Below are 144179 nucleotides of genomic sequence, written 5' to 3'. Positions count from 1 at the left end.
ACTGGTGAGAAACTGCCGAGAAACAACATCCACAATTAAGTACGAGGTCACATTTAGTTCAGCACCATTGGCTGCTTAATTGGCTGATTCTATTGCTGCTCTCCTCATCTGCCAACACAGCCTCTAACAAGCCGCTTGCAGGGCAATTAATCCGCAGGTTCCTGAGCCCCGGCTGATGGAAGGGTTTGCTCCCCTTCTGGGCATCGTGCTATCTGTGAACCTGCTGGTGGTGGGGAGTCGCTTCTCACCTAGAGGTCCTGGGTGAAACTTTCAGGGCTCAGAGAACCACATCATCCTAAAGAGGAGGAGGCTCCAAGATCCGGGAAGGAAGCTTGGCCTTTCTCCAAGGCTTTGAAAAGGCAGGCCTGACTGCCCTTCTGGGGTCTTCCGGGGAAAGGGAGTGGAGAGGCAGTAAAACTTAATGGTTAGATAATGCACAGAGTCAGGCAGGTCCTGGTTGAAATCTGGCTGTGTCCTTATTAGTGGTATGACCTTGGGAAAGCTACAGGTATTAGTCTTTTCTAGGCTTCAGTTTCCCATGTAAAACTGGGATCATAAGAATAACAGCAACAACTATTATTCTTATTTACAAATAAGGATTATAGAAAGTTTCTGAGTCCAGCATGCATTTTGCTGCCATGAGAACAGTCATCACAAACATTGCCGAGGGGATGGGTTGCTTATGCCCCTTTTAAACATAGCTGGGAGAGGTTGTCAATGCTTACTGTAACTCTCTGTGTGAACATGCAGGCCACCTAGGCCAAGCTGTGTTGCCAGTAAAAGGAAATGCCAGCCCCCTACTTTCTACCAAGACTTACAGGCTGAATGTGGGGCCGGTGGCTTGGATTTGAAAACACTTCCATTCGTTCATTACCGAACCTAAAGCTTCTGGGCCGCTGTCACACGATGGCATGCAGGAGCTGGAGCTCTCTAATAACTGCCCAACTACTCTTATCTAGTGGCCGAGCTGGCAGTCTCTGTTCCACCAGCTGCGGTCAGGAGAAAGGCAAATCCCAGAGAAAAATCAGTTTTTTTTTTTTTTTTTTTTTTTTAGATGTTGGGGAAAAAATTGACCTTTATAAAATGGAAAAGATATCTTTTTCCTTTTGTTCAAATTCTGCTAAGGAGACTGAAAACCTAGGAGATCATTACCAATTCCTGTCTAGCCTACACCAGAGTTAGGGTGAATCCAGTTCAATGTGGGTGGAAATAGTGATCAATGCTCGGGGAAGGTGATGTAAGTACTTCGACATGCTGGAAGGGATGCCTGGTCCCCCCAGTCTGCCTCCACACCCTTCACTTTGTTTACCTGATTTAGCGAGGGCTTTTGTGCTTCTCTGACTCATTTCCTAGGAAACTGAGAGGTGGGATCTGAGTTCTCAACTTGGGGAGTGGGGTTGGGTCATTATCCTTTCAACAGTTCTCAAAAACAATTGGCTTGATTTAAAAATAAAAAGTTACTTGAGATACCTAGGAAATGAGAGAATAAGAATGGAACCATTGAAATGTCTGGGTGTCTAAGGAATGTGCCGTTTCTGGATTCAGCTGTTTTCAATATCTCTAAGGAGGCTGGGACTTGGGGTGGGGGTGGACAGGACGTGGGAAGGAGTCAATAAAGTCATCATGTATGCTGGAAATTCAAGATAATTTCAAGCAATCATTCCTTTCAAAGTCTTCTCCAAAATTTTACCAGGGTTGGTAAGGAGCTGAACTTACCAACCAACTGATTTGGAGTTCTACTTCCTTTTTTTTTTTAAAACCCCATCCTTTTAGACAGTCTTCTTAATGAGCAGGGGGTGGCTAAAAGGCAGGCAGGTTCTTAATGAGCAGGGGGTGGCTAAAAGGCAGGCAGGATGTGAGAACAGAAAGGAGGAGTCCTGATAATCCACGTAGATAATTGGGCTGTGATTAATCAAGGGCAATATTGCAGCCCTGGTTCTTTTAGGGGAAGCGCAGACAGAAAACACCAGGAAGAGCTTGGCATTTCAAACTCCTGAAACCCTAATGAAGAAGAAATGTGTTCAGGGGAGTGTTAAGGAGAGTGTCATATCATAAGTACCCAATTAAACAAGCCCTTGCAAGATTATTCACTCCCAGGAAGTATTAAGAAGGGTAGAGAATTTGTTCGTTTAAGATCAAAACAACAACAAAACCCTATAAGTTTTATAGACATTTATTGATTGGCTCTCCAATATCTATCCATTCTCCTCTTCCCCTTCTTAACAATACCCCCAACTTCCTCCAGGAAGTCATCCTCCCTCCCATTTTCAGCTGTGCTAGGTGCTCCCCCCTCCCCCCGCCCCCGTGTTAGGGAGGGAGCGCGTGATCTACTCTAAACCAATCAGTGCATCACTCTCCTCCTGGCCTTCTTGATTGGCTCCCAGTTGGGACCATCACCTTCATCTGCCCATCAGGGCCAACAAGACTGTTTGGGGTACTGCTGGCAACCATCTTGCCCAAAGGAAGAGAGCCTCATGTGGGCGACGCCTGATGAGGAAAGGAAGCTGGGAAATGTAGAGGAAAAAAAAAAAACCCCAGTCTGTTCACATCATTTGCACTACTAGAACAGCTCTTCTTAGAAGTCAGCCCTACTCTAGACTTTTAGATTAAATGAAGCCGATAAAATACCTTGCTTATGTGATCAGTTTGGATTGAATTTTTCATTATTTGCAACTGAAAGCATTCGATCGGAAGAAACCAACAGTAGAAGACCAAATGGGACACAAAGTCAGTATTGTTGCTGGGAGGGGACATAAAGAGAGGAGCACCCAGGTGAAACTCCACAATGCCTTCCTGTTATACCCTAGATACGGAGCAGCTGATGTAGTCACAAGCCTTAGGCCTTGTTCTTGCCCCTACAGAGCCTGAAGTTATGGAAGCAAAGTCCAAGCTAAACCCTGGATCAAGATTAGCAGTAGTACTGTACAGGCCACAGCCTGCACCTGTAAACTGGCCAATCATTAACCCCTGCTCACTCTTGATGTGCAGGGAGTAGCGCGAGAGAGCATTGGGGCCTGATGAAATTTATGCACACCTTCAGGAAAACTAGTGGCATTACCTCCTTGTGAAGGATGCCAGTCCCTCTTCTGTTCTGACAAGTTACCAACAAGGCCAAATGTTAGCTTCTCCTTGATAAAATAAAGGAATTCTCATTGTGGACTGTGCATGACCCTCTGTGCCAACGTCCTTGCCCGAAGTGGGTGGTGGACTTTTAGGGGGAAATGCCAGCATAATTTGTTTTGTAAAAGTCTGTTCCTGGTTTGTAAGTGATCTGAGACAGGATGAGCCCTGATTCCCATAGCATAGGACCTAACACATGGGAAGTACTGGCTAAATATTTAGTGAATGAATGAAAAGGACAATGAATAAATGAACTCCTTGGAACTGGAGCCATAAAAACTGCCTCACCCAATCTCTCACTTTGGGGAATCCATAAGGAAGGGATATATAGAGCAGGGAACGAAGGGAAGCCCCAAGTAAACTTTCCTAGAGGAACAGCTGCTGACCAACTGTGCAACCTTGGGCAGGTGATCAGAAGTCTCTGAGCTCACCATCTTCATCAGAAAACAATACTAGCATCTGCCTTACAAGGTTGCTGCAAGGGTTACATTAGAATATATGAACAGTGATATATCAGGACATAACAGATGCTCAATAAATGGCTATTCCTTTCCCTCATCCTGGCCCTTGCCACTCCTAGCATTGGCTGGAGATGCATAATCTGTGGGAATAACTGCCCCGAGGTGCACTGGTGCTCCCTTTTGTCTCTCAGGAGTTTCTCTGCCATAAAGGGCAGCCCTGCAACTAGGGCATCTCCTGCACTTGGAAACCATCTGAATTTTCTGTGACTGCTATAACAAATGACCACAAATTTAGTGACTTGCAGCAATACAAACTTATACTGTCACACTTCTGGAGACAGGAAGTCTGAAATTAGTTTCAGTGTGCTAAAGTCAAGGTGTCAGCAGAGCTGGTTCCTTCTGGAGGTGTTAGGGGAGAAGCCATTTTCCTTGCCTTTTTCAGTTTCCAGTGGTTGCCTGTATTCCTTGGCTTGTGGCCTCTTCCTCCATTTTTAAAGCCCATGACTCCAAGCTCTGCTTCAGGCCTCCTATAGCCATCACTTCTATAGCCACATCTCCCTTTGTTTTCCTCTTATAAGGACACTTGTGATTACATACAAGGCCCACTCAGAAAAGTTCAGGATAATCTTAATCATCTCTATCAAGTCCCTTTTGCAAGATGAGATAATGTTACAGTAGGTAGGTAGGCAGGCATGAGCAGGAAAGGATAGGGCCCCCACCCCAACCAGGAATGTCAGGTAACCATTAGGTCAGGCAGTTGTTAAACTGTCTCTCTAAAATAACAATTAGTCACAGCCAGCACCAAGAAAAGGCAATTTTCCATTTGAAAGAAAACACCTGAAGCTGGTGATTAGCAGCAAGATCTCAGGAGTTGGGCGAGTGGGCTCGAGCATGTGCACTAAGAGGCAAAATGGCGGAGTTTAACTGGTATATGACCTTCCTCTACACCTGACTGGTAAGGGAAGAATGCCTCAAGTGAGCATGCATACAACTTCAGTAAACACACTGTGCATGCAGCCCTTCCCAAGTGCTGGCCAGACACTGCACATGCGGACAGCCCACCCCAAGGGAAGAAACAGGGGAGAAGGAGTGCAGACCCTGGAAGTATGCTATTATGGTTTGGCCTTGTCCCCACCCAAATCTCATCTTGAATTGTAGCTCCCATAATTCCCATGTGTTGTGGGAGGGACTTGGTGGGAGATAATTGAATCATGGGGGCAGTTTCCCCCATACTATTCTCATGGTGGTGAATAAGTCTCATGAGAGCGGATGGTTTTATAAGGGGTTTCCCCTTTCACTTGGCTCTCATTCTGTCTTGCCTGCCACCATGTAAGGCGTGTCTTTCACCTTCTGCCATGAATGTGAGGTCTCCCCAGCCACACAGAACTGTGAGTCCATTAAACCTCATTTTCTTTATAAATTATCCAGTCTTAGATATGTCTTTATCAGCAGTGTGAAAACAGACTAATACACATGCCAATGTATAAAGCCCCAAGTCACAGGTCAAACAGTGCAGTTGAATCTCTCAAGTTGCCTGCTTGGCCCTCTTCCAAGTATACTTTACTTCATTTCATTCCTACTCTAAAACTTTTTAATAAACTTTCACTCTTGCTTGAAAACTTGCCTCTGTCTTTTACTTTCCCTTATGCCCTCTCTGTTGAATTTTTTCCTCCGAGAAGGCAAGATTTGAGGTCGCTGAGAGAACCTGAACAGAACAGAATTGAGACCTGTTTGGATTTGCTGCTGCCAACAGTAACATTCACACGTTCCAGGGATTACGACCTGGGTATCTTTGGGGGCCTTTATTCAGCCTACCACAGGAACCAAGTCATAGGGAAAAACTTGGTTTGGCCACGCCATACTCAGGGGCCTGCTTCTCTCTGCCTCAGACAATGGCTGTGCCACCAGGGGAGACAAAATGTACTTCTCCTCAAAGGGCTCCAGGGCTGCCCTGTGAGTTGCATTTTGTTTTTCCTGGTGAACTCTTTCTCCTAACCGTTGTCATTTGTCAAAGGCGGCAGGCAATCAAAGTCCTGGCCACATTCATCTTGCCCTCCCTCTCTTCCTCCAGGATGCAGGCCCATGACAGCTATTGCTGCCAGCCCTGGCCCCCCCACAGCCTGACATATGAAGGCTGTGAGGATGCCCAGTTGTTGGACCTGGCTCTGCTCCAGGCTGTCAGCCCATCCATTCCTAGGAAGCAGGTCAGAGCTCTCTCTAAAGCTTCAAAAACATTGCCCCAGCCATTGGACAGCCCAGCAGTCACTTGAGCCTGTGGTAGGTATCCAAACCCCAGGAAAGTCTGTCTCACACAAGCCTGAACTGGGCTTCACAGAGGAAGGGCATTGTGTCAGTGAAAACAAAATGAAACTGCAGGGTCCTGCTTGGTGGGGCTTTGTTCTACCAAATCCTTCAGGCTACCCAGCTCTGCCTGAGCCTCTTCCTCGCTGTGCCAGGACATTTTTGCATGACTCTGCAAGAGCAGGACAGCTGGCTTCTGGGGAGTGTGAGAAATGGCTTCAGAGGAGCATCCTTTCTAGAGGGTGGGGGAGAAAGAAAAGGGGAGAAAATTCTCACACCGGGAAGGTGGGAGGTAGTTCTTGTCAGGATCAGGATGAAATTGAGATGTTGCTCTGGCTGTTATTCATGACTATTTGGGCTAAAGTATTAATTTTTAATAACAGGAAGGATGAACATGTTATAACTACCTCTATATAAAATCGAATTAGGAAAGAATAACTGCAGATGCTGGGAAATGGCTTTTTAAAACATGTATTTTCTACGGATAAATATAAGTCCGTATATGTTTATCCAATGTCCTCATGTGTACAGAAATGTGTACATACTTTACTAATTCAGGCTAATTGGGTGAGATGCCTAAGTGAAATGTCTGAATTCGTATTTTAATAAAGAAATGCAGTTTTATTGTTTTCAAGAGCTTTGAGTAATGGGGTTAACAAGATGTTACCTAGGAGACATACTTATGGATTTATTCTTTAGGTAGAAAAGGCTCCAATTTAGAATGCAGCAATTGGAGGGCAACGTTGGCAAATTGAAGGTGTGTTCTGAGTGCAGGTGGGGATGTGTTGGAGGGTTTTGATGCATAGAAAACATTAACTTGTTTTGTATTAATCATCCTGGACATCATGCTGCAGTTTCAGGCACCAGACATAGCCCTCCCTATTCCCCCCTTACACACACGCGTGCACACACACACACAGGCACACATGCACTCCATAGCATACAATTCTGTACCAACCATGACACATCAAAGCAGAAAAAGACCTTTGCAGTCATCTGGTCAACCACTGAACCCATGAGGAGCTGGAGGGGCAGAGAGGGAGGTGACTTACCCAGCAGCAGCCCACTAGAGAGTGAAAGAACTAGAATTGGGATGTGCATTCCCACTCCCAGGTCAACTCTCTTTCCTCTTTTACTATTGCTTCTGAGGCATCCACAGCCACATTAGGGAAGGGAGGAAAGAAAGGGGGTGAGAGAAGAGAACGGAAGAGGCACAGATTTGGGGAAAGCAATGAATCATCTGACTACGACTTCTAATTGCATTTGGAGCGTTATTCCATTTGTGCCTGTGCTTCCCTGCTGGGAAGCCAGCCCTGGGTCTCTGGAGCCGGTATAGCAGTAACAGCAGCAGTTAGCATTTACTCAGTGTTTGTTCTGTGCCAGACACTCTTCTGAGCACTTGACATGGATTAACTCACTTAATCCTCAGAACAGGCCCTTGAAGTAGGTCCTGTTACTAAGCCCATTACATCTGGAAGAAACTGAGGCAAGGAGAGATTAAGGATCTCATCCAAGGTCATAAGTGACAGAGCCAGGACTCAAATCCAAGCCATCTATCTTCAGAGCCCTCTCCCACCTGGCACTACTCTGCCCTAACCATTTTGCTCTACACTAGACCTCCCAATAAATGGCACAAAATATTAGCCCTTCAGCCACTGGCTGTCCAGGCAAGGCCTGAAGTGGCTGGAGTCACCTGGTTAGTTGCAAACAACTTCATTTGTTTGTCCTGGGGTATCTTATGTTGCATTATTATTTTCTCTGTGTGCCATGGTGTGAGGAATGTTGGAAAGTGCCATCCTATTCTGTAATGTAGTCACGATGGATGATTCAGTTAGTTTCATGCTGTCTAGCTAGCTCAGAATAAATTAGCCACAGGTTTAGCCCTGCCGGCTGATGATTTAGCCTCTCAGACTCCGCTCAGTCCTCTGGGAAGCATCTCATAAACACAAGGGAGAGAGGGCAGGGGTGTGTCTGGATCTGCATCAACCGCTTACCTGCCAGAAAGGCTGTGGCGCATGTGCCCTCTGGGAACAAGTCGGCACCCTCATCTGCATCTATGGACAGGACTTTCCAATCCAAGGAGAAAGCATCAGGGACTGGAGTCGCACAGCAGTCTTGATTCCTCTATCCCTGGGTGGCAGTTCCTTTTCAAAACAATGTTGACTTCTCACCCTGACATACAGGGGCGCCTGCATTTTGTATTGGCATTGCAATGATGTGTTCTTTTGGAGAACTACCTGTTCTGGAGATGTCAGGGTTAGAGGAGTCAGCAATTATGAGCTTATGAGATAATGACACGTGTGTTTAGTGTGATGGCAAATTATACCATAGAAAAAAATTTTGAAGATTCAGAGTGAACTATTTTCCCATATAAACTTACTGCCTCAGGAAAACTGCGGTTAAAATGATAAATTACCAGGAAACTTCAAGTTTCGCCTAGAGAGTCAAAATAAAAATACAAGAAGACGCATTGTTGAAATAATCCCAAATTAGAAACAGTGATTATTCAATTAAAAATAAGTGTAGTTACACCTTCTATTTATATGGTATCATCTGGCAGTTTTTAGCCTCAAGACTCAAAGAGAAATCTAGTAATCCTAGACTTGAATTATCCTCTTCTCCATGATGAGTTTTGCTATCTTACTCAACAGCTAACCTTTTTCCTATAAATCTCCAAAGAAGTAGCTTCCTCTCCTCTCCTGTAAATCTACTTCAGCTTTTTGTGGGCTTTATGACCAGAAACCTCCTTCTAATGTCTATTCTGAATCTTGTTGCTATGATTTAAACCCATAATCTGTTGCCTTGTCCTAGGGAAAAATGGCAGCCACAGTTAATCCTTCACATTCTTAGAGAATATAAAAAGGTCAACCCCTGACCTCCTCTTCTCCCTACTTAGCTCCATTTTGGGAGAGGTTTGTCTCTGGGCCCTCTCCAAACCCACATCATAGTGGAGTTCCAGAGTCTGCAGCTAAATGCAATGTGGTGGTGAACAGGGTGGTCTCTGTGGGTTCTACCGGTCTCCCTGATTCACTGTTCCATCTGTAGAGACAAGGCTTGGCCAGCCTCCTGGGAGGATAAACTTGTGGTTTTCTCATTTACTACCCAGGAAGTGTGCAGGAAGGGTTAGAAGAGGCACCACTTGGAAAGGATGAGATTGGTCTGGACACCACTGCATGCTGGCCTGGGATCTTGGACACCTCATTTAAGCCTTTGTAACCTCCTCCTTGATGTAAGGGAAAATTGTACCTACTGCACACAACCTCATAGGATGTTCTTAAGATCAAAGGAGATATGGATGTCATTGAAAAGCTCACTCTTCCCTCAGCTCAGCCCAGAAGGTTAAACTGGTTCCTCACTTGGCCCAGAGTGCAGTGGCTGAGTCCAGCTGGGTGAGACAAGGGGGTTAAGTCTAGGAGGCAATAGTCCAGTGGCTGGGCTACACCCTACTGAGTTAAAGATTGCTGACCACTTTACAATTTTGTGATGTCTCCCCTTTATTTCCTGTGGCCATAGCCTCAATGTGTATGACAAATTTTATACATAGAAGGAAAAACAGAGTCACCCACTGGGTTAATGTAATTTCCTGCACAAGACTTGAAAATGCCCATTGTAGTGAATCCTTTGGATCAAGGCCTAGCAAATAGAAGACGGCCATCAAAATACAAATACTTTACCTGCAATCGGTGAACCTCTGACAGTTGTCTCTACATTCTCACCAATAAGTAAGTTAATTCCCTAGCAAATAGGCCCTTGGGGGATGTTTTTGGGGAATGCTGGGCCAACAGGCAGTTTGGAGTGGAAAAAAGGTATCAAGTTTTGGCCCCAGATTTGCCATTTGTGAATTATGTGACTCCAGGTACCTTGCTTAACCTCTTAACTTTCTCTTCTGTAAAAAAGAATTTAAGGATGCACAATATACCCCTCAAGGTGGGTCTGTGTTAAATAGCAGAGTGTGGGTGTTGAATGTGCTTTATAAAACAGGAAGGGAAATGCACAGTGTTGGTCATTGTCATTGTTATGGGTTTCCTAGGACCCAGTGCCAGTGGAGAGAGGTGTAAATCATAAGCTAGTTATTTTGCTAAGGACATGGGTGTGTCTGTGTGTGGTGTGTGTGTGGAGTGGGGGAGTCTATGAAGGGTGTCAGACACCAAGATCAACAAAACCGTAATAACAGCTTGCATTCTGGAGCCCCTGCTGGGTGCCAGCACTGTGCTAACTGCCCGTCTCTGTTACCTTGAGCTCTCATGACAACCCCAATAGTATTAGTGATATTAGTAGTATATTCATTTCTTTGAGAAAAGGAGCTCAGAGAGGGCAAGTAATGGTCCGAGGACACATAGCTAGTGAGGGCTGAAACTAGGACTCAGGCTGGGTGACTCTAGGACTCCTTTGCATTCACTTCCCTATAGATCTCCTTCCAGGTTCGATACTCCAAAACCATCATCAGGGAAGCGCTGGTTTAAACAGGAGTCAAGTGGTTCCTGGCACTGCTCCAACTCACTCAACAGCAATCAAACTGGGGTTCCCTGGCTCTTCACTGGGAGGCTTGGGAGATCCCAAATGAGAAATGACCATCCTGTTTTGATGTTACCCCAAAGTGCCTGTTACTCATTTAAGGCATTAGTGGTTGTAACAGAAATAGTAATATTTCAACAACAGTGGTGATTAGTTACAGAAGGAGCCAAGTGGCACTCATCTCCATGTCAAAAGCCCTCCCTCCAGGCCCTTCCAGGCACCCTGGCCTGTGGTGCCATGTTAATTCAGATGAGATTGGGTGTGTTCAGGGTGGTATGGCTGTAGACAGTGCCATGTTAATTCCATGTATATTCTCTGCCTGGCACCAGTCGGCAAGACCAAGCTTGTGTGACACAAGCCCTTTGAAACTCAAAGAGCTTTTCATCAGCCTGCAAGAGAGAAGAAAGTAGAAGAAAATGTACAGGAACAAGAGCAGGTGGGGGTGGTAGAATTCACCCTTTCTGCACAAGGAGATGGTACTGGCCCCCTCCCTTCACTGGAGAAGGGGATGGGGCTGGAAGGAGATGAACAAGCATCCTGGAAGTCCACACGCGTCTCTTTAAACTCTGGAGTCTCAGCCCCGCCTTGATTTGATGTCTCATGCTCATTTAAATCTCAGCCACTGGGCATGTGTGACTTGGGAAGAAGAATGAGGGGTGATTTGTTTCAATCACATAATCCTTCATCCACAGGAAATGGAGGGACCATTGGTTTCCTCTTGAGGCCTCCCAAACCAGAAGGCCAACTTTGTAGGTGTGCAGATTCACACCCCGGGCGTCTACCATACGGGGACCAACGGGGCAGACGGGAAGGAAAACATCCCAAGACCCAGCTGGGGTCACCTCCTGCTCTGTGGGAGGGACCAGCCAGGGTGCAGGCTGGGCCAGGGGAGGGAGGGGCTTTCCGTGTGGCAGGAACTGAGAACAAATGTGGGTGAAGTGGATGAGGTTTAATTTAGCAAAGGTAATGTCATAATTGTCTCCTCAGCAACCACAAGGTACAAACCCTGGGAAGGAAGACTGTCTGCATGCCCATATTTAAAGATCCATGTATTAACAATGCAAAAAGCTCTCTCCTTTTTTTTTTTTTAAATTTTCTTCTGTGCTAAGATTCTTGATCTACAAATCACTGTTCATGTTAAAAACTTTTCTGAAGCTACCCAGTTAAACACAAGATGAAAACAAAAAACAAAAACAACCAGGCTGGGCATGGTGGCTCACACCTGTAATCTCAGCACTTTGGGGAGACGGAGGCAGGCAGATCACTTGAGCCCAGGAGTTCGAGACAAGCCTGGGCGACATAGTGAAACCCTGTCTCGGCAAAAATACAAAAAATTAGACGGGCATGGTGGTGCTTACCTGTAGTCCCAGCTACTTGGGAGGCTGAGGCTGGAGAATCACTTAAGCCCAGGAGGTGGAGGTTGCAGTGAGCCAAGATCGTGTCACTGCACTCTAGTGTGGGTGACACAGTGAAACTCTGTCTCAAAAAAAAAAAAAAAAAGTAAAAGAAAACAATCAACCATATTCTGCCTTTATTTTCCCAACTTCTAATCCCCTTTCTCTTCTCCTAAGTCTTGGATCATGCCCATAACGTAGTTTCTGTACATTTGCTCCTGTGGAGAAAGATCTTAGTCAATCTACAGTCTTTATTGATCTACTAGACACTTCCATGTCTATTGCATGTCAAAGCAGAGGAGTGCCTGTGTTAAAACTAGGCAGTCCCTGTCCTCAAAGTGAAAAGAGAAAAAGTACAAATGGTAAATGCTAAGTTGAGGAAGGCACCATTTTAACCAGAAGTCTGGGACTATCTGAACTTCCTTCCCTCACCCACGGTACTTTCTCTGTGCCATTCTTAGTGACTTCCCACATTTAACCTCATTTAATGTTCTTTCTTTAAAAAAAATGAAATGCTTCATGAATTTGCATGTCATTCTCACACGGGGGTCATGTGAATCTTCTCTGTACCATTCCAATTGTTTTTAGCATAAGTGCTGCTGAAGCAAGCACTCCTTATTCTTATATTTTATATCACTAATACTAATTCCTACAATTATTGGGTATTTACCATGTGCCAGGTACTATGCTAAGCTGATTACTTACATTTTCTCTCTACTTCTTCATGTAGGCTGGTATTCCTCTCTTGTTTTTCAGATGAGGAACAGAGGCTCAGAGGCATTGACTGATGGCTTGAAATCACAGGGTGATGGTTCGGTTCATGCCTAAGACTCCATGGCACCTTGACTCCAAATCCTAGGCACTTTTTATTGCACAAATATGGCTCTGACAGGAAGCCTATGAAACAGGTATCATTCATCCTATAAGTCAATGGGGAAACGCAGGATGAAAGTTCAAGGGATTGATTGCTCAGTTTCCTCATTAGGAAATGGCAAAGCCTACTGGAACTTGGGTCTTTTGACTACAAGTTCAGTGTTCTTCTTCCTGTGACCCATGCAGTGGTCCTCGTCAATGAAAAATCAGATCAGTTCAGCTTCATTGCCTTAGTCTGTCATTACCCAAGCTCTAAACTCAGGTGCTTGGACCTTCTTAGTCCTTGGGCTAAGGAAGCTAAGTCTCATGATCCTCCAAGGCAACTACCATAAAAAACACTTTCCAGTGCATTTCAAGCACAGTTGTCCTTACCTTGGTTTGACTGCATTATTGATTCCTCAGGCTCCCTTTTAGGTTCTTTTCCTTTGAAGTCCCTCCTCTCTAGAGGTCTTTCTTATCTCTTTGGCTCATTACCCTTCTTGAAACTTCAAGCTGACTTTCTCCCTTCAGTTCTGTGCCCTGGGTCGCACATGAGAGTCCATGCTCCAGCCCAGTTGTGGTCTTCCTAGAATCTGAAAATTCCCAGCTGCCCCTTGAAGGACCCACACATCTCTGGTGGGTGGATAACCCAAGGGGCGCTCTCCTCTGCACATTCTCTGGGCCCATCCCCCCTCCTGTTGCTCCCATCTTGGGTTCCCCATCCTCCTGGAAAAGGTTTGAGGCATGATAGAGTTAACGCAATCCAACACTTGCCTGTGAAGGAGAGCTTGGCACTACTTACAAACCTCCTCCTTGCCAGGGGGGCCCTGTTCTCCATCATCTTCTGCTCCCTCTCTCCAATAAAATGACCCATTTAAACCATATTTTTCTTATTAACAAGCTTCCTACTAAATGGCTTCAGCTGTGCTTGTTGATTTATAGGGCTTAGAAAGCACCGCTGAGCCTTGGCCCTCCCTGTGGGTCCAAGGGCCTAAGTGAATCATGCTGCTCTGGTGACATTGTAAGAGGGCAGAAGCCACCCTCCAAGGGGCAGATCCAGAGGGGGCTTCTTTTTTTTTTTTTTCTTTTCAATATTTTAATTATGGAAATGGCCAAATACACAAAATTAGAGAAAACAATACAATGAAACCTCTTGAACCATCCCTTTGCCAATCTTGTGTTTCATCTGCTTCTCCCTGCTTCCAAACCACCCCACTAGCTAGATTCTTTTAAATTAAACCCAAAATATTGTATTCTTTTATTCACGACTATTTCAGTATATTTTCTTTTCTTTTTTTCTTTTTTTTTGAGATGGAGTCTCGCTCACCACAACCTCCGCCTCGCGGCTTCACGCCATTCTCCTCAGCCTCCCGAGTAGCTGGGACTACAGGCGCCTGCCACCACGCCCAGCTAATTTTTTATATTTTTAGTAGAGACAAGGTTTCACCGTGTTAGCCAGGATGGTCTCGATCTCCTGACTTCGTGATCTGCCTGCCTCGGCCTCCCAAAGTGCTGGTATTACAGGCGTGAGCCTCCAAGCCCTGGAGCCACCAAGCCCGGCTATTTCAGTATATTTTCTAAGAGATAAAGATCATCTGGTCTTTTAACATAACCACAATACCACTGTCACATCTAAAAACATTAACAATAGTTCTTTCCTTTTTAATTTTTTACTTATTTTTTATTTATTTAAATTTTTTATAGAGATGGAGTTTCATCATGTTGGCCAGGCTGGTCTCAAACTCCTGACCTCAAGTGATCCACCCGCATTGGCTTCCCAAACTGCTGGAATTACAGGCGTGAGCTACTATGCCTGGCCAGCAATAATTCTTTAACATGATATAGTATCTACTCAATGTCCAGATTTTCTTGATTGTCCCACAAATATATTTTTATATTTTATTCATTTAAATCAAGATCCAATCAGTGTTCCCAATTGCATTTGACTAATATGACTCTTATGTGTCTTTTTGTTTTAATCCATAACAGTTTCCCCTTTCTCTCTTTTTATTTCCCAGGGGCATCTTAATGTAGACAATTTCCTCAAACTTATGTATACTGTGCCATCACCGACAAAGAAATACTGAAAGCACCCTTATCAGCAGAGACCTTCCTTGTACCATGGATTCAATGATTCCCTTGGGGATGGCCCTAACCCACAGGCCTCCACCCACTGTCCCTCAGAAAGCCTTCAAAAGGCTAAATCATCTTACTCCAATGCCAGTTGCAATAATGGGATCCTAAAGTGTTGAGCAGTTACTAATCCACTCACTCCAAAAGTGACTCACATTTATTAATAAGTATTTACCACAACCCAGTAGGATTTCTTTTTTACTATCCCCATTTTATAAATGAGGAAGTAGAAGGATAGAGGAACCCGTTTTACTTATCCCAACTGGTGGATCTGGGCTTTGAAATGGAATTGTCTGATGGACACCCCACTTGCTCAATCACTGAGAGACCCTGTCTCTGCACGCAAGATCTCATTTCACGCCAAGAGGTTTGCTGAGCTTCCAGGCCCCTTTCAAGCAGGACCAGCAGAGAAGGAGGAGAAATCTTGATCAGTAGGATGTGTCTGTAGTTCTGAGGAAAGGTGAGAGCAACAGGGAGCTGGAGATCTCCTGCAAATTCCCTTTGTCCACGCTGGGCTCGTGCCCATTTCTATGCATTGCCCAAGGCAGGCAGTGAACAGGCTTCCCACCCCCTCTTTCACAAGTCCCCATGAACCATTATTACCACATGCTCTCAAGTCCACATAAATATCACATGCACATACCCTCAGATCCATAGACGCACTCTACCCAGCCACTTGGCTGACAGGCCAGCCCCCATATGGCTCCTTCCTACAAAGGCGTGCTTGCAACACGCACACCTTCCTGTACTGAGTAAACACAGACCTTGGAGGCCATGGAGGAGGACAGAGAAGCCCGTGTTTTGCCAGTGGCAGCCAGAAGGAAAGGTTACCTGACTTCAGATAGAAAGGTTGTCTGTCCGTCTGTCTGTCTGTCTGTCTCCATCCATCCATCCATCCATCCATCCATCCATCCATCCATCCATCCATCCATCTTTCATAGGTCTTCTTAAGTCCTGGAAAAGACAAAGGCTTTGATGCTCCTGGTAGACCCAGGGAGTCTGGATGGGGCTGGAGGACTTATGAGTCAGGATGGAGAGGATGGAGTGGGGTGAGGAACCCGCTGGTTAAATAGGGCTAAATCTAATTCCCCCCATCTGAAGGAGGGGAGCTCTCATCTGTGGTTCTAAGTGATAGAAAAACCCCAACTGCTAGCAAGATAATCCAATTTCCTTTCTCCCTTGTGCTGAAGGGACCGGCCCTGGCCCTCCCGCTTCAACTTCATGCTGAGTCTCAGTCTGGCTAGAACTCTTTACGCCTACAGCAGAATTCATATCAAAGCCTTAGCCCCCCAGGGTTCATTAGGAGGCATTTATTTCTGCATATTCTTGGAGGGCAGGAGGGAGGATAACTTGATTCGCAATGCAAATTGCTTGGCTGTAATTTCAACTCTCCCTCCCTTCTCACAGGGAGATTTTGCTGGTTATTAAAAATATATGATTGCCTCTAAAATAGCAGTGACAGCCGCTCTGCTGGGCAGAGCCAGGTGCTGCTGTTTGAAGGTGACTGAATGATGTGGAATGGATGCCTGGGCAAAAGCAAATGGAGCCAGTCCCCTGCTCCTGTGCCAGTATCCAGGCTCCAGATCCTAGGGCTGCTGGCCGGGGTCTGAGGCTGACCGGGGGACTTGGCCTATGTGGTCTGCAGCTCAGGTTTACCTTCTGCTGCTGTGGGGCACTCAGCAAGGGTTTCTGAGCTCTTGGCTTCCTGCTCTGTAGAGGTGGGGGTAAATAAGGAGCTGGACAGAGAGCAGCTGGTACACAGTAGGTGGGCAATTTGCTGGGCAGGCCAGGCTCTCCCCCTCCACACCCCTGCTGCCTGGCTCAAAGACACCCTTCCTCATCCCACTGCCTTCCCCAGTCTGGGCTACTGAGACCCGATCCGTCACGATAGTATTGCCTAGGTCTTCTGGTCATGATGAACGTCTCACTTGGTCTTTTCTTCTCTGTATTGCTGTGGGAACTCAGCACCCTCAGAACTATCCAGGCCTTTACCCTTCACGACCCTGTAGTCATTGGTCAATGCATAAGGGGAAGAGGGTGGGCAGGACCTACGGGATGTGAGCATTGAGCAAAGCCAAGATTTTAGGCCAGACAGGAAGGAAACTTCCTCCATGAGTCTGAGATGCTAATCTGGGATTCTCCTGGGAGGCGGATGGCGGCCCCTGCAGGCTTAGGCCAGCCAGAGCCCAGGATGCTCCAGCCGCAAGCTGCAGGGATGAAACTATGATGCCCTGACCATATAATACACACATAATCACAGAGGAGCACAGACTGCTGTGTACAACTGTGTAAACAAAAAAGGATCTGAGAGAGGTCTCAATCCATTTAGAAAATTTATTTTGCCAAGGTTAAGGACACACCATGACACAGACTCAGGAGGTCCTGACAACATGTGCCCAAGGTGGTCAGGGTACAGCTTGCTTTGATACATTTTGGGGAGACATAATACATCAGTCAATACATGTAAGGTGGGGGTTTCCAGGTCATAGTAGATTTAAACATATTCTGATTGGCAATTGGTTGAAAGAGTTATTATCAGTAGAAAGGAATGTCTGGGTTATGATAAGTGGTTATGGAGTCCTAGGTTTTATCATGCAGGTGAAGCCACCAAGTAGCAGGCTTCAGAGAGAAAAGTAAATGTTCTTATCAAATTTCAGGTCTCTGTTGACATTCATGCTGAAGGGGTCTAATGAGGCATGTCCAATCCCCACTTCTGGTCATGGCCTGAACCAGTCCTTCAGGTTAGATTTTAGAGTGCCCTAGCTGAGGAGGAACTTTATTCCAGTGGTTGTGGAGGGGAGCAGGGGGCTTCAAATTGTATTTTTGCTTTACAACTGTTAGAAGGAAGCCATATATTTTGAAGTTTTAAAATTACCTTTTAATTCAGATTTTTGAAGTATAAACAAAATGTTTGGCAGTTCTTCACAATGTCAAACGTAGAGTTACCATTCGAGCCAGCAATTCCACTTCTCCATCTGTAACCAAGATAAATGAAAACATAAGGTCCCAGAAAAACTCGTACACAAATGTTCATAGCAGCATTACTCATAATAGCCAGAAAGTGAACACAACACAAATATCCATCAAACGATAAACAGAAAAACAAAATGTGGTATAGCCACACAGTGGAATATTATTTAGCCATGAAAAGGAACGAAATACTGATCAATGCTGCAACATAGATGAATCTTGAAAATAATGTTAAGTGAAAGAAGCCAACCACAAAATCCTATATAATATAATCATATTATTTTATAACCACATTATATATCATATATGATATATACTATATGATATAGTGAAGATACATAAATATATATGATATATAACATATATCATATAATATTATCATTCTATTTATAAGAAATGTCCACAACAGGCAAAACTATAGAGACAGAAAGTAGATTAGTGGCTGCCTAGGGTCAGGGGTCAGGGAGCTGGGGAGACTAAGGAGTTACTGCTAATGGATACGTGATTCTTTTTTGGGTGATGAAAACATTCTAAAATAGAATCAATTTAGAATATTTTCATCACCCCAAAAAGAAACCATGGTTGGTTTCAAGATGGTTGTACAACTCTGTGAACATACTGAAAACCATTAAATTATATACTCTTACATGGTAAATTTTATGGTACATCAATTTGTATCTCAAAACAAAACACAAACACACAAAGGAGAGAGATGGATAACATTAGAAACCCATGCTGAACACTCATAACATTCAGTGTCTCAAAGACATTTCCTTGCTCCAGCCTGCTCAGGCTCGGCACTTGTTTCATTGGTGGGTTCCCCAGTCCTGCTCACCAGAGCCAGGGGACACTCACTGAACTGAGAGGGAAGTGGGTTTAGGACAGGCAGAGGGGACAGTGATGGGGCACAGTTGAGGGAAAATTTATACATCTCATTGTCATCCAAGAGATGGTGCAGTCTGAAAAATATAATGATGACATTCACAAAAGGTTTAAACAAATCTCTAGCTGACAGAGGCAGTCCTCACCTTTGAGGTTGATGTCATGAGCTTGTCAAATGAAATAAACGATATCTTATGCAACAGGAGATCTAAAGGAACAGTTAGACACGAATTCAAATTTTTAACAAATGTATTCATCACCAATTCCTGTAGCTCTGTCTCAGGCGCGCATGCATGCATGCATACACACGCACACGCATACCCTGGCCTGCATTCCTGGTTTAGTTTTGAAAAAAACAGGAGCCTTCTTCACAGGAGGGGTCTGGTGCCAGGCTCCCTCCAGGAGTCTGGGAAGAGAGATCACTACGCTTCTCCAATGTCCCTCCTCCACATCTACCTAATACTTTAGATCTTCAACTTTTTGCAGTTCTGGAACCTTCCATACCTCTGTGCATGCTGACCCTGGAATGCTTTTCTCCTAATTCTCTGCCCAGTAACTTGTCTTTATGGAGCCATCCCTGACCTTTCCTTTCCCCTTTCCTCCGGAGGCAATTGGTTTCTGCCTCCTACTCCAGGCTGTGGTACAATTTGAGGCTGTCCCCTGGATAGGGAATAGCACAGGCTCTACTGGATTGTGAGTCTTCAGGGGCAGGGACTGTGGCTTGCTCATGGGAACTGTAGCATAATGCGGGGAATATGGTAGGTGCTCAAGTGATCATGGGAAGGAAAAAACAAAAAGAAGATAGAGGGACAGAAGGAAAAGGGAGATCATTTGTAATTTTTATTTATTTTTTTGAGACAGAGTTTTGATCTCTCTCCCACGCTGCAGTTAAGTGGCACAATTTCAGCTCACTGCAACCTCCAACCCTGGGTTCAAGCGATTCTCCTGCCTCAGCCTCCCGAGTAGCTGGGATTATAGGCAACTGCCACAATGCCCAGCTAATTTTTGTATTTTTAGTAGAGATGAAGTTTCACCATGTTGGCCAGGCTGGTTATAAACTCCTGAGCTCAGGTGATCCGCCCCCCTCAGCCTCCCAAAGTGCTGGGATTATAGGCGTAAGCCACCACACCTGGCTTCATTTTTTATATTTAAACAAAGTTTTGGGCATGGTGGCTCATGCCTGTAATCCCAGCACTTTGAGAGGCTGAAGAAGGCAGATCACTTGGGGCCAAGAGTTCGAGACCAGCCTGGTCAACATGGCAAAACCTCGTTTCTACTAAAACTGCAAAAATTAGCCAGGCGCAGGGGTGGGTGCCTGTAATCCCAGCTGCTGGGGGGGCTGAGGCAGGAGAATCGCTTGAGCCCAGAAGGCAGAGGTTGCAGTGAGCCAAGATTGTGTCACTGTATGCCAGCCTGGGCGACAGAGTGAGACTCTCTCAAAACATCATCAACAACAACGTGATAATAATAATAATAAAATTTTTATACAATAACATTTAAAAAGAGAAAAGGAATTTGTTACAAGAGGTCTCTGAGTTTTATGTAAACTTTTTGATGTTATGTAGTTTCATTCACTAATGGAAAAGGAGAAACTCAGGCCATATTTTACATCTTAATGAAATTCAAATAGATTTAAGGATTTCAAAACTTGTTATTTTCTCTCAATTTCTTAATTGGGATAAAATGCACCTGGCATAAAATTTACCATTTAAACTACCTTTAAGTGTACCGTTCAGTGGTATTACATATATTCATAATGTGGGGTAACCATCAAAACATGGCTATCTTTCATAGTCAATATTCATTTCTCCCCTGCAGAAAGATCATTTCCCCTCCTCCAGAATGACGTTGGTCCTTTCTACTTCTGGAAAGATGGGGTTTGATTGATCTAAGGGCAGAATATGGAACTCCTTTTCCCTTTGTTCAAGTGGAGAATTCATACGCCGGATCATTCCCTTTCAGATCAGAAGGGGCTTCACCTTTTTTCCTTGGTCCAAACCCATCCCCTTCACGCCTCCCTGTGTACAAATGCATCAGGTTTGTGGACTTCAAAGGGCGTTCCACACGAATGCTGGAGGTATAGGGGTTCGGCAGGTGGGAACGGCCCCTCTTTATTAGTTAGCCTTTACCAAGCTTTTATAATCATTAACTAGTTACCCTGATGGACTAAGTCCCATAGGCACCGATGAGAACAGTCTGAACACAGAAGGATAGAAATGGAACTTCTGACTGGGTTACCCTATTCCTGTCCCCAGGCAGCTCCCTTTAGGAAGCACTTTTCAGAGCCGAGGGTCGTATGGTGCAGAGGAAAAAACATTGTACTGATTCTTGTTCTAACTCTGTCATTAGCCAGCTGTGCAGCCGTGGATACTTCCTCACCTGTTTCCTGGGGAGTCCTACGGGTGGCCTCAATCAGAGAGAGCAAATAGGTAGCATATGGGCTACCACTGATGTCCTCCTGCCACCATGGTAGACACTGCTAACCAATCATTGTCCTTTTCCTGAGCCTGGATAGAGCTCCATACTCCCAAGCACCTACAACCCATCAGACGTCCTTGCAAGCTGCTGCTTATTTACCATGCCTGGACTAGACGATCTCTTCACTATCACTTCCAGGGTTAACGTTCAACAATTTTAAGTATTACAGCTATTCATTTTGTTTTGGCAACCACCACCAAGACCTCATAAAATTGGGCTATTCTGTTTCAAGGATCTCAGAGTATTTCTCTCCTTAAAATACTTGTAAGAAACAGGAAAATAAGTCTTGCATTCCAATGTCCCAGATGTTGAGGCTGCCTGAAACAAAGGGGATGGCCTAGATATTCTGAAACAAGTTCCAAGCAAGGCTGAAAGCAAAAGACAGCACTATGACCACGTCCCAGTTCTTCCCTCAGGAGTAAGGGGCAAGAGCCAGCCCGTCTATCCAAAGGGGAATTCCCCTAGGAATTAATGTGAATTTGACATTAAAATGAGGTTCTTCTCATACCCTGCAGGTGGGAATGTAAAATGGTGCACTGTTTTGGAAAAATATCTGGCAGTTCCCTAAAATGTTAACCATGTGTATACATATGATCCAGCAGTCCCACTTAGGTATATACCCAAGAGAAATAAATCATATATCCACACAAAACCTTGTACATGAATGTTCACAGCGGGCAAAAGTAGAACCACCCAAATGTCAACTGATGAATGGATAAATAAAAATGTTATATCCTACAATGGAATATTATTCAGCCATAAAAAGGAATGGAGTACTTACAGATAGGTGCTACAACATGGATGACCCTTGAAAACATTATGCTAAATGACAGAGGCCAGACACAAGTGACAACAAATTGTAGGATTTCATTTATATAAAATGTACAGAATAGGCAAATCTATAAAGACAAAAATAGATTCATGGTGGCCTAGAAATGAATAGGATGGAGATTTGAGGGGTGATGGTTAAGGGCTATGATGTTTCCTTTTGGAATGATGACTATGTTCTAAGATTGGGTGTAATGGTGTGTGCCTGTAGTCCCAGTTACCCAGGAGGCTGAGGCTGGAAGATAGCTTGAGCCCAGGAGTTCGAGACCAGCTGGACAAGAAAGGGAGACCCTGAGGTCGGGTGCGGTGGCTCATGCCTGTAATCCTAGCACTCTGGTGGGTCGAGGCAGGTGGATCACCTGAGGTCAGGAGTTTGAGACCAGCCTGTCCAACATGGGGAACCCCATCTCTACTAAAAATACAAAAATTAGCTGGGCATGGTGACACGGGCCTGTAATCCCAGCTACTTGGGAGACTGAGGCAGGAGAGTCGCCTGAACCCAGGAGGCGGAGGTTGCAGTTAGTCCAGATCACGCCACTGCACTCCAGCCTGGACAACAAGAGTGAAACTCCGTCTCAAAAAAAAAAAAAAAAAAAAAAAAGGGAGACCCTGTCTCTCAAAAAAACTGAAAGAAAATGTTCTAAAATGGATCGTGGTGCTGGTTGCACAACTCAACCTATATGCTAAAAGCCATTGAATTGCACACTTTAAATGAATGACTTGTGTGGTATGTGAATTATACCTTAAGGCTGTTTTTAAAAAGTTGTTATTTAAAAAAATTTTTTAAATAAAATAAATAGACTCCAGTTTTGGAGAAATCTCAATGTGGCAAGTTGAAGGTAGTTGTGTGTGTGTGTGTGTGTGTCGGTGTGTGTGCTTAGTAGTGATAATAGAATAACATCTCACAAAGTGTTCTATGACTTGGTAATTAACAGTACTAAACACTGATCTGATTATTTAAGGTCTGAAAAATGTGACCCCCAGTATCTTCACCTCTACAAATACCACATCCTGTAGCCACTAATGTCTGCACTCTCCCTGTTACATGTCTTGAGAAGTGGCTTGCAATAATCTTTTTTTTTTGAGATGGAGTCTCACTTTGTTGCTCACGCTGGAATGCAGTGACATGATCTTGGCTCACTGCAACCTCTGCCTCCTGGGTTGGAGCAATTCTCCTGCATCAGCCTCCTGAGTAGCTGGGATTACAGGCGTGCACCACCAAGCCCGGCGAATTTTTCTATTTTTAGTAGAGATGGGGTTTCGCCATGTTGGCCAGGCTGGTCTTGAGCTCCTGACCTCAGGTGATCCACCCACCTCAGCCTCCCAGAGTGCTGGGATTACAGGCGTGAGCCACCACACCCAGATGGCTTGCAATAATCTTAAAGGACAAGCTCAGCCCAGGTCAATTCTGTTTCTTGGCCTTGATGATAAGAAGGAGTTCCTGAAACTGAGTAGCTGCTGGCCTTGAAAGCTCATCTGAAAATGTTTTCAGTTCTGGTGACTTCCACAGACACCTGAATGAGGCCTTTTGCAAGAATTCTTCTTTCACTTCTCACACACAGCCAATTCCTCCTTGCCTGTAGGTCTCCTAGATTTGTTCTTTCACTAGTCTCTGACCACTGAGATCGATCCCTCTTCTCTTCCCCTTGGCAGCAGGGCTACCTTTCCAATACACAAAGGGTTTCCTCTGCCTCTGTGCACCCCTTTCCATAGGCCCCTTGCCCTCTTTCTAGCTGTTCAATGCAAGCTATCTTCAGTCGTTCCAGGGCATTTGGGCCTTTTCAAAGGGAGGCTTCTATGCTGCCTCTTATCCCTTGTTTCTTAGGGAGGACACAATAACCCCTGGGTTACACACACAGGGAAACTACCTTCATAAATCCAATACGGTTTTTCTGACACCTTTGTTGCTGATGATAAAAGGGGAAAATATCTGTTTAATCCGCAGTGGGGTAGCCTACCACACGGTCATGCCTATCTCCTCCTTATAAGCCTTCCATCCCTCTCCTTTGTGTATAGGATAAAGTCAGAACATATACGACTCTCAACAAGCTTCCCTACCTAACTTACTAGGTCACATCCTGACACTTCCCCTAACACCATGTATTCTCTTGCCCCGTGGAATCATGCACCCCTGCTGTCATCTTGTCTCTTCCATCCTCCGAACCTTCATAAATGAGGATCCCCGTCTGCAATGCCCTGCTCCTATCCACTCTGTGTTTCCTTACCTGGCAAATTCAACTCACTTTTTTGGAAGGGAGTGCCCCTCTGGGAAGCCTTGTCTGGTTTCACAGGCAGGCTACTTGTGCCCATAACTCTATATGTAATTCACTGCTTGACATACACTTTGTGATTCTTTGTTGCTGTGGTTTGAATGTCCCTTCCAAAACTCATGTTGAAACTTAATCACCAATGTAGCAGTACTGAGGGGTGGGGCCTTCAAGAAGTGATTGGATCATGACAGCTTGGCTCCCATGAATGAGTTCATTCATTCATGGATTAATAGATTAATGGGTTATCATGAGAGGGAACTGGTGGCTTTATAAGAAGAGGAAGAGAGACCTGAGCTAGCATGCTCAGCCTCCCTTGCTGTGTAATACCCTGTACCACCTCTATGCTCTGCAGAGCCTTTACCAGCGAGAAGGTCCTCACCAGATGCAGCTGCTCAACCTTGGACTTCTCAGCCTCCGTAATGGTAAGAATAAATTCCTTATCTTTATAAATTACCCAGTTTCAGGTATTCTGCTATAAGCAACAGAAAATGAACTAAGATATTTGTTGACTTGCCCATCTCCTTCACTCCACGTGAGTGCCTCAAGGGCAGAGGTGATGTCATGGAGATTTATGAATTCCCAGGGCCTAGCAACATGTCTGACACACAGTGGGCCCCCAAAACATAAGTCAAATACTTAGTGTCCCTGAATTTGTGACAATAAAACATTATTTTAGTAAGATATATACACACATATATACACATATATATACATACACGTGTGTATATATATCTTATTAAAGAAAAAATTTATATTTTCTTTCGGAATGGAGGAGAGGCAACTAAGTTTGTGTATAAAGAGAACCTTCAAGAATTTGGTTTCATTCCAGTGATAGGTTTTTCTTCAAAAATCTAATCATTGTGTGGATTACAGGTCCACCCACCTAATTAGGAGAGTCTCCTCCCTAATCACTGAGGCAGAAATCCCTCCTCAGCATCACTCTCTTCATTGTTGAGGAAGATTCTCAAGTATCTCAGTCTGTAGAAGGCAGAGAAAACAATGAAAGGAACAGTCTCTCTAGGTCTAATTCTGACCAATGAAGAGAAAGTGGTTGGAGAGGTGACGGAAATCTTGTGAAAAAACCACCATATGGCGTTCGTTCACCACTCCAAACGGCAGTGTTAGTTTGGGCTATGTCGTCCACTGGTCCTAGTGGCTCACCCCAATATATGTATCGTTTTTACTTACAAATTATGTGTATGCTGCTGCACCAATCGTATACAGTTAAAATAATGCAAGCCTTTTATATACATATACACACACCTACATGTGCATATAGAGTCATCTGGCCCCAGGACCCCCACTCCGCCTCCCGTATATCCAAATCCATGCATACTCAAGCCCTCCAGTCGGCCCTGCACAACCTGTGCCTATGAAAAGTTGCCCCTTTACTCTATAGATAGGTTTTGCAACCCGTGAATAATTTTCCATCTGGTTGGTTGAAAAAAAATCCACGTGTAAGTAGACCCTTTAAGTTCAAACCTGCTGTTCAAGGGTCAACTGTATAATACATATTCTGTGCATGATTTTACATGTCCATATTTAACAAAAATCGTATTAATATGTCTATATAATAATGTTATGTAAACACAAAATGCATATATACTCTATTTTTTTTCCAGCAGCTTAAGGGATCTTACTCTGTACTACTGTGTCCGGAATCGGCGGGTTCTTGGTCTTACTGACTTCATGAATAAAGCCACGGACCCTCACAGTGAGTGTTACAGTTCTTAAAAATGGTGTGTCCAGAGTTTTTTCCTTCAGACGTGAAAGGTTGTCTGGAGCTTTTTTCCGGTGGGTTTATGATCTCGCTGTCAGGAGTGAAGCTGTAGACCTTTGCGCAAATGTTACGGCTCAAAAAAGTAACGCGGACCCCAAAACTGAGCAGCAACAAGATTTAACACAAACAGTAAAACACCAAAGTGGACTCCAGTGGGATGCCGCTGGCTAGCGTGGCAACCTGCTTTTATTCTCTTATCTGGCCCCACCCATATCCTGCTGATTGGTCCATTTTACAGAGAGCTGATTGGTCTATTTTACAGAGAGCTGATTGGTCCGTTTTGACAGAGTGCTGATTGGTGCGTTTACAATCCTTAAAGTAGACACAGCCTCACAGAGTGCTAGTTAGCTACAGAATTAGCTAGATACAGAGTACCAATTGGTATATTCACAAACTCTGAGCTAGACACAGAGTGCTGATTGGTGTATTTACAAACCCTGAGCTAGACACAGAGTACTGATTGATGCACATACAATCCTCCTAGGCACAGAGTGCTAGATGGAAAAGTTTTCCAAATCCCCACTAGGTTAGCTAGATACAGAGTGCTGATTGGTGCATTCACAAACCCTGAGCTAGACACAGAGTGCTGATTGGTGCACACACGATCATCCGGCTAGATATAAAAGTTCTCCAAGTCCCCATCCAGTTCAGGAGCCCAGCTGGCTTCACTCAGTGGGTCCTGCACTGGGGCTGCAGGCCGAGCTGCCCGCCAGTCCTGAGCCACGTGTGCACTCCTCAGCCCTTGGGCTGTCCACGGGACCGGCGCCACGGAGCAGGGGGGCGGGGCCCGTCGGGGAGGCTCAGGCCACGCAGGAGCCCACGGCAGGGGGAGGAACTCAGATATGGCGGGCTGCAGGTCTGGAGCCCTGCCCCGCGGGGAGGCAGATAAGGCCCGGGGAGAATTTGAGTGCAGCGCCAGGGGGCCAGCAGGCCAGCACTGCTGGGGGACCTGGCGCAACGTCCTCAGCTGATGGCCTGGGTGCTAAGCCCCTTACTGCCCTGGGCCGGTGGCGCTGGCTGGTCGCTCCATGTGCGGGCTACCGACCCACGCAGGTGCCTGCTAGAACTCACACTGGCCCGCAAGCGCAGCCCCAGTTCCCACCCGCGCCTCTCCCTCCACACCTCCCCGCAAGCAGAGGGAGGTGGCTCCGGTCTCAGCCAGCCCAGAGAGGGGCTCCCACAGTGCCGTGGCGGGCTGAAGGACTCCTCAAGCGCTGCCAGAGTGGGCTCGGAGGCCGAGGAGGTGCTGAGAGTGAGTGGCCTCACCACTCGGCTGTGGTGGCTGACACCTGTAATCCCAGTACTTTGGGAAGCCAAGGCAGGTGGATCACTTGAGGTTAGGAGTTCAAGACCAGCCTGGCTATCATGGCGGAACCCAGTCTCTACTAAAAATATAAAAATTAGCCTGGTGTAATGGTGTGTGCCTGTAATTCCAGCTACTTGAGAGGCTGAGGCAGGAGAATTGCTTAAACCTGGGAGCTGGAGGTTGCAGTGAGCTGAGATTGTGCCATCGCACTCCAGCTTGGGTGACAGAGCGAGACTACGTCTCAAAAAAACAAACAAACAAAAAATCAAAAACAGAACGGAGAGAAAACTAAGACTCAAAGAGTTAAAGGAATAGCCCCATGTCCCACAGCTAGTGGATGACAGTCATGCTCATTCCCCTAGCCTCAGCTTCAGGGGAGGGTGCTCAGAGCGCAGAGAGGAGACTGTAAGAAATCTGAAAGGCAGCCACAAGTTGTATAGAGCCCCAAATGTCATGTAAATCATTTAAGAACAAATAGAAACCAACTCTCATCCCCTTTTGCAAATATTAGAACGTGCAAGAATAAGCATTTTAGTGAAGCATCTCAGCTTCATGCAATTCCTGAGCCTGAAACCTTGTACGCAGTGAGCTGCAGGTTGATAGCAAACCAGTCCTCTGTGTATACACAGAATAAGTGATGGCTCCATAAAACATGGATTTCTTTAATCTACTGAGGGAGCACCACTGACAAGACACCATGAGGGCACAGCTGTGTTTACTCCAGGGTCACCTAGCATTATTTATAATAAATGCTTTGTCTTTGCACTGTGAATATGAAGTATGTTACCACAGGACCAGACACTGTTAATGGGCTTACATGGCTATGAACACACCAGCCGGTCTGAGGTTTTATAGCATCCATCACAGGACACCAGGATCCTTATTAAAGAGGGAGCTTTTACAGTGTTTTCCAGAGCACCATATTGTCTGGACCCAACCCGCAAGGAGAGTAGCGCTTCAGTGAATGATATTGCTTTGTAGGCTTTTACACGGGGTCTGGGGCTGTGAATGCGCAGGATGAAAATCATCAAATGGTATTTATGATGTGCTGTCCTGTGTTGATGTGGTGCTAGGGGCCATACAAGGAAACTTAGAACCTCTTGGCCCTTTTCCCCCAGGAGCTTCCACTCGGAAAGAGAACACCGAGGCACAAGTAAAAATTATGATAAAATTCACCATGTGCAACGTGGAGTAAAAATGTAATTAACTTTGATTTACAGTATGTAGTACAAACTTTGATCAACTCAACCCTTCTGGGCCACCAGAAGTTTTTTTTCATTTTCAGCCTTGTTTAATATCTTATCAATCTTTCTCAGGCTCTGTTTCCTATTTAGGAATCAGAGTTTACCAAATACAATCTTATCTTTGAGGACCAAGAATTTTTGTGGTGTCAGGTTGATGTCTGTGAATGCTGACTCTCTTCCTAGGGGTGTGCTGCGTGTGCTCTGCGGAAGACTGGGGATGAAATGGGCCGGCTTTGATGTCAAAACCTGGCTGTGCCACTTCACTAGCTGGGTGGCCTGGGACAAAGCACTCTGCCAGTCTAAACTTCTGAGCCTTAGTGTCCTCATCTGTAGAGTGGAACTAATTATAGTTACTTTGCTAGGTTAGGAAGAGGCTAGGACTAGAGACGGTGAGTGTAAAATCCTTCAAATAGTATCTGTTATGTAGGAAGCACTAAATTAATAATAGCTCTTCTTGTGTCATAGCAAGACAAGATGGAATAGGTATTGATCTCAGGACATGCCCATAGAAATATAGATTGCTTGTAGGGAATATCCTAGTGCCTGCCCAGATCCTCAACTCAGCGCCAACCCATCCATCCCCCAGCAGCGGTAGGTAGAAATATCAAAGGTGGGTGGCTCACAGTATCTTATTGCCTGAGCATTGCTCTGAGCCACCAGGAACCGCCTCACCCAAGGCTATTCTTTCGCTCAAACCAGATGATGTGGATACAGAGCTTCAGCCCCTTTGCCTCAGTCTGGGGCTATTTTGAAGGGCCATCCCAGTTCCAGAGTTGCCTGTAGGATTGCCTAAGGCCTCAGATGCAGTTGCATTGCAGGCCAGTGTCTCAGCCAGATCCAGCTTTTTGCACCAAAGAGAGCTCCCCAATAAACCTGTGGCCCCCAATCCTGTCAGGGTCTATTTCAAGGGAATTCAATCTAGGGTCTTGCTTAAAAGTAAACTGTTGATTTAAGTTTCTCTTGAGATTTGAATATTTCTCTCAAAAGTGATATGCCAAAAATGTGAAGTGATTGTGTCTTCTGGTTATTTAGGCTTCAGCTGATTGAATTGGATTCCTATTGTTGCAATAACATGTTATCATAAATTCAGTGGCTTAAAACAGCACAAATTTCTTATAATTCTCTAGTTCATAAATTTAAAATGGTACTCACTGGGCTAAAATCAAGATTTCGGCAGGGCTGTGCTCCATTTTGAAAGTTGTAGCAGGGAGTCTGTTTCCTGGCCCCTTCCAGCTTTTTGAGGCTGTCTGCGTTCCTTGACTGATGGCCTTCTTCCATCTTCCAAGCCAGCAACAGCAGGACCAGTTCTCCATCACATCACTCTGACTTTCTCTTCCGCCTCCCTCTTACGCTTGTAAACCAAAAATAAAATTCAAAGGCCCTGCCCACAACCATGTGAATGGACCCCCTTCTCAGCCAGGGTACCCTAAAAATCTAACCTGAAGGACTAGTTCAGACCATGAAGGGAAGTAGGAGTTGGACATGCCTCATTAGACCCCTCCAGCATTAACATCAACACAGACCTTAAGTCTGATAAGAAATTTACTTTTCTCTCTAAAGCCTGCTACTTGGAGGCTTTATCTGCATGATAAAACCTAGGTCTCCACAACCCCCATGGTAACTCAGACATTCTTTTCTACAGATAACAGCTCTTTCAACCAATTGCCAATCAGAATATGTTTAAATTTACCTGTGACCGGGAAGCGCTCCCCACCTTTGTGTTGTCCCGCCCTTCCAGATGGAGCCCATATAGATCTCACATGTATTGATTGATGTATTATGTCTCCTTAAAATGTATAAAAGCAAGCTGTACTCCGACCACCTTGGGCACACGTCATCAGGACCTCCTGAAGCTTTGTCACAGGTGCATCCTTAACCTTGGCAAAATAAACTTTCTTTTTTTTTTTTTTTTGAGACGGAGCTTTGCTCTGTCACCAGGCTGGAGTACAGTGGCACAGACTGGAGTGCAGTGGTATAATCTTGGCTCACTGCAACCTCCACCTCCCAGATTCAAGCCATTCTCCTGCCTCAGCCTCCCGAGTAGCTGGGACTACAGGCATGCGCCACCACGCCCAGCTAATTTTTGTATTTTTAGTAGAAACGGGGTTTCACCATGTTGGCCAAGATGGTCTTGATCTCTTGACCTTGTGATCCCCCTTCCTCAGCCTCCCAAACTGCTGGGATTACAGGAGTGAGCCAGCGTGCCCGGCTGGCAAAATAAACTTTCTAAATTGATTGAGGCTTGTCTCAGATACTTTTTGGTTTATACACTTTCAGGACCCTGTGATAACATTGGGCCCACCTAGATAATCCAGGATATGTTCCCTATTCTCAGGTCAGCTAATTAGTTACCTAAATTCCATTTGCAACTTTAATTCCCCCTTGCCATGTAACATAGCATGGGTATAGGTTCCTGGGATTAAGGATGTGGGCATCTTTGGTTGGGGGGCAGTGTTCTGCCTACCACACTAATCAAAGTTTTGCTATTTAACCGATAAGACAAATGGGAACCAGACCAAAGTAAGCAAAGATGGACTTACTTGGATAATTACAGCATGTATATATTTTGTCATATGGGATATTTCAGGATTGTGAACATCTGGAGAACACAGCATGATGGGGGTGGGGGGTGCTTTGGGAGGAAGTGGGAGGCAGCCTAGGCAAAACTGAAAGTGACAAGAGCTTAAACCAAAGTCATGTTACTGCAAAAAGTAGAAGAGCTGTGCTGTAAGTAAATCAGCAAGAAGGGGTTTAAGTAGGGTCTACTGTAATGACGAAGCCCAGCTACAGTGTCTTTGGGCTGGGTTAGCTACCCCGACTCATCAAGTGTTGGGGACTGAAAAAGGTTATGGAAGGGTGATCTTGTGTGTATTGATTACCAAATGGCAGGTCACATAAAAATGGACGACTTTTGTTAAAAGACCGTCTGGGCTTAGATGCAGTTGCAAGTTTTTAGCAACTGGAAGGCATTTAAGTTAAGCTCAGGATAGTTGCAAGAATGGAAGTTCCTGACTTCCTATCAAAAAAGCTGCCTATTCTGATTTGTCTCTTCAGAGCCCAAGTGCTCTCTCTAGCCCTAAGCCAGCAATGGCTTAAGGCTTCACACTGCAGAATGGAGAGGTGGGTTGAGGTGCATGTGTGTGAGCGTCTCTGTTTAGGCAGGATCCTTTTCCGCAACAAAACCTTTTACTCATGTTTACAATTCACTGAATAAAAGTTTAAAAGTCTAGGAACACACAATTCAAAAGGAATTGATGACTTCAACAATTTCTCCTGCCTTAGTAGAGCTGAGTGTCTGGGGCTTCCAGGCAAGTTACTTGTGAATATGTGTAAGGAAATTTAAGGTATGTTTTAAATAAACATACCAGAGCTTATGCATCCCACATGAGGCTCTCCTTCAAAGCAATCTCCCTGGAAGATGAATTACTTATTCCAAAGATGCTGTTAAAAACACTCTGGATCGTTTCTTTTTCGACACTGAAGTGAATGGAGTATCTTGATGAGGACAAATATTTATCCTTTAAAGGTGGATTTGATTTTTAACAGCTAAAATTCATTTAGATCAAAGTCTGGGGAATAAGGTGCATGATCAAGTTAAGTAATACCATTTTAGATTAAAAGATGAGGATGATAAAATTGAGACTCATTTTCTCATGAGGATTGTGTATGGTTCTGAAGGCCAAAGAGTCTGAACAATGGCAGTATTGATAGGGTAAGCTGGCACTTTTCAAAGAGATTTCTTTAAAAGACAACACATTTGAAAGTAGCAATTTTTGGAATCTACTTTTTTAAGTCTATTGCCTCAGAGAGGCACTGTAGAATAGTGATTAGAAGCATAGGCTCTCAAGGCAGTTCTGGAATCTAAGTTCGGCATCACTACATATAATATCAACTGTGTGACTCCAAGCAGGTCACTTAACTTGTGTAAGCTTCCTTTTCTTTTCTTTTTCTCTCCTTTTTTTTTTTTTTTTTTTTTTTTTTTTGAGATGGAATCTCACTCTGTCACCCAGGCTGGAGTGCAATGGCACTGTCACAGTTCACTGCAACCTCCACCTCCTGGGGTTCAAGCGATTCTTCTGCATCAGCCTCCTGAGTAGCTAGGACTACAAGTGCATGCCACCATGCCCAGCTAATTTTTGTATTTTTAGTAGAGATGGAGTTTCACCATGTTGGCCGGGATGGTCTTGAACTGCTGACCTTAAGTGATCCTCCCGCCTCAGCCTCCCAAAGTGCTGGGATTACAGGCGTGAGCTACTGTGCCTGGCAAGCTTAATTTTCTTCATCTGAAAGGGAGGATTATAATATTAACTACTAGCTGGGCATGGTGGCTCACGCCTGTAATCCCAACACTTTGGGAGGCTGAGGCGGGCAGATCACCTGAGGTCAGGAGTTCAAGACCAGCCTGGCCAACATGGTGAAACCCTGTCTCTACTAAAAACTACCAAAAAATTAGCCGGGTGTGGTGGTGCACGCCTGTAGTCCCAGCTACTAGGGAGGCTGAGGCATGAGAATCACTTGAACCCAAGAGGCGGAGGTCGTTGTGTGCCAAGATTGTACCACTGCACTGCAGCCTGGGTGACAGAGCAAGACTCTATCTCAAAAATATATAATAATAATAATAATAACTACTTCACAGATGGCTATGAGGAATAAATCAGGTCATATATATGAAAAGCATGAGGTTATATATGCAGAACCCCTATTTTACTACCTGACATGTACTAAGTGCCCGATAAATTTTGGCTATTGTGTTTCTTCATTGTCACATTGTGTACATACAAACACATGACTATTCATACCTAGATGGGAGTAAATCCATAATGTTGATTGTATTTGTGACATGTATGACAATACTAGTAACTATCATTTATTATACAGTTGTCATGAGTCAGACCCTTTCAAGCCTCATGATAGCCCCCTTACAGGCAGGTACTGTTGCTGGACCAGTTCTTACAGATGAGGAAGCCGAGGCTTCATGAAGTTAAGTAACCTGCGCAAAGGCATTCATACAAAGCTGTGGAGTCAGGATCTGAACCCAGGCACTCTGACACTTTTAACCCTCTCCCACACAGCAGCTTCTGAAGCCCTGTCAGTCCTCTTCACAGTGACATGAAGACATCATGAGTAGAGGTTTCAAGTATGAAACCTCAAGGGTTGGATTTGAGTTTGAAGCCCAGCTTACTCACTCACCTGTCATGTGGCCCAGGGGACTAATGAAGACATGATTCCAGGATAGCATTTAGTACAGTCCAGTCCTCAGGAAACAGGGACTGAAATTCACATGCATGAAACCTCAATCAACTGAGCGTTCCATGCTCAGAATGGTTTTGGTCCCCTACCCCCTACCCTTGAGACACATAAGCTCCCCTGGGCAATAGTAGTACAAGTGTTGTGAAAGCCTTTGGTGATAGCCGAAGTATGAAAAAGCAGCCTTAGTGATAGTGGAAAATTCTCCTGAAAGTGGGCAAAGTGTTTCCATCAGATTATGGCCAAATTCCAGCTGGGGTGGAGGAGGTGACAGACAAAACCACTTAGTGTTCCTACTCAGTCCACAAGCTGACACTCTGATCAAGCACTTTTCCTAGCACGTGTTCTTGGAGAGCAGCTTGTTATCTGGGGCTGGAAGCCGGGGCTGCCTGCCAATCCCCGGCCCGCAACAGTGCTTTCTCACAGAGTCACATCAAGTCTGAATGGTCACAGGGGAACCTAACATTGCTTGCAGTTTAGTCTCTGGCTGGTCTGGATCATTCATTCATTCATTCCTCTTTCTTCTGCATCGAGGAGACTCCACACCATGTTCCCAGGAGTGATTCCAATCTTGGGGACATGTGGCGATTCATTTTTAAAAAGAGGCTTATTTACACGACTACATCTGCTAAACACATTTTTGTCTGTTCTTTGTTGTTGCTTGGAATGACACCTGTCAAATGACCTAAATTGTGCCTTCTACCTGCCCTTTAAAAGGACAGAACAACATAAATTCAATTGCATGTTGGGTAGAAGGTGCTTTATTTTCCACCAGAGAAACTATATAATATGGAACTGACAATAGTCAAAGGTGCCTCCAATTATTTTTGCTAAAATTCTTCTCAACTGCCCAGTTTCTCACCCCATGAAAAACCAAGCACTGTCCTAGTTAAGTATCACCCACCCAAGAACTTTTACAAATGTGAACTTGGTTTCCTACTTGGTCAGCATTCATTCGCACTCCAGAAATATTATCCTTAATATTGAAATTAAAATGGATTTCCTGGTTAGTTACCTCCCTTTTCTCACCTGTAAATGAGAACCTTTAAAAATGATTTCTGAGACACCTTCCAGCGGCCAAGCTTGTGATTCTGTTTTGTGAGATAGACAAATGTGTGAGTCTCTCTGTGTCCCAAACAGCAAGCCATCATTCCAACCCAAATATTATTCATTTCATTCATTAGCTTAATAAATGCTTGGTGAATGAGCGACTGAATTAATTAACGAATGCCTACTGTGTTTCCCGCCCCAGGGAACACACGGATAAATAAGACAGTTTCTGCCTTTCAGCAGCTCAGACTGAAGAGAGAGACAGATGTATAAACAGAAGTGCTGCTCAGTTTAACTTTCTTTTCAGTGAGTTTTATTTACTTATTATTATAATAAATATTTTAATTTATTTAGTGCCTAATCTGTGTCAGGCATGCTGCTGGGTGTTATACAATGAATTTTCACACTCACTCTGCAAAATAGGCATTATTGACCTTATTTTAAAGATTAGAAATCCAAGGCCAGCAAGTGACAGACTTGATCTGGTTGGCTCCCAATCACATGTTTATGGTATGTGATTACTAAGTCATATGTGTATGATATGAGATATATGATCTTTACCGATTCCGGAAAGAAAAGCAAAATGGCACCATGATTTGATCTCAATGGAAGGCAGGAAGTGGTGGTGTTTCCAGTTCATTCGCTTAACCAACATTGATTGAACATCTTCTCAATATCCAACATACAGTAGACATTGGGGATAAAATTTAAAAAGCTATGCATTCTTCTAATCTCCTAACGCTGTCAGTTTTTAAAAAGGATAAAGAAGGCCAGGCATGGTGGCTCATGCCTGTAATCCCAGCACTTTGGGAGGCTGAGGTGGGCGAATCACCTGAGGTGGGGAGTTTGAGACCAGCCTGACCAACATGGAGAAACCTGTCTCTATTAAAAATACAAAATTAGCCTGGCGTGGTGGCAGGTGCCTGTAATCCCAGCTACTCGGGAGGCTGAGGCAGGAGAATCACTTGAACCTGGGAGGCGAAGGTTGCAGTGAGCTGAGATCACGCCATTGCACTCCAGCCTGGGCAACAAGAGTGAAATTCCATCTCAAAAAAACAAAACAAACAAACAAAAATAAAATAAAATAAAAAAGAAGAAGAAAGAAGTGTCAACTAATAATTGCAATGAAATGGGAACAATACTATCATATACATAGCAACAGAGTGCTCTGGGATCCCAGAGAAGAGAGCAACTCACCCTGGGGCTGGAGGACCTTTCAGTTGAGCGTTGAAGGATAAGAATTCACCAGGCAGAGAGGATGGAGGAGGGCATTCTAAGCAGAGGGAACAGAAAGTGCAAAAGGCTAGGGATGTGAACAGAATACCGCATTCAGGGAATAATGAGAAATTCCACATGGGTGAGTGTAGAGGAAGCGAGTGAGCCTGGAGGCTGATGGAGCCACAGCCGGAGCACTCAGTTGGGGCCATGCTGAAGAGCTGGTGCAGAATTTATCCTATGACTGATAGAGATTTTTTTAGGGGGGATAGTGACATCATCTGATTTGTTTTTTAACAAGAGAACCTTGGCTTCAGTGTGGAGCAGTGATTATCAGCCCTGGCTACACATTAGAATAACATGGGGAGCTTAAAAAAGTCCTGTGCCTATGTTGCAGACCGGAGCAATGAAACAGGAATTCCCGGGAGTGGGACCCAGGCATCAGTATTTTCAAGATGATTCCAATGTGCAGCCAAGGTTGAGAACTACTGGCATGAGGAACACTCCAGGGAAAAACTGGTGGCTGGAAGGCCAGTTAGGAGACTACACGGCAGAATACAGCTAGGACAGTGTTCTCACTTTAGTGAATGCAGATTTACCAGGCTCCACCCCACCCAGTTCCTGATTCAGTAGGTCTGAGGTGAGCCCCGAGAATTTGCATTTCTAACCGCTTCCCAGGGGATGCTGATGTTGCTGGTACAGGGACCTCACTTTGAGAACCACATAGCCTGGCACTGGTGAGAGAAGAAAATGGACTGAAAGGTATTTAGAAGGCAGGGAGAGGGGAATCAGGCAATTGGGAGGATGGTGATGCTATTAACCAAAACGAGAATGGAGAAGACCTTTTTTGCTTTGTTTTTGATGTAGGAAGAAGTTTGGACATGCAGAATTTGACATATTTGTTAGAAACATCTAGGTGAAAGCGCCTCATCAAGCAGCTGGAATTACTTTTCTAACTATTAGGAAAAAGTGAGGTGAATTCTGGGACAAATTAGGACCTTAAAGTTGCCCTAATTGAAGATAGATATGAACCTATATGTAGCTTGAGAAAATATATTACTTATATTAGAAACCTTTGGCTGTGTGTGGTGGCTCATGTCTGTAATCCCACTACTTTGGGAGGCTGAGATAGCCAGATTGCTTGAGCCCAGGAGTTAGAGACCAGCCTGGGCAACATGGTGAAACCCATCTCTACTTAAAAAAAAATTAGCTGACTGTGGTGGCGTGAGCCTGTAGTCCCAGCTATTAGGGAGGTTGAGACTGCAGTAAGCCACTATCGTGCCTCTCCACTCCAGCCTGGGTGACAGAGGAGACCCTATCTAAAAAAAAAAAAAAAAAAAAAAAAAAAAAAAAAAAAAAAAAGAAAGAGAAAGAGAACCACCACCCCCCCTTTTTTTTTCTTACGACATGTTTAATTAACAAAAGACTAATGGTGTTCTTTTAGCCACTGGGAAAGAAAAGATTGTATATAAGTGTACCGTTAACCCTTGAACAACATGGGTTTGAACTGCATAGGTCCACTTATAAAGTGGATTTTCTTCTGCCCCTTCCACCCTGAGACAGTAAGACCAACCCTTCCTCTTCCTTCTCAGCCCTTTCAACATGAAGACACAAAGTTGAAGAGCTTCATCATGATCCACTTCCATTTAATGAACAGCAAATACATTTTCTCTTCTTTATGATTTTCTTAATAACATTTTCTTTTCTCTAGCTTACTTTATTGTAAGAATACAGTATAAAATACATACATAAAATATGTGTTAATTGGTTGTTTATCTTACTGGTAAGGCTTCTGGTCAACAGTAGATGATTAGTAGATAAGTTTTCTTGAAGAGTCAAATGTTATATATGGGCCAGGTGTGGTGGCTGACGCCTGAAATCCCAGCACTTTGGGAGACCAAGGTGGGAGGCTCACTTGAGACCAGGCTCACTTCAAGACCAGCCTGGACAACATAGCAAGATTCTGTCTCTTCAAAAAATTTAAAAAATTGGCCGAGTGCAGTGGCTCACACCTGTAATCCCAACACTTTGGGAGGCCGAGGCGGGCAGATCACGAGGTCAGGAGATCGAGACCATCCTGGCTAACATGGTGAAACCCCATCTCTACTAAAAATACAAAAAATTAGCCGGGCGCGGTGGCGGGCGCCTGTAGTCCCAGCTACTCGGGAGGCTGAGGCAGCAGAATGACATGAACCTGGGAGGTGGAGCTTGCAGTGAGCCAAGATCAGGCCACTGCACTCCAGCCTGGGCAACAGAACGAGACTCTGTCTCAAAAAAATAAAAAAAATAAAAAAAACTAGCCAGGTGTAGTTGCAAGTGCCTGTAGTCCTAACTGTTTGGGAGGCTGAGGTGGGAGGATGGCTTAAGCCCAGGAGGTTAAGGCTACAATGAGCTGTGATTGTACCACTTCACTCCAGCCTGGGTGACAGAGCTAGATCCTGCCTCAAAAATAAAATAAAATAAAAAGTTACATGTGGATTTTCTACTGCACACAGGATGGGGAGCGGGGGTAGGGGGTGGGGGGTTTGGCACCGCTAATCCCTGTGTTGTTCAAGGTCATCTGTATATATCTATATGTGCCATTAAACCTTGTTAAGTCTACTTAGGTCAAAATGTTTAAACTGCTTCCACCAGCTTTTTGCATTCATCTTCATACATAAAAGAAAATAAAACTTTTGTTATATTGATAGTTGTTATGCTTTCCTCTTTTTATTTTATTTTATTTTTATTTTTTATTTTATTTTATTTTTTTTTAGACAGAGTCTCATTCTGTCACCCAGGCTGGAGGGCAGTGGCGTGATCTCCTCTCACTGCCAGCTCCGCCTCCCGGGTTCACGCCATTCTCCTGCCTCAGCCTCCCGAGTAGCTGGGACTACAGGCACCCGACACCACACCCGGCTAATTTTTTGTATTTTTAGTAGAGATGGGGTTTCACCATGTTAGCCAGGATGGTCTTGATCTCCTGACCTTGTGATCTGCCCGCCTTGGCCTCCCAAAGTGCTGGGATTACAGGTGTGAGCCACCGTGCCCAGCAGCTTTCCTCTTATTTATGTGAAGAGTCCAAGGTTCCCCCAGTGGTAAAACACAGGGGTTGGGTTTTGTGCCTGCCAAGGACACATCCACATCCAGCATTCCATGAGTTTGCCTTTGATTCTCTGTCAGTTTTGCCAGAAAGATCTCCAAGAGTCGGCAATACTGGAAAAGTTTTTTTGCCCATTTTAATTTAACTTTTTTAGAGTTCATTTCTATCAAAAACTCGTAAGGCCCTATTGTCAGAGCTATGTCTTAAAGGTATTTCCAAACTTGTTTCTTATTCTTCACTTGACAAGTGCTGTCACAGGGCTCCATCACTCCTAGAGTAACAGCTACCAATAAACAGAAAATTATTTCCAACCAGCTAACATGCTGTTTACTTTCCAGAAAAATTGCACTTTCCAATCTGACAGTTGATCAAGGGGTATCCCGCTGCTGTCAGCAGGAAGAAATGTTTAAACACAGAGATGGGAGTTTAAACATTTTCTCATTATCACAGAATAAGGGGAAAAAACACAAATAAATAAATAAGTAAAAATGGCATCCAGACTCTCTCACCCCCTGCTGGGAGCGTAATGAAGCTGGGTCATGTGACCTGAAGGAGTGGGCTTTCATCTCTGGCCCCAGTATCGTTACTCAAGTGACACCTGTCACATGACCCAACTTCGGTCTTTTATCTGCCTTCCCCAGGCACTCTTTTGGGGAACTGTCTTTTCCAGAGATGCGTGGCCCATTGCAGCCATTGTAGTGGGCGCTGTTTGTGTGATTAGCCTGGCCTTTTGTGTTTCCTGCCTCAAATCCCCTAGATCTTTCGCTAAACATTGAAACATAAAAAATTACAAAATACCTACAAAACTAAAACGAAAACCAAAAAGATCTCAAAGCAGAAAAAAATCAGTTCTATTATTTTATTCATACAAGTTTTCAGGAATTGGAATTTGTCTGTAGAGAAAAATATCTGTATTTTAAAACTCTGATCTTCATTTTTTAATCTATTCTTCAGAGTAGGAGGTTAGTGAAACCCAGGGTTCCTGCAGCTCTAACTAGCCAGGCTCACCAAATGTAACCACAGTCACAAATAGAACCAGAATCAGTTGTCGACTTTCCCTCCCAACTTCATCCCCAAACCCAAACTCACCGTTAAATCTAAGTTGGTTCCATATTGTCCTCCCGCCTTCCCTTCCAGGTTAAGCCCCATGGTTATTAGCATATTTAATTCCCCTGTTCCTTTTTTTTTTTTTTTCACTTTGCTATCACCACCACCACCTAGTTTTTATAGTGCTTACTATGTACCAGGCACTGTTTAAAATATTTTATTATTTATTATTATTGTTTTTGAGACGGAGTCTTGCTTTGTCACCCAGGCTGGAGTGCAATGGCATGATCTCGGCTCACTGCAACCTCCACTTCCTGGGTTCAAACGATTTTCGTGCCTCAGCCTCTGAGTAGCTGGGATTACAGGCATGCGCCACCACGCCTGGCTAATTTTTGTATTTTTAGTAGAGACCAGGTTTCATCATGTTGGCCAGGCTGGTCTCGAACTCCTGACCTCAGGTGATCCGCCCACCTCAACCTCCCAAAGTGCTGGCTTACAGGCATGAGCCACTGCGCCTAGCCCAATTTACTTATTAATTTTGAGACAGGGTCTTGCTCTATCACATAGGCTAGAGTCCAATGGCACCATCACAGCTCACAGCAGCCTCTGAACTCCTGGGCTCAAGTGACCCTCCCACCTCAGCCTGCCAAGCAGCTGGGATTACAGGCCTGTGCCACCATGCTCAGCTAATATTTCATTTCTTATAGAGATGAGGTCTCACTATGTTGTTCAGGCTAGTCTCAAACTCCTGGCCTCAAGTGATCCTCCCACTTTGGCTTCCCAAAGTGCTGGGATTACAGGCATGAGCCATGGTATCCAGCTTCTTTAAAATATTTTAAATGTATTAATTCGTTTAATCCTCACCACCAACTCTGAGTCAGATACTATTATTCCTATCTTACAAAGAAGGAAGTGAAAGCAGAGAAGGGAGGTAACTTGCCCCCAAATCGCACAGCTAGTAAGTGGCAGAGACAGATTTGAACAAATGCCTGATTGTGTACCCCCTGGCTCCTGATTCTGTACGCCTGCTCAGTGGTTTGATGATATGTCATCTGTGTACTTTTCTTCTCCGGTCTCAGAGGACATGCATCTCTTACCCTCTCCCAGACAAACATAGACTGTTAATCTCATTTCCTTCAATCTCTGAATCTTCACTGATTCATTTATTCCACAAGTGTTTCCTAAGCACCGACTATGTGTCATGCACAATTCTAGGTGCTTGGGGTATATCAGTAACAGAACATATCAAAATCATTGTTCCTGTGGGGCTTGATTGCTACTGTGGTAGATAGAAAACATAATAAATGTAATACATTGGTATGTCATATATGAAGAAAAGCCAAAACAGTACAGGGCAAGGGAGAAAAAGTGTGCCGGGTTGCAGGTGAAACATGGTAGAGTTCATTCATTCATTCAAAAGACGTTTACTTAGACTCTGCTATGTGCAAGAGAGTGTTCAAGGTGCTTGAGATACACCAGTGAATAAAACACATTCCTAGGCTGGAGGTGGTGGCTCACCCGAAGGCAGGTGGATCACCTGAGGTCAGCAGTTTGAGACCAGCCTGGCCAACATGATGAAACCCCATCTCTACTAAAAATACAAAAATTAGCCGGACATGGTGGCACATGCCTGTAATCCCAGCTACTTGGGAGACTGAGGCAGAATTGCTTGAACCTGGAAGGCAGAGGTTGCAGTGAGCCGAGATCATGCCATTGCACTCCAGCCTGGGTGAGAAGAGCAAGACTACATCTCAAAAAAATGTACATAAAATAAAATAAAACAGATTCCTATCCTCATGGAGCTTACATTCCAGCTGGGGGGAGATAGAAACAATAAATATTATAAATTGGTAAATCTATTATGGAGCATAACAACAAGTGATAAGATGCTTTAGAAAAATAGGGCAGGTTAAGGGGGATTGGTGTGCAGGAGGCTTCCAAATTAGTGGCCCATTAAATAGGGTGGCCAGGGTAGGCTTCACCAACTGGGGACATTTAGACAAAGGCTTGAAGTAGGCAAGATGTGTGGATATTTGGAAGAGGAATTCTAGGCAGCGGGACGAGCCAGGCAAGAACTCGAGAAGGGATCATGCCTGGTATTTTTGGATTATCCACTGATTCTTCAACTTCTTTCTTTTTTCTTCAGCTCATAAAAATGTATAATCTCTCCTATGCCAACAAAACACAAAACCTATCAGTCCTTCCATGCTGTACTGAGTCCTCCATCTTTCCTATCCTTTTATGCAAGAATTTCTGAAAGATATTCCCTGATTCTGCTTTCATACCTCTCACTGTCTCTTTAATCCATCATGCTTTTCTATGACCACCATGCCACAGAAGCTGCTCCCTTGTAGGTTACCAAGGACCGGTAGCCTCCCAAATCCACGGCCTTTCTTTGCACCTTCCTGACGGTTTTCTCTGCAGGCTACTCAATCTTGGAACGTTCTTGTTAATTTCTGTCACACAGAATGGTTCTAGTTCCTCCCCTCTCCTTGCAACACCTCCCCTTTCTACCAATTTCTAACCACTAATGCTTTGTCTCCTTTGTTGATTCTTCCATCTCCATGCTCTAAATATGAGCTTTCCCAAGGTACAATTCTTGTGCTTCCTCTCTTCAGATATGTTCTCTTGGGCAGTCACATCCTGGGGACTTCAAGGACCATCAGTGTGTAGATGACACACAGTCACAGCCATCTCCATGTCCTGTTCCCAGGCTGGCAGTTCTAATCATCTTATGCACACCAGTCCCTCAAACTCAAGATGTCTAGAAGTGAGCTCATAACTGTCTTTCTCAAAGGAAGTACCCAACTGTGAATGTTGTAACAAGCCGTCCAGGCCCCCAGATTGGAAACCTTATGCCCATTCTTCACCTCCCACTGCCCCCGCCCAACACCACACAGCCCCACGGTCAATTAGTTGCTGTGGCAGATTCTATTGGTTGTCTGCCCAACAGTCTGTGCCCACTTCTTCCTCAGTCATCTCCTCTGTGATAGGGCAGACCGATAGGTTGTCATGACTATTTAGGAATTTGCCCCTCAGGAGAGGTGGTCCTAGCTTCAGATCAGGAGGAAATCCTGAACATTCTAAAGCAGCCATCGAATTCCCCTTGCTAGCATTTCAGAAGCAGGTATGTGACAGTCTGATCAGTAAGATATAAAGAGAACTGTACTTTCTTTTTTTTTTTTTTTTTTGTTGAGATAGTCTCACTCTGTCACCCAAGCTGGAGTGCAGTGGCACGATCTTGGTTCACTGCAACCTCTGCCACCCAGGTTCAAGCAATTCTTCTGCCTCAGCCTCCTGAATAGCTGGGATTACAGGCACCTGCCAACACGGCCAGCTAATTTTTGTAGTTTTAGTAGAGATGGGGTTTCACCATCTTGGCCAGGCTGGTCTTGAACTCCTGACCCTGTGATCCACCCGCCTCAGCATCCCAAAGTGCTGGGATTACAGGTGTGAGCCACCGCTCTTGGCCTGTGCTTTCTTTTAAAGTGAAGCATACAGGAAGAGATGGTCTCTTCTTCAACTGGATGTAGACATGTCTGCATGTGATGCTGGGAATTGTGGCAGGATCTTGTGACCATGATAGGAACCAGCCTGAGGACTAAGGCAATGAAGGACACTGAAGATGCACTGAAGAAAGATAGAAAGACCCTACGTCCCTGTGATGTCATCGACCCATCAAATGAATCAATCTTGGAACCACCTACTTCTAGGCTTCTTATGTAAAATAATACCCTTGTGGGTTAAGCCACTGAATTGGGGTTTTCAATTCCTTACAACCCCAAACAACCTGTTCTTTCTTTTTTATTAGTTTTATTATTATTATTATTTTTTAGAGATGGAGTCTTGCTGTATTGCCCAGGCAGCCTCAAACTCCTAGGCTCAAGGGATCCTCCTACCTCAGTCTCCTGAGTAGCTGGAAATACAGGTTCATGTCACCTCTCCCAGCTCCTGTCCTTTCTATAACACCCTTACATTGGGGATCTTCTTATCCCTTCAATTGTCTGCCTGGCACACTCTCCCTTCAAGACAAAGCCTACATCATCTCCTCTGTGACAGGGTAGATTGATATGTTGTCATTGGATCTTATATTTATTTAAAGCTAACTCTCCATTAGACTATATGATCCTTGGGGAAACTGTTAATCTTTGTATTTCTATTGCCTGGATGTTTGTTGAATAATTAATGAGAAGGATTATTTTATATCTTAGTTCCATTTTGGTCTACTTACAAGATTTTCTTGTAATATCCAATGATATTAATAGTTCTTACAATAGAAACAATTGTGTACAAGGATGATAATAAACTTGGATGATTTCATTACTGAGCACATGAGATCTTATATCAGGTGCACATCAACCCACTTAGGGATAGAGAAGAGTTAGAAGTAGAAAACATGCAGAAAATTAGGGAGGATGGACCAAAATAAAACTGCCCTCGGAATTTATTAATGAAAAGTGTCAAAACTAAACAAAAGCTGTTCATCTTCTCTGTCAATGTAACCTTCAGGAAAAGACCTTCTGAGTTATTTGGTTCTAAGAAGTGTAACTTTTCAGAGTGATTTATTTTCTTCCAGCATCCACTGGAGGCTCTCAGAGATTTTATTTTTAAAAGGCAAAACCTTTCGAGACTAACTTCAAAGTGGTATTAAATGCACACTTAAAATATCAAGAAATGTTAGAAGACATCACTATCAACTTTCACATAAATCCTGACACTCTATGTCAGCACCGTTCAATGGAACTTTCTGCAATAATAGAAATGTTCTGTAGCTGCATCATGCAATATGGCAGCCACCAGCCTCAGAGCTATTGAACATTGACTGAGAAACTGATTTTTAAATTTAATTTAATAATTAATTCAAATGTAAATATAAATGGTCACATGTTCCTAGTAGCTCCCACGTTGGATAGTGCAGGTGTGTGTTTTATGTGTCCTGGTAGCAGTCAGGATAGACTAGTTACACTATAGTAACAAATAACCTCAAAATATTAGTGGCTTAAAACAATAAAGTTTTACTTCTCTCTTCCACCACACCTTCATCATATGTCATCCGGGAACTCTATTCTACATCTCCTCATTCTGGGATCATCTTAAACACTCCTGGTCACTGGAACCGAGGGAAAAGTAAAAAGAAATTTGAGTCAGATGTGGTGGTGCACACCTGTAGTCCTGGCTACTTGGGAGGCTGAGGTAGGAGGATTGCTTGAGCCCAGGAGTTTGAGGCTGCAGTGTGTGATGATCATAACCTGTGAATAGTTGCTGCACACCAGCCAAGGCCACATGGTGAGACCCCATCTCAAAAAACAAAACAAAAAAAAAAAAAAGGAAAGAAATTTGGAGGGTCTTATGCTGGCAATCAAATGAATGCTTGGCTCAGAAGTGACACAGATCACCTCCCCTCACAATTCATTGGCTAGAACTAACCACATGGCCATATCCAGCCATCCGAGAGCCAAGAAGTGCCACCGCATTATGGATGCCTGGAAGACAGAAATATTAGGTGAATAGCACTAGTGGCTAAGTAAGCATTACTAAAATAACTAGTGCCTCAAACTGAACAAAAATAAATTATGTTTTTAAAAGTCTGGTGTTTGTCTATACAGAAGAAACAACAAAAACATGGGATGAAAAAATATGCACAAATTCCAGGAATGTTTATTTGATAAAACTGAGAAATGAAAGATTTAAATGTTTTAGAGTCTTATACTTTTTATTAAGCTTTTGAATAGGTAAATCCATTAAAGAAGGAAGCACAAGCATAATCATATGCATAATATATATGCATATGCATAAGCATAATGTATCTTCCATTATAAAGAGGATAATTCTGTCAACTTCCACGTAATAAAATCAATTTTTAAAAAACCAAATTTGTCTATCCATTCCTGCAGCAATAGTATCTAACCATAATTCCAAGTATAGTCTGTCCACAGCTGTTCCAAACTCATTATTGGAGAATCTTGGAATTAGATGGGACACTGGAGGTCAGCTGTTCTAACCTCCAACATGGGAATCCCTCCTACAGCTCTCATATCTTCAGGGAGGCAGAGGAATCCCACTACTGTTGTGGGAACTCAGTGTACTGATGGACAGGTGAAGCTGCTCAAGAACTCTTGCTGATGCGTCAACGGTAGCATCCCTGAGCTTTCAATTGGTACTAGCATTATCTTTGGGGGACAGTGAAATTATACTATTAATTCATATTGTACTTAAAAGTGCCAATTTCCACTAAGTCACAGCCTTTTTTAAGTTGTAGCCCAAAGTGTAAGAATTTAAGTCAGATGAAATTTGATGGAAATAAGCGTTGTTTTGGCCTGCTGTTCATTGGCTTCTAGCAAGGTGTCTTTTGAATCGTGATCCAATACTAAATAGCAGCTACCTCTGCAAGAGTTATATATTCTCTAAATTTGACAGGTATCAGGAACATTGGAGAGCCAGGTCTGAGGTTTGCATCTTAAGTCTGGCATGCTACTATGAAGGAGTTATTTAACTTCACTGAGCCTCAGTCTCGCCTTTTGTGAAATGGAAGTCATAAATTAATAATAATAGTACTTACTCTAAGCAGTTGTATGAATAAGTTGTCCAAGTACTCTAATTTATTCAAGTAATTAATAAAAATATTTGACCAGAATAGGACTCAAGACAGAACGTTGTAGCACGCCACAGCTGGCCTTTCTCTGGGTTAAATAACTACCATGATTTGAGTACATATATCTGCTCCATCACCCAACCCACACTGTTTCATCTTTCAGGTACAGTTGGACAGGCTTTGTCAAATGCCTTACTAAAATCAAATACTTACTCAGGCAGGTTGATTTGGGCTACCCATGTGTCTTTTTCCTTTTCCCATCTCAGACGTTGGGGGATCGTTACTATTTTTTAATTCTCTCTTAATTAGTTCCTCCTTGTTCTTCCAAAGAATATACAGAGGTCTCTGGTTTCTAGGCTACTACATTTCCTGAGATGATCCATAGACAGAAGTGATTTGAGTTTCCCTGGCTTCTTTTAGAAGGAGTCATTGTATAAAACGGCACACATGTTAGCTAAGACAGATCTCTCATTTTACTTGAGGGGTGTGTGTGTGTGTGTGTGTGTGTGTGTGTGTGTGTGTGTGTGTGTGTGGTGGTGGTGGTACAACAGGGCTTAAATTCTATCTTTGGAACTCTGCTCCCATCTATTTATTCAATATCTCCACCATCAAACCAGTGCTTAGATTCCCCATCACTGTTGCCATCATCACAGACAATTGAGATTCAGTAGGAGGAGATAGCCTGAAATTCAATTCTAATCAGCAGCCAAATCCAAACTCCTAAAATATGGGTTGGGTGGTAGTATGCTCTGATAATCCACTTTAGTGAGTGAGGAAGTGCCCCCTATGAAATAATAATAAATAGTCCTCAGGAAGTCCTGTTGTTGACAATGTTATCCAAGAAACCGTCTTCCCTGGAGACTTTTCTAAACTTTAGACTAGTTTTCTCTTTGCCACAGAAATCCTTTTGTTGGGAGACACTGTAAGCGAACACAGGAGTGGCAGGTCTCTGTAAGCACCAGCTCTGTCTCCAGATTCTTGTCACATTATCAGTCTCTTATCTGTCTTTTTGGGAAATCAACCTTCTAGCCCAGGAATCTCTTATCAAATGGCAAATGAATGAAATTATTCAGAAGTCCTCTTCTCAGACTATCTTAGTTTATGTCTAATTTTTTAAAATCAATCACTTAAATTCTAGGCAAATGACAATAGCAATAACCTTCCATTGCGTTTTCCTCCAGTATTATGTACTGTTGCCTCGAACATCATATTTAAACTATTCCAGGTCATAGGCGAGGGCATAAAACCCCTTGTTCAGTATGGAGTTATATTTGAAACTTCTTAGTAGGCTGAAGCAAATGAAAATCAAAACTGCAGAAATACAGCCCTGGAAGTGAATGAAAAATAAACACAATCAGAATAATGAACAACAGAGTATTGATGAAGGAAAATAGTTAAACATTGCAAAGTTATTGATGGCATTATATATCTTAATAGAAAAGGTAATGATAAAGCATAAGGGAAGCAGCATCTTAACCCTGGTTATAAGAACTGAGAAAGCTTTACAAATAATCAAAATCTATCTCCAGATAGATTCTATAAACTATTATTGTAACTCACCACCGACTGCTCAAAACATGCTGAGCTTTGAAAGAGTAGGTGTAAAGCCCTTACTGTATTGCCTGGTGTGTAGTATCTATCCAGTAAATTTTAGTTCCCCTCTATTTCTCTGTTGTAGACATTAGTATACATTTCTTCCCTGCCTGAAACCAACATTTTGAAGCTCTTTCAAGAATCTTAATTTTGAGGCATTGCTGCCAGTTACGAAGTCCTAATATCCCAATTTACATTTTGACTCTCCTGAAAAGTGAATATTTTAACATAAATTCAATTCACTGGAAAAGATTTACAGGCCCCAAGTGTCCATGTGATTACTGCTTTTAGTCTCTTTAACTCTAGCACTCTAGATTTTGCTGATCCCAAGCCATTTATTAAACAGTTTAATTGCTCTAGCTTTTCCCTCTTGTGGCTCATCTCGGTTTTATCTCCTTATATTTGTACCAAGGCCTAGGGACATCGTGAGATTACTCCAGCAGAGGCGAAATCTGCCTTCTCCCTTCTTCAATTGCTGGTGCAGCCCACAAGCTTGACACGCTGCATTTAATTGATTTTCTATTGTAACCAATTTATGTCTACAGGTAACAATTCTTTGTGGAAGGTCACTGTAGATCAGAAAGGTAAGGTTATCTCCCTACCTTCCAGTTGCTTAATAAAATAAAATAACAACAATAGAAATAATAATAATGTTAATGGAGCACCACCATCTGAGTCCATTTCCATTAGTGTCTTTGATAATTTTATGAAGGGTAAGCCCTCCACTTCACAGAATGTGGCTAAAGTTCATTCTGTCCTTGTAACTAGCAGGTTTAAAATAATTATACAGTGAAAGCTCTGCTCTAGAGAATATTTTGCTTGGGAAATACCATATTATATCACCAATTGTAATTCTAAATGTGTATTGTCAAAATACAAACTTAGGTATTTCATAAAATGCCCTGAGGATCAGCTACAATTTTAAAACTTCCCTGCTCTTTGAAGACAAGACAATGATCTTGGAAGAGCCAGGAAGCAGATATCTTTAATGTGTATATGCCTTTAAATCGTGACAGCCAAAGATAGAGATCAAAAGAAAGAATGAAGAGTGAATCCAGCCATGTGAGTGATAGTGTTCGGGGGTGTGTAGGGAGATGCCAGTGGTTACCATATAGGCCCCTGGGAAGCATGGCCAAGCTGTGGTTGTCAAATGGGTGGCCAAATCATAGGATAATGCTTGTGGTTTGGGATATAGCCAGGGTCACCTAACGGGCGGGCAGGCTGGCTGGCAGGCTCTGCATGTGGGCTCTACCTTGATTCCTCTATCTTGATTCCATCTACCATCATGGAAGCCCCAGTATGGGAAGTGCTCTTGAGACATCTGCAGGGTTGTCTATACTATGGTGACTTTTGGAGTTGTCCCACCTGGCTTCCTGTGCCTGCTAGCAGTACTCATTTAAGGGGTATAGTGGCTTTGGGAAAATCATTCACAGCACCCCTTCCTACTCAAGATTACCCTGGAAGGTAATTTGTGCCACAAAAGTGACCAACCATCCTGGTTTACCCAGGACTGTGCCAATTCTAGTACTGAGCATCCTACAGCCAGGAAACCCCTTGGTCTTGGGGAAAACTTGGACAGTTGGTTACCCTTATCAGGACAAATTTTGCCCTGTCAGTTGACAGTGAGAACTCCCTAGTTAAGGGAAAACAGTTCTAATCCTTCATCCCACCTGTGTCAGCTGAAGATTTCACACTGATGAGGAAGCTTAGAAGTTCTGTCTTAGGAACTTTATCCCTGCTCCAGGAGTGGAAGAGACAGGCAATGCATGTAATTATTCTCTTTGCCCAGCCCAGGCAATGGAGGCCTGAAGAGGCAAGGCCACCTGTCCTAGAGTTGGTGAGGAAGAACTAGAAGCACAGAGGTGCTCTGAATCCCTGAGCAATGTCCTCTCCACTTGGCACCAATTGCATTTCAATTTTGTCCATAAGGAACCTCACTGTTGCAATCACTTACCTGGAAGAACCTTGGTGATCTCGCCCTTTCTTTTCATCAGCGTTTGCTAAACTGGGCTGGGTGGTGACCTTTCTGGTAGGAGGCCAAAAGGTCACACATTTCTGGCTTGAGCCTCACTCCTGAAACTGTAAACAAAGACTCCTCTGTAGGAATGAAAAGAGAGAAGCACCAATATGTTATTTCCTGGGATCTTTTGTGGTATATTTTTGTCTCTTGTAATATTTGTCACCTGAAGAAATGTCAAAGCATGAGCCAGACTTATTTACTAATAATTCATACTGACTCATAGATGACTCACTTTACTGAATCCAATAGTTGGCAAGTGCCTTCTATTTAATTCAATTTAATGCATATTTACCAAGTGAACACTTGTGCAAGGCAATATGCTATGTGTTGAAGATGATAAAAATAGGAATAAAACTGGGAGGAACACACACATACACATACAAACAAGGACCAAAAGTGAGGCACAAACAAAGGCTTATGATAACCCCTCCCTCCAGTCTATGGACAAGGAGAGCATAGACAAGGTGCCCTTTGAGACCTGAAGGATGACTATGCCCTCCATAGTAAAGGACTGCCAAGGAGGATATTCCCGGTTGAGGGATCAGCATGAGAAAAGACATGAAGGAAGAAAAGTGTTTGAGGGAACTGCAAGTCATCTTGCATGGTTAGAACAAGACAGACTGGGAGATAAAGTTGGAAAAATGGTCGGAACCAGATAGCGAAGGGAGCTAATGTCATGTCAAGGAGTCCGGACGTTAGAGGGTGATGTTAATTAGAGAGTGATAGACAATGAGCATCACGCTGAGCTAGATACGTTTTAGAAAGTTTCCAATCTTATTAGATACATTAGGCAATTTTTTTTTTTTTTTTTTTTGAGACAGAGTCTCGCTCTGTTGCCCAGGCTGGAGTGCAATGGTGCAATCTCGGCTCACTGCAACCTCCACCTCACAGGTTCAAGTGATTCTCCTGCCTCAGTCTTGCAGTAGCTGGGATTACAGGCAAGCACCACCACATCTGGCTAATTTTTGTATTTTTAATAGAGACAGGGTTTCACCATGTTGGCCAGGCTGGTCTTGAACTCCTGACCTCAGGTGATCCACCTGCCTCAGCGTCCCAAAGTGCTGAGATTATAGGGGTGAGCCACGGTGCCCAGCTGGAAATCTATATAGACTCTAAGGTGCAACTTCCAAATTGAAAACAAAAACAAAAACAAAAAAACGAACAAAAAAAACACAACCATTTGAAAATATATATACTACCTTTGATGTCCAAATCAGGTATTTGGTTAGCTCAGAATACTGGCAGTTCACATTTTCCCAAGTGCCTGTGTTTGTTAAGTGCTTGCTACTCCTGAATGCTCACTACACTAAAGCTATGGGCCAACTCCTCCAAAAGCTGACATTGCAAGGGGCTTATCTGAAAAGTGGGGAAAATAAAACTTCCTGGCAGATTGCTGTAAGCTTAAATAAGACAATATATGCAAAACACCTTGTGTTAGTTTCTGATACACAATATGGTTTTAATAAATGGTAGCCATTGTTACAAGTATTAGCGCAGATATCTGAGAAAAATAGCAAGAGGCAGCAGCCACATTGTCGCCAAAGCACATCCACAAAATTTGCTCAGGGCCCCCTTCCACTTGGGCATTGCTTTTCCCAGGTTCACAATTTGCATAAACCTGGGTTGCTCAAAATATCTCACAATTTAACAAAAAGAGAGGCTTCTGTCCTTAGTGCACCAAAAGCATAAAATGCCTTAATAGTACTGTTTGCTGGAAGCTGCTCACACCCAAAGGGAAGAAATAAACTTGCTAGGCCGGGCGCGGTGGCTCAAGCCTGTAATCCCGGCACTTTGGGAGGCCGAGAAGGGCGGATCACGAGGTCAGGAGATCGAGACCATCCTGGCTAACATGGTGAAACCCCATCTCTACTAAAAAATACAAAAAACTAGCCGGGCGAGGTGGCGGGCGCCTGTAGTCCCAGCTACTCGGGAGGCTGAGGCAGGAGAATGGCGTAAACCCGGGAGGCGGAGCTTGCAGTGAGCTAAGATCTGGCCACTGCACTCCAGCCTGGGCGACAGAGCGAGACTCCGTCTCAAAAAAAAAAAAAGAAAGAAACTTGCCAGCTCTCCCTCGCCTAGCCTAAACTCGTGCCCTTAAATGCTGTGGGTAATCTGGGGTCTAGTCTCCTTGTATTTGGAATCGCGTATTGGCTAGGCTGGAAAGGGGAGCCATCATACCATTTGTTGATATGTATAAGACTCTTTCACAAGGACATTATAATATGCAATTTTGTATTCTACTTTATTTTAGATCTTGTCATAGTATAGACAGTTAAACGGCTAAAATAAACAGTGCGTATACTTTACCGATTATTCTCAAATCAACTCAAATCCAAACCATTTGGGGAACTTCTCTCGGGGAGAAGTATCCTCTTGCCTTGGGGACAGTGGCATGAAAAGCTGGGATTTCCCTTCGCCTTCCTTGCCCCTTAAAAGCAGCAGCTCCTCAAAAGCAGGGAGAGAGAGAGAGAGAGACACTATCTGGCAGAACATGCTGGGAAGGCAACCGGTTAATCAAAAGGATTCCAATTTGGCCGTGGACTGCCAGACTCTCCTTCCCAACTCATAGAAAAAGAAAAAGGAGGAAGAAAGAAAGAAAGGGAAAGAAAAAACGAAAAAAGCTGTACACGGCTCTCCTTCAGCAATCTCACAAATGCAAAACCTTCCACTCTGGTGGCTCCTCATTAGCTTCCCAAGGCTGACAGCATAATTATCGCAGCTGCTTCACGCTTAGAATAAATAAATATGAAAGCGGGTGTTTAAAAATTTTTTGAGAAGGGAAATTCAGTCATCTAGACAGTCAGCAGGACAAGTTTATTTAAAACTTTTAGATTCTTATGTATTTAGATCATTTCAGAACGAGATAATGAGATAGTTGTCTTTTTAGTCTAATTGAGTTCCTAAGCTCATGGCTGTTGGCTGTCACCCCTTTCAAACTTTGCTTTAACTCTCCTTCCTTTAGAAATCCGATCCTGGTGTCTCCATTTACTCTTCCTGGGCTGATAACCCGACCAAGGCTCAGTGCACTGGAGTGCAGAAAGTGACTTAATGGGATTGAGGGGCTAAATAACCTTTCACAGGAAACAAGATAATCAGATCTCTTTTACTTGACCATAATGGCTAAAAGAGAAAGCACAAGCAAACAAAAAAAAAAAAAGGTTGAAAATTCAGCTATCATTTCAAAATGTCTTGTAATCTTCCGTGTCATGTGGTTTTTGCACTACTCTCCCACATCATCAATCCATCAGCTGGAGATGCTTAGTGCATTTAATTATTCAAAGTGCACACATCCTCGTGATTATGCGGTAATTTTAGCTCATGTGTATGTATAGAGGCTTCATATCTTCAAAGCCCAGAGGATCACACAGCACTTTAAATTGAAGTTGCTAACTAACACGAAGTGCACTTAAAACTCTGACTAGGGGCACAGTACACATACATTTCCGATTAAAGCAGATGATCTTTCCTTTTAAAATTAATTATGCCTATTTATTTTTTCCTTTCCCTCCTGCCCTTCATTCTCCCAGGACCAAATTTATATGAATCCTTGCATTCAATGAGTTAAAAGCATTATAAAAATAAATATTCTGTCAATCTGGGGTAAAGAAAACTAGTGTTAACCCATCGTGCAGATGGAGAAACTGAGGTTAATGACAGCCAAAACACATTATGTTGGGAAACAAAAAAGAAGAAAACTCAGGTCCTTTAACTCTCAATCCCCAGCTCAGACTGCCTGTGCCGTTTTGTTTTAACCTATTCTTTTAAACAACTAAGACAATATAACACCAGTTTAAAGAAAGCTCTGAGAAAGGAAAAGAAATGACCTACAACCCCACTAAACTAGAAGAGCATTTTTATTTTGTACACTACCTTTCAGTTTTGTTCATGTACATACTAATTTTCACAGGTCAATTGTAATATGCAATTCTGTATTCTAGTTTCTTATAGCTCATGTTATAGCATAAGAACTTTTATAATATCACACACTTCTATTAATGATCATTTAAAATGGCTACATAGTACTGTATGTTGAGTCCATACACCAACATTTGTCCAATTGGTTCTCTGGTGTTTAACAGTTACATTGCTTCTCTTTATTCAAAAAATTGTAAAACATTATAGATAACACTGCAATGAACATTTTCATTAATCTAGGTCTTAGGGTTTTTCCCCCTATTCAATTATTTCTTTGGATAATTTCCAGGAACAAAGGCATAGGGTATAAGGGTATGATCATTTTTATGGCTCCTGATATGCATGCTATAATACTTTGCAAAAGTTTCACTACCATCAGCAGGGAATCATTTTACTGTAATCTCACAAACACTGGGAGCTATTAGATTACAGGAAAAAATAACTAATTTAACGGTTATTTGTACTTTTTATCCCTAGTAAAGCAGTCGATTTATTCCATGTGTTGCTGTGCTCTTTTTGTTTCCTCTTGTATAAATTGCTATTTTATGCCTTCACCTCATTTTCCATTGGATTCCTTGATGTTTGTCTTATAAAACTGAATGAGTTTCACCTGAATGAGTTACCGGTGAAACAAAAACAATTATCACCACTGATTAAGAAATCTTGGCCGGATCAGGTGACTGATACCTGTAATCCTAGCACTTTGGGAGGCCGAGGCGGACGGATCACCTGAGGTCAGGAGTTTGAGACTAGCCTGGCCAACATGGTGAAACCCTGTCTCTACTAAAAATACAAAAGTTAGCTGGGCAAGGTGGCACAGGCAGGTAATCCCAGCTACTTGGGAGGCTGAGGCAGGAGAATCGCTTGAACCTGGGACATGGAGGTTGCAGTGAGCCAAGATCATGCCATTGCACTCCAGCCTGGGCAACAAGAGCAAAACTCCATCTCAAAAAAAAAAAAAAAAAAAAAAATCTTAAAACTCAAGGCTGATTGCATAATTATTACAAGAAAAGAAAAGAAACTAAGGTAAGATGGCATTGAGGAAGAAGTTGGTTTTGGGGCGTAAATCTCTATTCAACATAAATTGAGCCCTCTTAATTGTGAGATATTAAACACGCTACCTGGGGATGTGTGGAATCTTTCCCAGAAAAGCTTTAAAATAAACACAGTACATGAGAGAGTGGGAGGAGCACAGAACTGGGCATCAAGATCTTGATTCTAATCTTGGTTTTGCAGCTAAGTTCCTATGGGATCTTCAGCAAGAACAACAAATGGTAAGAAAGGAGTAGCTTTTAGGAGTCGGATTTGAAGTAAAATCTTGGCTCTACAACTTTCTAACTGTGTGACTTCAAGCAATTACCCTACCTCACTTCCAGCTGTCTAATCTGTAATATGAGGATAACAATTCCAGCCTCACCAATTAGTACACAGCTTGATAATTTATATAAAGCATATAGATGTCCAATAAAAGGCAGGTACGATTGTTCTTCCCTGGGCATCAGTGATTCATCTATATAATGAAGGTATGGAATAAGTAGTCTTTATAAATAACTCTTTTCTGAATTATTTATCTTTACTTGGAGACTCAGCCATGAACGTAACACATTTAACCAACTTAAGGGCTTGGTAGGGCTGAGGGAGTCGGTTTGCCCAGACTTCTCCCAGCAACACAATGCTATGCAACCCCATAAACCATGTCTCAACCCAGTATCTCCTTTAATGTATTGAAATGGATTGGGAACAACTTTGTGCATAGAAGGTGAGGAAGTGTGTTATGGAGGACATCTCCAAATGTGCTTCTTAAGGGCTGATTGATGGAGGATTCAAAAGGTGGACAGATGGGTCTGAGTTATGTTACAAATTCCTAGAAGTAGCATAGAGTCAAGAGAATGACTGAGACTCTTCCTTCCCTCTTTTCCAAAATCCCCAGTCCCTGAAACCTGGCCTCATAGAATGACAAAATATTCTGGTTCAACTTTGAATAGAATAGACAATAAAACCAATAAACAGAATAGGTTTGAAATTATGTGGAAGCATTTAGAGTGAAACTAAGCTTGATTAGTACATGTTAAAGAATGTTTAAATTGTTGCAAAAAGGCATACAATGGTAAGAAAAACTACAATGGTATATGAGTTAAGACTGAGCCACTATTATTAAAAATAAGACAACTTCGGAATGATCTTAGATGGTATTGAGAGGAACATGACATTCCTTTCCCCATATGCCCTTCCTCCCCAATCATCCAGACCCATCATCTTTCAAGGCCCACTCACAAAATCATCCTGGATCCCCACAGCTAGAGTTAATCTCACCTCCTTCGAACACTTAGAGCACTTTATTTGTTTACTTGATCTGCAGCTGTTTATATACTTGTCTTATTTCCTAAAGGACTGTAAGCTCTTTGAGGACAGGGTCCATGACGAATTCATTTTTGTATCCTTTAATATCGCACCTCATAGACACTCAGTAAACCTCCAATGAATGAATGGAACATGATTCTCCCACCATGCAAGAAATTTGAGTCTAAGCTGCCTCCATATTCTCAGACATAAGCAAAAGAATTGGAACAGATTCAGAAGAGAACAATAAAACAAAATGACTAAAAAGTGGGAGAAACAGAATTTGCATTCAGAAACAAAAGTTCAAGGAATTCAGCCTAAAGTGGCCTTTGGGAAGTGATATCATAGGGACCTTCGAATATATTAAGGAGACAACACTCAAAGAAGAGGCCTGAAGTTCTTTCATTGAACCAAAACAAAATGCAACTCAGATTTTAACAGGGCAATGGGACACGCTGAAGAACTTTCAGAGTATAGATATCAGGGTGGTGTGATCAAAGGTAGAGGTAGATGCCATGCTTTCTTCCATCCGTATGTGTACATAAGTATACGCTAACAATGGGGCCTGTGGTACAGCATTTTTGCAAAATTACTTGTGAAACAATTGCAAGCTTTTAAGATTTTTTCCCCCTAAGATGCTAAAACCCGTTTTAAAGGAGAAGGGGATTTAGTTCAGGAAGGAATGGGAGACTCAAGTATGAGACTTGGCTAACAAGCAAAATGGGACCAACCCAGAGAGAGAGAGAGAGAAAGAGAGACAGCCTTTGATGTCCTGACGATCAAGGACCATGGCTTAAGGACCAGACTCTTAAATCACGTGTCATTTACTGCCTCAGATAAAAAATACTTTTCTGGATCAGTGTCTGTAGTTCAAAATGGCTAGGTTCCAAAATCAGTCTTAACTTTCCAAGGGTAACATTTGGAAGGTTTCCTGCAAGAACAGAGCGGAGCCAGTTCTGAGAAGGGGCAGCTTAATGATTTTCTACTACCCCCACCCCCAAATCATTAAACAGTGTTCCTTTCCCAGAGCCCAAGTTCATGCTGAGGGCAAAGGGAATTAAATGAAGAAGCTGAACCTGCAGCTAAGATTAGAGAGTTGCCAAGGGCCTAATTTTAGGTCCTAGCTGCTCCAGCTGACGTCCTGCCCTGCTGGCTCAGCCACGAGGACCACAAGTGTGGCCATAAGCCGATGTCTGAGTGGGAAGAGAGACTCCCTGGCCATCTGCAAAAGCAATTAGCTTGCCGTTGGCTGTGTTTTGAGAGGGACTACCAATAATTTCTCCTTCAACAAGTGTTTCTTCAGGTGTTCACGAGTCAATGAGGGAAAATGTCAGAACTTGGCAGAAGTTCCCACACGCTTGCCATTCTAATATTCACACTTCTCCACTTCAGGTGCTGTCCAAAAGGAAACTAATCCTGGAATTCCTGGTTTTCCTGGCAAATAACCCCCTGATAAATGCCCTTTGACTCTAAGCATACTGCCACAACCTAGGGAAAGGGTTGTTTGGGACTTCTCAGCGTCATGAAAATAGAGATGGACTGGAACAATTCTTTCATTTGGTGCGGAATTTCTATGCCGCTCCTGCACTGGGATTTAGGCTGTCCTTCCACTTTCCACGTATTTCCCAGTCCCAGGCTTTATGCTTTAATCGTCTTCTTTAGAGGGCAGACAATAAGAGCTGGCATCTTCCAGATCAAAGGGGAAACAGAATGTATTTTAAAGTGACAACTCTGTTATCCTGCAACCAGAAGAAAACCAGAATAATAAAATGATATAAATATAAGCCCTTAAATAATTGTATACTAAAATGCCACCAGAGAGCAAAATTTCTTGCATAATTATGGCAGAGAAACTCTTCTTACAAATCACTCACAAGAGCATGCCGATTTTTGCACAATTCTCATGCCTGGGGCAGCCCTCCTCAGGGATGGAGTTTCTATGTCCCTGCAGGTTGGGAACTGTGATTACCCACTGGTACACTCTGTCTGCAAAGGAGGCTGTTAATAAAGGCTCATTGCCAGGGGCAATGAAAAAGCAGGCTGGCACTGCCAGGCCAAGGACCGCATCTCTTAGTAGATTATGTGCTGGTGGTGAGGGCCACTGTCACGAAGGTGCACAAACCAGCCCTGGCTGCTTCTGTCTCTTCCTCTATTTTTCTTTCCTGGTAGCTTTGCTTTTTCTATCTACTTGTCCATCTGTCTGTATACATATTTCTACATGCCCACCACCCTGCCACACGCATACACAAGCACACACATATGCTCGTGCACATGAGTGCACAAGCACACACACACAGAGGCACACACACCCAATCTTGCCCCCGCCTTCCCCTGTCTCTTGGCACCGGCCCTTTCATCTTCTCCCTCGGGGATTCGAGATGTCGCTGCAGGAAATGCTTGTCCGCCGAGGCAGCAGCAGCAGAGCCCTGTGGCTTTGACAAACCTCATTTAATTGGGAGGAAGCCAGGAGAATTTGAAAGAACTGAAACATCCACGAAACTCCTTTTATCAGGCATAATTTAAACTCTGCATGGAAAAACCCCTATATGTATAAAGAAAAGTCAACTTCCCTCCTGCTGTGAGCACTCCTGGTCTCCCCCACTAGCGCAGGCAGCCTCCTGCAAGATTCCATCTTTTCATTTTTCTAAAAGTGTCAAAGTAGATTTGGGCTCTGTGACTGGGTGAACAGGGAAGGAATACAGATTGTTCTCTCTCTCTGTCTCTCATACATACACACACACCCGCACGCACACACATATACACACATACACACACAACCCTAGACATCCATGCACCAGGGCCCCTCTGTTGGTGGCTTTGCTTTTGGGTCAGCCAGGAAAAATCAAAACCCACGTTTCTAACAACACATCAGTTTGGACAGTGAGTGTTTCTTCCTAATCAACCTGCGTCAGGCAAAAGCTGGAGCCTAGAAAACTTTGAAGATCCCCAGCAATTCTCAGCATGTGGAATAACAGATCCTAAAGGAGGGCCAACGGGGCAAGTTTCTTTAAGTGGAGAGAAGGGAGAGTGTGTGTGTGTGTGTGTGTGTGTGCATGTACATCCAAGCGTGTACACTTGCATGAAGTAGTAGAGTTATAAGTCCCAAGCCTGAGAGGAGAAAGCTGAAAAGGAACAATCTAGAAGCTTGGACTGGGAAGAGGGGATTGGGATGGGAGTGGCCAGGGAGGAATGGGGCCAAAGTGGGGGCAGAGGTACCAGGAAGGGAGTGAGAATTGTGGATCTGCCTGCAATGTCTTTTGTTCCACCCATATGCTAACCCCTGCCTCTCTCCTCCTTCCAAATTCCACTTCAGATTCACCTCCAGTCTAATCCATCTCATTTGAATTATTCTCGTTCCTCCAAAGAATTGCCTTCAACACACACATAGTCTCTGCACATCTGCAGTTGATTATGCACAGATTTTTAGCTGTTTAGATATGATTTGTGCTGATATGTGTGCGAGGGTGCCCCATTTCCTCTTCCTCGCCCTCTTTTCCTCCCACTTCGTAAGATCCTGGAGGCCAAGGACAAGTCTCTTGTTTTCCTCCACTTTTTATAGCACTTAATATGTTCTTGACACTTAATGGCAATTTAATAAATACTAATGACTGACTCTTTCTACAGGGTTAAGTAAGACATTAACCTCAGTTGTATGATTATGGTTATTTTTGGAGATCCTAAATGACTCACTTTAGTCATAAAATAGAATGCCTCAACAAGTCCCAAACTAAGCGCTTTGGACTGCTGCAGGATGATGTCCTAGACACAGAGGAGCTGCGTCTGCAAACTCTGGCAAGGCGGACCAGGCTGTTTCCACACCTCTTGGGCAGTAGCTCCTCACCCTGTCCCCATCCTTATCTCACGGCACCCCATCACCACTCCCCCACATCCCTTCCAGTGTCCTCATCCCAGTCCCAGCCCTTAGGCCCTCCCTCCTAAGCTTTCTTTTCTCTGGCTTAGGACTTCTAAAACCAACCCTGGCTGCTTCTCTCTCTTCTTCTGTTTTACTTTCGTGGTAGCTTTGCTTTTCCTGTCTACTTGTCCCTTGTTCCTAAAACTATTTTTAGCTGAATGGTGGATTTTTTCAAAGAAACCTCACCTAAGGATAGTCCCCCATGACCACTGCCCACATCCTCCTGTAGCTCTTCCTGGCCACAGTCCGAGAAACATGACGGGAGTTCCAACCACATGATCCCTCAGCAGATTTCAGATTTGGAAGATGACTTCAGGCCCAGGCAGCAAAGGCTGATTCCAGGGTAACTTGTGTTTACAGGAGGTGGGCAGCCTGGGAGGAGGCCTTCCTTCCCCCAGCACCCCACCCCGGCACTGCCTTCTGCAGCTTGCTGTTACCAATCAAGAAAGGCCCAGCTCCCTCTCAGGACATATCCGCTTCACCTATCATCTTACTCTCTGCAGAAAGGGAGAAGAGTCTTGTTAGAAACACTGGTGTGGCTTCCTGGCAGATGGTAGCTAAGCCAAACAACTCAGAGACAACGTCCATCTCATCCAATTTCTGAGTGTAAATGTGTACCTGTGAAATGTCTGCACCATTACAAAGAGGTCCTTGTAACCTCTCCCCACCAGTGCTTCAGAGTTTGAGAGAAGCTCATGCAAAACTCAGACAAGATTGGGTCCTATCTTGCTTCTCCCAGGCAAATGGATCTCTAACTTCACTCCTGGGGCTAAATGCTATGGTGCTTCGGTGCTGAGGCAAACTACTTAAGACACCAAGACTTACACACACGCAGTCACGCGCACACACACTCACGCATGCACACAGGCACACACTTCCTCGCTCACCATCGGGAAGCTGGTACAGCTGAGATGGCAGGGCGCTGAAATAATCGTGACCGAGTGCTTCCTGGGCGGAGACGCGGTCTCTGGGAAAGCCTTTCAGCATCTGGGAGGCCAGGTCTTCAGCTTCAGGAACCCTGCCCAGCCTGGAAAAGTGGGGGAGAAAAATAGAGTTTCTCCAGCAGCCTCCCTTCTGAAAAACAACGGGAGAAAAACAAAAAGTAAAGAAAAGGAGATTGCTAGACTTAGATTTTAAGTAGAATTTTCCTGGAATTGCTAAAATTGATGGCAAGTGGAAAAGTAACCCCCATACTAAACTCTGACTGACTGTCCTGTTACTAAGTTGAAGGGGAAAAATCTCCTCATTCTATCACTCGGCTCCCTTGCCCTCCACCGTGTGTCTGGGCACCATGCACACATAAAAGACACAGAAATATATTATAAACAGAAATATATAATAATATATAATATATTATATATAATATAATATATAATATTACAAACAGAAATATATAATCAAGGATTCTTTTTGGAGGAACACTGCAGCACAACCAAGTAGAAAGGCCTGATTCAAAATATGATCGCACTCTGAGAGGCCGAGGCAGGCAGATCACTTGAGGCCAGCAGTTTGAGACCAGACTGGCCAACATGGTGAAACCCTGTCTCTACTGAAAATATAAAAATTAGCTGGGTGTGGTGGCATGCACCTGTAATCCCAGCTACTCAGGAGGCTGAGGCATGAGAATCGCTTGAGCCTGGGAGGTAGAGGCTGCAGGGAGCTAATATTGCACCACAGCACTCCAGCCTGGGTGACGGAACAAGACTCTGTCTCAAACAAACAAACAAACAAACAAAAAACATGTTTGAGGCTCTGGACTCCAAGGGTGGCAAGCACAGAAATCTGGAGGGGGAAAAGCACAGAATTCTAAAGAGGTGATTCTGGAGGGTGAAGTTTGGGTAGAAAATACACTTGTTTGCAGCATTTCTGAAGTTCAGCCAGGCTTATTAGCTAGAAAACTCTCTTGGTTCCCCTGAGATGGAGCAGAGGAAGAGAAATAATTAAGTACTTAAATCACAGTAAGGATAAATCCTCAAGTTGACCTTATGTTGAAATATATATCTGGAGATGAGCAAATTCATTTATTGAGCAACTACTCTGTGCTAGTAAGTGGTTGGCTTGGGAGACACAGGACAAGACTGTCTTCTGGCAGCTCAGATAGAGGAGTCAGATGTTCATCAAATTATCACACAGATGTCTAAGTACAACTGTGAAGAAAAGAATCCTATGGTCTGACTGTTTGTATCTCTCCAAAATTCAAATTTATGTTGAAACCTAATTACCAAAGTGATAGTATTAGAAAGTGGGAACTTTGGGAGGTAATTGGGTTATAAAGGAGGCTTGAGAGAGCCCTTTTGCCCTTTCTGCCCTGTGCAGACACAGTGAGAAGGTGCCATCTGTGAAGCAGAGAGCTCTTGCCCAACACCTAAGCTGCTGGCACCTTGGTCTTGGTTTTCCCAGGCTTCAGAGCTGTGAGACATACATTTCTATTAATTGGCAATTACCCAGTTAAGGTTAGTTATAGCAGCTCAGGTATAACATTTTGGTTCTCCTGAGATGGAGCAGAGGCAGAGAGATAATTAAGTACCTGAACCACAGTAAGGACAAATCCTCAAGTTGATCTTTTTTTAAGGGTTAAGATAGCCTCAATACCTGACCTAGAATGGGAAGAGGTGGTCAGGAAAGGATTTCTTGAGGAAGTGGCATTTGAGCTGAGAGTTGAAGAAAGGAGGGCAGGCAAGAGGCAGGCCTTGCTGACAGGGATCTGTGGTACCCACACAGACCCTAGAGTGGGAGGGAGAAGCCAGAGTTTAAAGAAGGGAATCAGGCCACTTGGCTGGCCCAGGACAAAAATGGGGAGAGAGGCCTGACATGAAGCTGGGGAGGGTGGCTTGTGGGTCTTCATGTTTCCTATTTACTTACAATGCGTGAAAGTCTTTGCTAATCTAATGCCAATCATTTACGTACACCCAACTCCACAACACACACACAGGTTTATAACTGGAAAGGCACAAGAGGGAAAACTGCACATCCCAGAGGGCAGCTGTTCAGGGGACTGATGTCTGACATTCAGAATTAAGTTGTGTGGCCCCGAAACACCACAGCAAATCCCCAGTTAAGCAGATATAGATGGGCTTGCTTAATTTTAAATACACCTACCGACTTAAAGCAAGAAAGATCAGATATTCTTTCCCTTCCAGGTGCTACAATGCAGAGATGCCTGAAGTCCTGGCCCAGAATTGTAATTTACCTAATTTTTGCATAAGATTTGCATAACAAATTTGGGCTATTTGATTCCCAAGACATGAAACTGTTTCTGCAAACAGATAACCACCTTCAAACTCAGGAGTAATTACTTCATAGACAAGATAGAGAAGAAATTTGCAAATTTCCAAATCCTTGCAAATTTCCAGGCCAGTTAGGAGAAAAAGGAATCGGGTAGAAGTCTACTCATTTGCTGTGGCCTGAAGAAGGTCTGACAGATATATTCCTCATCCAGTCATCCAGGGCATCCTGTCCAGCAGAGGTTTTTTTTTTTTTTTTTTCTTTTGAACATAAACTCAAGATTTTATTGTCTTCACAATAAAAGATGACACTTAGAACTGGATCACTTGGCCCTCTCTCTTCTTATCCCCGCCCAGTTCAAAATGCTTGCATCTTTTAATAGCCAGCATTCTCTTAGATCTGCAGTTGGGTTCAACACACTCAAGCCTTAGCACAATCTTCTTTGTAGTTTTAGTCTTTTTCCGGAAAATCGGCTTACTTTGCCCACCATAGCCACTCTGCTTCCTGTCATACTGCCACTTTCCCTGGGCATACAGAGAATCCTTGCCCTTCTTGTACTGTGTCACTTTGTGCTTGCCACACTTCTTACAGAAAGGATTGGTGCTTGCCACACTTCTTACAGAAAGTCCAGCGGGTTTTAGGGACATTAACCATGCTTGCGTGAGCGCTATTGGCACAGAAAGCAGGCAGAGCTTTTTTAGGGCCCATGAAATGGAGGTTTGGAAGAAGAATGTTAGTACAAATCACTAGAGCCTAGGATCCATCTGGAAGGAGACTCAGGGGTAATCTCATGAACAAATTTTAGCTGGTCCACCCACACTACTGGGTGGTGTGGTGAAGTTTGTGCCAAAATTGGGCCCTGAATCCAGTTTCTGCAGGCTTCACGCTTTCTGGTTAAATACTAACTTCTGGACATGGGGAGAGCAGGTAGGTGGTGAGAAGCAATGCATCTATCAGCTTCCACCTCCACAGTCCCACCCCAATCAGCGATTTGTTCTCTCGCATACTCCCCCAACATTAACCCATAACAGGTGGCTCCTGAACTGCCCTGTAGTGGGGGCTGAGGGGCTACAGTCTGATTGGACAGGGAAGGCTGGGAGACCGGTTTTAAACTTGTGTTAGCATGGCAGACATATTGTTTTTACTTAGACTGTGTTTATGTAGTGTCTGGGGAAGCCAAGAAAGGCTAATGGAGCTTACAGGGGTATTAGGGGCACCCCTTTTCTTATAAGAACAGGGTATTTGGCCAAGTGCTGTGCCTCATGTCTGTTATCCCAACACTTTGGGAGGCTGAGGTGGGAGGATCGCTTGAGCCCAGGAATTTGAGACCAGCCTGGGCAACATGGTGAAAACCCATCTCTACCAAAAAGTACAAAAATTAGCCAGGTGTGGTAGCATGCACCTGTAGTCCCAGCTACTCCGGGGGCTGAGGCGGGAGAATCACCTGAGCCCAGGAGGTCGAGGCTGCAGTGAGCCATGATTGTGCCTCTGCACTCTAGCCTGGGTGACAGAACTAGACACTGCCTCAAAAAAACAAAATAAGAACAGGTTTTTGTTTTTGTTTTTTTAAACCAGGTGAATGAATAAAAGAAGAGTAGGTACTAATCAGTGACACAAGGACCTCTTTTTTAGGATTTTCCATTTCAACCAAGAGAACCTACCCTCACCCTCCCCACAGGGTTGTTTCAGGGCTTCTGGTAGTTTCTGGACTTGTTCCAGTCTCACAGCCTCTGAACTATGACTGCTGCACATTGCTTCTCCTTCTCCTTCGCCGGCAGAGGTGGTCACCAGGGCAAAGTGGGCAGGTGAAGGCTCTTCCTCCTAGGAGCCAAGTGTGTGTCGGTCTCCCCTGTACAAGCCGACTCCACCCCACATGAACGCAAACCTTCACTGGCAGCACTAGTAGCAGGACCATTGGCAAGCGCCTCAGTGATTGCCGCCTTGCTATTGCACATTGAGCTCTTTTTGCAAGGCTGAGAAAAGAGTCCTGGGGGAACAAATGTTGCTTTTTGGGCGCAAATGATTTACTGACATCTTCCGTGTTTGTATCATTATGCTTTTTCCTGTCACCTATGGCCTTGCTTGCTACCAATTGCCATTACTCTCATAGTTGTACACATGGCTACCACCTCTAACTTCCACTGGAACAATTAGCCACTGGTTACAACCCCTACTTTAAAAATAAACATTGGCATACAAAAAAGGAACATCACAAATGTAAATTTGCCTACCAGCACCTTTCCGTATAAGCTAAATGTGAATTCCTACTCTTAGGTTTGTGATGTTAACTACCAAACATGCCAGGAGTATCTTGCAGAGGTAGGAAAACCCACCCATCCAATTAATGAGAATCTGTTATTAAAGATAAAGAATCCTATGATAAATCACTCCTTCTAGTAACATTTCAAGAAGTGAGAATGTTCCAATGCCAAAATAATTCATACTTATTGCAGAGTACTTATTGAGAAGGAAAATTATGACTAGCCCTTCACTCTGAGATAATCCTCTTTACTCAAAGATAATCACCATTGCTTGAGGTCTTTGTTTTCTTCAGTCCTTTGCTTTTAGACAGGTATAGTTTTTGTTTCACAAAAAAATGGGATCATACTATACATGCTCTTATAACCTACTTTTTCCATTTAACTACCTTGATCATCTTGCCATAACTTTGAATCACTTTCTAGGACATAATTTTACTGGCTGTTATCATTCGATTATGTAGGCATACCATAATTTACAGAGCTAGACTCCTATCTGAGTTGTTTCCTTTATTGTTGGGATGGAGGTAGTACTATTAAAATCATGCTGTAACAAATATTCTCAAAGAGAAATCTTTGTGGGTTTGTGTAATATTTCCTTAGGATAAATTCTTAGAATTGATGTTCCTTGGTTGAAGGATATATACAACACGTTAAAGTATTTGATTCATACTATCAGCTAGAAGAGCTGTAGATTCATACTATCAGCTAGAAGAGCTGTACCAGTTTCCATTTCTGCCAGCAGCCTAAGAGAGTGCTCATCCCTGTGGGCAAGGATAATAAATTCATTCCAACCCACCTGAATTGCCACAGGCCCCATTGCTTATAAAAGTCATAAAAATAATTAAAATTGTATATCAATCCTAAAAGATGTGCTGGGGGCCAGGACAGCTACATGTAATCTTACAAGTCTAGAATAGAAACACAAACAATAAAAAAAATTAAAATTGAGTTTTGTGACTGTGTAAAACACCATCTACTAACCCATCACTCCATAATTCTAAAATCTGGTTGTTCTCAGGGGTCTGGGACAGCAGTTTTGATTTCCTAGCACAGCCTGGCTCTGAGTATAAAAGTCTCCCACTCACAGCACTGCCACTGACCTCCGAGGTGCAGGACAGGCTGGTCAGTATGAGCTCAAGTGGGTTCTTTGGTTTTCCTAGACCTACAGGAAGAGGAACAGGGCAGGGAGAGAGTAGGCACTTTTTAAATGTTCTCAGTTTGGGATGTAGTAGATGCCCACAGTAAGAAATATATCCAATACTAGGAAGAAACATTGCAGAAGCTGTCCTACAATTTACCAATCAATCTAAAAAGTGAGTGCGTACCTACTAGGCCCACATTAATGAGATCACCATCAAACCTCAAGCAAGCCCTGGGGATCCATCTGCAGGCCTGTGAATGGTTCCACCACACCTCTGTAGGGATTGTGTAGAAAAGCCAGTGGCACTTCGGCTGCTTGTTACTCGCCACATCTGCAACCTGATTCAATGGCCAAATCCACAGAGACCCGGGTACCAGATGAACCCTGGCTCTACCACTTACTTAGTTGGACTAACTTGGCCAAGTTACTTAACTTCTCTCAGCCTCAGTTTCCTCCTCTTTGACCTGGGAATGACATCCATAAGGATTAAATGTAATAATATATGTAGCACCCTGCTAGGTACATAGTCTATATCCCATCTAATATTAACCCTTTCACAGAGTCCTTCCCAGAGCCAAGAATTTTCCCATGTGATAATCTAGGCTAACGCTGCCAATGGAATTTTCCATGATGATGCAGATATTCTATTTTTGCTCTGTCCAATATCATAGTCACTACTCCAATGTGGCTACTGAGTCCTTGGAATGCAGCTAGTGCAACATAACTGAATTTTAAATTTAAGTAAATTAAAAGTTAAACAGTCACATGTGGCTAGTGGCTACTGTATTAGACAACATACCTCTAAACACCTCTAAACATTACTTCCCTTTTTTTTTTTTTTTTTTTTGTGACGGAGTCTCACTCTGTCTCCCAGGCTGGAGTGCAGTGGCACGATCTCGGCTCACTGCAACCTCTGCCTCCCGGGTTCAAGCGATTCTCATGCCTCAACCTCCTGAGTAGCTGGGACTATAGGCACATGCCACCATGCTCGGCTAAGTTTTTGTATTTTTAGTAGAGATGGGGTTTCGCCATGTTGGCTAGGCTGGTCTTGAACTCCTGACCTCAGGTGATCTGCCCACCTTGTCCTTCCAAAATGCTAGGATTAACAGGTGTGAGCCACCGGGTCCAGCCTGGACATTACTTCCTGCATTAAAGATCTGAGCAGAGAAGCCAGAAGTCTGAGAAAAGGTGAATACATACTGCCAGGGGACAAGGGAAGGGGCAGAGGCCATGGGTGCTGTATTGTCAGAAAAGCCAGAGAGTTATTCAGAGAATTCAAGCCTTGCTCAGCCCTAGAAAGAAAGGCTGGTGGGGTGATAGCAGGAGGCTGGTGAACTATCTTCTGCCACGGGACAGGGGCAGCTGCAGCAGCAGCATGGAGTAGTAAGATGGTTCTCAGGTTGAGAGTTGCCATTTACTTTGGAAGCTGATAGTGACATGAAAGAAAGCCACAGGGCAGTGCTGAAATCCACATATCTCTAGATAGAGAGGAGGGAGCCTGACTATACTGTTCAAAAGAACATTTGCACGTCTTGAATGAAGTGATAAACAGCAGTTCCCTAGTACCTGTCTCCAAAATAAAGGGGAGTTTCAGGTTATACAGTGTTTTTGAAAATAAGAGTGGAGGGTGCAGGTGTCCTGGAGAGACCTGTCCCTCCCAGTGAAAGATCCTCTGGTAGTCCACAATTCTATGTTCCCTACCTATTTTACTCTTTTGTACCCTGAAATTTACTCGACGTGGAGGCTTTTTAAAGGATATGAACAGTAAGAATGAAGAATTCAAACGACTTTTGGTTAAGTTAAATTCTACCATATTTTCAGGGAAAAACAATGTTCAAGTGTTCAGTCAGGATCTTGGCCAGTGAAACTCTTCCACTTCTCCCCACCTGCAAGAGTGTGTTTTTCTTTGACATTTGAGCTCGTCTCCCCTGTCTCTGATGTTTTCCTCACTGCCCTCTTTGCCTCCTCACTGAAGCAAAAAGAACAGAGCCTCGGCTAATTACTCTCAGATCAAATAATACTGGTTATTGTAATTGGTCATTGTCCGAAAACACTGAGTTCTTCTTAGCCCGGAGGTTGCCTGGCACAGCTTAGTTAGCTAACTATTCCCGGAATGTCTCTATTATCTGTTTTACTTTGCAAAAGAAACTAGGGATTTGTTGAAAGCTGGTAATAAAAGTCTGCCCTGGTCTGAGCCGAGACTGCGTAGAGAGGGCCTGGGAAAGCATGACCCCCATGAATCAAGTTGCCCCCCCTCCAATAGCCACTCAATGATGTTATTTGGTTTCTCTGTGTCAGAGAATAATAAACCCACTAGGTTTTCTTGCAGACCAACATTCCCTGTTCTCAGGGCCTGGGGCATGGCTGAGGGACACAAAACAATTTTAATGACCAAACTCACTGAAAGTAAAATGGTTCATAGAGAAAAACTAACAGACTCGCAGGGGTCTGGGGCTCCCAGAGGCATCTTCCTACAGCTTAGAGCCCCCACATGGAAGTGCTCAGGGGCTGCTGTTCAGTGGACTGAGATCCAGGGAAATGTCTCTCCAATCCTGCTTAACGATCTCTTCCTGAGGTAGTACTCACCTGTTCCAGACAACGTGAAGGCTTCGAGGCGTAGGTAGCGGGAACCATTCTGGGAAGCATACAGAGGGCGTTAAAAAATAAAATCAACCCGAAAACCCTGTTGCCAAATATACTGTTAAAATTCTAAATGCTCTTCTTGGCTTGGTGTAAAAAAAGGATTCAAGCATCAGGTAGGCTACCGTGATTTTTAAAGCTTCATCTCCTGCTGAATGTTTATGATTTGGTGAAAGGTCACTATTATGGGTAGAATTATGTGCTCTCAAAATTCACATGTTGAAGTCCTAACCCCAACTACTTTAGAATATGATCTTATATGGAAATAGGATCGTTGCAGATGTTATTAGTTAAGATGAAAGCACTAGGGTGGGCCCTAATGCAATTTGACTCGCATCCTCCTAAAAAGGCAAAATGTGGACAGAGAAATAGACGTGCATCAGAGAAGGTGAAGTGAAGAGACTCAAGGAGAAGATGACCATCAGCAAGCCAAGGAGAGAGACCTGGATCAAACTCTCCCTCACACCCCTCCCAAGGAGCCAACCCTGCCAACACCTCAATTTCAGACTTCCCAGTCTCCAGAACTGTAAGATGATACATTTCTGTTGCTTAAACCACCCAGTCTGAGACTTTGTTACAGCAACTCTAGCAAACTAATACAGTCAACATATTCAGTAAAGTCAGCAAACATTTGTTTAACATATACTGTGTGCAGAGCATGTACCAAGTGCTGGGAAGAATACAGAACAGATCGAAAGAAACCCCACTACTTCTGCAGAGCTTACAATTCATTTGGGAGAACAAGTATATGTGCGTGAAATGTGATGAATAATGAGGCAGTCTTAAAGACTCAAAAGTGGTTAAAAAAAGAAAAAAAAAAAAAAAAACTCAGGGGAGCCAGGCACGGTGGCTCTTGCCTGTAATCCCAGCACTTTGGGAGGCCCAGGCTGGAGGATTAGTTGAGACCAGGAGTTCAAGACCAACCTGGACAACATAGTGAGACCTGTATCTACAACGACAACCGAGCCTGGTGGCATGCGCTTATAGTCCCAGCTACTTGAGAGGGTGAGGTGGGAGGATCACTAACCTGGGAGGTTGAGGCTACAGTGAGCTGTGATTGTGACACTCACTCCAGCCTGGGAGACAGAGCAAGACCCTGTCTCAAAAAAAATTTTGTATGTCACTTGTGGAAAAAATGGAAGTGAATCCTGGCTTGAATATTCCAAAATAGGTGATAATAAAAATTGGAGCACTCTATAACAGTTATATTTGGGTGTATGTGTTTCTATGATTCTTAGTATTGATGCCATTTAACCCAAACAAAAACCATCCTAAAAGGGAATGATTTCTCATTCACTCAAGAAATACTAACTGAATGCTTCTTCCATGTAAGGGCTGTAAGAGGAGCTGCAGGGGAGGCAAGCTGATGGATGCTCTTCATCAAATTTCCTCCATTGTCCACTCCAAATTGAAAAAAGAATATTTCAACTCTCATTCAAAATGGTATTTCTGCCTTATATTTTTCTTAGGCCTGAAATTTAATTATTTTGTTTATTAGTTTGTTTAGAGACAGGATCTCACCCAGGCTGGTGAGTACACTAGCATGATCATGGCTCATTGCATCCTGGAACTCCTGGCTTCAAGTGATTCTCCCATCTCAGCCTCTGGAGTAAAAAAAAAAAAAAAAAAAAAAAATTATTTAGAGATGGGAGTCTCACTTTTCTTTTTGTCCAGGCTGGTCTTGAACTCCTGGCCTCAAGTGTTCCTCCCATCTTAGCCTCCCAAAGTGCTCGGATTACAGGCATGAGCCAATGTTCCCAGCCATTATTTTGGTTTTAGAAATCTCTTCCTCCAGTTCCTATATAAATGGAATAAACCAAGGTTGTTTATCACAACAAAGAATTTAATTATGGTTGGCCAAAAATTAATTTGATAATACTCATGTGTTCACGTTGGCGTGCACATAGATCTGGAAGGCTACTCACTAGATAGTGGTGGTGGTTACAGGGGCTTACCCTTTTTCCTTTGTTGCCCATTTTCTCAAACATTTTTGAAATAAAGCATATACAATATTATTTTGCAATTTCAAAAGGAACTTCAATGAAAATTTGAATTTATAGTGCTAAGAGTTGTAGAGTGAAAGGAGTGATCAAAGTGACTTCAACTGAGTTTTCAAGGGCAGGTGCAATCAAATGTGAACCTCTCTGCTGGCATTTTATAGTCCCAGGTGGGCACTAAGGGAAGTACTTGTCTAGGTTATTTACTCTCTGTTCAGTATTATTTTGCCTAAGTTCAAAATAACCAGTAAAGATAAGAATATCTGGCATTTGTTTAGTATGTTTCTCTTCAAACCACTTTCTGCTGCCTATTTACAGCTCTTCCCTGGCCAAACAAAATCAAAATATTTCCTCATTCAGTCATTTCCCAGTTTCAATCAACAAAATGAAATCCATTTCCATCCTTTCCCATTTTCCATTTTTCCCTTCTGAGAGGTCTATGTGCTGTGTTTTTGGCCTTCAATATTTTAATACTCTTTCTAACTTGAGTGGTGTTCTGTGGCACGTGGGTTGGGGGTTAGCTGACTTAGGGTTTGAATATGGACCCTGCTGCTTCAGTTTTGCTGAGACCTCATTTAAGATACTTTGACCATCCATGGCAACCCTCAGTTTTCTTTCTTTTTTTTTCTGATTTTTTAAAATTTAATTTTTTTTTTATTATTGTACTTTAAGTTCTAGGGTACATGTGCACAACGTGCAGGTTTGTTACATACATATACATGTGCCATGTTGGTTTGCTGCACCCATTAACTCGTCATTTACATTAGGTATTTATCCTAATGCTATCCCTCCCCTTGCCCCCCACCCCACAATAGGCCCCGGGGTGTGATGTTCCCCGCCCTGTGTCCAAGTGTTCTCATTGTTCAATTCCCACCTATGAGTGAGAACATGCGGTGTTTGGTTTTCTGTCTTTGCGATAGTTTGCTCAGAATGATGGTTTCCAGCTGCATCCATGTCCCTTGCAAAGGACATGAACTCATCCTTTTTTATGGCTGCATAGTATTCCATGGTGTATATGCGCCACATTTTCTTAATCCAGTCTATCATTGATGGACATTTGGGTTGGTTCCAAGTCTTTGCTATTGTGAATAGTGTCACAATAAACAATATGTGTGCATGTGTCTTTACAGTAGCATGATTTACAGTCCTTTGGGTATAGACCCAGTAATGGGATGGCTGGGTCAAATGGTATTTCTAGTTCTAGATCCTTGAGGAATCCCCACACTGTCTTTCACAATGGTTGAACTAGTTTACAGTCCCACCAACAGTGTAAAAGTGTTCCTATTTCTCCACATCCTCTCCAGCATTTGTTGTTTCCTGACTTTTTAATGATTGCCATTCTAACTGGTGTGAGATGGTGTCTGTGGTTTTGATTTGCATTTCTCTGATGGCCAGTGATGACGAACATTTTTTCATGTGTCTGTTGGCTGCATAAATGTCTTCTTTTAGAAGTGTCTGTTCATATCCTTTGCCCACTTTTTGATGGGGTTGTTTGATTTTTTCTTGTATATTTGTTTAAGTTCTTTGTAGATTCTGGATATTAGCCCTTTGTCAGATGGGTAGATTGCAAAAATTTTCTCCCATTCTGTAGGGGCAACCCTCCATTTTCTCAATGCAAATCGAAGGTGGTATTCACCTCTCAAGGATCCTGAAGCGAACCAGTGAAATAATGAGTGCAAAATGCCTGCTCTGGACCATTAAACAAAATAAATCCTATTTGCTTTTCCTCCCTCTTTCCCTTTCTTTGAAAAGTTATGGGCAGTATAAACAATGCGTGGCCAGGCACTTGGATCCAGGACCCGGGTAAACCCACACAATGCCTCTGACCAGCTGTGTCACCTGAAGATATTCCTTAACCTCACTGGGCCTCAGTTTTCCCACCTGTAGAAGGGGGATAGTAATAGTTCCTACTGCATAGGGTTGTGAAACTAGGATAGTAAATGTAATATAAATATTTCTTCACTCTTTGTCTCTTCTTTTCCTGCTTCTCTCCCTTTCTGATATAACATCCCCCTCTCTCCCACTCAGGTATTTCTGCCTTATTGTTAGTTCTCCTTGGAAACCTTCTCTAAATATCTTCTACTAAAATTCTAACTTGCTCCAAGCTCCAGTTCCTCTAAGTCTGACTTGATTTCTTCTGAGTCCTCAATGTGGGTCAGTGGCGTGTTTCTTAGCTTGGTAGTATGGTAACATGAACACAAATCCAAGCTCAAGTCTCCTTTCTGCCACTTACAAGCTTTGAGACTTTAGGGAAATTGCTTAGCCTCTCTGGTTAAATAATTGAGAAGTTTCCAAATCTGTAAAATGGGAATCATTTTCCAGTTGCTGGGAAAATTACAAAAGATTAAGCACGTGGCCTGTAGTAGGGCCTCAGTAAGTGTTAATCTCATTCCTTTTCTTCTTTTGGTTTTGACCTCTCATTTTGGAGAGGTAGGTTCTCAAGGGGAGCTGCATACTGGCATTGCCTGGAAACCTTTACGAGAAAGGAAGCCCTAAGGTTTGATTCAACTAGCCTGGGAAGGGTCCAGACATTGGTTACTTATTGTACTGTTATTATGAGTTTCTTTTGGTTTTTGAAAGACGTTCTCATTCTGTTGCCCAGGCTAGAGTGCAATGGCATGAGCATGATCATGGCTCACTGCATCCTTGACCTCCCGTTCTCAAGCCATTCTCCTGCCTCGGCCTCCTGAGTAGTTGGAACCATAAATGCACACCACCACTTCTGGCTAATTTTTTAAAATGTTTGTAGAGATGGGGTCTCCCTATGTTGCCCAGGATGGTCTCATACTCAGGTATCCAGCAATCCTCCCGCCCCAGCCTCCCAAAGTGTTAGGATTACAGGCATAAGCCACTATGCCTGGCCTGTTATTATGTCTTCAATGGTTCAATGGTCTCCAGAATTTTCCAGTGAGGAGCTAAAACAGAGGATCTTTGGTCTAGCAAAGAGGGCAGGGTCTATCACTCACCAGCAACTCAACACACACTTCTCTGAGGCTCATTTCCTCATCTGTAACAACTCAAATGAGGTTGTTGTAAGAATTTAATTAATCAATGTATATAAACATTGCAGAACATAGTGTCTGACACATACTTAATATGTTTGTTCAGGGATGTGAGAGAGGAAGCACTACAAGGGAAAATTCAGTTCTCATAAATTCTGCCAGAAAAGGATGACCTGTAATAGTTGCCCCAGGACCCCAGGAGTAACAACATTTTGTACTTGAGTCCATGCTTGGGGTAGATGGATTGTACTGACGCCCCTCCACCTCTATTTTGTAGCTACATTAGCTGAGACAGGAATGGATGTGTCCGGGGTCAGTCAGGGAGCTGCTATTAAGCAGAAGCAAAGCACGACGCCTATTTGTGGCCTGCCCTCCCACTCAGGCAGATAACCTGAGGCTGAATGACCTTGCCTCTCTCCCATTGATTTTTCCCAGTAGGTATGCTGCGAGCGATCAGTGAGAGAATGATCCACAAACAGATAGGCATTTCACACAGCACCATTTCAAGAGGAGTCTGGTTTCTCTGGCTTCAATAGCCTCTAAAAATAATAGGTCTGGAGGTAGCTTGTTTCCCTTCTCCTTCCAAAGACAAGAGTAAATCATTAGACCCGATTTTTCTCCTCATCCCTCTGCAGTTCTCTCTAAAAAGAGTTCTCATCTGAGTTCAATTGGAATTTGAGGCAGGAAAAGCAAAGTTGCAAAAGGAAAGTAATAAAGCAGAACATTTACATTTCCAAACTAAGTGGAGTGAAATTAAAATGAGGGCAGAACTTTTGCTACCATAGTAAAAATAGTCCATTTTTCATAAATATTTAATAAAGCTCATTTCACAACGGAATTCAAGTCTGGTAACCTTAGTCAACAGATATTTGTTGATTGATTGGTAAAACATCGCTGCACCATTTTGAGTCTTAGCTCAAGGTAAAACATTTTCTAGTTACTATAGTCTTGCCACAATCACCCTAAGGTTATCTTATAGTGCTGTCTACTGAACTACACCTCTGGAATTTCCTGAATACAATGCATTCTTGAGATACCGTATATTTAAATAGTTGATAATGTTGTTAGCCTTATTTCACTATCTTAAGCAGTAACTTGAAAACTGCACTGCCAAAATCTGTAACTCTTTTTCTCCTACCTGCCCTTCACCCTCACCCCAAACACACACACACTCATTCATGGCCTCACAACTGTTTGCTTCACTCTTTCTCAGGTAACTGGCTTGGAAGTTTCCCTAGTCTTTGGCTCAAGGCTTCCCAAGCTTTTTCTTTCTTTCTTTTTCTTTCTTTCTTTCTTTCTTTCTTTCTTTCTTTCTTTCTTTCTTTCTTTCTTTCTTTCTTTCTTTCTTTCTTTCTTTCTTTCTTTCTTTCTTTCTTTCTTTCTTTCTTTCTTTCTTTCTTTCTTTCTTTCTTTCTTTCTTTCTTTCTTTCTTTCTTTCTTTCTTTCTTTCTTTCTTTCTTTCTTTCTTTCTTTCTTTCTTTCTTTCTTTCTTTCTTTCTTTCTTTCTTTCTTTCTTTCTTTCTTTCTTTCTTTCTTTCTTTCTTTCTTTCTTTCTTTCTTTCTTTCTTTCTTTCTTTCTTTCTTTCTTTCTTTCTTTTAGATGGAATATTGCTCTGTCTCCGAGGCTGGAGTGCAGTGGCACGATCTTGGCTCACTGCAACCTCTGCCTCCCGGGTTCAAGAGATTCTCTTGCCTCAGTCCCAGTCAGTAGCTGGGACTATAGGCACACTCCACCATGCCTGGCTAATTTTTGTATTTTTACTAGAGACGGGGTTTCATCATGTTGGCCAGGCTGGTCTTGAACTCCTGACCTACAGTGATCCACCCGCCTCAGCCTCCCAAAATGCTGGGATTACAGGTGTGAGCCACCGCACCTGTTCCTTCCCAAGCTTTAGAGTCCCCTTTGAGCATCATCAGGATGCTCTAAAAGCTGATGTCCTCATTGAGGGTACTCCTTGGCATTGTTCAACCTTGGCCCTCCAACTCATATTTGTAGTGTATTACTTTTCTAATTGTGAATCAAAACTTTCTGCGGATTCTGAGAAAATATCCCTCTGCCAAAGCCTGTGCCTGAGGTCTCTGTAAAGGAAGGAGAGACCAGGCCTTGCTCCTGGTGGATGGAGAAGGTGGAGGGAATGGGCATAGTCAGGACTCTCCCCTCTCTCAGAGGCAGGACCGTGATTGAACTCTGTCTACCACAACAAATGATTTTTGACCTATGGCTTGATCATGCTTTTCAGTGAGTGTTGTATTTAATGATGCATCATTTGACACTGACCACTCCCTGTAGTCCCTACACATAGTAAAGGGCCACCACATGCAGTCATTGAGCTCAGCATTGAGAATACACAGGCATGGAACCCAGCCCTCCTCCAGTGAGTGCTGGCCATATGATTTCCACGGTATTGCTAGGATTACCTACTGGTCTCCTTTAGCTCCTGTGGCTGTTCCTTCTCAGCTTCTAAAGACTCCCTTCCCTCTACCTAGTCCTATAGTACTGGCCCCACAGGGTTCCCTCCTCCTTTCTTTTTTCTCTACACACTTTCCTTTGGGCAACTGAATTCACACCTGAGGCTTTAAATACCGATTTAAGCACATGACTTCTCCTGTATTTCTAGGCTGGACTTCTGTACTCACAGTTTATATTTCTACTTGCTTTTTAGATATCTCCATTTTGTGGTTCCACAGATATCTTAATCTCAAAAGGTTAAAACCTTATACTTATTACTCTCTCTATAAATCTCTTCCTTCCCCCTTTTGTTTCCTTTGAATAAAATAGCAGGGGTGGCCGGGTGCAGTGGCTCATGCCTGTAATCCTGGCACTTTTGAAGGCCAAACCCACGTCTCTTTCTTTAAAAACCATCCCTAGGGCAGGCATGGTGGCTCATGCCTATAATCCCAGCACTTTGGAAGACCGAGGTGGGTGGATCACTTGAGGTCAGGAGTTTGAGACCAGCCTGACCAACATGGTGAAACCCCCGTCACTACTAAAAATACAAAAATTAGCTGGGCATGGGGCTGCACGCCTGTTATCCCAGCTACTTGCGAGGCTGAGGCACGAGAATCGCTTGAACCCTGGAAGTGGAGGTTGCAGTGAGCCAAGATCGCGCCACTGTACTCCAGCCTGGGTGACAGAGTGAGACTTCATCTCAAAAAAAAATAAATAAATAAAACCATCCCTAAATTCCCCAAATTAAGAAGGCCGTTTCCCTAGTTCCTTCTTTTCTTTTATTTTCCTATTCTTTCTTGTCATGTCACTGCCAAGTCTAAGATTTCCCTAGTTTCTTAAAGATACCCAGGCAATGCTGCTGTAGTATACTTCCCACATTGTATTATTTATTTATTTCCCCCTCTAGACTATATTCCTTGAAGGCAGGTACTAGTGTCATATTTATTTTTTACTCTCTCAGTCCCTAGTACCTAGCATTCAACACGTATTTGCTGAATAAATAAAAAGTAGATGGTTGGATGATAAATAAAAATGAAATAAATATATTAAAACATTTTTAAAATGTTAAAGTAACTCAAGTGAGCCCACTTGTGTACCTGGCTCTGTGTGTGTGTATATTTTTTTGTTTGTTTTTTTTTCTGAGATGGAGTCTCACTCTGTTGCCCAGGCTGGAGTGCAGTGGCATGATCTTTGCTCACTGCAGCCTCTGCCTCCTGGGTTCAAGTGATTCTCCTGCCTCAACCTCCCGAGTAGCTGGGATTACAGGCGCCCACCACCACACCTGGCTAATTTTTGTATTTTTAGTAGAGATGAGGTTTCACCATGTTGGCCAGGCTGATCTCAAACTCCTGACCTCAAGTGATCCTGCCTCGGCCTCCCAAAGTGCTGGGATTACAGGATTGAGCCACCACACCCGGCCCCAGCTCTGTGTTTTACAGAGCTTGACGGTGCAAGGCACTGGCCATAAACATGGAGAAGGAGGCTCTGGTCTGAGCCATTTACATGGTATTTGGCACCTTGAGGCCTCTTTTATTCTTCAACTTGGAAGGAACATGGCAGAGTTTTACTTTACTTTTATTTCTTTTTAACATTAAAATTTATTTTTTTAATTAATAAATTAAAATTGTATATATTCTTGGGGTTTTACTTTAGAAAAAATACTTTTTACCCGCTTTTACTCACTTGCAATTTTTCCTAATCTTAATTACTTTAAGATAGATAATCTACTCCCCCCAATAAAAACTAATAATTGACATCAAATAAATTAAAGATGAGAAAACTAAAAATAAATGTAGAAACTAGAAGCAACCATTAATGAAGATCAAAGTGGCTGTGTATCTAAATTAATTTCACTGACTGATTTGGGGGACGGGTTAATAAAGATGTTAATAGTAACTCCCCAGGAGCTTTCGGCAGCGCTCCAGAAGTGAGACAGTAATGAGCCCAATCGAGGTTCATAGATTCAGTGAACGCCAGTGGCTTCATTAGCTATAGAGAGGGAGGCTGCTGGAGTCCCAGGGTAGGAACTCCATTCAGATTACACTCCTGAAATATGTCGCCAGGCTCACAGATTCTAAAATCAAGTCTGGGTGGAAAGACATAATCATTTGGAAATGAACCTGCAAAAGTTTATGGCCAGTCCCCAGTCGAGGGCACTGTTTTAATTACCAAATCATTATATCTGCCCTTTGATAGTTAAGGTAAAGTGGAATACTGCTATGACCCCCTTGGAGTCCAACAGGTGTGGATATTTTGGGTCACCCCTTTCCTGGTTAGGTGACCCTGGGCAAGTCACATACCTCTCTCAAAGCCTCAGCTCTCTCATCAATAAAGTAGGGATTACAACATTGTCTCTATCTGATAGGGCTGTTGTGAATCAAAGTAAAATAAAATTTGTAAAGTGTCTAGCTCATAGTTAGTCCTCAATAAATCATAATTATTATTACCATTAATAAGGTGAATAATAACTTATATGTTCTTCTTTGCAAAGCAGACAATGAGAATTATTTAGAGTCCAAGAGGGTGCGACTGGAACTAGAACTCAGGTTTTCTAACTCTTAGTCATTGATTTCATTTCACAAATATCTACTGACTACTTATTATGTGCCAGGTAGGGGGCTTGTGTAGAATACTAGAAGCACTAGAAGTGTGCAGGTGTGCTCTGTAGAAAACTTCAGCACTCTTTCCACTATAGCATGTTTGGGTGAAATTAACAATGGTAACACTAATGTTGTCTGTGATTTAGTAGCCCTTACTGGATACCCATTATGTAGCATGTAGATGACAAGGATTCTCCCGGGGAAAGGCACTGTGGGCATAGAGTGGGCAGACATATCACTGCAGTCCAGGTGCGGGGAGCAGAATGGACCCATCACCAAATAAGAACAGCCTTAACAGGTGCACAACTGACTTAGGTAGGTGTTTGAAAACTGAGAGTCAGCTCTTAGGATGTGCGGATTCAGGCAAAGTTTAGACCATGCAAGTAAAAGCAAAAGTCAGTTCTGGTGCCTGGAGGTATGTCTGACCTCTAGAAGGAAGCCAAGATTTCTAAGGGAGCAGAGATAGCATCTGTTCTCACACACCTGTCACTGGGTCTGAACCACTGGCAAGTCACTGAGCAGCTGAACTTCCACACTGTGTACAAAACTGAATGGGGGCGGTGGCTCACACCTGTAATCCCAGCACTTTGGGAGACTGAGGCAGGCAGATCACTTGAGGTCAGGAGTTCGAGACCAGCCTGGCCTGTCTCTACTAAACCCTGTCTCTACTAAAAATACAAAAATTAGCTGGGTTCGGTGGTGTGTGCCTGTATTCCCACCTACTCGGGAGGCTGAAGCAGGAGAACTGCTTGAACCTGGGAGGCGGAGGTTACAGTGAGCTGAGATCATGCCACTGCATTCCAGCCTGGGTGACAAGCGAGACTTCATCTCAAAAAACAAAAAACAAACAAACAGAAAAACCAAAACCCAAAACCGAATGGGAACTAACTTTCATTGAGCACCTACTAAAAGTTAGGCACTATAGCAGATGCAATTCAATATCATTTATTTTTCAGACTCATCCTGCAAAATGAGACAGAGGGATACAATATGATTAATGAAAGGAGAACAAGGTTTGGATGCAGATTTCACCCATTTCCAATAAGTAAATGCCTCTGTGTGAGCCTAGGAGAAAGCCTCTGTTTGCTCATCTGTAGAATTGGGCTACTCCATCCAGCATTGATCTTGGCAGGCAGTAATAGGGATTAGCAATTGTGTATGTTCTGTGTCTGGCACACAGGAAACACTTTTACAATGATAGGATTTCTCCCATTTTGCAGATTAGGGAACTAGGAAATAAGTAACTTCGTCAAGTTACCCCAGATAGTAAAAGGGGGAGCTTGGACCTACAGTTCCATATGAATTGATGCCCACAGTTAAAGCCTCTCTTATCAATATCTTTCCCCTCAGTTCAACCCACTGAATAACTCCCTTGGCTAACAGTTCATGCAACCAAGCTGATGCTGACCCAGATGCAGACCTTAGCTTGTGTTCACAGCAAACACAGAGACTTGCTTAGAACCCTTTGAGCCCAAAGCAGAATAGCTCTTTATCATCCCAGTGGGGACAAGGATCATTTTAATCATCGTCTGTCCCATAGTGGTTTCAGGTGCAGTGAAGCTCTCACACTGGATTTAAGGTCAAAATAAGACATTCCGAGAACAAGGCTGCATTGCTGCAGTACAATGCTGTCGGATGTCAGTATGCCATCCATGCTGTTTCTTGCTTCCACCTGGTGGTCAGAAGTTGATAAAGCAAGCATACTGAAAAACAACTGGGCGTCCCTTGGCCTGTCGCTTATGGTACATCTGATTCTGGTCCCTGCAGGGCTTTTAGTACCGCTTTCCTGCCTTTTGATTTTCATTACGTTCTTCTAGTGGAAAAACTTCCCACGTGCAGTGTTCTTTCCTGGGACTAAAAGAACCAGGATAATCCCGGATGCTTCCCTGCGGCTGAGCTCATGTCACAAATCAGGCATGATTTTCAGCAGATATTTCTTTAAAAGTTTGAAGGCCTCTGTGGACTCTATTCCGTTCTCTATGGGAACAAGCATCAAAGAGACAGGAATAAAATGCTTTGCACGCACATCAGGAACTAATTGCCAATTTGGCAAATGCATTGACTAATGTCATGCACTGTTATTTCTAAATCCTCTCCTGTCCTTGACCCCCAGTATCTAGATGTAAACTTGGAACCATTAGTGGAGAAGGATAAAGTCTTCTGGTGCCTCAAATGGAATTGAGAGGGATTTAAACTCAGCGCTTTTGAGTGTGGTGAAATGAACCCAGCAGTACATTAATGCTAGGATTTGAGCTCACACAGCGTGAGCGCTTTCAAAAACCGTGTTTAAGGAAGCAAACAGAGCTATGACAGACCCTTTCAGTGGAGCAAAAGGAGTTGGATGAAACAATCAATGACACATTAAAAACCACAACTGGGCTGCAATCATGTAGGCAGGAAAAAAAGTTTCTCTTTATCGCAGGATCTTTGCATCTAATGAGATGGTGACTGGACAACCTCCAGAGGAGTAAGGCCTCCGTTTACTTTAGTTGAGAAATGTCTAAATATTTAGTTGATTCTCTTAAAAGCCCTACACGATTCTGTAGCAAACTGGTCTCTAAGGTATGATCTTATCAGCTCTGCACTGCCATTGGAACATCTATTTAAAGGGAATTTGAAAAAGAAAAAGCAGAAAATATTATTAAAAATACAAATGCTAACTTTTTCTCTCTCAAAATTAACTATTTTTAATACCCTTCAGATACTTAGTTTAGGACCAATACCTTTCCAGTTACTACTTTCTCTTAATTGGTTCTAAATTGAGAGAACCCTCGACTGGGCTCCCAGCTGGGCTCCCTCAAATTGTACTGGTTGAATTGAAAGTTTAGGGGTGCTTATGACTACTTTGAATGAACTGGGAAGGAATGGAAATCTCATTCAGAATGCTTCTTGTATATTCTTCATTTCTATTGGTTCTCATAGTGAAACCTACACTGTATGGTTTGGCATAGCCACTGCTCAGTGCTTGTGTCTCCATAGGGAAGTGGCTCCTGAGTGCATTTTCGTGGGAGTGGTAGGGAGAGCTAAGAAGGCTAAAGGAACTTTGTAAAAATGTCTCTAGGGGGTCGCCATTTGAATGCACAGTACTGTCTTCTACTAGCAGATTTTAGCTAAGACCAGCATTCAATTTGCTCTAAGTTTCTGGGATCTTCAGCGCCACAACTCCTGTCCATTCTAGCTACGGCATCCACTGGGGCTTTAAACTCTTCCAACTTTCTGAGAGCAGAATCTCCTCCAGCTTGCGGTTCTTTACTATTGCTTCCTGTGGAGTATTATTAAGGCTCACCAAACTCTCCCCTCCCCCACTGCAGGAGGCCCGCGCAGCCCCGTCCAGCCAGCTTGATTAATGTGTCTTGGTTAATTGTGTGAAAGACGGCAGCCCTTTAGCAAGTGTGACCAGTTTATTGTTCAGCCAATCACGGGCCCCTCAGTTAGCATGTGAAAAGGGGGTGTACTGCCGGAGGAGGGTGAGTGTTCTGGCGGCTGAGTCAAAGGAGGAGCGTTTTGGGGGGTCACAGAGTAACACCCACTTCTTTGAGGGGATGTTACTATGCTCTACTAAACCTGTAAACCTCTAACTCAAAACACTTTTTTTCTCCTCCCTCTTTTTTCAAGATTTTTTTTTCCCATGGTGCAAGCAGGCAAGATACTGGGTACTCTGCAGATGGAGTTCACGTTCCAGGGTTTTTAATATTTCACTTTTATATTTCTGTTAGAGAATGATCCTGCTGAGAGTCTGGGAACCCGTGCTCGTCAGAACCCCCTCACTGACACTTGGATATATTGCTCTGAAAGCTATCCCAGGAGAAAAGATTAAACAAAAAAAGCGCCTACTTTTCAAAGCCTACTTTTCAATCTGCCCACATCAAAATAAGACAACTGGCCCTTTGAAGTGGAGGACACAGAGTTCTCAGCCAGCTTGCTTAAAACAGGGAGTGGGGGAGACAGAAAGAAAGGAAGGAAGAAAGGAAGGGAGGGAGGGAGTGAGAGAGAGAAGGAAGGAAAGGAGGGAAAGAGAGAGAAGGAATGGATGGAGGAATGGAGGGAGGAAGGGAAGGGAAGGGAAGGGAGGAAGGAAGGAAGGGAGGAAGGAAGGAAGGAAGGAAGGAAGGAAGGAAGGAAGGAAGGAAGGAAGGAAGGAAGGAGGGAAGGAGGGAAGGAAAGGAAAAGTAAGTTTCCAAAATCACACAACCCTCTTACCTTGCCCAGGTTTAATCAGGCTCTAGAATCTGAATTGATGGCTAGAAAACTTACAACCCCGCTCATCAAAGCTCCAAGAAAACAGTTAACTGTCAGAGAAATCTGTCCAGCTGGGTCAGCATCAGGTGACTTTTTAAAAGCTGTACAAATGGAAACTTTGCTGTCCTCCTAGAGGTGTCCAGATAAGGCCTAGAAATGGTGGCATGGGTGTAGATGGACACTGGATGATTCTCCCAAGTTTCGGACAATTGGACTCCCTCAAAATTGTACTGGCTGATTCAAAGTTTGGGGGCTCCTAGGACTACTTAGAATGAAAAGGAGAGGAATGGGAAGCTCATCCAGAATGCTGCTGACACAGTGCTCATCTGTGACACTTTCCTGGCTCCCAGCTTGTCTTCTGTTGCCCTTAATCATTGACATTCAAGTGTGTAGAAGCCACAGCAGCTCAGGGATGGGGATGGGTAGGAGGTGGCTCAAAAGGAACTTATTGACTCATGTAAGGGGATGTTCCTGAAATGCAGATGTTGAAGACCCTTTTAAAACACAGTCCTTGGGATTGAGTTATCGATAGTACTGACCCCATGGCTCAAGATAGGCTGGACTTCTAAGATTTCCAAATCCAGGTTTAGACATCTTGGCTATGGCTAAGGTTCCAATTCCCTTTGCTCCATAAGCTCAGCCTGGCCCACAGCCACAAACTCCTCAAGCTATGGAAGCAGGGCTCACAAATGAGCACCCCAGTAACAAGGAGAACTGGTGAAAGAGTGTGGATGAATGAATCCAAACTCAAACACTAGAGATTCAAGAATGGACCCTCTCCATCTATGTAGCCCCAGCACATGGCACAGCAACTGACAGATAGTAGGTGCCTGAAAATGTTTGACCTATTCGAATTAAATTGAAACTTAAAAGAAAAACAATGGATGATGCGCCCTATGGATGTTGGGCCTGGAGACTTTTCTTCTTATATAGAAAAACTGCACATTGTTTTGAAACAACAGGAAATTTAAAAAAATACAACATATTTTCTCTGTTTTATTGGAACCCAGTTATCTTATTAAGCACACAATCTGGCAGGGAAGCACTTTGGCCAAGTTTCTATGATTATTGCTCTCACCAAGACATTTTGTATTAAGGATCACTGTTGATTGCCTGAACCAACCTGAAACCCAAATGTCTGAAGTTTGGGGGAGCAGCATATGCCCACCACAGTAGCTTTGTGTTGGCATCATCCAAATTGTTTCCTACAATCCATCTGTGACTCTGAACTTCTGCTGGCATCCTCAGTTAGGAAGCTGAGGGAAAATAGAGAACAGAGTGGACAGGGAGAAGTACAGGCAGGGCAGGAAAAGATGAGAGCCAAGTTCTCCTGGAAACCATGGCAACTGGAGATAGGAGCAATTTGCAGACTGGACCATGGCTCCACAAGAAACTTGTTCTTTTTTCTCTATCTCAGACCAATGGAAATAGGCACTATTCCAAGCCCTGTGACCAGAGAATGGCATTTTTCTCAGGTGTTAAACTCTAGAAAAATAGTTAGAAATCATAAACCATTTGCAAATGATTTTAAGGCCTTTGGTAATGGATATAACCATTCACACAGCAGCAGAAAGGACTTTACAGTTAGTCTTTAGCTTGCTGTAGAGCTTCCATAATCCTGGTGGTTCAAGATGCCTGATCCCTATGGATAGCCGTAAACAAAATATTGGCTGCTGAAGAAAAGAAGAAAAAAAAAAGTCCCCGGCTCCCTATGTCTTTTATTTTCCTCTTTAATATATTTTAACTCTATCTAAAATTTCTTGCTCTTATGAAACCCTTCCAGGATAATCTCATACCAAAGTTAGTAAGGACAGCAGGCCAGGTGCAGTGGCTCATGCCTGTAATCCCAGCACTTTGGGAGGCTGAAGCAAGTGGATCACCTGAGGTCAGGAGTTCGAGACCAGCATGGCCAACATGGTGAAACCTCATCTCTACTAAAAATACAAAAAATTAGCTGGGCATGGTGGCGGGTGCCTGTAGTCCCAGCTACTTGGGGAGGCTGAGGCAGGAGAATTGCTTGAACCCAGGAGGCGGAGGTTGCAGTGAGCTGAGATCGTGCCACTGCACTCTAGCCTGGGCGATAAGAGCAAAACTCCATCTCAAAAAAAAAAAAAAAAAAAAAAAGTTAGTAAGGACAACAATTTGGGAAGATTTCGTTTTTAGTATTGGAACAATTATAGACTAGAAAATCTGGCTTGGAGCACATCCACCCTAACCTTGTCCTTATCTGTACCTTTCTACCTCCCCTTTAACCCTGCCAGTGAGAGCTCAGCTTTGGCATGGTCTTTATTTGCTTCTTCAGCTTCTAATATGATCCTTCATCCTGTAGTTCAATGCCTGTCTCCTCCCTTCTGTCTCAACATCCTTGAAGTGACTACTGCTTAATCTGATCCCTCCGATGTGGCCTTGCAACAACTTCTCAAAGAATTTCCCCATGGATAACACTTCTAGCACTTCTAAATCCATCCCAGAAGCCAGTTTTGAAAGACCAAATGTGAGAGAAAATGACCAATGTCAGGTTTACAGGCAATGAATGAACTCTTAGTAAGTATAACCTAGAGACAGCTTACTTGGCATGTCCTAGGCCTAGCGAGCCTCTACCTCTGTTCTGTTGCATTAGCTTTCTTTTTGTACTTATGAAATTTAACAATTTAATCCATAAACTTATGACAATCAGGGGGCCCAAAAGTGAGCCCATCTTTTGAGTTGTTCTTTTGAGCCATTGGGTATTTGACAATGGATGTGGAATCCACAGTAATAGTCACTTCAAATTATATTCAGCTTGCTACTTGTTTTACAGAGCTGGGGAACTGGTCTAACCTCAATTACTATTTCAGTGTCTTCCTCATACAAAGATTAGTCAGGGAATATATGAATGTAGAAATTCCTCTACACCGATCTTTGCTGCTGAGTTCATAATACAAGAAGAACGCCCTGTTAGTGTGGCCAGTTCTCTCCTTACATTACTAATTCTCAGAGTATTCGGAAGCTCAGATCAATGTTACCTGGATTGTAGTTAGGTAGCTTGGAGACTCCCGGCCAAGTATCCTCTGTAGGAACTCCCAGCACCTATATAAAGCCAAACAAAGAAAAAGACAGGTGAGGTGGGGAGAAGAGGTGGATGGAAGAGGTATGGAGACATGCAGAACAGATAAGGGAAGAACCGATATATGTCCCATTGCATGACACTAGCTGATGTATACAGGAAAGAACTCTGAGTGTTTCCAACGTTTGTGGTTTCTTGGGCAAAACTGTAATACATTCCTATGGTCCTGGGCCTGCATTCTTACTGACTCACTTGTTCTGAGACAGATCATACAGCCTTGCTTAAAGTCATGTTCTCATCACTAAAGATTTACTGCATGATCATCATGCATTAAGACACCATGTTGGGAGCTAGGGATATAAAGAAGCAGGAGTGACTGTCTCTTTGCCTTACATCAGATGACAATATGTATATTGACAGGAGACACTTGACAGCCTAAATTATGCCTCAGTATGGGTATTCAGCTGTTCCCCAATGTGCTCAAATTAAAAAGGATTCAGATTACTGACCTTCACACAATGGAATGTTGGCTACAGATGACCCCAAAACTAACTCTAGTCCTTTCTATCACATTCATCTCATCTGCTTGTTTTCTCTGTGACTAGCAGCTTGGAATATGGTATTTGGTTTTTCACTAATGGATTGTCATGGGAACAACATCACTTGAAAAAGAGCTGGCCTATGCTTTGAATTACCGATTTTGTTTTTGTTTTGAGACGGAGTCTTGGTCTGTCACCCAGGCTGGAGTGCAGTGAAGCGATCTCGGCTCACTGCAAGCTCCACCTCCCAAGTTCACGCCATTCTCCTGCCTCAGCCTCTGGAGCAGCTGGGACTACAGGCGCCCGCCACCACACCCGGCTAATTTTTTTGTATTTTTAGTAGAGACGGGGTTTCACCATGTTAGCCAGGATGGTCTTGATCTCCTGACCTCGTGATCTGCCCGCCTCGGCCTCCCAAAGTGCTGGGATTACAGGCTTGAGCCACCGTGCCCGGCCTTTTTTTTTTTTTTTTTTTTTTTGTATTTTTAGTAGAGACGGAATTTCACTGTGTTAGCCAGGATGGTCTCGATCTCTTGACCTTGTGATCCGCCCACCTCGGCCTCCCAAAGTGCTGGGATTTCAGGTGTGAGCCACCGCGCCCAGCCTTGAATTACCAATTTAAAGCCTTAGTTTTTAGTTAAGATGTATGAAAATAAAGTCTTTTGGAGTACAAAGCCCAAACAGCTCAGACTTTGGATGGAGCTACTGAGTTCCCCAGTAGGCAATACCTTAGTATTTTTTTAGAATAATCATAAAAGCCCATAGGCAGTCATATATGGTAGCTAGAGTAACATTGTTTTTGTGAAATACTAATAAAACACTAGTAGCTTTCATTACACTACTATAGTATAACTTTTCTTAGAAGCATATCTCACTATAACTCTTTTTAGAAACATCTCTTACAGAAAGAGTCTAGCGAATCCATCCGTAAAATGCTGGTTATAGATACTGGCCCAATTATTATGGCAGGGAGTCAATTGCCCAACAATGACTGAATATAATCAATGAAGAATCCAGAATCTTAATATCTATCAGCTTGTTGACTAGGACTCTGGCTGAGAGGTGTACTTTTTGGCATCTGTTAAGCTTGTCTTTAAACAAAAGACACTGAAGTGCTATTTTCCCTCATATAATAAAAAAATCATGCCACCCAGTAAAATCTTCCTTCTTTGATCCATTCCCTAAACAAACTAAAAAGCAACTGAGAGGATTACAGGCTTTTCCTATCAACCACCCTGAGCCCGAGGGAACACTAAGAATCCTGGAATCCATTTTGAAAAACCAACTGGACTAATTCTTCCTTTGTGGGAGAGGGCCAGGGGACAGGAAGCTAATTCTTCTTTTTGAACCTACCACCTTATGTATTTGCACAGATGCATGTGTAAACAAGGGGGTGTGAATCACATGTACCCATACATCCTCTGTTGGCTGGCAAAGTGCAATGAAAAGAAAGCAAATATAATGAAGAGAAAACAATAGGAGAAATACATAACAACCACTATCATGTTTTCTCTAAGGTGACAGTTACCAGATGGTTCGTTACTTTGTATGATATTTAACTAAAGCCAACAAAATGGATACCAAAATTTTTTTTTTAATCTTACGTTCAAAGCTTTAAGCTTGAGATTTTAAAAGTTTAAACAAAAATTCAATATACTTTATTTGGAAATTTGACCTCAGTTTCTATTTGAAAGTTATTGAATTCTTTTTCACTTGAGAAAATTACTAAATCTCTCCTTCACTGTCTGGGAAACTGAAAACCAAAAATTGTTGTTTTACTCCCTCCCTGAAGGCCCTTAAAAGGCAGCCAGTGAGTGCTATGTTTCAAACCACAGTGGTCTGAAGGGGCTGTTTATCTGCCTTTGTTGGAAAGGAAACTAAAAGCATTTTGATTAATGGATTTAAAGTTTGCATATTTTTTTCTGATTTTAGAACTAAATCCAGGATTATTTATGAAAAACACTTATTTAAAATCAGTTTTTAAAATTGATCAGAAAGTGGTGACAGCTATTATTTAGATGTAAACACATACACTACAGGCATTTCAGAAAAATAGTAAAACAAAGATTCAGGACTTCTCAATGTGTTTTTATTCCTAAGAATGAGATCTCAGGATAAATGGAGAACAAATTTTGGTTAGAGGTTAAGAGATTTAGAATGGACCCATTGCTTTCAGACATGCACTTCTGACATCAAATATCACAGATTCTGAAGTAGCTTTCCTATTTTCATCTGTGTAGGCCATGTTTAGTAAAACACAAATTCAGGAACTATTTATAATCTGTATAATTTTCTAACCTGCTTATAGGCAACAAATGTGAAAATAGACAAATGCGAATAAATAAAACTAAAAAGTGTCTTCACAGCAAAGGAAACAATCAATAGAGTGAAGAGATAACCTACGATGGGAGAAAATATTTGCAAGCCATACATTTGATAAGGGGTTAATATCAAAAAAATACAAGGAACTCAGTAGCAAGAAGACAACCCCATTAAAAAGTGGACAAAGGGCTGGGCGCGGTGGTTTACGCCTGCAATCCCAGCACTTTGGGAGGCTGAGGCAGGCGGATCACCAGAAGTTGAGGGTTCGAGATCAGCCTGGCTAACATAGTGAAACCCCGTCTCTACTAAATATACAAAATTAGCCAGGTGTGGTAGTGCACACCTGTAATCCCAGCTACTCGGGAAGCTGAGGCAGGAGAATTGCTTGAACCCGGGAGGCGGAGGTTGCAGTGAGCTGGGAGCAAGCCACTGCATTCTAGCCTGGGCAACAGAGTGAGACTTGATCTCCAAAAAAAAAAAAAAAAAAAAAAAGTGGGCAAAGCACTTGTTATGGTTTAAATGTTTGTGTTCTCTTCATAATTCATGTTGAAACTTTATCCTCAATGCAACAGTATTAAGAGGTGGGGCCTTCAGCGGGTGATTAGGACACAAGGACGGAGATGAATGCCCTTATAAAGGAGCTAGAGAGAATTAGCCAGGCCCGTTTGCTCTTCTGCCTTTCCACCACGTAAGGACACAGCATTTATCCTCTCTGGAGGATGCAGCCACAAGGCACTAACTTGGAAGCCAAATCTCTTACTGGACAAGAGCATATAGTGAGTGCCTTGATCTTGGACTTTCCAACCTCTAGAACAGTGAGAAATAAATTTCTGTTCCTTTTTTTTTTTTTGAGACGAAGTCTCACTCTGTTGCCCAGGCTGGAGTGCAGTGGCATGATTTTGGCTCACTGCAACCTCCACCTCCTGGGTTCAAGCAATTCTCCTGTCTCAGCCTCCCAAGTAGCTGGGACTACAGGCGTCCACCACCACACTCGGCTAGTTTTTGTATTTTTAGTAGAGATGGGGTTTCACCACATTGGCCAGGCTGGTTTTGAACTCCTGACCTCAGGTGATCCACCCGCCTCGGCTTCCCAAAGTGCTGGGATTACAGGCATGAGCCACCACACCCGGTCAATTTCTGTTCTTTGTAAAATGGCCGGTCTAAGGGATTTTGTTATGGTAGCAGGAATGGACTAAAAACCTCAATACACATTTCTCAAAAGAAGACCTACAAATGGTCAAGAGGTATATGAAAAAATGCTCAATATCATTAGTCATTAGACAAATGAAGACTAGGACCATGGTGAGATATCGCCTCACAACTATTATCAAAAAGATGAAAGAGGTGTTGGCAAGAATGCGGAGGAAAGGGAACATTTGCACACTGATGGTGGGCATGTAAATAGCATAGCCATTATGGAAGATGGTATGGAGGTTCCTCAAAATATTAAAAATGGAACTACCATATGATCCAGCAATCCCAATACAGGGCATATATACAAAGAAATGAAGTTAGTTTGTTATCTACAGTCCCATGTTCATTGAATGCAATTTTGTTATTGCATCTGTAGTTTCTTGCTCTGCGGACAAAGTGAGAAAGTCATCATGTTTAGCAGCTGCGTTATCATTTATACCACTATGTCTCAAGCAGGTTAGAAAATTATTATTTTTTCTCTTTCCAGCATAGTACCTAGCCCATTGTGAGTCCTAAAGAGTGATCAGGCCTTGAGAAGCATCTTGCTCACTTTATTCTATGATTTTTCTAAGTGCTGTGCTAACTATACACTAAAGAATCATAAAATGATTGCTTTTTAAATTGTATCGTCATTCAAAGATAGTATGTCATATTTTAAAGGGTTATTTTAAATTTATTTTTATTATTATTAGAGATGGGGGTCTCACTACGTTGCCCACACTCCTGGGATCAAACGATCCTCCTGCCAGCCTCCCAAGCAGTAGGGACTACAGGCACACATGACTGTGCCTAACTGTATATTGTATTTTAAAAATCAGTCTACAAGACCAGGCACGGTGGCTCACGCCTATAATCCCAGCACTTTGGGAGGCCAAGGCAGGCAGATCATGAGGTCAGGAGTTTGAGACCAGCCTGACCAACATGGTGAAATCCTGTCTCTACTAAAAATACAAAAATTAGCCTGGTGTGGTGGCATGTGCCTGTAATCCCAGCTACTCAGGAGGCTGAGGCAGGAGAATCGCTTGAACCTAGGAAGTGGAGCTTGCAGTGAGCCGAGATCACACCACTGCATTCCAGCCTGGGTGACAGAGTGAGACTCTGTCTCAAAAAAACAAAAAGAAAAAAGAAAAAAAAATCAGTTTATATACAACTCTTCAAATACTAATAGCACATAAGGATATACTTACATTTTTTTCAAATAAACTACTCTTCAAATATCCTAATAGCACATCTTATTTCACTATTACAATTTATATTAACTATCTTTAGATACATCCTTTTACATATATACATAGCTTATGTTTGTTTCACATATATTTACTTATACTTCACCATTGCTCTACCTAGACTGAACAACACTTGAAAATACAGATCATGTGTTTTTCTTATTCTGTTTTTTTCCCCTCTTGGCTTACAGCTTCTTACAAGACCTTGTAGAGTCTTATAGAGTTACCTTATATATGGTGAATAACCACTAAGTGTTGTTTCCTGATTAAATGACCAGGAAAAACTCTGCAAATGTATAAAAGGTCATTGCACTATCAGAACTGCAATTGTGCTTCCTCTATTGTGGACAAGAAGTAATACTGCTAAGTGAAAGAAGAGAACAATCAGGTTAAATTTCAGGTAATATTTGCTAGCAGTTAGGTTACTGAAACATCGTACAACAATTTGTATGAGACAGGAAGAAAGCAAACATCTATTGAGCATTTATGGTGCATGGAGCTTGTTATGCATTTGTTCTCATGGAATTCTCAAAGCAAGAATTAGAAAGTCCTTATCACTGTTCCCATTTTACAGACAAGGAAATGAAAGTTCAGAGGGACTACATAACTTGCTTTTGTTCATTTAGCTAGAAAATGGCTAGAATTCAAACCCAGGTCTTCTGACTTCAGAGCTATTACAGTAGGCTGTCTCCAGCTTAGATGATGTTATAGCACCTTTCTTCACAATGTGAAGAAAGGATTTCTCTGCCTTGCATGGACGTTTTTAGAAAAAGTCTTTTGGCTTGGATTTTTTTTTTTTTTTTTTTTTTTTTTTAGTTGTGAATGTTTCCCAGTTTTTCCCATGTTCCTTCATAATAGCCCCCATGTTTCTAGAAGAAAATTTAATGTCAGTAATTAATCTCTATAAAATGTCTTAATTTCACAAAGTACATTTTATTTTAGCCAGAAGACAAAGAGCGGGATCCAGGATAGCAAGTAATAAAGTACCCCCCTGCACCCTGCCGATTTAAAGCACCTTGACACTTTCTACAACATGGATGAACCTTAAAAATATGCTAAATGACATAAGTCAGATACAAAAAGACAAATTTGTATGATTCCACTTATATGAGGTACCTAGAAGAGGCAAATTCAGGGAGACAGAAAGTAGATTAAAGGTTACTAGGGGCTAGGGGATGGAAGATGGGCAGTTATTGTTCAGTGGGTCCAGAGCTTCCGTTAGGGATGATAGAGAAGTTCTGGAAATGGATGGTGGTGGTGGTGGCGCAACTATATGAATGTACTTAATGCCGATAAGCTGTACACTTAAGGAGGGTCAAGATGGTAAATTTCATGTTTTATATATTTTACCACAATAAAAATATGACCAAAAAAGGAAATATACAGATGACTATAGTATGACTGTAGTATTATATAAGGGCCATAAAAACAAAGCATATCGTAGGCAAATGAGGTAGGGATAAATAATGAATGAAGAAATGGAGCCACATACACACACAAAGGCACCTTGACACTTTAGGAACTTGGTTGTGGATAAGCATGATAAATGGTACACTTCTCTCACACTGAGATGGAAAGCCTCTGTTCTATCAGGGTTCTATGAAAATTCTGTGTCTTTTTTTTGGTTGCCCAGCCTGGAGTGCAGTGGCATTGTCATAGCTAACAGCAGCCTCGACCTCCCTAGGCTCAAGCAATCCTTCCATCTCAGCCTCCTGAGTAGCTGGGACTAAGGTGTGCGCCACACAGCCCACTCATTTCTGTATGTTTTTGTAGAGACGGGGTTTTGCCATGTTGCCCAGGCTGGTCTTGAACTCCTGGGCTCAAAGCAATCCCAAAGTGCTGGGATTACAGGCATGAGCCACTGTACCCAGTTGAAAATTCTCTGTCTTATTTTCAGTTGACAAAGATCCAGGGCCAAATATATGGTAGCATTAGAACTGGAGGTAGCAAAGTAGGGGCGTGTCTGAGTAGTAATGGCAGAAATTGCCCTGGGGAGGTTAAGACAATAATAATGATGGGTAGCAGGAGACCTGAATGTCATTCAGTGAGCTGGATTCACGGGCTGCTATGGGGCAACAGGGAGTTTCCTGACCACACATTCCCAGAGTGCTTATAGCTGTGGCAAATGCTACAGTTTCTACAATCTTAATATATGGCTTAATATCTCAAAGCAGATGGACTGCTTCATTTGTCTGTAAGGCAAATTTGGTTCAAAACTTAAAACGCAGATATTCCATTTTCTTTACAAGAATTCTTCTCTTACCTCCCAGATTTTCTCCAGCTGTTCAAGGATGTTGGAAACCCCAGGAAACAAAGGTTGACCCTGGAACATTTCAATAAAGATGCAGCCTGCACCCCTAGCAAAGGAAACAAGAGTAAATTGACACTTTGAAAGAAATCATACAAGCGAAACTGAACTACTAGAATTTCTCCTCCCGAGAAATATTTTAGGGAGAGTTAAATAGGGACCACATGATATTAAAAGTCTTGGGCCAAAAAAAAGTCCCCATGTCAAACAAAAATAAGAACAGCCCACAGCTTTTTATTAAAATGGAACACCACGAGAAGCAGTTAGGAAAGCAGTAGAGTTAGCAAACATTATAGATCATTCAAGCTCATTATCTGTTTTAGGAGAAGAGGGGAAGGTACTGCACCCCCAAATTTCATTTCATCCCCACTTTTCATTGAGTCTAAGATGCTATCATTGTAAGAAGCATCATTGGATTTTTGCCATTAAGAAAAAAAAATGCAAGTTAAACTATGATGTGATCGGAATGTTCATTTTATACTTATTAAAGGGCTGTTATAAATTTAATTAAATGTAGATTATTTTCTCATATTGCATACTTGTACATGAAAAAGAGAAACATTAAGCAAAATAAATTGGTTTAGGTATTCCTAAAACTTTTCCACATTCAGCATTTGACTCAGACTCTTTGATGTCTACACTTATCTATGTATCATCCTCTATATTAAGAATTTGATGATGCAGCATTTCTTAAAATAATCCATAAAACAACTGAGAGTCATCGGTCCTGGGCTCCTAAGCTGGCCTAGCAGTTATGTAGTGTTAGCTTACTTCTGACTCCTGCTTAAAGAATGTTGCTAAACATGTCTGATTTGCTCCTTCTCCACAACAATTTGGTTCCTAGGAGTTTAAAAAAAAAAAAAAAAAAGAGGACTTTTGTTTGCAGAGTTTTCTTCCAAGTTGCTGACACCGATTCTGCAATTTTTTTTTTTTTTTTTGGTGGAATCTTGCTCTCTCGCCCAAGCTGGAGTGCAGTGATGCAATCTCAGCTCATTTTAACCTCCGCCTCCCAGGTTCAAGCGATTCTCCTGCCTTAGCCTACCAAGTAGCTGGGATTACAGGCAGCTGCCACCATGCCTGGCTAATTTTTGTATTTTTAGTAGAAATGGGATTTCACCATCTTGGCCAGGCTGGTCTTGAAATTCTGGGCTCAAGCAATCTACCTGCCTAGGCCTCCCATAAAGCTAGGATTATAAATGTGAGCCACTGCACAAGGCCTGACATACACTGTTTAGATTACTTTTCATTGATTGTGTAGGAGAAAGCAGATTTATTGACAATCAAGTTTAAAAACTGCTTTGTTTCTGGTTTGGGAACAGAGTACATATTAAAAGAAAGAGTGAAATTTATTTGTATCTTATCCTGTAAAAATAGACAAAAACTCTTTTCATAATCTAATATTTGGTTTTAACTTAACTGACTGGCTTGTTCTTAGAGTTTTGCTTAAAAAATGATATCAGAGTGAGCTTTGCAAGCAGGTTTGTCCTCCATGAAGCAACAGGTTGTTTTTATTGTCAATTTTTTTTTTTTTTTTTTTTTTTTTTTGAGACAGGGTCACTCAGGCTGGAGTGCAGTGGTGCAATTTCAGCTCACTGCAACCTCCACCTCCCAGGTTCAAGCAATTCTCCTGCCTCAGCCTCCCGAGTAACTGGGATTACAGGCATGCACCACCATGCCTGGATAATTTTTGTATTTTTAGTAGAGACAGGGTTTCACCATGTTGGCCAGGCTGGTGTCAAACTCTGAGCCTCAATTGATCCACCTGCCTCAGCCTTCCAAAGTGTTGGGATTACAGGCATGAGCCACCATACCCAGCCTTATTGCCAATTTTTAAAAAGCCCCATTTTATTCTTTTTCTTTTTTATTTTCTAATATTTTTTATAGAGACGGGATCTCACTATGTTGCCCAGGCTGGTCTTGAACTCCAAGCCTCAAGCAATCCTCCTGCCTTGGCTTCCCAAAGTACTGGGATTACAGGTGTGAACCACCATGCACCTGGCCTATTTTTTCTTTTCTACTGATTTTTGCTGTATAAGAAACATCTTGACATGTGATACAAGAATTTTGATCAGATAAATTTAACTTATGAATTTGGTAGAGTATCTTGAGGTAAATTTGTAGAATTATTGTTATTTTAAAGTTCCTCATTAACTTGTGTTTAAATATCCATGTTCTTTTTGTTTCCTGTCTTTAAAACAAGAGATATTAAGGGTATAAATGAAACAATATATGAAGGCGAATAAAAGTGATGGAAAATGGTCAAATGCTTAAAAACACCCTGGTTGCTAGCAATGATCCACTAAGAGATAAGCCAACGGAGAAACCTAGTTCGTGGGCGCCACCAAATGGTCTCCACCCTGCCCCCTGTGACTTCTCCACTTGCATTTTCTTGAAAGGCCTCACACCATTTTGTTTTGAAGTAAAAATAAATACGTGTCTGTGTATATAAAATACATATATAATTGGCGTATTACTTGGTTATGAAATAGAAATGGAAATGTATTGGCTTTTAAAGGCATGAACTAACCCTCTATCCAGTTCCCAAACACCTCCCAGAAACCCCAGGAGCTCACAAACCACTAGAAGGATTGAAAACATTTTAAACAAGGTTCAAAAAATGACATTCCTAGGTTTAAACCTGTAATTCACTTTCTTTTCTCCCCCAAAAAGCCTTCCATTGCCTGGAAGAAGCTTGTTGCCTTTTCATGGTGTGTTTTTTTTGTTTTGTTTTGTTTTGTTTTTTTGAGACGAAGTCTCGCTCTGTTGCCCAGGCTGGAGTGCGGTGGAGCGATCTGGGCTCACTGAAAGCTCTGCCTCCCGGGTTCACGCCATTCTCCTGCCTCAGCCTCCCGAGTAGCTGGGACTACAGGTGCCCACCACCATGCCCGGCTAATTTTTTTTGTATTTTTAGTAGAGATGGGGTTTCACCATGTAGCCAGGATGGTCTCGATCTCCTGACCTTGTGATCCACCCGCCTCGGCCTCCCAAAGGGCTAAGATTACAGGCATGAGCCACCGTGCCTGGCCGATGTGTTTTCATACTTACAGCTGTAGGGAACCAAGAAGTCATTTCGTTACACAATTCCTTATGTCGTGTCATTTACCTTCTATACCACTAAAATTGTATACAAAATTATGTAAAATATATTGGCAAAAACTACAGCACTCAGGCCATTATGTAAGTACCATAAAGTAACATAAGATGTTTGTGTTCCAGAGATATAATGCCAATATTTGGTTTATATACTTGAAATTCTCCATTTGCATTTTGGGGAAGGTTGAAACCTTCCTTATCTAACAAATCTAAGTCTAAGGTTACTCATTTATACACACACACATGCACACACACTATATATATAGTATGCACTTGTGCATGCCTTTAGAACACTTACAAAATTCCTAAATCAATTTTATTTCAGTACATGGACTATCCATAGGTACCATAAATATCAATGCATTGAAAACAAAGTAAGTCCACACTGTAAGTTTGAAAGGTGACAGATCTGTTCTAGGTGTAAGCATTGTAATCCCAGCACTTTGGGAGGCCAAGACGGGTGGATCATGAGGTCAGGAGTTCAAGACCAGCCTGGCCAACATGGCGAAACCCCGTCTCTACTAAAAATACAAAAATTAGCCTGGCATGGTGGTGTGTCCCTGTAATCCCAGCTACTCAAGAGGCTGAGGCAGGAGAATTGCTTGAACTGGGGAGCTGGAGTTTGCAGTGAGCCTAGATCGCATCACTGCACTCCAGCCTGGGTGACAGAGCCAGACTCCATCTCAAACAAACAAACAAACAAACAAACATACAAACAAAACTATGCAATTTATCTTATTTTTTTCATTTCTGTTCAGAACTTTTTTTTTTTTTTTTTTTTTTAATTTGCTTCTTGGCCCTTAAGAATACAAGTCATGTGGCTATCATCTATTTTGCCCACCACAGACTATTGTTAAAGCAAACATTTTAAATATTCTGAACATTCAAGTCCAGATAGGGAACTAGCTTCCACTTCCTTTTATTTTTCTATTTTGTTCTTAAATCTTCATTCCTGGGGCTCCTCTTACCCTACATATCTTTAAGCTTCTCCGAGGATTTCTGCTCTGTGGAGATACCCCTGGGGCAGCCTGTGTAGATGAAGGGGAAATGCATATGCAAGGGAGAAAAGACTGGTGATATCAAACATTAAACCCTTCCAGAAGGGAGAGAAGTGCTGGATCATTTTATGGTTCCAACTGTGGTTCTTCAGTCAAGTTAGAGGAAACTGCTTACATGTTTTCTCCTCTTTCTGGTTCTCCTTCTACTTTTTCTCTATTCTGAGCATGAACAAATTCTTCCATAAGAGGGGGAAAGATTCCTCAGATTCCTTAGGCAATCCCTGGAGAAAAAAACCATCTCAGGAGTTTTAGGCTTTTTGGAGGTGCAAGGAGCATATCAAAATGTTGTCGGGAGAAATGAATCAGTATTTCATTTTTTACTGTTGAAGTTAATTCAGAATAACGTAATATATGGCAGTGACATGACATTCTCACTTGCTTTTTTAGACCACTTTTTTTATATTTGGAAGTTTGCAGCAAGAAATTTGACAGTAAAGATCTGTTAGGCGGAGACAACTTTCTCTAGTCCTAAAACCAGCAGCTGCCTGAAACTGATACTGAATAGACGACCTTGTGTACTGAAATAAATGCTTCTTGAAAACTCAGTGTACTATGACATGGATGAACCTTGAAAACGTTATGCTAAGCAAAACAAGCTGGACACAGAAGAAGTATTGTACGATTCCACTTATATGAGGTACCAAGAATAGTCAAATTCGTAAAGATAGAAAGTAGAATAATGGTTACCAGGGGCTGAGGAGAGGCGGTAATGGGAAATTATCGTTTAATATGTGCAGGGTTTGAGTTTGGGATGATGAAAAGTTCTGGAGACGGACAGTGGTGATGGTTACAACAACAATGTGAATGTACTGAATGCCACTGAATTGTACACTTGAAAATGGTGATGAATGGTAAATTTTATGTATATTTTAACACAATATAAAAAAACTAAAAACCACACCATTTAATAATCCTAAAATATTGTGTTTTTCTCACTAAAGTCCCTAATGGAATCTTTTAAGGTCTGAAAAGGTAGCAGAAAGAGAGAGAAGAAAAGATGTCGGAAGATGAGAGAATGTTGGTTGGGAGCACTGGGAATAACCAATATGTCCTAGTTGCAAGTTTTCCATAATTAACAAGAGCCCCTGTTTATTTGCTCTGGCCCCCTACTGACACTGCTGCCACCAGGCCTCATTGTGAAGGAGAGGCTCTGCACTACGGGTTATAATTGGTTTCTTTAAGACAAAGGTACTAATGCTCACCAAGTATCATCTACCTCCTACAAAGGCATTCACTTTGGACCCTATGGGGTTGCACGGCCTAGCAGAATAGGATTATTTTTCTTTCTTTTTCATTCTTTACCAACTGGAAATCTTCTCCCTTCTCACTTCCCCTCTTATCACTCTGAAAAGAAAGAGAAAAAAATGGGAGGAGAGGGATCTCAGTGTAAACACCCAAGGTCTAGCAATTACTTTGAGGGTAAACAAATATAGTGAGCTCAATGGAAGATGCATATTGTTCTATTTCTACATTACATTTTTAGTTTTACCAGGCAAACAACAATCAAATGAAATCAATAAGAGTAATAATAATTTTAACTTATAATTGCATTTTTATATTGTAAGTGTCATTGTTGCTCATGGTTAAATTCATGAAACACTTATCCATGGAATAACATACATTTTTGTATATGCGGTAAAAAGGTAAGAGATATAGGTTGGTGCAAAAGTAATTATGGTTTTGCCATTACTTTCAATGGCAAAAACCACAATTACTTTTGCGCCAACATAATACATGGTTTAAGAGAGACTTAAAGAACTGGTAGATGAGCTGAAGAAATTACCCGGAATGCATCACAGAAAGTTAAGGAAATGGAAAATATGAAGGAGAGAAGAGAAATGGATAACAGAAGAATATGATCTAATAGTCTTTCATTGGAGCTCTACAGACAGAGAATAGAATAGAGTCAATATTCAAACAGAAAATGGCTGATGAAAGACATGAATTCATAAATGGAAGAAGCACAAGATATACCAAGCAGGGTAAGTAAAAAGAAATCCACACTACACACCTCCTAGAGAAAACTGCCTAATTACAAAGGCAAAGAAAAAAGTCTTTAAAACATCCAGAGAAAATGAGATCACTTGCAAAAGGAAGGTAATAAGGCTAAAAGCAAACTCCTCAACAGCAACAAAGGAAGACAAAGAAGACGAATGACATCTTCAAAGTTCTGAGAGAAACAACTGTCAATCTAGAATCACATCCCCAACAAAACTACCTTTCAATAATTAGGGTTTATCTTCTGAAAACAAAAACAGAGAATTTGCCACCAGCAGGCCTACATACACACACAAAAAAACTCTAAAAGATGTATTTCAGGAGAAAGGAAAATTATTCTGAAAGTGGTAACTAAAGTGCACAAAGGAATAATGAGCAGTCTTAAATTTACTCGCACTTAATGAAAATAGCTTCAAAGCACATAAAGCAAAAGTGGATAGAATTCTGACAAATCAATAATATCGTGAATGATTTCAACACACCTTTCGTTGGTAGGTTAAAAAGACGAAAATAATATAAAGAAGATTTGGATAACACAAACAGCAATCTTGAATTTTTGAACATATGTAAAAACGGTGGCTCACGCCTGTAATCCCAGCACTTTGGGAGGCCAATGCAGATGGATCACCTGACGTCTAACGTTCGAGACCAGCCTGGCCAACATGGCAAAACCCCATCTCTACTAAAAATACAAAATTAGCTGGGCGTGATGGTGTGCGCCTGTAATCTCAGCTACTTGGGAGGTTAAGGCAAGAGAATCGCTTGAACCCAGGAGGTGGAGGTTGCAGTGAGCCGAGATAGAGCCACTGCATTCCAGCCTTGGAGACAGAGTGAGACTCTGTCTCAAAAACAAAACAAACAAACAAAAAATAGCACTCAACAATTGGGCGGACACACACATTCTTCTCAAACACACAGTCTGTGTGCTATGAAATTACAAATTCTGATCATATGTTAGGCTAGTGTGTCTCACACTATCTGTGATGAAACACGATTTCGCAATTTGGAGGCAACTCTTAATCTTGAAATAATTTCAAACTTATAGAAAAGTTGCAGCAGTATAAAGAACTCTCTTATATCCTCCAAACAGGTTCAGTCATTGCCAATATTTTGTCACTTTTGTTTCATTATTTTATCTATCTATCTATCTATCTATGTATCTGTCTATATCTTTTCTGAAGCATTAGGGGGTAAATTGTAGATATCATGACTCTTCATCCCTAAATAATTATGTTGGTATTTTCTGAGAATCAAAGTATCCGCTTACATAACAACAGTACAATTATCAAAATCAGGAAATTTACATTCATCCAATACCCCTATCTAATCCACAGTCCCTATTGAAATTTCACCTATTGTTTCTACAGTATTCTTTAGAGCACCATCTCCCTCAAGATCCAATCTAGGACCATGCATTACATTTAGTTGGCATGTTTCTGGAGTCTCCTTTAATCTGGAACAGTTCCTCAGTCTTTATCTTTTAAAATCTTAACACTTCTAATAAGTACAGGCCAGTTACTTTGTAGAATGTCCCTTAAACTAGGTTTATCTGATGTATCCTCATGATTAGAGTCAGATTATGCTTCCCCCCAACAGAAATACCACATAAATGATATTATATCCTTCTCAGTGCATCATATGAGGAGACACATGATGCCAGTCAGTCCCATTATTCATTATATTAACTTTAGTCACTTGGGCAAGATATTGTCTGCCAAATTTCTCTACTGTAAAGTTACCGTTTTTTCCCTTTGTGATTAACAAGTAATTTGTGAAAGGTACTTTGAGACTATGTAAATATCTTATTCCTCATCAAACTTTCCCCCTCTACTTTAGCATTAATTATTCTTGTTTCCACCAAATACTACTATACTGGTTATAAAATAGTGATTTTCTAACTGTCATATTCAATCCAGTTATTAGTTGACATTATTCTGTCAGGAGAAGCTTAGGCTGTCACTCTGTTGCCCAGGCAGGCTGTAGTACACTGGCGCGATCTCAGCTCACTGCAATCTCCTGAGAAGCTGGGATTGCAGGCGTGCACCACCAGGCCCAGCTAATTTTTTGTATTTTTAGTAGGGATCATGTTTTACCATGTTGGCCAGAGTGGTCTTGAACTCCTGGCCTCAAGGAATCCACCCACCTCGGCCTCCCAAAGTGCTGGGATTACAGGTGTGAGCCACTGCATCCAGTGAGCTTCCCTTCTTATCTAACTAGCCAGGAAGCTAGCTATCTTATTTTATTCAACGGATTATAATCCATTACTCTCATTATTTACTTTGATGCTCAAATTGTCCCAGATTTAACCAGCAAAAGCCTCTTCAAGTTGCTTCCCATGTCCTTTTGACATATTCCTATCATTTTTTGATTACTTTGTAAGGAAATTTTCTGGCCCAACAAGATGCTCCAGGCTCATCTTGTACATTATCTGCCCCAGCTTTAGAATCAGTCATTTATTCAAAGAATCCAAGTTCTTTTTAACAGAAAACGTTATTAAGAAATCAGGGTCTGGGTAGTAGACCAACATTTATGTAAAATATAATAATAAATTTCATTTAAAATATATGCTATATCTGGCATCATTAAATGCAAATCCTCTCTGAGGGAACGCACTTCATTCAGGTCCTCAATGAAATCTCACAAATAAAATTCCAAGGCAAATCAGCATATCACTGTCAAAAACAAATGAACACACATAGGAAAAAAGATACCATATGCAAGAACAAAAAGAAACAATAAACAATGAAATAGACTTACAAGAACCTTTGTTTCAGATATGTCAGACCTTCAAGAGAAGGATATAAAACTTCATTAAAAGTCATTTAAAAATAACTTAAACAGGTGGAGCAATATGCCATGTTAAAAAATTGGAGGACAATACTGTATTATAAAGAAGTAAATTATATGCGAATTGTTCTATAATTACTATGCAATTCCAATGAAAATCCCAGGAGCATTTTTCATGAAACTTGAAACATTAAATCTAAAATTTATATGAAAAATCAGAAGAGAAATATAGCCAAAACACTTTTGAAGAAGATGAAATAGGCTGGGAGACTTGGCCTACAAAATATCAAGTATTATTGCAAAGTTATAGACATTAATATTGTGGCACTGGTACAAAAACAGACAAATTGGCAGAACAGAGAGCCCAGAAACAGATCTATGTATTTATGAAAACTTGATATAAAGGAGATTTGGCATGGCACATCACTGAAGAAATTAGTGTGAAACAACTGTTTAGCAAATACAAGTCAATTTCAATGTATTAAAGATTTAAAGTGAAAGAAGAAACTTTACAATCTTTAAAAGATTGTATTGGACAGGCTGGGGGTGGTGGCTCACACCTGTAATCCCAGCACTTTGAGAAGCCAAGGTAGGGGGATCACTTGAGGTCAGGAGTTCAAGACTAGCCTGGCCAACACGGTGAAACCTCGTCCCTACTAAAAATACAAAAAAATTAGTCAGGCATGGTGGTGCATGTCTGTAATCCTAGCTACTTGGGAGGCTGAGGTGGGGGGAATGCTTGAACCCAGGAGGCGGAGGTTGCAGTGAGACCGGATGGCGCCACTGCACTCCAGCCTGGGCTACAGAGTAAGACTCCATCTCAAAATAATAATAATAATAATAATAATAATAATAATAATAATAATGTATTGGACAAAATCATTCTGACCTCAGGAAGGGAAGGAATTTTTAAACAAGAAGCAAAAAGAGCTACCCATAAAAGAAAAGAGTGATAAGGTCAGTAATATTATAATTCAGAACTTTGTTCAAAAAGACAACATAGGCCAGGTGCGGTGGCTCACACCTGTAACCCCAACACTTTGGGAGGCCAAGACGAGTGGATCACCTGAGGTCAGGAGTTCATGACCAACCTGGCCAACATGGTGAAACCCCGTCTCTACTAAAAATACAAAAAATGATCTGGGTGTGGTGGGGCACACCTGCAATCCCAGCTACTCACAAGGCTGAGGGATGAGAATCGCTTGAACCCAGGAGGCGAAGGTTGCAGTGAGCCGAGATCAAGCCACTGCAACAGAGCAAGACTCTATCTCACACAAAATATATATATATATATATATATATATATCTCTCTCTCTCTGAAATATTCACTAAAGAAAATAATGTATAGCAAAACAGATCAACATGGATGAATCTTAGAAACATGTAACATATTGGATGAAACAAAACCAAGTTACAGAAGACTAAAAGCAATATAACATCATTTTTATAAAACCTCAAAATCAAGTAAAACAAAAAAATTCTTTAGAATACCTCTAAAATGTAAAAGGATTATTTTAAAAAGATGTAAGAGAATACTGACCCAAAAAAAGGAAAAAAAAATCAGGTAAAGGCCTTCTAGTGGAGGGGCAGGTTATGTGAAAGGGACACAGTTGATAGGACAGTACGGATTATGTTCTAGTTGTTACACTGGGTAGCAGGTTATGGAGTTCATGTTATTAAGCTTCTGAATTGGTTGGGTGTGGTGGCTTATTCCTGTAATTCCAGCACTTTGGGAAGCCAAGGCAGGAGGATCTTTTGAAGCCAGGAGTTTGAGACCAGCATGGGCAACAAAGTGAGACTCTCTCTCTCTACATTTTTTTAATTAGCCAGGTGTGGTGGCACACACCTGTATTCCCAGCTACTCAGGAGGCTGAGGCAGGAGGATCACTTGAGCCCAGGAGTTGGAGGCTGCTGTGAGACAACCTCACCTCTGTACTCCAGCCTGGGCAACCAAGGGAGACCCTGTCTCTAAAAGTAAATTAAACTTCTTAATCTACATCAGCTTTCTTAATCTTGACACTACAGACGTTTTGGGTTGGATAAATCTTTGTTGCAGGGGCCTGTCCTCGGCACTGTAGGATGTTTAGCAGCATCCCTGGTCTCTACCCACTAGATGCCAGTGCTACCCCCACCCCCCTACCCCCAGCTGTGAAAACAAAAAATGTTTCCAGACATTGCCAAATGTCCCCTGCAGAGCAAAATTGCTCCCTGGTTGAGAATCACTGATCTACATATATGTTATATACACTTTTGAATGTTTTAAATATTCCATAATAAAATATAGTTTAAAATTGATGGGTAGAAGTTTCACTCTGTCTGTGAAACATAATCAGGAAGCTATCATTAAGAGCTGAGTAAGCCAGAGCCTGCCGGAGTCCTTTGAAGTGACAGTGCTGAGCAGTGTGAGCTGACAGTTTCAGGAGGGTTTTGACTAGCAGATGATATTTCTAGAAATTGTGCCGGGTATCAGAAATCAATGACTTACACTGGAGAAAAATGTCTGCAACCTTTCTTAATTCTTTGGGAGGTCTAAAAGCTTAGCTTAGTCTCTTAGGACACCATTTAATTTTTTAAAATCAATTATGGATTTTTGAAAATAGGGCTTTGTGTTTTTATATAAACCCTTTCTTCCAAGGTACTGAAAGGGATTCATATATTTCATTACCTTTGGAGAGTTGGCTGTGTCTGTAAAGTCATCACATGTCTAACAGTGGCCCCCAGATGACAGGGAGGTCTCCAGGAATATGATCCAGAGAAAATAACACTGCCGTTCTAGGATGATGAGTGTCTGAGAGCTCACTATCGTACCCCATTAACCTTAGAGCCTCCCCAACTCTGTGGCTTTACTTGAGAGCACCTATCTGGATTCCTTCCTTCCTTCCTTCCTTCCTTCCTTCCTTCCTTCCTTCCTTCCTTCCTTCCTTCCTTCCTTCCTTCCTTCCTTCCTTCCTCCCTCCCTCCCTCCCTCCCTCCCCCACCTCTCCCCCTCTCTTCCCTTCTTCCCCTCTCCCCCTCTCCCTCTCCTCTTTCCCTCTCTCCCTCTCTCTCTCTCTCTCTTTCTCTCTTTCTTTCGGATGGGGTCTCACTCTGTAACCCAGGCTGGATTGCAGGGGTACCATCAAGACTCACTGTAGCCTCAATTTCTCAGGCTCAGGAGATCCGCCTACTTCAGCCCTCCTGAAGTGTTTAATTAGCCATCACACCTGACTAATTTAAAATAAAAATGTAGAGATGGCATCTCACTGTGCTATCCAGGCTGGTCTTAAACAACTGGGCTGGGAAGCGATCGATCCTCCAGCCTTGGTCTCCCAAAGTGCTGTGATTACAGGCATGAGCCGGCACGCCCAGTTACCTATTTGGTTCTTATACTTGTACTATAGTTCCATTTAACTACAATGGGGAGAGTTTATTACCTTCATTTTTTAAAATGGAGAAACATAGACACAGAGAGGATACATGACTTTTTCAAGATAACAGAATCCAGAGTTAATTGATTAGAAATCGAACTGGCATGAAAATCGAGTGTCTTGAAGCTTGGTCTTTTTTTTTTCCCCCCTAAACCAGGCTCTGAACTATGTTTGAACTTGTGTGACTATGTTCATGCAGATGTGTGTGCATGCACATGTACGTGTGTGCACATCTGTGTGTCTGTGGTTTGGGGATGTATGTTTGTTTCTCTGAGGATAAGGTGTCAAGGAGGAGACAAGGCAAAGGATTAAAGAGAGGAGCTAGGAGGAAAGGCATGAAAGAAAGAGCATGAGATTACCAGGGTGCAGTGGTGTAACCCTATAGTCCCAGCTACTCAAGAGGCTGAAGTGGGAGGACTGCTTCAGCATGGGAGCTCAAGACCAGCCTGGACAATCTAGTGAGACCCCAACCTCAAAAAGTAAAATAAAATAAAAAGAAAGAGTGTTCGATTCAGAAGATGCCTTGACAAGAACACTGTGAGTCTCAGTTCAACAGTAAAAGTTTGTAGAATAATTGCAAGAATCAAATGAGATGTATCTTTGAAAGTACTTTATGTTTCTGTATATAAATATTAGTATTTTTTTTAGTAGAGCTACTCAGGAGGCTGAGGCAGGAGAATCATTTGAATCCGGGAGGTGGAGGTTACAGTGAGCCGAGATCACGCCACTGCATTCCAGCCTGGGCAACAGAGCGAGACTCCATCTCAAAAATATATATGTATATTAGTGATTGCCATTATTAGAATTATTGTTAAAATATAATGTGGATGATAAAGCAACCCTCGTGAGTAGGATGACTCACACTTTCTCCATTTTCTTGGCACCACTCTTACCATATGTCCAGCTCAGAGGAATATTCAGTGGCTCCCAGCAAAGCATCGGGGGGCCGGTACCAGAGCGTCACGACTTCTGAAGAGTATGTCTGGCTGGGAATGGACTTGGCCCGCGCAAGACCTGTCCAAAAGGGAAAAGCATAAAACCCATTGTTCTGGACCTTGGCTTGCACCTTGATGCACTGGACCGGGGTAAACACCATTAAAAAAAAAACACAAATTTAGGTGCTTTTAGTAGAACTAATCGCTATCTTGACTTGTCTATCACTTCTTTAAGTGAATTTCTCAAATTTTGGCCTGCTTTGCAGCTAGATATGGCCTTCTTGGCAGCTGAGTGTGGTCAGGTGACTAAGTTCTTGCCTATATTATATGAACAGAGGTGATGTGTGAACTTCCAGATCATGCCTTAGTGGAGGGGTTAAGGGTTCTGTTTCCCTTTTCTCCTTCCTCCAGGCTGTGATGAGCAGGAGGTGGCAGCCATCTTGAAACATGCAATGGGGGATGGTGGAGCCACGTGACAGAAGCAGCCTGGGTGAAGACAGCATGGGGCCACCGCACATGCTCTGCCCGCTTAGTTCAGGACTGTGTTGCAAGAGAAAGTTAAGTTTCTAGCATGTTATACCTCTGTGATTTTGGGTCTCTGTAACAGAAACTGAGCTCAGTTCATGACTAACATGGCCACTTTCCGTTTTGGCACTCCAGGAAAGCCCAGTTCAGTAGATAAACTGTAGGGACTGCTCATCCAAATTAATCAGTTTGGTAGGACCTTAGATGAATTTCTAAGTGCTGTTCTGCAAAATGAGTCTTTCTGTCAGTCAGCTGTTTATCTCACAGAATTGCAAAAAAACTTCAATAGATGAGTTTGCTATTATGGAAAATTGATAAACAAATATCTGTTAAATGCTTAAATGTCAGGATAAAAGCTGCCATCTCAGAATAAATACTGCAGTGATAGTATCACCATTTGGCATCTGCCAGACAGAGAAGACTGGTTCCTTAGCTCACATAGAGCCAGTTTTTCAACAAGTATTTATTAAGCACCTACTATGGTACCAGGCACTAGGGATAAAATGATAAGCAAAAACATACCCAGGGTGCCCTCATTATGCTTACAGTCCAGCTGAGACAAAATCATCACGCAAATCTATATATATTTGTGTGTATGCATGTATTTGTGTGTGTGAATATAACTATAAACTGTGATAAGTGCTAAAATGGAAAGATACAGTGATACTTAGAGGAAATCTGCTTCACTTTAATAGGAACAAAACTTTGCATCTCATACCTACATAAAGAAGGTAGGAGAGCAGGAACAAGTGTCCTGGAGTCTCCATCCTGACAGGAGTCCATGCTACAATCTGGGGTTAGCCTCTTTATCATCTTGGGATAATCTCGATCTACTCAAATATAATTTGTATATTCACTTAGATTTAGGAAAACTTACTAAGTACAGTTTACCAATGTCTCTATATCAAAACTGGCAGTGGGGCAGTAGAGGTGCCCAGCTTTTGGCCATCTGACTAAACTGGGACTTGGTGGAATCCTAGAAAGCTACCAATCCCTCCCTGTTTCGTGCCTCACACTTCCTTTATGGTAGTTTGATATCCTCACAAAGCATCATGTTCTCAGGCCTCCAGTTTTCAAAGGCCAGGCCCAGTCGATGCTTAAACGAGCGCATACAAAAGCGTCATTGTTCACAGCCCAGAATGAGACCCGAGGGGCGACTTACCAAAATCAGCCAGTTTGAGCTCTCCCAGGTGACTGATGAGTAAGTTCTGAGGTTTCAGGTCCCTGTGAAGAACGTGTTGGTGGTGGATGTACGCCAGGCCCCGCAAAAGTTGAAACATGAAAAGCTGGAAGGAAGAAACACTATCCATAAGGAGATTTGAGCCACCACGTGCTGATTTCGCCTCTAAATCAAAAACAGTCATCTCAAAGAATATAGTAAAAGTGTCTCTTGAGAGCCAAAAAAAAAAAAAAAGAAGAAGAAGAAGAAGAATTTTACATTCAGAGGGGGAAGAAAAAGGACAAGGAAAGTCAAGTAACTAGACTGTGTCCTAAACAAAGGGAATCCGGCTTTTCCTGACATCTCATTTCTTTGATACTGAAGGAATTACCCTTCTTTAAAAATCTAAAGTGAAACTTTGAAGTTTCCTTTGGAACACTAGTTATTGATTTAGATGTGAAAGATTTAATTTTTTTCCCCACCGATGAACTTGGCATATAAGATCAAAGTTGACCTGGAAATGATATTCTAAAGTTTACAACTGCTTAAGTTTTCCAGGCTCTCTGATATGAAACCCTTTTAAAAACACAACACAAGGAGACCACACTAAAAATACATCTTTAGATGGTATTAGAAAATAAAGAAATCTTTATCTTCTTAAACCTATTTTTAAAGTCTTAAATTCAAAGTCGAAAACAAGGGAAATACATAGTACGATGAAAAGGGAAGAGAGACCAAAAGAAGTTAGACCCCCCCCTCAAAAAAAAAATCAAAAAAGAATAAGGAATAAATTGTAGGGGGAAGAAGGGAGAAAGGGTAAATGGTAGTGGTGGAGAAATAAAAGGGAAAAACACATTCTAAGCCCCAATTTAAAAATGTTTCATGTGGTTATGAGGCACTGAAACCAAAGCCATTACTAGGTTCCCACCATCACGGAAACTTACGGGAAAAAAAGAATGCTTAGTATTCCAAGTATCTTTTGCTATTTTCCAGTGCCATTGGCAACTGAGAATTCAAACACCAACATCAGTATTTATAAAGACCTGTGTCAACTGAGAACATGTTCTGGCAGTTCAGAAAGGAAGGGCCGGGCCCAGCATTCCTGGGACATGGGCAAAATGGCAGATGGAGAGTTATGTGGATTAATCCTCTTTTTCAACAGCATCTTAGAAAACTAGGACCTTCAGAGATGCTAGGACCACTACTGACCTAACAATGACCTGGAGACATTGGAGCCAAATGGTCCAATGGAAGCAGGAGCATGGGGAGTTACCTGCCATAGCAGACCTGCAGCTGTGCAGGTTTCATGTAGCTACCACATCAGGTTCATAAACCATTTAAGAATTTTAAAAATTTCTTCTGGCTCCTAGTCAAATGTTAACTGGTTCCATGAATCTTCCCAGCATTTTCTCTTCCTGGTGCTTCAAATATACACACACTATTCATTTTACCATTCACCAAGCCACGAAGCTTCCACAGCACAAAATTCCTACACTGACATTTAAACCTTCTGATTGGTTATAAATATAAATGTGTTCATGGAAAAGACAATACAAAGAACCAGCTTAAATTCTAGGTAAAAGACAAGAAGATACCATAGTATGTGCTTAAAAATATGTTTTTGAGACTGACCCAGTGGCTCATGCCTATAATCCCAGCACTTTGGGAGGCCGAAGCGAGCAGATCACCTGAGGTCAGGAGTTCAAGACCAGCCTGGCCAATGTGGTGAAACTCCATCTCTACTAAAAATACAAAAATTAGCTGGGTGTTGTGGCGTCTGCTTATAATCCCAGCTACTCGGGAGGCTGAGGCAGGAGAATTGCTTGAACCTGGAAGGCAGAAGTTGCAGTGAGCCAGGATTGTGCCACTGCACTCCAGCCTGGGTGGCAGAGCAAGACTCCGTCTCAAAAAAAAAAAAAAAAAAAGTTTTTCAATATGCAGGACTAGGGAAAGAGGAAGATGAAGACAGGTAGATAGAAGACAGGAAGTTGGTGACCAGTGAGGGATACAGCCTTTGGAATAGCATGCTTATCCTCAGTTTGCAGAGAAAAACAGGGCTCAATGTAACTTTAAAAACATGTCTAGGACGAGTCAGAGCCAAGACTCAAATTCAGACTTGTCTGACTCCACTATACCATCCTGAGAAACTAGAGAAAAGACAGAAAATGAAAACATGAGAGGGAAGGAGAGAGCGAGCTGGCTGAGTCAGAGACAGAACTTCTTAGTAGGTCAGCTTGAAATGCCTTTTATGTCTCGAGTGTAGACTGTTCTCACTAATTAGCCACAGTCACTTCCCACCTTCTTGCCATTCAACCCCTTTCCTCTCTGCCAGATACGTCTACAGGCATTTGTAAGTGGTAAAGCACTGCAGCATTAAGGTATGGCATTTTATAACCACATTTCTCAAAACTTTTGTGCTGACAAACCTCACGACCCACTCACCCTTTCATCCCTCCCAACCTGGATTCTTCCTTCAACACTGCAGAAGCTTCACCAGTTACTGCATCCTAACATCACCAAATATGATGGCGTCTGCACAGTTCAACATCAGCCAGACTGTGGGTGACTCTTTCCAGAAAGGCTTCCCAAATCCCAGGGGTTAGACCTGTTTCCAACTCAATAAGGTTTGGGGGAACAAAATAATTCCATTGAACTAGTGCCATCTGGGCCAGGAGTTACTCAAAAACCAATGAGATCCGTTAGCCAACTCCTTATAGGGAAGCCTGAGTCCTTCCATCCCCCTGATCCCTGGGACTCATTCTACTAGAAATATGAAACAAGATAACCTCACTAGGATTCCCACCCTGCCTTCCATGGTCACAACTCAAAATATAAGCTTCCAACTATTCCTTTTCCTCCCAACATGCTCAACTCCATTCTGCTCTGTGCTTCCTCTGTTCAGCCTCGTATCTATTGCTCCCCTCTCCCCCAAACCTTTTCACTGTTTACTCTCCATTCCTCAATCCTGCTTTAAAAACTACCTAAAAGCTAACCTCTGGTGAATTTCCTTCTGGCTCCTTTCCTTAAATGAGACCTTGAGCTCACTGCTTCCCTATAGTATTCTCAAGTGGATATTAGTTTTTCTATAACTTCCTCATACCTTTGACCACTGACAAGTGTCATAAGCTGCCTCCCTTTTCCCCACTACCACTTCAAAACCATTACTGCTCTACTTTTAAGTAAAAACCCCTGTCCCTTGGATTTTAATGCCATCCAGTGACATCTTCCATTACTCTTCTTTTAGCGGTCATTCACTGAACTCTCAATCACTCTCTGTCATTCACTGAAGATGTGGGCACTTGGATTACAGCTGTTGCCTCTATGACATTAGTGCCCATGAGAACAGCTCTAGCCAACCTCTCAGCTCCAATGATCTGCTTCTCCAGTCCACTTCAGACACTAACTCCGGTGGTCACACACTAGATCTTGCCATTGTATGGAATTGTTTGTCCTCTGAAATACAAAATTCATCCCCCTATAAAAATGCTTTTGCAATGATTGTGTCATTCACAGTGTTTTTTACCATGGTTTCCTATGACTTTTCCTATGAAACCCAATGGATACCTCTTATTCCTTATCTTTGCAGCATTTGGCATCATAGACCATGCCTTCCTTCCTGAGGCGCTGCTCTCTTCTTTCGGTTCCACAATCTCCTAATTTTTTTTCTACCCCTCTGGCTGTTCTTTTTATAGATTCTACTTCTACTGATATCTAATATATTGATATTCTGGCCAGGCGCAGGGACTCACACGTGTAATCCCAGAACTTTGGGAGGCCAAGGCAGGAGGAGTGCTTGAGTCCAGGAGTTTGAGACCAGCCTGGGCAACACAGCAAGAAACCATCTCTATAAAAAATAAAAATAGGCCAGGCACAGTGGCTCATACCTGCAGTCCCAGGACTTTGGAAGGCCAAGGCAGGTGGATCACTTAAGGTCAGAAGTTCAAGACCAGCCTGGCCAACATGGTGAAACCCCGCCTCTACTAAAAATACAAAAATTAGTCGGGCGAGGTGGGGGGTGTCTGTAGACCCAGCTACTCGAGAGGCTGAGGCAGGAGGCTTGCTTGAACCCAGGAAGCAGAGGTTGCAGTGAGCTGAGATTGCGCCACTGCACTCCAGCCTGGGCAACAGAGACTCCCATCTAAAAAATAAACAAATAAATAAAAATTAAATTAAAAAAATAAAACATAATAAAATAATAAATAATAACATATTGATATTCTTAGGGCTCCATCTTTGATCTTCTGTTATCACTCTACACATGCTCCCTTAGCTATCTTACCCATTGACAGTGCTCTAATGAACAACTGTATTCTGATGATTTCAAAATCTTTATCTCCAATTCAGATTGCCTTTCCACTTTAGGCCCACATAATCTGGAGTTCGCCTGTACATCCCGCAATCACCTCAAACTTAGCATGTCTAAAACACCATTCACCGTATCTCTCCAAAGTAAATTTTTCTTTCTGATTCTCTATCACAGTGACTGGCACCATTATCCATCTTAGTACTCAAATCCAGAAAAAAATATCGCTGACTCTTGTTTTTCCCATCAGTTCTGGCTAAGTAATTGGTCTCATATCTGCCCACTTTCTCCTACCATCATCTCACATCTGTACCACTGTGGTTCTGATTAGCCTCACTGACAAGGCTGGAACCTTAACAGATACCAGCATTCAGGGAATGAGTAGAGGGAGAGAGGTAGAAGAAAACAAGGAGAAAGTAGGGTCAGGGGAATATAACATTTTGAAAAAAAAGTATTGCCCTCATTCCAGTCTATTCACTACACTGTCATCAGTGTAAGCTTTATAAAAAGAAAATCTGAATTTATCACCTCTTTGTTTAAAACCACTTAATGGCTCCTTATATAAAATAGCACGACTGTGATGTTGTGAAATATATGTTTGATCTTCAACTAGATTCCTGGCAGCCAACTCCTAAAATCCTTAGAATCTCCAAAGTGATGTCTTTTTTGTAGAGTTGACCGATAGCTGGCAGACCCTTGGGTAGCTTTAGGATAGGGACTGGTCACTGGAAAGACCAAGACCCGATTAGGGAGGGGAGAGGGGCTGAAGGTTAAGTTGATCACCAGAAGGTTAAGTTGATCACCAGTGGCCAATAGTTTAATAAATCATGCCTACACAATGAAGCCTCTGCAGAACCCAGAAAGATTAGGGTACAGAGACCTTCTGGATAGCTGAACTCTCATGGAGGCTTCTGGAGGAGGATTGCCTGGGATGGGCATGGATGCTCTGTGCCCCTTCACACATTCACTGATGCCTCCACCTTGGAGAACTCATCCTTACTCCCACCTGCTTTGATTTGGATAACCTCTTCCTTTGTGCCTCCATATACCCACAATAAATTCCTTTATTTATTAGTGTGTCCCTCACAAATCCACAAGGTCAATGCAGTCAAGAGTATGACTTTTAGCTGTATTTCCGATGCTTGCAATACTGTCCACTATACCCTCCTTCTTGAAATTGCTTCTTCCCTTAACTTCCATGACAGTGTGTAATTTTTTCCAGATGCTCTGCATTCCTATAAGCTGCTTCCCTTCGTTCCTTAATTTCCTGTTCCTCTTCTCATCCCAAAAGGCAAAAGTCTCATCATCAGTCCTCCTCTCTTTGTGTATTTGCTCTTTTGGTTGCCTATTCCTTGTCTTCTAAACTCTATGTGCTGAAGACCCTGAGATCTACACGTCCAGCTCACAGCTCCCTTCTGAGCACAGATTTCCTTTTAGATTGCCTACTGCTCATTTCCCTTTGGAGATTCTGTCTCACCTGGGACCTCAACATGTCTGAAACAGGACTCCTCCTCTTTCTTTCCAAACCAACTTCTTCTCCTATTTCTGTTAATAGAGCTACAATTCTCCTCGTCAGTCAAACTCAAAACCAGTTATGTTTGGCCCCATCCTTTCCCTCCTCATGCTCACATTACCAAGAGGTGAACTCTTCTTTGTTACTGATTTTCACATTCCTCTCCATTCTCATTGTCACTACCATAATGTTGTACTTGATTACTAATTGCTAACTAGATTCTTGCTCAGTGCTTGGCTCTTGATCAGCACCACCTGCATCAGCTTGGCTCATGTTAGAATGCAGAGGTTCAGGTTTAACCCCAGACTTGCTGAGTCAGGTCTCCAGTCACCTTGTCTGCTCACTGAAGTTTGAGAAGCATTAGGCCAGGCCACATCAATAAATTCTTTGGCTCACACCTATAATTCCAGCACTTTGGGAGGCCGAGGTGGGAAGATCATTTGAGGCTGGGAGTTTGAGGCTGAGGTGAGCCATGACTGCACCACTGCACTCTAGCCTGGGTAACAAAACGAGACTCTGTCTCAAAACAAACAAACAAAAAATTCTTAAGTGGAATCCCTGACTCTAGTCTCTTCTTTCCTTTCATACATCCTACAGACCACAGTGATATGAATTTCTTCTGATCATATCATTTTCTCTCAGCTCAAATTTAATGACTAATGACTGTACTCTCCAAGGAATAAAATTCACATTTCTTTCTTTTTTAGGGACAGGGTCTTCCTTTGTCACTCAAGCTGGAGTGTAGTTGTGTGATCATGGCTCACCTCAGCCTCAAACTCCTGGGCTCAAATGATCCACCCACCTAGCCTCCCAGGTAGCGGGACTGCAGGTGTATGCCACCATGCTCAGCTGATTTTTAAATTTTTTGTAGAGATGAGGTCTTGCTATGTTGCCCATGCTAGTCTTGAATTCTTGGGCACAAGTGATCTTCTGACTTGGCCTCCCAAAGTGCTGAGATTATAGGTATGAACCACCATACCCTGCCCAAGGTCCACATTTCTTAGAAAATGAGGCTCTCAGCCACCTACCCAATCTATTTCCCCAGACTTGTATATGCTGTTTCACTAATATATTCTGTATTTCAGGTCAACAGAACTAATATATTCTATATTTCAGGTCAACAGAACTAGAACTAATATATTCTGTATTTCAGGTCAACAGAACTATGGCACTAGTGGGAAAGAATTTTAACTAAGAATCGCTTTTAGCAATGGCATAAGTTGGTTCTGTAACCTCAGGCAAAATGTTTGTCCTCTCAGATCTTGGATTTCTCCTCTGCAAAATAAGGAAGTTAGACCAGGCTAGTGCTTTAAAGATTTTTTTACCGCAGTCTACAGTAAGAAATATATATGTATCTGGTATTCACATCCATACATTAAAAATATAAGTACAGTTACAATTGGAGCAAAAGTTGCAGAAAATAATATTTGTTCTTTCAAAATGTAATGCATGCTAATATTTTCTATTCTCTTCTCATTTATTTATTTCATTCTTAAAAACGCAGGTTGCTAACCACCATATTGATTTCAAAACGCACTAATGGAACCTAGAGATTGCAAAACACTGTGTTTCCTCTAACCCTAACAAGCCATGACTTTTGGGTCCTCTTCCCCGAACATATCCTCTATTTCCCTACCTTGTACCTTTGCTGAAAACATTTTCTCTCCCTGTAACATGCTCTCCTATTCCAGACTCTTGAAATACAGTGTGTTTAAGATCTGAAATTTCTTTTTTTTTTTTTTGAGACAGAATCTCGCTCTGTCACCCAGGGTAGAGTGCAGTGGCAGGATCTTGGCTCACTGCAAGCTCCACATCCTGGGTTCACGCCATTCTCCTGCCTCAGCCTCCTGAGTAGCTGGGACTACAGGCGCCTGCCACCATGCCCGGCTAATTTTTTTTTTCTTGTATTTTTTTAGTAGAGACGGTGTTTCACTGTGTTAGCCAGGATGGTCTCGATCTCCCGACCTTGTGATCCACCCACCTTGCTTCCCACAGTGCTGCGATTACAGGCGTGAGCCACCGTGCCCGGCCTAAGATCTCAAACTTCTTAAAACTAGAAGATATCTTTGATGCCCTTGCACATCTATAGTACTAGATTGTATTTCTTTCTTGACATTCTACACAAGTGTACTGTAATAGTATTGGTGCCTATTTCTTATCTCTTGTTTTTGGCTGTACTCCCTTGAGGGCAGGGATCATATCTTTTATGCCTAGTTTTCCTTCGAAGCATTTAGCACAGTGTCTGCTATGTGAGAGTCACTCAAGCCTGAAAATCTCACTCTCTCACAGTTATTCTTTCTCCAACCATTCTTCTATTTAATCAACACCTCCAGGTCCTTGAACCCTTCCACTCTCTTCATAACTATCAGCAAGCTGCTTATCTTCACTTCCTTCGCTCAGATTAGACTCAGACTAGATACCACTGGCCAACACCTTAACTTCTGTCTTGATAATCTCTTCAACTCTCTTGCCTACCTGTCTCTTCCTTTCATATGTCTGGCAGAACTTCAACTCTGACTCAATCCAACTGTCTACATTCTCTGCTCCTCTATTCAAATTGCCAAGCATTACCATAAAAAAAAATCCCACGATTGTACAGATAATGTAATGGTCTTCACCCTTACCAGGGTCCTTAACACATCATGAAACATTCCTATTTGGTTTCTCTAGTTAGCTCCCTATCCCATTCTCCACACAGCTCACTGGTATTTTAATTTTTTTTTTTTTTTTTCACTCTTCTCAACCCTTTGTTCTCAAACATTCCTTTCCAAAACCTTACTTCCAAGACTGGGTTAGGTTCCCTTATTATGTGTTCCCACAGTATTCCTAGTTACTACGGCCATAGGCTTTAGCACTTTGATTCTCACCACCTATTTATTAATTATAGCACAACTTACATTTTTTTTTTTTTTTTTGAGATGGAGTCTTGCCCTGTCACCCAGGCTGGAGTGCAGTGGTGCGATCTTTGCTCACTGCACCTCCACCTCCTGGGCTCAAGCAATTCTCCTGTCTCACCCTCTTGAGTAGCTGGGGTTACAGGCATGTGCCACCACACCTGACTAATTTTTTGTATCTCTAGTAGAGACAGGGTTTCACCATGTTGGCTAGGCTGGTCTCAAACTCCTGACCTCATGATCTGCCCACCCTGGCCTCCCAAAGTACTGGGATTACAGGCGTGAGCCACCGCGCCAGGCTAACAACTTAAATATTTCAAACATACAAAAATTAGTATCATTTACAGTATCTTAAGATAAACTTCCTTTGAATAGGAGCTTCCTTTCCAGTACTTTGAGGTCTATGAGATGTATTTAGAAAATTTACTACTGTGGAAAATGAAGACTGCTTACACCAAATGTTGGGGAGAGGGAAGGGCCTGTGATTTTTCTTTTTGATCAATTGCTGTAACACTGTCCTTCAGGTAACTGAGGGAGTTTCACATTTTCTTTAGACATCATTAGGCGCTGAAGCTCTTGAAGGATAACTTTGATGATATATGAATTCTGACATTTTGCTAGCACTGATATAGCTCTTGGGTTCACCATTCCATTAGAACTATTAACTCCATTCATATTAATTTTTGTTACAAATCTTACAAAGGGGAGTGCTTCTGGGTATTTAGGTCCACATTCTATTTTAAGGCTATATATTCTGTTTTCATAAATTGCCTGAGCCCATGGTGGCTGCCATCTTGCGTTGCTGTCGCTTGAAGGGTGGCCCTCACTGCCTATTTAAGTTCATATATCTTACTGGACTTTAAGCTCATTGAAAATAAGAAACACAACTTATTCATTATTGAAACCCCAGAACTTATTACAGCACTAAGTACTCAATAAATATTTCTTAAATGAATGAATAAATGAATACATAAATAAATATTAGTTAAATGAATAAATATATCATATACAAATTTCATATGGTTATTTTAAGAGCCAATCAATTAATTAATGCCAATAAAACCTTAGGGAATGAAAAGTATGAAATATAAATGGTTTCTAAAATTTATAACATGTAGAATTATAGCTAGTTAAAAGTTTATTATTATTTCTATTCTAATGACTGGAAAAATAGGAATTAGGGCCACATATATAATAGGATCTGCTAGAACAAGTATTGCAGACTTCATCACAGACCGCAGTAATCTGATAGGAAGAAGGTATTTATTTTACGATGGCCTAGCTTTAGTTTTTTCCTTTTAGTATAATTCTCCTTCACTTGTTTATTCATCTAAAGACACATTTGCATGTGGCCATGACTGACAGCATTAGGTTGCTCAGAAAACATTGCTCTATATCTTAAGGGGCAACTCAGCAACTCTTTTTCTTTTTTCTTTCTTTCTTTCCTTTTTTTTTTTTTAAAAAAGAACAAAAACAAAACTTTTCTCTGGAATATCAGTGATGTCCATCCTCTTATTTAGTATCATAGGACTTTGCGTTGTGAGGCAGTCTGTTTCAGAACTCTCCTTCTGTGGGCAAGCCAGGAGAGGGTCCTGACCCTTAACGTACTCACTCTGACATTGTGAGGATGAAGCCCTCCTGGATGCTGAGACATATACTGGGCCAGGTCTGTGTGCTAAATAAAACAGCAGAGAAAGAGAAGAGAGTGAATTCAGTGGTGCTTGGATAGTTTCCTAAAGCAGAACATTGACTTGACTGTCAGAAGGTATTACGAAGTACAGAATTTTAAGAAAAAGGTACAAAAGGAATATAACCAGGTTTTCTGAGAACCCACTGTTAAGGTCAAACACAGTGTGTCTTTCTAACTGGTGGCTCTTAGAACAAAGCCTGTTTCTCAGCACAGAGATGCTCATTTTAAATGACTGGCACTGAACACGACGACGCAGGAATTTTTCACTCTCCAAGTGTCCTTGGAGGCAAGTCAAGTACACATACCTTACAAGTTCTTTCTGCTTATTTAAATATTTTTTCTTCCAAAAATACAACATGAGTTATTCTTTAGCAAGCTTGCATACAATTTTTAAATATCTTGTGATTTTTACCTTTATTGTCAATGAAAAAAATGTTGGATTCTGCTCAGATAGTGATTAAAACTAGATTAAAAATAAGTGCAAAGGCTTTATTTAGGAGGTAAACTCAAGATCCTCATTTATTATTGCTGATGAGGGGAAAAAGGACAGCAAAAGTCATGGGTAAGGAAGCAGGACCAAAGACGGATGTGGGAACAATAAGGTTCTACTAATCACAATAATGAATATTTCCATGATACTTTCCACATTGTGTAATAAAAGTTTTATCATGCCATAAAATATTAACAGATTCATTATACAAGTACCAGGCTATTTTTCTCATGTGTTGTAAAATGCTCGAACAACTCACCATGTATTCAAAAACGAATGTCAGTGTCTCTTTGGTGTGGATTATGTCATGCAGAAGCACAATATTGGCATGTTTCAAACCCTTCAGGAGAGAAGCTAGAAAAATTCAACAAAATGTTAAATCCATCATTGATAATGAAAGTGCTGCTCTAAAGATATCAGGCAGTATATATTTTTTAAACATTTCACATCAAACATTCTGGCTATTTTACTGCTGGAAAACAATCTCTTGTTGCAAAAGAATATTTAAAATTACAAAGAACCTTCATTATTTCAAAAATGGCAAAACATTGCATTTACACAACTTATTGTTCCTACAGGCTACAGTAGTTGCAAAAAATATGTTTCCATTTACCTAATCAATTTCATCAAAGCACTCAGATCACTAAATGCTCCCCTTTGGGAATCTCATCAACCTAGCTTCAGAGCTACAGGAGGAGAGGCCTGAGAGATAAAGTGCTTTGGACGAGTAGGAAATGGAGTGTTCTGCCTTCTAAAGCAGGATTTTGTGACACATGACCAGTCTCCAAAATTCTAACTCTCACAAGCGGTCAATAAGGCCGGTGGATATGATTGGTGGGAGACAGGGATAAGAGCATGGGGTAAAGAACTGTTGAAACATGATAGAGACTGGAGAGGATTTCCTAAAGGTAATGTTGCAAACCTCTGTGGAAAGGAGAAAATGTGAACTTGAAAAGAGGAGTCAGCCAAACTTGGGGAGCCCAGGGAGGTGAAAGTGGAGAAGGCTGAGGGCTTTCTCTCGCCTCTTCAGTAATAGGTTACTAAAGGCAGCCTTGAAGGGAAGAAGTCATCACAAAAGGCCAAGTGGTTGGGAGGGGTTTGAAAGTCTGTCTTTGAGCTTCCGGAGATAGGAAGACCTCTGGCTTCAGGAAAGCAGAGACTAGAAAAGGTACAATAAAGAGACCATGAGGCCTGGGCACGGTGGCTCACACCTGTGATCCCAGCACTCAGGGAGGCCGAGATGGGTGGATCACCTGAGGTCAGGAGTTTGAGACCAGCCTGGCCAACATGGTGAAACCCCGTCTCTACTAAAAATACAAAAACTAGCTGGGTGTGGTGGGGCATGGTGGTGCACACCTGTAATCCCAGCCACTCAGGAAGCTGAGGCAAAAGAATGCTTGAACCTGGGAGGCGGAGGTTGCATTGAGCTAAGATTGCACCACTGCACTCCAGCCTGGGTGACAGAGCAAGACTCCATCTCAAAAAAAAAGATGATGAGGCTCACTTCAGGGCATCCCTGCATGAATAAATCGTGTCAAAGCTTAAAGGAAAGGAAAAGTAAAGGATAAAAACTCAAAGCAGCATTCTGTAGCCTATGCCTGCATATCATGAATCTCCTGCACCAACTCCCTCCCAGTGTAGAATTCCATAAGATTAGAAACAAACAACTGAAATACTCCCTTAAATTTAGGAACAAAATTATTTTCTTCAGTCATCAACCTATTTTAGTGAATCTGTCATTTTGCCCTCCTGACAGAAGGGATTTGACCCTCCCTTCTAGTAGGGGCACTTCTATTTTCCCCTGGGGAAACAACCGTCTTCTTCCTCAGACCATGCTCATCTGGCAGGGCTGACCCTGCCTCTACCCAAGAGTGGGCATGTGACCCAGAGCTGACCAATCAGAGCACGGCACTCCCCTATGCCTAGTGATTGGTTCTGAGACAGGCACAAAACCCAAGTTTGGCAGAGCCCTGTTTTGCTGGTGCCATTAGAAAAGAAGTGCTTTCTTTTCTATTGTGAGAGCTAAACTTGTAGGATTTAGCTAGGAGTTGCTGGGGTCAGATTACCAACACCTGGTGACAGCATGCCTGGGAATAAAATGAAGGCACGGCAAACCAGTGTTGGGTAATGAGAGACATGGCTTCCTGGTGGTATTTCTTATGCCCTACCAACCTGTAGTTATCAGATCTGGGAGCCAGTGAATTGCTCTCTTTACTTGTCAGTTTAAGCTGACTTACACCAAAGGAGCTCCATCACACCTGTTAACCCTATTTGCTGTAATGACTAATGCTCTAATTTTTACTTTTTGCCCCCAGAGTCCTTATGGGCTAAATTTATTATTTCACTTTTACAAATGTGTTGCTTTGTAAATGTAATAAACAACTTCTCAGGCATCTGTTTAATCTCCCTAGTCTCAGACTAAAGGCCACATGGGAATTGAGGGAGTGACTTTCCCCCTTTTTGAGATGCTGCCACACCACCTAGTACCACACTCAGCCAAGAGTAAGCACTTAATTTGTCAAACATATTTATTGAGTGTCTTAAGGAGAACTGTCTGTGGAGCCAGAAGCCCTAATATGAATCCTGGCCCTGTCACTTCCTATCTGAGTAAGCTCTGGAGAGTATCTCAACCCAAGTCTCAATTCATTCCTTAGGAAAAGAGACATCGTCTTTTCTGACTTACTTCATAGGGTTGCTATGAGGATGGAATCAGATACCATTTGTGGAACCTTGGTAAATGTAAAGCATTACAGAGGCAAATTAGAATTGGTATCCCTTCCCTCTTCTTGCCAGCTTCTTGCCCCTGCCTTTCACCTTGAACCCCACTAAACCTCTACTCTCAGTCTTAAAATCTTGTTTATGGTATGTTTCTGCTAGAGTCTTAAACACCTTCCATATTTTCTGACCATCAGTTGAGAATGCTTATACTTTATGTGTATTTTTATTTATAAATTATCTCATACATTTCTCTCTTTCCCCCACCCCTATGTTGCGAAGCATATAGCAAAATTAGATTTCAAAAGGATATGGTAAAACTGAAATTGCTAAGAATATTGTTAAGATATTTTAATTTTATGATTAATATAATTTTAGTCTCACCTAACTATATTACTAAAACTCCAGATGCTTCTTTATAAATCATGATGGCATGTTTTGTTCATTATGATGGCCTCATGCTCTCATTTGCTAAAATGGTCAAGGAACAATACCTACTTGGGATGAGGCTTCCTGCTAACAATACTGGATATAAACTTCATGTCGTTTTCTTGATAATTCTAGTTTTTGTAGAAGTAGGAAATGTGTCTGTTTTGTATTTCTCTGTTGTTCACTTACATTGGAATTACTAGTTTTACCCACAACCCACAGTTTCTTTGCAGAAATCTTTTTAACCATTCATCCAACTTTTTATCACATACAGATCTATTGGCATTACCTTCCAGATTGTCCAGAACCCCTCCCTTCTTGCCATACCTTCTGCCAGCACCCTGGACCAAGCCACTATCATATGTTGGTTGAATTATTGCAAATGCCTCCCAACTGCCTGCTTCCCCGCTTCCTTCCTACGGCCACTTATTCACAGGACAGCCAGACACTGCTATCCTTCTCAAATGAGTTAGGGCATATGCCTCCTGGTTCCAAACCCTCCAGTGGCCTCTCAACTCATGCAGAGTAAATTCAAAGGACTTGTGATTTCCTGCCCACTGTGTTGGCTGTGCGCATCGTGACCTGTCATCTCCTCACACTCCCATCTTTGCTCACTTGGCTTTAGCCTCATTGGCCTCCTAGCTGTTCCTTAGACACACTTGCAAACACACTTCCACTCCGTGGTCTTACACTTCTCATTGTCTTTTCCTGTAACCCTCTCTTCTCACATCTCTGCCTTCATTCTTCCTCACTTTCTTCAGAGCCTCCGTTCAAATGATACACACAGGTACAGACTTCCTTGACCATTCTACATGAAAAAGCAGCCATCTACTCCATCCCATCTCAGCAGCCCTCCACACCATCCCACCTCTACCCCATCCTACCCTCTCTCTCTCTGGGCCCTGCTTTATTCTTTTCCATAGTGCCTGTCACCACCATCTGACATATTATATATAAATATTTGCTTATTGTCTGTCTCCACAATTGAGAATATAAACTCCATTGAGAGCGGGCACTTTTGTTTTTTTGTTTATTGCTATATACCCAGTGCCTAAAACAATGTCTGGCACTCAATAAATATTTATCTTTAAATTAGTGGTCACTAATTACCTAATATCCTTTCTATACCTCTAGTTGGTTGGCAAAGGGTGTTTCTGTTGAAGATGCTTTTATTCCCCCTTTCTTTTAGTTGTCTCCCTCATTAGATTATAAATATTGTAGGCTTTATGGCCATGCCTATTACTGCTTTTCTAGTGCCCTAGAACTACTGAAATCGTTATATGAAAACTGAATTTTGCTGAATAATGAATAGGGAATTCAGATGAAAGAGCAGATGATGTTTAAAGCATTTATCTCACAGTATTGTTTATCATTTTGGTCCATCCACCAGAGGGATCTGAAATGCCTACAGCCTCAGATGTGTGGGTCTTAAACCCAGGAAGAAAAGGTCTTTCTTTCTTCTAATTTTAAGGACATTTTATAAACTGCACAGCAGGATGTGATATCTGTCCTGCAGACTAAACAGTTGAGGGACACAAAAATCAACTGAGAAGGGCAAAGATCCTAAAATTAGCATTCTGAGTCTCATAAAATAGTGTTTTTTATTATTCATGTATCCTATGTATACTTATTTTTGTTTTTCTTCAAATAAATGACACAAAAGTAAATAGGGATATCTTTAAGTCTCCAGAAGAAAGCTGATTCTCCAAAGTCCTAGGATGTGGCTCTATATAATGAAGGCCTGGTAGTCAAAGTCGTCTTTAGGCTGTAAACTCATTGAGGGCATGGATTGAACTTGCCCTTGTCTTTGCATCTCCAGCACTAGCACAGGCCTGGCATGTGGTGCTCAATAAATGCTCATGAATTAATGAAAGTCAGGCCAATTGTAATGAGTTTATGAGGAATCATATAATGAGTCAAGGATGGAGTCCTCCCCAACCTTCATTGGACATTGAATTAAAAAGTGTTTCTAGTCCCTGTTGTTACATTTCCTCTGAACTGAGAATCACAAATCAATGAGTCAAGTTATGCATTCCAAGAAAAGAAATAATTGAAATAATTTTAGATAAATGTTAGAGAAATAGTAAGACAAGTGTCAGATAAGTAGTTGTCTTGGTATTTTTGGAATTGTAATGCTGATCACATACCATTATCCTGGCATTGTTTTGTTTTATAAAGATGTAACTATGCACAGTGGATTTGCTATATTTGTGATGTGATTTGATTGTGTTCAATGGTAGACTTTCTGTCAACCAGGCATACCCTAGACTATTTGTGGTCATTGGCAGTTCAGAGGTTCTAATCAGCCTCCTCCCCTGCCTCATTGTATGACCTTAGAGAGGACCCTTAGCCTATTTTTGGCTCAGTTTTCTCATATATGGATTGGGAATCATTACTTTGTAATGTTTTTCTACTAGAGAATGATCTTAAAAGATTCTTAGCTGAGCTGTTTCTAATTTAAACACTGCAATTACCGGCACTGTAGAATCAATGATAGAATCAGAATTGATGAATATACAACATGATATGTTATTTTATTTAAAATATTTCTTCTGGACACACAAGTGGCCAACAAACATATGAAAAAATTGCTCAACATTACGAATCATCGGAGAAATGCAAATCAAAACCTCAATGAGATACCATCTCACACCAGTCAAAAAGGCTATTATTTAAAAGTAAAAAATTAATGGATGTTGGTAAACTTGAGAAGAAAAGGGAATGCTTACACACTGTGGGTGGGAATGTTAATTAGTTCAGCTACTGTGGAAAACAGTTTAGAAATTTCTCAGAGTGAGGCAGGGCAGGCGAGCCCCAAAACTGAGGCTTAGCCTGGGAGGGTTCTTAGCTTCACCCAGGAAAGAATTCAAGGGTGAGCCTGCAGTGTTAGACAGCAGCTTTTATTGAAGCAGCAGTGTTCAGCAGCAGTGGGTGTACTGCTCCTTGCAGAGCAAGGCTACTGTATAGGCAGTGTGCCCAGAGTAGCAGCTCAGAGGTAGCTCTACAGTTACATTTATACCCAATTTTAATTATATGCAAATTAAGGGGTAGTTTATGCAGAAAGTTTTAGGAAAAGAGTGGTAATTCCAGGTTGTCAGGTTGTTGCCATGGGAAAGGGTGGTAACTTTCAGGGGTTGCAATGGCAATGGTAAACTGACATGGCACACTGGTGGGTGTGTCTTCTGGAAAGCTGTCTCCACCCAGGCCCTGTTCCGGCTAGTCCTAAATTTGGTTCAGTGTTCAAGCCCCACCTCTGGAGTCGAGTCCCACCTCCTGCCTCAAAAAAACCAAAAACAGAATTACCATTTGACCCAGCAATTCCATTCCTGGGTATATACCCAAAAGAAAATAAATTGTTCTGTCAAAAAGACACCTAGACTTGTATGTTCGTCACAGCACTCTTCACAATAGCAAAGACATGGACTCAACCTAGGTGCCCAGCAATGGTGGATTGGATAAAGAAAATCGGTACACTGGCATCATAAAATACTATGCAGTCACACACACACACAAAGAACAAAATCGTGTCCTTAGCAGCAACATAGATGCAGATGGAGGCCATTATCCTAAGTGAATTAACGCAGGAACAGAAAACCAAATTCCACATGTTCTCACTTACAAGTGGAAGCTAATAAGTGGGGGTATTGGTTACACCCAGACATAAGATGAGAATAATAGACACTGCACCAGGGACTCCAAAAGGGGAGAGGAAGGGAGGGGGACACAGGTTGAAAAATGACCTATCAGGTACTATATTCACTATTTGGGTGACAGGATACCTCAGCATCATGCAATATACTCATGCAATAAACCTGGACATGTACCCCTTGAATCTAAAATTAAAGATTAAAAAAATACTTCTTCTGCATTTTCCTTAATGTTTATACAAAATGTATCATGAAAAACAGATTTCTATTTTTATATTTACTGTTGCTAAACAAATACTTTAGTTAAGCATTTCCAAATTCATCATAATAAAGTAGAAAGGATTTTAAATAGAATAGATACGGATTCTAACAACTCTGATTACTATCTCTGTGACCTCAGACAAGTTACCTAACCTCTCTGCAGCTGGAATTTCTTTTCTCCAAAACAAAAATAGCACATTTTACTTCCTAGGGTTAGTATAAAGGTTTTTAAAAAATATATTATGTAGGGGGAAAGGGAGATTATGTCATGTGCCTGGTCCTCAAAAAAGATTAGTTATACGACTCCTTCCTAAGAAAAATGCTATTAGCAGGCTGAAAGTCCTCAGTTTAAACCAAAAGTTGACCACTTGAACAAAAATATTTAAAACAATGCACATTATTAAGATATTGCTATAAAGTTCATAAAACTAAGAAATGTTATACTATGTAAAAACATAACACATTAACCTATTCAAATGAAAGTATTTTCTCCTAGTTGTAAAAATAAACACTTAAAATACAATTCTAGAGTCAATTGTGAGAGATTTCTAAGGTACTATGAAGGCCTCTGCTTTTCTTAATTAGCAAAGGAATGAGAGTGGTAGGGAACACATCTATTTTGTGTATTGCTGCGTATCTAGCAGTTCAGCAGAGTGCCTGGTCATAGTAGGTGCTAAATGAATATTTCTAGAGTGGGTGTATAGAAAGCATACAAATTTTTGAATCAGAGAGATTTGGTTTGAATCACTGCCATATAGTGGAATAATATTAATAATATCTACCTCTAAGGGTTATTAAGAGGATTGAAATAAGTATGAAAAGCACCTGACACATGTATTAAGATATATTTCCCTTGGGAGGCTGAGACAGGTGGATCACCTGAGGTCAGGAGTTCAAGACCAGCCTGGCCAACATGGTGAAACCCCGTTTCTACTAAAAATACAAAATTAGCCCGGTGCGGTGGTGTATGCCTGTGATCCCAGCTACTCGGGAGGCTGAGGCAGGAGAATTGCTTGAATCCCGAAGGCAGAGGTTGCAGTGAGCCGAGATCGTGCCACTGCACTCCAGCCTGGGCAACAAGAGCAAAACTTCATCTAAAAAAAAAAAACAAAAAAAACAAAAAACATATATTTCCCTTAGTGCTGTTCATACTTTTGCTAGTTTCATAATATCACATGTTAAGGTCAAATGAAAATAGTACTCCAAATGACCAGACTAGTAAATTGCCACATGTATTCTACCTGTATAGAAAGAGACCATATATGTAGTAAAATCATACTTAATAAATCTTTGGCTGCTATAGCATCAGGGCAGCCAAATTGTTCAGGAAAAGCAATTCCTGCTTCAAGGCTGTTTAAAGAAGGCTGCATTACTTGTTCAGTTTTCCTGCACGTGCCTTTCGGTTGCCTTTTTAGCTAGTGACCCTGGATTTTAGCTAATGAACTCCAGCTGTTCTTATTTTGCCTTCCAGCCCTTCTCATTTAACCTCCTGTCTCCCTGGTCTCACATCCTTAAAGTTCTTACAGGAAAAATGGGACAGTGCCAAAGTTTCCAAATGAAGCCTCATATCTTCTTGAGGGGAGAGGGCTCTTTTAACAAGGGCTCCAAGCTTTTATAGTGGTGTAAAAAGAAACATTCATTGTTGGAAATTGGATTCCTAACAACCTCCAATGTGTCAGAAATCCTCTTGTGGTTTTTAATATTACACAAGCAAAGCATTCGGTAAGGTAAGTCCATAAAACAAACCAAGAAAGTCCACAGTTGACTACTAAATGTAATTGTAAACACCTGTGATGGAGAGGCAATTCCTCCGTAAATATGCAATGAAAGAAACATTTAGCATACAGAACAAAACGGATCCAGCTTTTCTGAACCATGCTGAGAACCATCTGTTAGCAAACCTGGCAAAAGGTTTCACTGTTACAGTTAAATGTCAACCTGAAAAACTTGGCTGTGGGCAATATCTAAGCAAAGCCAATCTTCAGCAATTGACAAACTCAAGCTCACAAAGGAGACCTTCCTCTTATGCAGGTGACCTGGGAATTTCTATTACGTTCACAAATACTCTTTAACCTACCCATACATCTCTTTCCAAATCTGATCATCCTTTCATGGAGACCATTAATAAGTACATTAGTTAATGCAGTTTCCATTACATTAAACATTTAAAACCATGCCTTCTCCCAGAATGCACCTGATCCTACCAGGATGAATCTCTGGCTAAACCAATAGCCCATTTGGCCCTCCAATTAAATTCAAAATGATGTATTTCCCAGGGGCTCTGAAAGACTTTTGGAAAGGATATCAAATTCAGTTATAAACTCATTTTCCAAATTGCTTTTTCCATGCCTGTTTGCATAACCCATCCTTACAAGCTCATTTCAAAATCTACTGACTCCATCAGTCACACTGAGACTAACTTGTTCTCTAAAATCTTAGTTTATGTCTTTTATACACTTGTGACTTGAATCATGTGCTCTGTTAAGACTACAAATGACAGAACGAAGATACGGGTTTCTCTTCTCATCCTTCACAGCATCCAGCAGCATAATCTGCATATAGCATGTGCTTAGTAAAGAACAGAAAATAAGTAGTTAAAAGTGGGAGAAAATAAGGCCAGGGAAGTGCCATTTCTCTGGGATTTTGCTGAAATGCACAGCAATCCTATCATCATCTTATTTCAAATGGCTCATGCAATAAAGGTTGATAAATTATATTTTTAATGATTCATTTCACTATGTTGGCTTTATATTTTATATTATAAAGTATTAGTTATCTTGATGGTAAATAAGACATTACCCAGGAAAAGAAGAATGGAATAATAATGGTCAACATTTGTTGAACTCTGAAAAATGGACTCTGTGATAAATGCTTTATATACATATTCTTGTTGAATCCTCATAACAACTCCATGAAATAGGTACTATTATTATCCTCTTTCTGCAATAAACTGAGTCATAAATAGTTAAAGTAATCTACCCAACATCATACCACTAGTGATTGGTGGACCTATGCTTCAAACCCAAGTCCATTTGACACCAGGTTCCTCACCGATTTGCTATACTGCCCAGGGCACAGACAAAATACAGGCAGAACACTAAAAATGCATACCTTCTGGAAAATCTCCAGGTGCTAGCTAACAACATGTTATGTTCAGGCAAATTTCCCAGTAAGAATTTGTGTGATTATATACTTTCTCTTTTATAGGAATTTTCTGAGGTTATATAGGTATAGCCTTAGCACCTAGCATGAGGCCAAACACATGGAAAGTATTAGTAATTGCTCAGTGAATTCATAGTTTCGGTCAAGTGATATAATAGTTTTAAATCTCAATTTCCTCAAAATTAAGTAATAAAATAGCAGTGTAAATGCTCTTGAAAAACTTGTATGAAAAATAAAAATGTAATTATAGTATTCCAGAAGAATCAAAACTAGATGCTGAATGGATCAATGCAATAAATTTTTTACCAAATCAAGGAGTCAAAACAGATCTGTTGGGTCCATTTCTGCTGTTCTTACCTTCTCGGATAGCTGTAAATGGGACTCCTTCTTCTGCATTCATGCTGATGACTTTTAAAGCCACTAGTTGTCCATTTATTCTAGAAAAGAGGGATTGAGGGGCACACACTTATTGAGGTGGTTCTAAGCAGCAATTTATACCAAAGATCAAACAAAAGCAGTTTCACTTCAAAACATATTGTAGCATATAAATCTATAATTTTCTCAAAATAAAAAGTTTAGCGTATATCAATACATATATAACATATATATTCCAAAGCATTTTCCCTCTTTACTAAAGTGATACATATATGTCCATTATAGAAAATTTGGAGCTTATTATTTTTCATCTGACTTATTGTAGTGTTTTGTTTTTTGTTTGTTTGTTTGTTTGTTTTTGAGACAGAGTCTTGCTCTGTTGCCCAGGCTGAAGTGCAGTGGCACGATCTCGGCTCACTGCAACCTCCACCTCCCGGGTTCAAGCAATTCTCCTGCCTCAGCCTCCCAAGTAGCTGGGATTACAGCCACCATGCCTGGCTAATTTTTGTATTTTTAGCAGAGATGGGGTTTCGCCATGTTGGCCAGGCTGGTCTCAAACTCCTGACCTCAGGTGATCCGCCCACCTCAGGCTCCCAAAGAGCTGGGATTACAGGCACGAGTCACCATGCCCAGCCTTGTAGTGGTCTTCTGACAGTTTCCCTGCTGAGACACTTGCACTCCCACTATTTATTCTCAGCAGAGTAGTTGGAGGCATGCTTTTAAAATGACCATCAGGACAAGTCACTTTTCTGTTCAAAAACCACCATATCTCCATGCATTACTCAGAATAAAAGCCAAATTCTTACAGCGGGCTTCTAGGTGCTACCTGATCTTCCCAGGTCACACCACTAGCTCTCTCTCTCTCTTCATTTCCTCCTACTGTCCCTTCATTTGTCATTTTATTCATTTCTCAGCTAAGTGCCTAGAATAGAGAAGATTTTAATGCAGGTATAAATCCATTGTTTTTAATACAGTGGGATTAAAATCATATTGTTAGTAACCTTTTTTCCTCCATGTAACTTTTCTCTTATAGTTAATTCTTGTATGATCCAATATTTAATAATGATTTAACATTTAATCATATAAATATACTATACCGTATTTAGCCAATTTCAAAAGCCTTTTCGTTGTTTCTAGCTTTGGGCTATTACAAAAATACTGTGATGATCATACTTGTTGACAAATCTTTTCAGAAAACCCCAGTTATTTCCTTAAAGTGGTGGCAGCATTGCTGATTCAAAGGGTACGCAATGCACGTGTTTTTATTGATTTGCACTCGTGTTCCCAAACTGTCCCATGGAGTAATGGTACACTAACTGGTCATGAGAATGGCCATTCTCCCATTCCCTCACCAACATGGGGCAGGTTTTGTTTTGGGGGCTTTTGGACTTTCCTTTTTAGAACAGTCTTAGATTTATAGAAAAATTGAGAATGCAGTACAGAAAGTTCCCACATATCTCCCATCTAGTTTCCTCTATTGTTAATATCTTACATTAATATGATATGTTTGTTATAATTAATGAACAAATATTGGCACATTATTACTAACTAAAGTCCATAGTTTATTAGGATTTCTTTAGTTTTTACCTAATGCCTTTTTTGTTTTTGGTCCAGGATCTCATTCAGGATTACATTTAGCTGTCCTGTCTCCTTAGGCTCCTCTTGACTGTGACAGTTTCCCAGATTTTCTTTGTTTCTGATGACCTTGAGAGTTTTGAGGAGTACTAGTTAAGTATTGGGTAGGATACCCATCTCTTGGAACTTTTCTGATATTTCTCTTATGATTAGACTGGGTTATGGGTTTGGGGGAGGTAAAGTACCATTTTTATCACATCATATTAAGAGTGCATACCATCAGCCAGGCGTGGTGGCTCACGCCTGTAATCCTAACACTTTGGGGGGCTGAGGTGGGTGGATTGCCTGAGCTCAGGAGTTTAAGACCAGCCTGGGCAACATGGTGAAACCCCGTCTCTACTAAAAATACAAAAAACTAGCCAGGTGTGGTGGCATGCGCCTGTAATCCCAGCTACTCAGGAGGCTGAGAGAGGAGAATCACTTGAACCTGGGAGGTGGAGGTTGCAGTGAGCTGAGATCACACCACTGCACTCCAGTCTAGGCAACAGAGCAAGACTCCATCTGAAAAAAAAAAAAGTGCATACCATCATCATGATTTATGACTTTTGATGTTGACCTTAATCACCTGTCTGAGACAGTGTTGGTCAGGTTTCTCTACTATAAAGTTACTCTTTCTCTCCCTTTTTCATACTGTACTTTTAGAGAAATGCCACTATGAATGACCCACACTTAAGGAGTGGAGAGTTTTGCTGTACCTCTTTGAAGGTATATTATCTACATAAATTATTTGTATTTATTTGGCATGAAAGATTTGTTTCTTCTCTCCCATTTGTTAATGTATTGAATAATTTATTTATATCAGTATGAACTCATAGATATTTATTTTATACTTTGGGTTATAATTTAACACCACTTTTTTTGGTTGCTCAAATTTTTGCAGCTTTGTCCTTTGGAAGCTCTTTCAGTTGGCTCCTGTGTCCCTCTGAGATAGCCCTATCATGTGGGTTTGCTTTTTGCTTTCATCTTCATTTTTTTGGCCTATTTGAAAGGTAAAAAGGTTTATCACATTTCAATTTACATTTCCTTAACCATATGTGAAACTGACTTTTCATACGTTTATGGATCTTTTCTGTTTTTCTTGTGATTTGCTGATTTGCCCACCTTTTTATTGAACTATTTTGCACATACTTTTCCCCAGTTTCTTTTGTTTGCCTTATCATGTCTTTTAAATTTTGTTTAAAAGTTTTATGATGTATTTTCCTCAGAACATGGTTCCGTGAAATTCTCCCCTAAACCTTGCAAAAAGTTTTTTGGCAAGGTTCGTGTGCAGTGGTGTCGATCTCAGCTCACCGCAACTTCCACCTGCAAAGTTCAAGTGATTCTCCTGCCTCAGCCTCCTGAGTAGCTGGGACTACAGTTTTATAAATAAGGTAACAGTTGAACCGGGAATCTGACGGAGGGGAGGAGTCAGCTGTGTGCATGAACAGTGGAAGGCAGCTCCAGGCAGAGGGAGCAGCAAGTTAAAAGTCCTTGACTGAGGCAGGAGCAGTCCTGGCATTGGAGCAGGAGAGGCGAAGGAGAGATGAGGACAGAGAGCAGCTGAGTGTGTGCTGGGGAATGGAGGGTAGGGATTGTATAGGGTCTTGTAAATGACCATTCCAGGGACTGTTTTGTATTAGATATTTACAGGATATTTGTATTAGAAAATCTAATAGAGCAAAGATGTCAATAATTCTCTAATTTAGAGTTTTGATATATTCTAAAAATAGTCTAAAGCAACAATAATTAAAATCAAGGCTGGGTGCGGTGACTTATGCCTGTAATCCCAGCACTTTGGGAGGCTGAGGTGGGCGGATCACTAGGTCAGGAGATTGAGACCATCCTGGCTAACACGGTAAAACCCTGCCTCTACTAAAAAACTACAAAAAATTAGCCGGGCGTGGTGGCGGGCACCTGTAGTCCCTAGTCCCAGCTACTAGGGAGGCTGAGTCAGGAGAATGGCGTGAACCTGTGAGGCAGAGCTTGCAGTGGAGCTTGCAGTGAGCCGAGACGGCGCCACTGCACTCCAGCCTGGGCAACAAAGCGAGACTCCATCTCAAAAAAAAAAAAAGGCAGCACAAATATAAGAAAAGATAGATTAAGGAAACATGATTTTTTAAAAAGATTAGAACAGAAACAATTTCAAGTAGTCATGAGATCTAATATGTAATCACGGCAGCATTTCAACCATCAGAGAAAAGAAAATCTAGTAAATGGAGCTGGGATGATTGTGAATAAATTCCCAATATATAAAAGAGTTAAATGAAAAAGAAAACATACAGTAACTAGAAGAAAAGATGAGTGAATTCTGTGTAAACTTTGGGCTAGAAAGGTCTGTTTGTGTGGGACAAAGTCAGAACTCAGAAGGGAAGATCAGAAGTGTTCATGGTACCCATGTATCCAAGTATGTTCCAGGGTGCCCCAGATCTGAGCCATCTTGAAACAGTTACCATGGCCAAACTGATATGAGGAATCTTAGAATAAAATCAAATGTGGTCTTTTATTGCAGATATTCTCAGCATTAAAAAAAGTTAATATACGCCATGACTAAAACAGATTAAGAAAGTATAAAGGGCCAGGGCAGGAGAATCGCTTGAACCCAGGAGGTGGAGGTTGCAGTGATCTGAGATCGTGCCACTGCACTCCCTGAGTGACAGAGTGAGATTCCATTTCAAAATAAATAAATAGATAAATAATAAAATAAAATAAAATTGTATGTCCCCTACAATCTTGTTTTAACAAGTAAAAATAATAATAACAGCATAAATACTAAGATAAATAATGAATATTTAGTCTCGTAGTAGTTATATAAAATTTTTCTTTTTTCTTTTTTTTTGTTTTTGGCCAGTTAAATGAAGCAGTGGGAGTGGAGAAGGAACAAAGAAATCTGTAGCTGGTTGTGATCAAGTAGTAAATACCACTGCACTTGGATCAGCTATATTTTTAAAATTAATATTTAACCACTATGGAGCCATTATTTTTATCTATTGGAGTAACATAAAGAAAAAACGACCTTCCAACTTTCCCACCTTGACTAAAAGACAAGGGAATTCATGGATCTTTTATATATATTTAACAAAGTTTGTTGTTTACCAAAATTAGTACTTAGCTTTTGGATAAGCAGTATTTTTATTCTCCAGACATTTTGTATATTTTGCAAGTATAAAAAATCTAGGATTCATCATCTTTTGCATGTACCATAATTTGCAGAAACCAACTCCAATTTCTTCTATAAAGGCCAGGTGGAGGAATGAAGCAGCAAACTCCAGGTTGCCATTACAAACCTCTGTCATTGTGATTTAGGGAGGGATATAAAAAACCTGTTAGAGACGCTTTACCAACTGTGCCTCCCACCGGCCTGAAGAGTGGTAATTGTTCTTTGGGTCAGTAGTAGAGAATGTCTATTTTCTTTGAATTCTCTGAATTGAATGCAAGAAGGGAAAGGCTGATAAACATTTAAGTGGGCTGATTTTAATTAGGGCAGGGCAGGTTTGTTTTTCTTTCAAGGCTGTTTAAGTCATCATGTCTCTCTCCCTGTCGGCCATGGTGTCTTGCCCAGGTCCTGAGTGCTATGAACCTCTATGATGTCTCACCTGGCTTTATAATGTGAATTAAGGGGGCAGGACCCTTATCTCTAAAGTGTATCCCAGCTATGTGTCACTCACCTGCTAATCCCCTTGTAAACTGTAGCATAAGAGCCTTCACCCAGCTTCTCCAAGTTCAAGTAAGATGAGGCTGCTCCAAATGGGAGGCTCTTCCTCTGCTTTAGGGGAATGGGGAAAAGGAGTGGGTGAAAGGGAAGAGAGAAAGAGCACTTTTTTTTAGTGTTGACTTTTTTCTCCAGGGAAATTAGACAGCATTTCCAGAGCAGACTTGGGAAGGCTCGCTCAGTAATTGCCCTGGACATAAGGGCCGGCCTCCCTAGACAAGCACACATTAAATTCTTCTTGATCAACATCAGCTGCTCACTCACCCACTGAAAACTCTGCCTCAGATCCTCTTCCTGAAAAGAATCACTGTTACTCCGTGGCCTTTTACTCTTGAACTTCTGGGCACGGACATCCTGACGTCTCCTGGGGTGAAATGAAGTCATGGAACATGATGCTTCTTTTAGGTCTGTTAGCTAGAGAAAAAAGAAAGAGCAGAAATAAAATTTATGCAAAGTAAAGATTCAGTGCCTGGTAAAACAATTTTTTCTTTATTTGCCTCATTTTCACTCTTCACATGTTTTCTAAGCTTCCTGTACCCCCAAAAGGCACTTTTCTTGAAAGATCCCCGAAAAAGACCACAATGGTATCAACTCCTGAAATACTACATTCTTTCTTCACCTAAAAATATGTCTTTAACATTTAGGTTAACCTAAATCTCTTTGATGGATGTTTTCCAACTTTTTTCTGTTTAACTCTGGCTTTTTTTTTTTTTTTTCCTGTCCACTTAATTTATTGCTGTGGGGGAATAATCTACTACTGCATTGCTAATAATCATGAACTAATTACTAAAGTTTCGAATCCATAGCATATCAACTAATACTGCAGCTTGCCTTTTAAATCTCAGCACTGTAATTTAGGACCTTAGAGATTTCGAGAGAACTACTTCAAGCCAAGTGAGTTTCGTGCAACCCAAAGCCAAGGATTATTTTTCCCTTTTGGTTTACAAGAAATTCTCCAAATTTGATAACTACAGCCATAAATTTTCTGTGACTTTAATAGAATTTTCATTTTATTGGTTTAGACCTACCGCAGAAGAATCAGACCCTGCTACAAAAAGGGAGTGTCTGAACTCCTTGGTTTATCAATAGAGAAAGATGCTCTCCTCCTGGGATACAAATACCTTGAACGCAGCCTCCATGGTCTCAGGCTGACTCCTCCGACAGCTGTGTGCCTCGCCTCCCTCTGAACAACGATAGCAGCTGCATCCAGGCTGTACAGTCTTTGCACACAGCTCTTGACCCATAATCTTCTAGGTTCAAGGAGAAAACCCGCACTTGAACCTTTCCCCCACTGCCTCTCCTATCCTTGTTCTCTCCCTTTTTGCCAGAGGTCAGCAGTGTGGAGCTTTCATATGACTCACATGATGACTCTGCCTGGAGCAGCCTCACAACTTCAGCAGTTTTTCCTTATCAGTGCAAGAAACTCCACATCAGACAGGGATTGCTTGCATTCAGATGTGCACAACTGAAAACGAGGCAGCTGCTATTGAATAGAATAAAATTTGGCACAGTTAAGGTTCTTGTTCTGGCCACAAGTTAGTGCTATTGGTATACATAGTTTTTAGGGATTGACATTGCTCATCAATGTAATGATATTTATATGATATCATTGATAGTGATATTGATATTAGGTTTTCCTGGTGCTAAAGTGGACATGTTGAAGACTATTTTTCTCCCTGCCTTTTATCTGAAAGCATTTTGGTTTTCAGACTTTAAAACAAATTTTCTACCTAGCTAACTTTTAGTAGTCATAGAAACCACAGAATCATAAGACAGGAAAAAAGTTGAAGATATCTACTCTATCTCTTTGCCTTCAAACAACAGTGTATCCAATAGTCTTAGAAGGGTTGCCATTCATTCATTTATTCAAAAACTATGTGGTGAGTGCCTGTGTTGTTCTTAACTATACAAATGATATTAGCCAATGGTGATGGAGAGAGAGGAGTTTGAATGAAATACTTTCTTCTTTTCTTGCTTCCTTACACATATATGTAATTAATGTTTACTATATGTAAAGTACTATAATAATAGCACGACATGTCAAGGAACCTGGCTCAAATTGGTTTGCAGTCTGTAGTCTTCAAATGCAACATTTTTCTCTGTTAGATTCCTAAGATTATTGCCACTATAATGTACTAATCATAGAGTGAGACAGAATGGAGGATATATAAACATTCAATCATTATTAAGGGAAAAAATAAGAGTCATGTCTATCATCACAACAATATTTACGAATATTTGATATTTGAACCTCATGATGGTTTTTTAAAATGTTCAGGTAATTTAATTATGAGCATGTATTTTTTCATTTCAAAATTGCCACAAGAGACTTAAGTCAATTCTAAGATTCAATCTAGAGATATTTTGTGGAAAAAAAAAAAAAAGAAAAGGAACAATACTTGGCTCAAAGACCATTAAACTTGTTTTATCTTTTTTTTTTTGAGATGGAGTCTCTCTCTGTCGCCCAGGCTGGAGTGCAGTGGCGCGATCTCAGCTCACTGCAACGTCCACCTCCCGGGTTCACGCCATTCTCCTGCCTCAGCCTCCTGAGTAGCTGGGACTACAGGCGCCCGGCACCGCGCCCGGCTAATTTTTTGTATTTTTAGTAGAGATGAGGTTTCACCATGTTAGCCAGGATGGTCTTGATCTCCTGACCTCGTGATCCATCCACCTTGGCCTCCCAAAGTGCTGGGATTACAGGCCTGAGCCACCGCGCCCAGCCAAAGGCATTAAACTTTTGACTGACAACTGAGAGACTGAGAAGCTAGTTTCTCAGAATATTTAATTCCATTTGAATTTATAATAATGTAATTATAATACATTTTATCAGAAATGCTAATTTCTTCCTAAAAGATTGTTAATTTCATCACATAAAAGTTATGTCCCAGGTCAAGTCTATGACGACTGTTCTTGCATTTTTGTTTTTGGAAACAGAGTCTCCCTCTGTCTCCCAGACTGGAGTCCAGCTGGGCGATCATCGTTCACTGTAGCCTCAGCCTCCTGGGCTCAGTGATCCTCCCACCTCAGCCTTCCGAGTAGCTAGGACTGCAGGCCTGTGCCAAGACAACCAGATAATTATTTTTTGTAGACACAGGGTCTCACTATGTTGCCCAGGCTTGTCTTCAACTCCTGGCTTTCAAGAATTCCTCCTACCTCAGTCTCCCAAATAGCTGGAACTGGGGGTGCACACCACCAAGCTTGGATACTTTTTTTATTATTTGTACAAACAGAGGTTTCACTATGTTGCCCAGGCTGGTCTCCAACTCCTGGGCTCAAGTGATCCTCCTGCCTCCCCAAGTGCTGGAATACACAGGTGAGCCACAGCACTGGCCTACAGCCTGGTTAATTAAAGGTGTAAATTGCTATGTTTAGATACTAGAATGAGCTACTTGTTTTTTTCTTCCAGAGACAGGGTCTTGCTTTCTTGCTCAGGCTGGAGTGCAAGAGCTATTCCCAGGTGTGCACTGCGTACCTGCCAGAACTCCTGAGCTCAAGCAATCCTCCCACCTCTGCCTCCCAGATAGCTGAAACTACAGGTGTGTGCAACCAGACTGGCTTTACGGTCTTGTTTAAAGCCAAGGAAAAATATCTGATGACTTTTTAAGATATTTTCTTGCTGTGTCAGAAATAGCTTTTGTTCTGAAAGATTTCTGAAGGACAGAAGACTTAGACGATTTCATTTAGCATTGTGCATTAGGCTGTTTGTGAACCACTCCAGATTGGCTTGGCTGCACCTCCTTTAGCAGCCTGGTTGCCATCATAGCAACAGAGGCCATTTCTGGGGTCTTGAAGCACACTCATTGTTGCTGCTACCTCCTCCCGTCATAGGACAAGGAACCCTAACACGTGAAGCTGACTGACCAGGAGAGACCCTCGTGCTTGCCCACCAGCCTAAACAGACCAAGAGCCAGAGAGGCTCGGGCTTCTCTAGTAACGGCTTGCAAGGGCCAGGTGATACAACCAGAACTGCAGGAAGTTCCATGGAGTGCGGTTCCACCATTGGGAAACCAGAGATGTTGTGGAGTTGAGATCAGCTCAGAAACATGCTCCATTTTGAGAGTGTCGCTTGAGCCTGGGAGTTTGAGGTTGCAGTGAGCTATGATTGCATCATGCATTTCATCCTGGGCAAAAGAGTGAGACCCTGTCTCAAAAAAAAGAGAGAGAGAGAGAGATGAAAGGTGAAAGAAAGAAAAAAAGAAAGAAAGGGAAAAAAACTTCCATTTATAAGGTTGATGCAAAAGTAATTACAGTTTTGCCCTTACTTTCAATGACAAAAACCGCAGTTACTCTTGCACCAACCTAATAATCCTAATATTTCCTCTCTCCTTCTCCTCACTTCTACTTCCCTAAGATTGCACAAACTGCCCCTACAACCCCACCCCTTTTACCTCAGGCTCTGTTTTCAGGGAATTTGTGTTAAGACAAATGGTAGCCACTTTTTAATTGGCAGTAAAAATTTTAAGTTACTGATCGTTTCAGGCTAGCTTCTCCACCCACCACATTTTTGAAGTTATTTTTCCCTTCTCAAGTGGTGTAAATTCAAACTACTATGTTTAGTTAACAGTTGCCATTTTTTCCAATCTTTGCATTCTATCTTTATTAAATTTAGCCAAATATAACGTTTCTAGAATATGTTGATTATCACAGCATTCAACAGATAATATGAGAAATAATGTAAAATCTGTTATAAACATTGAAAATAATTCATATATGTCTACAATGGAGTAATTACACAATGGAGTAATATGCAGCTGTTAAAAGGAAGGAGATTTATATATAATGACATGGAGTGATGACCAAAATATATTGTTAAGTTAAAAAAGCAAAATGCAGAACAATATTTGGTGGCAAAGAAATGAAGGGAAATAAAGTATAGTCAGGGCCAGGCATGGTGGCTCACAACTGTAATCTCAACATTCTGGGAGGCCAAGGTGGGAGGATTGCTTGAGCCCAGGAGTTGGAGACCAGTCTGGGCAACATAGTGAGACCCCATCCCAAAAAATAAAAATAACAAATAAAAAAAGTGTAGTAGTAATCTTACCAATAGTAGCAATATTATTACTATTATTTTAAATCTATTATAGAGGAAAAAAGATTTCTCACCCATCTTTAGGTTCATGGATGACATCCATATACCAATAGACAGATTAACAAGAGAAAAGCACACAAATTTATTTAATGCAAGTTTACACAACACAGGAGCCTTCTGAAATGAAGACCCAAACAAACAGGGAAATCTGTATTTTTATGCTAAGCTTGATGAAGAAAAGTAGATAATTGTGAAGAAACGTGATTGGAGGACAAAAGGGTCTGATCTAATGGTAAGAAACTGGGGAGAACTTAGCAAGACCTGTTTATTATTCTTGGCATCTCCGTGTCTTCAGGGATAATGATATTCCTTTTTACAGGGTATAGGAAACTTATCTCTGGAGTTGAGGTCTTATGACCTACTTTAGAGGGAAGTCAGTTAGATTTTATGACCTGCTTTAAGGGAGAAGGGTTGAGAGGAAGATGGGAAGATGAGAATGACTTTCCTGCTTCTGCTGTTTTCTCAAATACCAAGGTGCCATACTTGGGGGTAGCATATTCTGAACCCCATCATTATTATAGGCATATCTTAGGTTAAAACTGGTGAGTAATTATGCTAATGCCATTGGAAACCAAACTTTTCAGTGTGAGAGAAAATAGACGTAAATATCAAATCAAAGAAATCAAGTAAAAATTATGTGATCTTAAATTTGACTTGGAAATAAAAACTTATGGCTTTTATTTGTTTAAAAAAAGCTCCGTCAACCAAAAAGACCTAGAAGCAATGACAACTCAATAGCAATGAGCAGCCCTACTGCTCCAATTTTGGTCTCTTAACACCATTTTCCACTAAAAAGAAAGAGCTAAACATCCGTGGAGAAATGGTGGATTCCAGATTCCAGGTCTGGAGTATGAACTCGACAAATGAGCCTGGGATATCTTTCTTGCCAGAAAGCAAGGAAGTTATCAAGAAAGATGTCCTAGGCTCATCTTAAGCCAACTGGAGTCCTGTTAAAAGGATATGAAAGCTAACCTGAAAGGGACTCACATTGGTTGAAGACTGGGCAATTTGAGTAGCAAAAATAAGAATGACTGCAATGACACATGGAATGTATAAAATCTGTAACTTTACAGTAATTCTAAACAAAAGTGTCCACTTGAAGGTTTCCAGTTTACAAACTTATTACTCTGAATATTAATAAAGGAGAAAAATCAAGTATTTTTTGTATTTTGTATTTTCTACATAAATTATTTTTTCAAGATTATCAAAGACTTAATGAGGGGAAATTTCTTCCTTATGGGAGAATTCCAGCTAATAAATGCAAAAGAAGGAATAGAAATACAAACATCACTATCATGGAATCTCTAATGCAATGATCTAAGAAAGCAATCATTAATGGATGCTAAAATCATTAGGTGGAGGATTGATGAGGAACTTTGCAATGAAGGGGTCAGGCTGACACCATCTAAGCCCACTGATCAATCTTAGCTTCACTAAATTTGGGACATCCAGATATTATATGTCTCCTGTTATGATGGAATGGGACATACAGCACCACTTGTGATGTAACTAAAGAAAACAATTAAACCTGAATCTAATAAAGTTTCTAGCTCTAAACCAAATTACAAGAAACACGGAGGACACAGAAATTAAATATCACAGGAATCAAATAGGCAAATCAGGAAGGACAAAAATCTCTAAGAGATTTCTCTAACAAATCTATGGCATTAAATAAGAAGAAAATGAAGAGAATTTGAAAGACTTAAGGGCCAGGCCCAGCGGCTCACACCTGTAATCCCAATACTTTGAGAGGTCGAAGTGGGACAATTGCTTGATCTAGGAGTTCAAGAACAGCCTGGGTAACATAGTGAGACCCCATCTCCACAAAAACTGAAAAAATTAGCCAGGTGTGGTGGCACGCACCTGTGGTCCTAGCAACTGGGAAGGCTGAGGTGGGAGGATTGCTTGAGTTCAGGAGGTCAAGGCTGCAATGAGCCGTGGTTGTGCCACAGCACTTCAGACTGACTGACAGAGCAAGATGTGTCTCTCTCAAAAAAAAAAAAAAAAAAAAAAAAAAAACCGATAACAAACAAATGCAATATATAAATATGGTTTGGCTCCTGATTTGAACAAATTAACTGTAAAATGACATTCCTGAAAGAAGTATTGAAATTCAAATATGGTATTAGATGGTTTTAAGAATTTATTTTTAATTTTGCATGATGATTATGTTTTAAAAAGAATCCTGCCATTAGAGATGCATACTAAAGTATTTATAGGTAGAATGGCATAATTTCCAGGCTTCCTTTAAAATACTGCAGACATATATTCTGGGGACAGAAAATACAAAAGTGGTAAAAATATTGATCATCGTTTAAACTGAGTAATAACTATAGGGAGATTCATTTCTGTGTATCTGACTTCTAAATAAAAATGTAGAAAAACAACAGTGTTTTAAAAAACACATTTTATACAAAATCTATACATTTTGATAATGTATTTCTTTTTTTATATTCATGGCTACTTTCATCAAGGGTGGTGGAGGCTTTCAATGAAAGTACAGCAATCATTATCATCATCATAGCAACAGCTGCCATGTCAGTGCTTGCTCTGTGCCAGGCTCCATGCAGGCAGAGATTAATCCTTACA

General features: G+C 41.9%; 1 protein-coding gene, 1 long non-coding RNA gene, 1 other non-coding gene and 2 pseudogenes across 4 annotated transcripts; all 5 read right to left on the bottom strand.

Moving 5' to 3' along the window:
- Positions 1-12292: 12292 nt before the first annotated feature.
- LOC114671573 (U6 spliceosomal RNA) lies at positions 12293-12403 on the bottom strand. Its single transcript, XR_003721612.2, has one exon. It is a non-coding gene; the product is annotated as a U6 spliceosomal RNA (small nuclear RNA).
- Positions 12404-17640: 5237 nt separating this feature from the next.
- LOC114671393 (uncharacterized) lies at positions 17641-25981 on the bottom strand. The gene is made up of 3 exons (XR_003721376.2): positions 25845-25981; positions 25088-25182; positions 17641-17751 (listed from the first exon to the last, which is right to left on the bottom strand). It is a non-coding gene; the product is annotated as an uncharacterized LOC114671393 (long non-coding RNA).
- Positions 25982-45869: 19888 nt separating this feature from the next.
- On the bottom strand, positions 45870-137986 carry CDK15 (cyclin dependent kinase 15). Of its 2 annotated transcripts, none has more exons than XM_015110670.3 (14): positions 137623-137986; positions 136766-136915; positions 136458-136552; positions 131161-131240; positions 120849-120943; positions 120022-120084; positions 109703-109826; positions 107974-108094; positions 94693-94786; positions 87108-87171; positions 69762-69810; positions 61436-61575; positions 50315-50457; positions 45870-48094 (listed from the first exon to the last, which is right to left on the bottom strand). In XM_015110670.3, the coding sequence occupies exons 1-13, from the start codon at positions 137743-137745 to the stop codon at positions 50351-50353; spliced, it is 1305 nt and encodes a 434-aa protein (XP_014966156.1). In that variant the 5' UTR covers positions 137746-137986; the 3' UTR covers positions 45870-48094; positions 50315-50350. The 2 variants fall into 2 exon arrangements, with proteins under 2 accessions (XP_014966156.1, XP_014966155.1); XM_015110669.3 differs by having other exon boundaries at positions 136458-136555; positions 137623-137978.
- LOC144333577 (large ribosomal subunit protein eL42-like) lies at positions 63933-64427 on the bottom strand (annotated as a pseudogene).
- Positions 118807-119917, bottom strand: LOC106992682 (ubiquitin-conjugating enzyme E2 variant 1 pseudogene; annotated as a pseudogene).
- Positions 137987-144179: the final 6193 nt, after the last annotated feature.

The sequence above is a fragment of the Macaca mulatta genome, chromosome 12, assembly GCF_049350105.2.
Source record: "Macaca mulatta isolate MMU2019108-1 chromosome 12, T2T-MMU8v2.0, whole genome shotgun sequence".
In the NCBI taxonomy this organism is placed as follows: domain Eukaryota; kingdom Metazoa; phylum Chordata; class Mammalia; order Primates; family Cercopithecidae; genus Macaca; species Macaca mulatta.
Note: the sequence above shows the minus strand (reverse complement) of the source record. Positions and strands in the feature narration are given on the sequence as shown.

Excerpts from the sequence above, each read along its gene's own strand:
- CDK15 (XM_015110669.3), bottom strand. The coding sequence starts at position 137,745 with ATGGGTCAAGAGCTGTGTGCAAAGACTGTACAGCCTGGATGCAGCTGC. Across the intron at positions 136,556-136,765 it reads TGAGGCAGAGTTTTCAGTGG|CAGAGGAAGAGCCTCCCATT; the intron begins GTGAGTGAGCAG and ends ATTCCCCTAAAG. Across the intron at positions 120,944-131,160 it reads ATTTACAGCTATCCGAGAAG|CTTCTCTCCTGAAGGGTTTG; the intron begins GTAAGAACAGCA and ends GAATTTTTCTAG.